We start from the raw sequence: 116,746 nt of genomic DNA on the forward strand, positions 1-116,746 counted from the left end.
TAATAGGAATAGAAAGCTCGGACGTATTTTTTTTATTTAAGAAAAAAGTTTCTTATGGCACTATTATCACTTTTTATTATTTCTGATGATGATGAGCAAATCATAATTAAAGAAATTTTGTTTGCAAGATAGTGATCTTGGAGGAGCCATATCTCCTTGGTAGAAGATGGCACGAAACGGTGGAGTAGTATACATTTTCCAAGTATAAGTTGTTTAATTTTTGCCGCCCTTATCCCTATGTACTCTACGTAAGAATATTCACCATCGTCAATCTGAAGATTGTTTAGGTTTTCTTAATAATAATAATAATCATCATCATAATAATCTTTCAGGCATCAAGGCCCATATAATAAATTTATTTGAATATTTTTTTTTATAATAAAATTATTTGAAGAGGAAGAAAGTTTATTTTTCTTTTCGCTTTATTTCATTACTATAAGTAACTTCTTTTTTTTACTTGCGACACATGAACTTGTAATAATAATCTCTTTACTTAATCAATAGAATATAGGTAATGATTGATACGATGCCGTGATGGCTCAGTATTAAGAACACGTAAATCTCAACCGATGATCTTGGGTTCAAGCCCGGGCAAGTACCACTGAATTTTAATATGCTTTATTTGTAATTATAATTTATCGCGTCCTTTACAGTGAAGGAAAACTTCGTGAGGAAACCTGCATTTGTCTAATGTCACAGAAATTCTGCCACATGTGTATTCCACCATCCCGCATTGGAGAAGCGTGGTGGAATAAGCTCCAAACCTTCTCCTCAAAAAGGGAGAGGAGGCCTTAGCCCAGCAGTGGGACATTCACAGGCTGTTACGAATACGAAAAAAGGTATTTATTCAAACTAATTTTAATACTGTTATGAATATACTAACAACAATAATTTTGTTTGGTTAGAAGGTATTCAATATTAATGATGATAAGTGTTGTAGAACTAATCTCCCTATCTCTTTATGCTTATTAACTCAGTTTTCAAAAAAGGTTGTTAAACAAATACTATGAGTTATCAGTTGCAGCGGCTATCACAATATGACACTTGACAAGATGACGATATTAATTCCGATTTTGGCAACGCGCCAAAATATCCCTAATGATATCTAGTCTGACAAGGATATTTTGACGCTATATTATAAGTCATAATAAATAACGAAAACATATAACCGTAGCTATCTTTTGTGTTCTATGGTTGGCTAAAGTATTATCCAGTACTATTGTTGTACCAAGCATACCAATAGTATGTATCTCAAGTATAATTATGACGAAGATGGCGTAAAATAACCTGAAATACACTTTGTATTTTCTCTTGAGATAATACTATAAGCAAATAAATTATAATATATTTTAAAGCTACATTTAACAATAGTTTGTTAAATGTAGCTTTAAAATATTAACAATTCTCTTTTTAATTCTTATACTCAGTTTGTTTGAAAACATGGGTACTATTCCCAATTTCCTTCAATTAGACAAAACTCGTTAATGATCGTTGATATATTCCCTAAAAGTAAGGATTTTTTATTAACTGGTAGCCCTCACACCAAGTCCCTGTCAATGTCATATATATAAATTATAGATAAAATTTTAAATCCTTATATTTATTTTTGCATATAGGTGCCAGTTTCAAACGAAGCACAACTAATTCTTTATTTTAAATAATCAAATTATTGCAGCAATTCAGGCCTACTATTAAAATTGTTTTGTTTTTTAATAATAGAGCCATCCACTTACCATGTAAAGCAACACATTAGAAATAAAATATGATAACCTATCCATTTATTGGCATTAGTATATTAACTAGGATATAAACATTTTTACACCTGACATCCCCCGTCCAGTGGCAGTTTTCCGTATCCGTATTACCCTACCAATTACCATTTATTATTTTTATATTGGCATTATTGACTGTACTTGTATTCCGTAGCCATATTGACTTATTGTGCAAAAATAAAGAGTGTATTTAGACATTAGGTACATCTTGAATTTGATACAATGAATAATAAAGATAATTTCAGTGAAGATATATTTGAGTATATTAAAGTTAGTGAAGATGAAGATGATTCAAATGCTGTTGAAATTCCTTGTGAATTAGACGGGACCTTATTGCTATCTACGCTAGTGGCACAATTCCCTGGAGCTTGCGGACTCAAATACCGCCATCCTGATAGCAAAACTATTCGGGGAATACGTCTTAGTGATGGCAAATTGCATCCACCGAGTGAACAAGGTTGGGCAAAACTTTTATTTATATGCGTTTTTCCAAAGGAAAATAAACGCAAAATGGAAGACGTATCACCGGAAAATTCAGCGGCTAAAACTAAACGCTTAGAAAAGAAACTAACTTGTTCTGATTTGATATGTCTTGGCTTACCTTGGAAATCAACTGAAGAATCAATTAAACAATATTTTGAAAAGTTCGGCGAAGTTGTAATGGTTCAGTTAAAACGAGATAAAAACGGATTGTTTAAAGGCTTCGGCTTTATAAGGTTTGCTACATATGCCTCACAAATGCGAGCTCTTGCTCAAAGGCATAACATAGACGGTCGCTGGGTTGATGTTCGTATTCCTAATTCTAAAGAGGGAGTAGTACCGCAAATGCCTTGTAAAGTTTTTGTCGGCAGATGTACAGAAGATATGACAGCAGATGATTTGAGAGAATATTTTTCAAAGTTTGGTGAAGTAACAGATGTCTTTGTTCCGCGACCGTTCAGAGCATTCGGGTTCGTTACTTTCTTAGATCCAGAAGTGGCACAAAGTTTATGTGGTGAAGACCACGTTATAAAAGGTGCATCAGTTTCTGTGTCAAGTGCTGCACCAAAAATTAAAAGTAAATCTAATCCTAATTGGAAAGATGACTCCTATGGACCAAACAATTGGGAAGGAAATCGGTCAGGTCCATCTGGAGGGTCAAATGGCAGTGGCAGCAACAATAACATTGATACTCTCAATATGCAGAACTTAGGCATAAATCCAAATGGTGGTCCACCAGCTAACTTCAATTTGCCAATAAGTCTTGTTGCTGCAGCTTTGAACCAAGCTGGCTGGGGTGGATTTTTGGGTGGTCCAGGTAATTCAGGTCCAAATAATTGGCAGGGTGGCCCTCCTCAAGGCAGTGGAGGTAAAAATTGGAATAATAATCAAAATTGGGGTCAAAATGGACCTCCCCCATCATGGAATCAAAGTAATAATCCAGGCTGGAATGGTGGAAAAAATGGCAATTGGAATCAAGGCAACTGGCCAAATGGACAAGGATGGGGTGGTAATGGAGGGGGAGGTTCAGGGAGTTCAGGGTCTAATGGTGGATGGAATAACAACAAACCCCAGACATGAGGTGAGCGTACACTAGAAATGTTCATAGCAGAGATGATTGTGTGGGGAGGTATAAGATAAGTGTTTAAATGTTATTGATTTTGCTATTTATGTGAATATACATATATTAATAGTGATATGATAGTTTTATCACAAAAATCAATTGTAAAAAGATAAAACAGATTGTAGTAGATTTAAGGTGACATTGTTCTGTGTGTAATTTGTGATATGGCATGATGTGAGAGATATTGAATTAATAAAGTATGCATTCTGAGATGGATGTTTCAATTGCGCTGTTGGGTGGGTTAATAATTGTGTATCATTGAAGAATGATAGATTTAAGGGTGAAATTTTATTTTATCAACATTTATTGAGTAATGGAATTGGTTGATTGCATTGATCTCAATTCTTTAGGAATTGAGTATGAATGTATTTGGATATGGAGTGAGTTAAAATATGGTATGTATATAAATGAACATGTGTAGCAGACGTCTCGGCGTCTGAGTGAGTGATAGTCAAGATGTGGCTACTCAATGCTGCTGGAATTAGAAAAGTACCGTCTGAGTGCGTCTGCATCAAAGTGGTGAGTGAGTTGCAGTAATGGTATGATAAGTGATGTTAATATTTTGCATAAAAGGAACATGTTCTTATTTGTAGCTATGAAAAAAGTTAAACCAGTTGATTTAATTATGATGCCTTGTAACATGCTAATAAAATATGGTAATTACATTTTTGGTGTTAACAAGTTAACTATATTTTATAGTTTAAAATTTACTTAACTAATGAAGGTGAACTTATGTTAACTATAGCTTATTTACAGATACATTTTGTTGATTTGGGAATAATCAAATGGAGTAATGAATTATCATTGAAAGAAAAACATTGATGAAATTTATATAAAAAATTGGAAGGTAAGTTTTACTATGCAATTAGGAACTTCATTCAATATATAGTTCACTGTTTTATATTTTTATGCGGTAATAGTTTGGTGAAGCTTTGTGTAAGCCTGGCTGTTAGGAACCACCCCCTCATCTCATATTCTTCCATCAAGTAGCTATACTTAGTATTGTTCTGGTTTGAAGGATGATGAGAGTAATAACAGGCAAGAGTCGACACCTTAATTACTAAGGTTGGTGGCTCATAAGCAATGTAATTGTCTGTGGGTGATTGTGACCACTTACTGTGAAGTATTCCATTTGTAAATCTATTTTTTTAAATAAATAAAAGCTTTATCATTTGATAGAACCAAAACATCAAAGCTGTTTGTGAAATATGTTATTTATCTGATGGTAAGTGTTCACTGTCATTCAAATACTAGTGCTCAAAACATATGAATCATATGGCCATGCATTAGCTATTGGCCAATAATTGCATCTATGATATTGTTGCTATCACTATCACTTGTTCCTGTAATTCATTTACCCTCATAGCTGAAACATCAATACAGCATATGTATAGCATTCATATTTTCTTGTAAAAAGGTATCCTTGGTTAAATACAAAATTAATAAGTTTAACAATATATATATTTTACTTTCAGGTGCAATGGACGTCACATCATGGATGGAGATGGATAGAAATTGCAATGTATTTTTGTTGAATAGTTTTTATTAAAACATTGTTGAATGAGTTTTAATAAACTTTATATTTACACATGGATGTACATTTACTTAGAAAGAAATCACAACTAAAACTTCTTACCACAAGTATTACAATTTTTAATATTATCATAGGTACAAGTAAACCCTAAAATAATCAACACTTGTGGCATATCACAGCAAGCATTTTCATAAATATTAATAATATACATGTTGTCTTGTCCCCCTTTGTCCAATATACTTATACATATATCGTTTCAAGTAATAACAAAGGGGATCAAGACCTTAATCATAATATGGTATTGAGAATATTACATAGATACATTATTACTTAGATTTAGGAGGCAACAATATTATAAATTTTGTTGTTTTCATTCATTCATGACCGAATGGAGATTTTACAATTTTGTTTTCTAAAACTAAGAGATCTTTAGCATATACAAATGCTAGTAACAATAACTTTACTTTGACATGACTAATAATTACAATTACTTTACACAATTTCAAGCAATTACATTTGCGAAGCATATCACTTAATTTTAATAGTAATTATAAGATCCAACATTAAAATAATCAGAAACATATTAAGGTATATTAGGTAGTATATTAAGGTATAAGGCTTAAGAGCTTTCAGACAAACATTTACTGTTCAAGTGTATCTTTCGTGTTTGAATGAATAATGTATAAACCCATCATTCATAGCCACCCAAGAAAATAGTTTTGCCATATGGGGCCACTGTATATTTTTCTTAGTCATGTATTGGTTTAGTCGGCACAAGACCATAGATTTCGACATTAAAAGTCAGAGGTTCAACCTTTTTAAAAAAAGAATGTAAATATAGTATATCTAATATTTATGTTGTTTTTTTTTTAAATACATAACAGTTATATAGGTGTTTTTAATGTTTTTAGACAAATTTTACATCGTAAATATTTGATTAAGAAGATAATATCACATAGTGACATTATGCTATCTCGATAAAAACACAATTGTGCAGGAGGAGTATTTCAGTTGGTAATCTATCTGACTCTGATGCTAAGAACTATTAATAGAATAGAATGTAAGAAGTAAATCTACCATAGATATTAAATGATAATAACTTATCATTTTCATTATGTAATAAAAATGTAGCCATTAGTTAATTATATATGGTACATCAATATTATAAAAAGGTTTGGAAACTCTGAATTTACTATATGGATGCTTATGGGCGGCCTCGGCAAGTCAGTTTAGAATTCGTCATTTCTTAGAAATCCACAGACCGTTCGGCTAAACCAAATATAAAATAAAATTGAAAATCTGCTAAAATCTCTGTCTTTTCTACTGTCATCTGACCTAGATAATAAGGTATGAAATTAAGAAGCCGATGGACGGCCTCGGCATTAAATGGGTTAACATTAATACAAAAATTTTACTCTGGACAATATAATGCCAATATACACATAAAAGTATATGTATGATTTATCTTCATTCTATAGATAAAAGACTGGCTTCATAAGACAGTACTTACTTCTTGGTTTACTATTCTACTCGAAGGAAAAAACAAAAAAAAATTACAATGTCAAATTTCAGGCTAACTGTTTGCAGGTTTTTTTTTTAAGAAATTATATTGAAATATGCTATGCATACAAATTGATGTCAAAAATAATTTCGGTTAACATAAACAAATTTAATAAACGAATAGCTAAAATTAAGAAAACTAAAGTCCCGACTTAGTTTTTACCTATTACAAAAACAAAATATATACATATCTTAAAATTGAACTTCGATTAAGTATTTACATATTAAAATGGCGTTGCAGACATAACTTTGCAATCTTCATAATGAACACTTCGTTTTCTACGACTTATCACGCTTAATATAAAAAGCGCGTATTAACAAGGTTATTAGCCAGACTACGAAATTTTTCGAATAAGATAATTTCAGTTAAAATTGACCGTTAATAGTAGGTACGCATAACGTTTAGTTGAAGATCAATAAACACAAACTAAATATGCTTAAAGGTACGTTTTCATATGTTTAACCAGAGCTATTTCAGTAGAAGTGTACATTCAACTGTATGTATTTCTTATAGCTTTGACGCTTTAAGCTTAGCACAATTTCTAAAATGTTGCTAGAAAGGTTTTATTATGTGAATGGTAGAATATTGTCTGAAACTAGATATTATTACAATAATTGTCAAGTGTAATATGTATATGAGTTATCCTATTCCGACCATAGTTAACATCGTAATCAATATGACAATTGACATGACATTATCTACGTTACATTCAGTAAAAGAACACTCAAAAGTTCTATAGTTTTGTGTTCCATCTACGGTACAGTGAATTGTTAATTGTGTATATAGAATAATGTAGTAGTGCTAACAAGGCACAAGCACTTTACAAACAGTTTTACACTTTTCAAAAACGTTCAATGACTATCCGCGTGTCTATGGCTGGGAAGCTTTATTGGTTTCGGTCACCGGTGCATTCAAGCGGTTTGGATTTGGGCGGCTCGAGGTAAAAATCTGTATAAATCATAACCAGAATGTTGCCTGAACTGGAAGTAAGAACAGATCCTCTGAAATAACCGTTGACCATGGAACACAAAATGAAAATTCTCCCGCAAAAGCAATTTTACTCGGGATTGCTGATTTTGTTTTAAAATAACCCCAAAAAAAATCATACGTAACTGTGTGGGCTTTTCAATGTTTTATTAGCAAGGATACAAAAACGTCCATGTGCTTGGAAAGCTGGAGTTGGTGGATAGGAAATAGTTATCAGAATGGTCGATGTTCTATTTTATCAATATGACAAAGAAGTCAGGCGTTATTATGTAAACAGACGGAATGCAGGTATCAAATGGTGTACCGATGTTACAAAGAAGTCAGATACAAAAAAAGAGTATGGCGGAAAATTCCAGAACAAGTCTGGAAGAATCAAACATTTCCAGAAATCTTTGACTCCCTGCCTTTAAAGGCAACGGTGACTGAATTAAAAAAAATTTGTCATCGAGACTTGAAGACAATATACCCCTTAACAAACAAGTAATAATTCTTATGAATTCCCTTTACTCAAGAGACATATCTTTTAATTCTATAGTTTCATATAGCGTCCATAATAATTGTTTGGTTGTAGATATTTGTCAGACAACAACATTGTCATTTGTCCATGGATCATTCAAAAATTTAATACAAAACTTAATGATATAATATTGATGAATATAAGGAGTGACGCGATCGACAAAATTATTTGTTAGTGGATATATCCACATTAACTTGACTTTCAACATTGACATTCAATACGCCATTTGTTTATGAATCCATAATGAATACCATTGAGTGATTAAGTGGAATAGTCTTGTATTACAAATAATAGATATTAATCAAAAACTGATTGTAGTGGATAATATAGCAGAGTTACGCATAACAAATCGCATAGAATATGTAAAACTAAGGTTTGTTTATCTTTAATAGTTCTTCAATTGAAATAATATTATATAATTAATGGAAGACTAAATTATCTGATTTACAGCCGTTATAAATTACGTACAATGGATAAATAATAAGAGAACATAATATATACATAAGCATATATAAGTTAAAGATGATTTATACTTGTCTTGTGTTTTTGGTCGTGTTACAAATTTAATTTAAATATATATATTATATATTGAGTCACACTTGCCACAACAGCCTTACATCATTTGAACAATTGAAATGGACGGATTTCAGAAATGTATAACTATGTAGGGTGAATTTTTGGAAGTATATTCTTTGCCATGGCATCTGACAATCGTTATGTTAAATCGTTAATATACCATATTGTGTTTCTGATAAAATAATATTTTTTACATTATTAATGCAGTAACTTTAAAAAAAGAATTATGCTCAGAAAAATTCTTTCAAGTAATAAAAAATATATATTTCAATAACGTTGAGTATGTTTGTTATTTGTCATAGAAGTTTGTTAATAAGTTATGGAAGTTCTCCTAGATAAAAATCGTATATTGACTTTTAATTTTACATTTCAAATAAATTATTTTTATATAAAAATTAATATTAACAAATAACACATCGTTGTTATGCGATTAGCGTAAATTTTTAAAACTTGCCAAAAACACTGCATTGAGTGAGTGTTTATAATGATTGTAGAGCCATGATACCCCAGTAGTTAGAAGACGAGAATCATGATCAAGATCCGATATCAAAATCGGACAAGCACCACTGAATATTTATGTGCTTAAATTATATTTATAATTTGTTCGGCGGTAAAGAAAAACATCGTACGCAAACCTGCATGTGTATAAAGCGTGTATCCACTAACCCGCGTTGGAGCAGCGTGGTGGAGTAAGCTGCTTCTTCGTTAGTTAAGCAAACTTCTCTTCAAAAAGGAAATTAGGCTTTAGCCCAACAGTAGGATTTATAGACTGTTCCTTTACTTTTACGTGTCGTTATTTGAATGAGTGAGTAAACTCACCACTCCGTGTAAACTCGGTAGCGTAGAACTACAAAACGACAATTACCTACACGTTTAAATACGCAATTCTAACAGAAACGTTAAATTCGATTTAATTTGTAATGATATTATGTAGTCTAGAATAAAATTATTGTCGTCAAAATTGAATTTGATGAACATTTTATTAATTTCTATTGGAAGGTGGAATTTTTATAACTATATTGTCAGTCTACGTATGGTTATGTTTTTATTTCTTTGTTATATGATTTTGATTGTAATATTGTGAATAATATCGTACATTATAAATCGAATATGAATATACAAAATCGTAAATAAAGTCAAACAATTCTAGTGACTTGAACACGTGAGACCAATCTGAATGGCATGAAAACCGATTGGAAACGCTCGAGTAGCTAAATCTTACTCGTGTCGCATCAGCGACCAAACACTAAAAACATACGAAGTAGAATATTGTATTAAAATTACACGTTAACAATGCATCGATAATTTTAAATCCTAATGTTTATAGAAATTAGTGGTAATTATTAGTATGTCTACAATGAAATGCATATTGTCTTAATTTTTGAATTAGGAATATGTATGTATAAAAAAACTTAGTCAAGAACATCAAAATGGCACCGAAATCAATGTATGAGAAAATATTACATTATTATTTGTTTGAAAATATTCAAGTTGCATATACTGGGAAATTTCGATCATCAAGAGGTAGGATATAATGTAAATGAACGCTGAGCAGCGCTAATATGGAGTTCGTTTTAATTCTTAGAGGATCATCATTATGAGCTTTGAAAGGTTGTTTAGCGGGTGATTAGTTGTTGAACAAAGATTTTTCTTTTTATTTCGAATGTCAATTCAATAAAGAAAGACAGAAATCAGTGCTGAACTAAACAACTGCTAAGCAACCTTTATAAGTTAATCGTAAAATTCCCAATTATTTGGCGGATAAACTTTAATTGTCTGAAACAAATGAATCTAATTGTAGATTGAGCCGAGTTCCGCGACTAGTACTGCCTAGACCACGTTTGCAAGCATTTAGAGGTAGCTTTCGTTTCGCTGCTTCTAAGTGTTGGAACGATATCCCACCTCCGATTAAGAACAGTACGTCTCAAAATAAGTTTAAGGCACAATGCAAGCAATGGCTTCTATCTATGCAAAAGACGCAATGTGTCTGGACAAATGTGTGTAACTAAGCTTCAATATTTAATTGTTACTTTGATTGTAATTTATTAAAACATATATCTCTGTTTGTTTAAACATTTTAAATATTATTATTATTATTTTATTTTCATTTTTTATTCAATATGAAATATTTTCCTTTTTCTAGAATTAAAAAAAAAAACTTACTGTTTTAGTAATGCTTGCATCTTTTGTTTTATTTTAGCCTATTGTGCGTGTTATAAATTGTATTAACTTTTATTATTTAAGTAATTTTATCTTCTTTTACCTTTTACTGCACTGAATGTAGCGTTTGTGTTGGCAGCATATGTACAAGGCTAGACTGAAAAGCAGCCTAGCTGAGACTACGACCTTTTCACCAAATTATGAAATATGATATTGTTAACTCTTATTTTATGGTTTTGTACCTTAATTTTTTTGTCTTTGTTTTTTTTGGTGAATAAAGATATTTATTATTATTATTAATAATAATTGTTTCAATTTAAATATCTTTAAAGATTCATAGGGATAAACTTTGAAATAAATAATTCCCGAAAATACGGACATATGGAATAATGGTGGCCACCATTTAACTTCGCATGGTTAATATATTAATGAAGTATGTATTGGTTTATGTATGCATGCATATTCCTCATAAGCATAACTCTTAAAAAAAGTAGGTACATTTGATAATATAGACTACAGATAAAACAGTTTGAAGAGATTTTTCCGTTTGCAGTAGTGTAATACACAGTGACTAAATTCGGTATAAACCAGTTTGCGCTAGTTACCACGTGCCACGAATTTTCGCATAACTAGGGTTAGAAGTGTCATGACATTTTGTTTACTCTTATTATTTTCTTACTAATTAGTTTACAATAAAATATATGGGGGATAGAAAAAACTTACTTTGCAAATAAATGTCACAATGGGTATGAATGATATTGTGACATATCTTCAGGAATAATTTTGTGCCATAACTGCAGAGCTTAGAGGGTAGAGACATGGCTTTACATACAATATCAGAACTAATAATATCGGATGAAAGCGAAGATGAGGATGTTAAAGAAATTTACTATTAAAAGTTATGTTTGGTATAAATTATTAAGTAAAATATATATGAAAAGTATTTATTTATTAATCTGCTGACGGTACACTACTACAAAGGCAAAAGTGTTTTCACGCTGATTTGGCTGTACGTAATATTATTTTAAAATCTACTACCAAATTGATATTGATACAATCACAGTCTTGTAACATTAACTGTTTTATCTTAATTTAACTATTTATTTTTACGAGAGCATATTGAATATTATTTTATCTCCTGTATTAAGATACATAGTTAAACTCGTAATGTTCATTCGCGTACAGTTTTAAAGATGCTTCAGAATTCAGATTGAGATTTTAATAAATATTTATCAAAATAGCAAAAAAAAAAAAAAAATTAAAAAAAGACAAGATCTAGTGATGATACTTTAAGACGGCGATCGATTAATAGAATTAAACACAATCATAATAATACGTTTGTTGAGTACAGGTTTATAAAAGTAAAGCCGGTATGAATGAATCTTATTCGTAGCTAACATCGATTGAATTGACCATACCTATGTTATTACGTTTATTATTTTTATGCCAGCTGTATTAGATTACAGGTTAAATCAGGAAGAAATTTTACAGTTTGAACTGATTCTTATACCTCTTTTAAACATTACGTTCTACTACTACCCCAAGCCCCTGGATAACATGATATTTTAACAAAAATTTGCAATAACAATGTTTTTTTTTTTAATAATCGACATTACAGACACAGATAAAAACATACTAACGAAAACGCCTGTCCAACTGTAACTGTATTTTGAAAGTTATCGATAGTGTCATATTATATTCTCTAAAAGTACAGATTTTATCGACATATTTGTTCTTGATTCGTAACTGCAAGATTTTGTGAGAATTTCACGAGATACTTTAAAAGTTGCAATAAAAGTTTTCTTGGCTGTAACTGACTCGGAAAATATTATTTTTACATCATTTATATTATATAATTTTATAATATAAGCCATTTTTATCGTAAAATATTTCTGAGCAGTGATATTAGTATAATGTATTCATAATATATTTCTATTTAACTTTTTAGCAAAATGGCGGCTTAATCGGGTATCGGAAGAGGAGAAAAACTAAAGATATTTAAGCTTCTCCCGAAATTTCTTTCCCTATTTAAATCAGATTTATAAGTAAACTTTTGTATATCGGACACCTGTCGTATTTTTTTATTCCAATTTTTTTAATAAATTTATTATTGTAAAATAATGTATACAACTTTTTACAAGGTATTAAAGCAGTCTCCTATAATATAAGTATAATCAATAAATTGGTGAATGTTATAAAGCAATGTTGAATCTTTTTTAAAGATTTTATTTTCTATTTTAATATGGCTCGGAAGACAAGATTTAATAAAATTGAATAAAATGATATCATAAAATATAGTCAGAATATAATTATTTAAAAATACGAATTACTTTTGGATTGAAAATAATCGAGGTGGGTAATTTGCTGTTGAGAATAAATTATTTAAAATCAATCACTATACTTAAAAATTTACTTATTCACTTCTTTAATTAAAGGTAAAATATAGAATTAAAATTGCAATTATAAAAACCATGCTAATAAGATTAAGAGTAAAACTCCACTACTAATTGTGCATATCAGGTTATATAACAAATTTTAATATACATACCCTGTATTACATGAAATGGTTCTACGTCTTATGTATTATTTAGATTACTTTCATAAATTCCAATAATTTTAAGTACATTTTAAAATATAATGGCAGTACGATAATTATGTAATTCTCTAATCTTCAGTAATGTATCTCATTGGCACGATTTTTATTTGAAATAAAATTTAAAATAAGAAAAAGAACATAACCTTTACTGAGGTAGAATGTGTGCCCTACACTTTGAGTTTCTTGGGCGGGCGCAGCGCGTGCGCGGGCGGCTGGCGGCGCTTGGCGGCGAGGCGGCGCGGCTGCCGGCGGCCGTTCCACTCGGCGTCGATCTTCAGAGCCAGTTCGAAGTCATTTTTTTCTTGCTCAATAATTTCCTCAATTCGAAGCTGTTCTCGTAAAATGCTTTTGACATCACAATTTTCTAACGGACTAGATAAATTTTTTACAGCTAAATCGACCTTATTATTATTTATCGATTCGTTCATAGACGGTGGACTATAGGAATCAATTTTAAGATGCATTCTTTTAGAATCGCTCCTTAAATATGGTTTTCTATCTGAATTAAATTTTCTCTCTCTAATTTTTTTCTTAGGCGTTACTTCATTGTCATCCTTAGAAATGCTTCCCATTGATCTGGTTCGTCTAAGAGTCGACATGTTATCGTCAAGTTTTATAATACCATCGACTTCTAATCCTTTACTCTTGTTCGGCCCTTTGGAAGGTAGAGTTAGTTCGTGGTGATTTAAGTTTATAGAAGAACTTTTTTTACCCCTCGACCTTGTGTAAGTAGAGCATTTTTTCAAACTATGCTGTAATTAATATAAAAAAGAGGTTAACAAAAACTTAACCATTGTGTGTACTGTTCAAAATAAACAAATATTGAAAGCAAATTTTACGAGCGGTTGTGGATAGCCAAACCGAAACCTACAAGAAATAACATAAATTGAATCTGATCCAGCTGATTTTTATTAAAATTAAGATAGCATTTACGACTTTGAGCATTTCAAATAATAATTAAACTTTGTATTTGTATTATGACTATAATTAAATGATATATAGAAATACCTTTTTAGCTTTGAGTAAACCAAGCACGATAACAAAAGCAGAAGGCATGTTTTGAGCCAACGACAAGTTCCTAAGTTGACATAATCCATCAATATACTGATCACGGCTTGGTGGAGCTTCATTCAGGGGCATATCAATATCTTTGACCACGCGTATACATGGTACTCGCAATGGTAGACCCTTTATTGTTTTAAAACTGAAATACGCACAGGTTAAATAATTTTAAACAACCATAAATTATAAAGATATATGATCTGAAATAGTTCCATAGAGCATTTTTTTTTCATATAATGATAGGTAATAAATATTTAGGTACTTTATAAAATTAATATTTGATTTTTTTTTTATTTTGAATATTTGATTTTTTTTTTTTTTTATAGAAAAGGAAGGCGGACGAGCATATGGGCCACCTGATGGTAAGTGGTCACCAACGCTCTTAGACATTGGCATTGTAAGAAATGTCAACCATCGCTTACATATCCAATGCGCCACCAACCTTGGGAACTAAGATTTTATGTCCCTTGTGCCTGTAATTACACTGGCTCACTCACCCTTCAAACCGGAACACAACAATATCAAGTATTGCTGTTTTGCGGTAGAATATCTGATGAGTGGGTGGTACCTACCCAGACGAGCTTGCACAAAGCCCTACCACCAGTAAGATTTAAGTAACCAAATATAAAATTTTATTTATATAATTAAGGATATAGAAACCAAAATTTCAATTTCACACATATATGTTAAAATTAATTTCTTGGTTCAAAAATCTTTAAAAATGTCAATAGTTATATATGTGAAGAAAGAAAGCATGCACAGATTATATGATATATAATTCTTAATTCAAATATAGTGTTTTAGTATTCATGGTCCTGTCTGTTTTGCATATGAAAATGCTAAAAAGTAACGTATTTATACATGCATAATTCCATGAGTAAAATTTTTTTTTTTTTCATAATAAAGAATGCAATATTTTATTAAAATAGAAAAAAAAATACTTAAATTTAAACTTTGTAAAATAGTTTAATTGTATGGAAATGAACGGTTTCACTAGCATCTAAGTTCTTTGTGACAGAAGTAAAGTAAGTATTTATGTTATAAGACTAATAAATGTATCATACAAGGAAACATTACCTAGTAGGTGTTGTTCCCTCTATCGGTTTAAAGTAGCATAGCTCCTGTTGCATTGAATCCACACTACTCGTTTCAATGTTACGAGTTTCTGGCATACTCGTTTTATGCAATATCCCTGAATGGGGAAGTGGCAATGAGACAAGTAATGATTGTATGCCAATTTTTGTCTTTACCACATTTTTTTCATCAGTAGTATCTTGGCTTTTGTCAACAGCCTGTTGTTCTTTTTTCTGAAAAGAAATCATATAATCGCAAATCTAACAACATTGTCAATGAGAAACAAATAAGACAATTTTTAGTGTATTTCATTTCTCTGTTTCTGCAAATTTATATAAATATTAAATAATTTGATAGTTATTAAGTATAAATTGATTGTTTCTAATTTTATTTGAATATAATTAAAAAGAGATTTACCTTGTAATAAATAGTATTATACAGGACCATTAACTCACCTCATCTTGAAGGCTTTTGCCATTTTCTTTGTTCCACATTTTAGTTTCACTTTTAAGCTTTTTATCTAAGAAATTTTTTAAAAGTTTCCCATAGCTTGGAAGCATTTCAGGCGAAAGCCTGTTGTTTGATTTGTTTGATCCTATTGGTGTTGATATATTTGTACTAGTATTATCATCAGTCAAATGTGGGCTGCTAAAACATTGACAATATTATTAATAAAAACTGCCATTAAGTAATAAATAACAAAATATCTTTGATGCAGACATTCACTAAAAAACTTTATTAATTCTTACTTATTAACAATAGTCGCTTGTACTGTTGATTTCTTTAAATAACTATCTATGGTTGTTGGTCTTAAGCGAGGTTTAGTTAAGGAAACTGTTATTGTTCTATGGTTTGGAGATTTATACACTGTCGGGGTCTTTGAATTTTCTTGCTGCAACTTTTTGGCCAGAATTTCATCTTGTTTTATGTTCTCTAAATATCTCTTGTGGGCTTCTTCTTCTTCTTCCTTAAGTTTTCTGAAAAACCATAATGTTATTTTTTTAACATTCAGTTTATAAAGTGACACCAACAATGATGATAAGACTTCAGACGATAAGCTATACATTGAACTATCAATAATTGGGCAATTAGGTGATATAGACTGACAATGAGGTAATAAGTTACATAATATTTATTCAGAAAGTTGTTTTACTACAATTTTAATTTTATGTTGTTCTCCACATTTTGACATAAATCGAATTATATGCTATATCTCAAAAAGATAGTAATACAATATTTTAAAATCTTGTATAGCCCACATTTTTCCCTAATCTATAAGCTATCATCATTATGTGAAAGAATCATCAATCTGATAAACAAAGTAGTTTAGGAATAAAAAAGAAAATTAAACTTTTCTCTCTTTTTTAAGCTTTTGTTTAACTTTGGTTTTGATAATAATTATATGTTATTTTATATTGCAAATAATTATTTAGTGGATATTATATAAAAAAAAAGTTTAACAAAGACTAGGAGACTAATTGACCACATACTTGATGAGTAGCTCTGTTTTGTTAAATTCCTGTTGTTCAAGCCGCAAGCGCTCTACTCTCAACCTTTTAAGCTCAGCTTCATATTCAGATCGGATTTCTCCTGGTTCACATATTCTAGGTAATATTGTTTCTACAAAACACATAGTAAATACATACTTAATTGATTTATAAATTATAAACTGAATAGTAAATGTGTATTTTTATAATATATAAATAAAAAATTAAATAATCGCACTATTGTTTGCTCTTTGGTTTTATGAAAGACAGATAAAAATTAAGCATATGTACCTGGTGATATATTAACATCCTCCCCTTTCAATTTTTTATCAATCTGCTCAATAAATTTGTTTTTCATAAAATTCCAAAGCTGACTGTTTACTAAATTCTTTTGTTTTGTCGCTGTTCGTAACCAAGAACCTATTCGTAGTCGACATAGAGGACAACACAAAGCATTATTTTCAATACTTCTATTAAAACAACTTTGACAAAAATCATGATTGCATGGTAGAGTTACTGGTTCTATTAAAATTGACTGACAAATTGAACAAATAACATCGCTAAGTTCTAATTTTTCTAATTTTAATAATTTATTTTCTATTTTAGACAGCCGCTTCTTTGACTTGGCCGCCATTTTTGACATTGTTTTTTATTCTACTTACAGATGTTTATGTCATATGCATAATATCATAGACTCATGAAGTTTGTTAATTACATTATAACAAATATCACAAAAATATACATAATTCCTATTAAATGTAAGTTTATTTAAACTTAAACAATAAAATATGAGCACGTAGTTAAATCCAACCTTAATATATATAATAAAAAAATGTATATGTATTTGGGTTGAAAAACATTTCAAATATAGTGTGTATCTGTACTAACTGCTACAAAAATAATTATAGTAAGCAACACAAATATTTTTTGTTTATTTAAAATAATAAGTATTGTAAGTATATTTTTAATTTAAGCTTTATTTTTAACAAAATTTTATTACTATTAAAAATTAGACATTAGGTTACTAGGTTTTGAACTTTTATTTTGAGGTTGTTTTAATGGGTACATTACAGAACGCTTTTCAATTTTCATGTCTACCAACATTTCAGATGTAGAAGCCATGTTGATATTTTCTTTCTTTTTTCGTCATGTACCGACTCACATGTATTTGAGAACGGAAAACGCTATTGAGATTTGAAAGGACCACAAGAAATATGGTGGTTAGAAAACGATTATAGATAGGAGTGTTCTTTTGTTCTTCAGCTTTTTAGTGGATGCAAATGTGGAAGTGATCTCTGTATAAAATTGACAAGATCTCTTTGAAATGTCTTCAATGCATTTCGTAGTCCATCCATTGCCTGGAACAGAGGATCAATTGATAGATAGGTGAGTCTATTATTTAACTTTTTACTTGACTCCATTACCGTGATCTACAATTCGAGATCAAACATTTATAATGAAAGTAAAGATCATATGTAACATCAGAAAGGATTTTTGTTCATCGTGATGCTCGCGATACCAACGATCACTTTATGTAGCATTTTCGTTTTTGATTGTCAAGTTTATTTTTTATATAAAAGTATGGCTGTTCTAGTTAAATTTTCATATTTCAAATATATAAATGAATATTGATAAAATCGTAATCTGTAATTGTCCTACTCTTGACTTGTGTACACGATGTTAATCACGATTAATTTGCGAACCCCATTTACTTAATATACTATTTCTAGCATTATCCAAATCAACTTTTTCCAAGTATTATCTATTCACATATATGATCTAATAATATGTTTTTTATGTTTTTTGTCCAATACAATTTAATTACATAGCAAATAATTACACTTAACTATATAGATATATTATTATGAACATAATAAATAAATTTGTATGAAAAAATGATTATTTTTTTCTTGTGAAATTATACATTTTATTTGGCTTTAAAATATGTGTATTAAATCATAACTACAATATTTAGCCTACAACTTTAACAAAATAAATTGTGATTAATATATTATAAATTGTTACTGTAATGTGTACATTACAATTGCAGTGATCTATTCCCACATTGGAAATGTTAAAAATGGTATATTATCGTAATTTGTATTTTGGATTATTTTTAAAAAAACATTGTTGAATATTGAAATATTGGATATAAAAACACATTTTTTATATAAGTGATATATATAACTTTTTTATATAAGTAATATATAAGTGACATTACATTTAAAAAAAAAACTTAAATAAAATAATACCTTGTTTGCCAGTATATAATAACTTTTAGCAGTGTGCATAAATATTTACATTAAAATGTATTGTTATCATTATATGATTTTGCTTAATTAATTTAGATCTTTATATTTATGTATATACATTAAACTTAGATGACTCAGTGTTAAATTTGTTTCATTTGGTTATTAAAAATTTATTATTTGAATTATGCCAATACTTTCTTTTGTTTATGGATTTGTTGTCAAATATAAATAATTATTGAACAAGGTAATAATATCAAGCAATTACATTTTTTTGAATTTAAGTAGCAGTTATCTCATAAATATTTTTCATAATACTAAAAAAATTGCTGTAATTGTAAAAAAAAAAGGTTAAGTTAAAATAATAATAAGAAAAGAAAAACTAAGCTTAAATAAAAACTTTTTTTAAATATCATCAATCTATAATCAAAATACTTATTAAAAAACATTGTTGTTAATACATTTGTTTTATTTAAATGTAGCGCAAAACAAATTAAATACTTACTTTACTTCTTTCACAAACAAAAAAATACTACTTAGCATTAGTTTTATTCCTTAAAATAATGATAAGATAGATTGCACCAACATCAGATTGTTCTCCTATTCCATATTTAGTATATATATTACCAAAAGAGTTAATCAGTTCTATTTCAAAACTTTTGTGTTAACTATTTATTATTTTCTTGAGTTAGATGATGATAATGATAATTAAACGAATGAATATATACCTCATTATATTTACTGCCTGTGAATGTTGGAACTGTGGTCTTGTTTTCAAGTGTTAAATATATATATTTATACCATAATAAAAATCATTCTTGCTGCTATGTTTTAATATGAAGAAATATATAGGGGAAAGGTTATGTCACATATAAATATAGTAAATATATCTACACACTTGATTTATCCAAAAAAAATTTAATTATATACTTTGTGTTACAGACTTAGAGAAGTAGCAGAGCGCTGGAATAGATATGGTACTGGAGCTGCGCCATCTGCTCTAACCTCTTTAAGGGGTGTTCGAGCAGTTGCTGCTGGACCAGCCCATATAGCTTGTTTGCTTGAAGATGGTAGTATATGTCGAGCTGCGTTCTCCATTATTCCCGACAGATTAGACTTGAGTAAAGCAGATGCTAGTAAAAATGGTGGAAACGGTGGGGGAGGTAATGGCGGCGGTGGTACTAGTGGAGGCAAGCAAGGAGGGAGTGGAAGTGGGTGTGGATCTAGGCAACAACCGCGCACAAGAGCAAGAATTATGCGAAATTCAATTCGTGCCGCACCCAGTTCACAAGGTATTTTAGAAACTTTTACTAAACTTATTAAATATAACAAACATGATAAATATAATAGTAATAAAGTAATTTGTATCTTTATGAGAGTTTTATGCTGTTATAATTTTATACCATACATTTTTGTAACAGCACTAGACTTAAAACTGTGTGGAGTAATTCAGGGTAATGGTATCAAAATAAAGTGTAGTCTTAAAAATTAACAATTATTTAAGACAATTTCAGCAATGGACAATTTGTTAAAGAAACATTCAAGATAACAAAACCAAAACATTATATTTAACAAAACTTTTAAGAAACAAAAAATAATTTTAATAAGTACATTAATGCAAATATTTTTAAGAGCCTATTTAACCTAATATTGCTATCCTATAAACTACATGTGTTAACTGACATTGACAAAAAAAATAAATGTTGTGTAAAAAAAGGTGCTGCATATTCATTCACACATTTATGACTTAATGTTGACAAAAATTCTTAATTAATAACATACTGTTTGTGTTTAATGATTAAGATGGTTTGTTCTATTGCTTCTGATGTATTGTATAAAGTAAACAGTGTGTACATATCCTACTGCTGGGCTTAGCCAGCTCTATTTGAAGGCTGAACTGATGGTGAATAATTTCATGTTTTACTTAGCCTCTATTAAAAAAAAAAAAAGCCGAGATGGCCCAGTGGTAAGAACGTGTGAATCTTAACCGATGATCGTGGGTTCAAACCCGGGCAAGCACCACTGAATTTTCATGTGCTTAATTTGTGATTATAATTCATCTCGTGGTTTACGGTGAAGGAAAACATCGTGAGGAAACCTGCATGTGTCTAATTTCACTGAAATTCTGCCACATGTGAATTCTACCAACCCGCATTGGAGCAGCGTTGTGGAATAAGCTCCAAACCTTCTCCTCAAAAAGAGGAGAGGAGGCCTTTAGCCCAGCAGTGGGACATTCACAGGCTGTTACGGCATTACGGCATTAATAATGTAATGTTAAATCATTTTCTGCAAAGTTTTAACAATCTCATTATCAACATTGTAATGGACATACAATATGGGTTTATAGATATTTATTCTCAAAAAAGACATGTTGCTTACATATGAATATACATATATAGTAATATAACATTTGTATTAGTCTGTAGTAGTTACCCATTTAACGCATTGGCTTATTTTTATTTTTTCTTTTCTATGGTTTTTTTTTTAAATGATTGTTCTGTTATATGTTCAGCCAGTTTGGTCTGAATTGGTCTGAAATGCATAAAATGAGTGACAGACATTTTTTATGTACTCTTTATGTATTTATCGTAAAGTCTTGCTCCTTCATATGTAAGGGTTTTTGTATCATATGACGTCCTAATTTTGGGTAAGACAAGAAAGCTAGCTCGTCGGGTGCTACGATGTTCTTTTGTTTTGGTAAAACTTATTAGTGTGGATGGTTTTGTTGAGAATTTTTCTGATTAGGATACATATATATAAAGCTGCCGAATATTCATTATTTTGGTCTCAATATGTTTTTCTTTTGTAGTAGTAATATTTATTATAAATCTTAATGATTCAACAGGATCTACAAGCAGGGCTACTGGTGTGATAATCGGCGCATCAGGCTCTAGTCGAGTAGTTTCAGCTGTACAAGCACCATTCGTGCCAGAGGATTTAGTAACCCAAGCCCAGGTGGTTCTTCAAGGAAAAAGCAGAAGCCTTATAATAAGAGAGTTGCAGGCAAGTTAATAATAAAAGTGTCAGATTAATACTTCATATAGAGAAATTGCTCCTAATTTGACGCAATTTGTTGTAGCGTACGAATCTCGACGTAAATCAGGCCGTTAACAACTTATTGTCCCGCGATGACGAGGAGGGCGAGGAACCGGAAGGTGGCGAGGGTGGCGATGGCTACGTTCCCGAAGACCTCATTTCACTTCTCGACGGAGGTTTTCACGCTACCCAACAAGACCAATCAGTGATTATAGACGCAGACGCCATGTTTTCGGAGGACATCTTCGGGTACGCGGCTGTCAGAAGGTATCCTGTCAAGCTACGCTCCTCGGCCTCATCTCTCCTACCACTATAGTTAAATGTAGTCCTCGACCCAATCTAGCACGCAAAACGCTTACGCAGTTTCCGTTTCTGTTCTGTGATTGGGTGTTTTAAGTTTTTTTTTGTATTTCTTTTATGGTGTATCATAAACAACTACATCATTACATGGCGAACTAAACGTGTAGAACTAAAGTAACATCAATATTATATTAGTTCTGTTTACTAATATCAGTTTGCAAATCATGTTAAAGATGTAGTATGGTATGAAACACCATGAATTTTTATATATGAGTGTAGTTGGTGATAATATTATAAACAGTCGCAGTGGAGGCGGAGGCGGTAGTGGAGGTGTACGTGCTGGCGCCAGTCGCGAGAGTAGCAGCTCAACTCAAGACCGACCCTCGGAATTCAGCCGGTGGCGAGAAAGACAATACTTCGGCCCTCGGCGATGGCTGGAATCTGCTCTTCGAGATACATCCTGGGATAAGGAAGGAGGTAAAAATAGTTTTAAAACCAAAAAAACTTAATAACCATTTTGCAGTGTTTATATACAATTTTCATGTGTATTTTTTCTAAAAATTGTAGTAGAAAGCAAAAAGAAAGACTCGGCAATGGCAGCCTCGCCGTTGTGGGTATCTGAAGAGTTAGAATATTGGGACAGTAACATTCGCTTTACTCACATTGCTGCTACGTATAGTGAACTGATCGCTATCTCTACCCAAGGACAGTTGCATCAGTGGCGCTGGTCTGATGCGCATCCATATCAGCGTAATGATGTACGTACTTTTATATTATATATATATTTTACATATACATTGATTATCATAATATATCGTAAACAGACAATTCACATAAGATAAGCCTAATAACCAACGTGACAACCTAAAACCTCATAGAAAAATATAAAGTATAGTAATAGTAATGTATACTATATTTTGTTACAATAACTACACTAATTAAATTTGTCAATACGAGTTGCCTGTAATTGAAATGTAATTTTTCGCTATTTTTGTCCAATGAAATACTGAATATAGAGTTTATAACATCAAATGTTTTTACTCAGATTATTATCTAATAAAGGTATATTTCTATTAATTATATTATCATGCTCCTGCAATAGCGAAATTCAAAATGAACGTAAACTATATTTTTGAAAAATTATTCAAATAGTCAATAATATTTATTTCCTGTACATAAAATATATCCGATTAAATATTTAACACTAATTTGTGCAATGAACCTGCCACGCGAAATCAATATTCTTAGGTCTTTTACTATTCTTTTATCTGTAACATTTCACTATAGTGTAAACAATTATAATATATTTCTGCTGTCAAAAAATAAGGGATGTAAATACAAATAAGGGAACAATATGTAAATGCTATCCTTATAATATAATATTAATATAGTTTTTGGTAACTAATCAATAACGTAAATTATAAATTATGAGATTTATTAATAAAAAATATAGTCATATACAACTTATTGGAGTAGTAGTAGTATTTAATTTATATGTACAATTTGTATAGTTTAGAAGTAGAAGTAGTGATATTGATTCCAATTGAATTAAATTTAATATTTCAAGCCAAAATTTGTTTATTTAACCTTGAACAGGCATCTGGTTGCATGTTTCACCCTCGAGGAAACTGGCTAGGATTGACACCTGGAGAAAGAATTTTAAGTATGAGCGCAGCTGGTATACGTGTGTCTGTGCTTACCGACGGTGGGCGCGTTGCGACTTTTTTGGACGAGTCTATAGGTAATATCATAAAAACATTTTTATATGATTTTATTATTCATAACAATGTAAAACCAACCATATTTATTTTTACCCCTTTTTAAATAGCTCATGCTCCTGGTGCTGCAAGGTTAGAGCATCCTCTGCAAACCTTTTCAGAGTTTGGCTCTGACAAAGCTGTTTCTCTGCATGTTTGCTCACTGTATACTGTTGCGAGATTGGAATCTGGTACACTTTATTGGTGGTATGTAATAATTTCTAGCTAATTCTTTTTAAATTTATTTCGTATTTGTAGTTGAAATAGTGTATTGAATCATAATTACTGTTTTTAGGGGCGTATTACCACTTGGTCAACGCGCCCGTCTTTGGGAGAAGCACCGCGCGCGCTCTCGTAAGCAACAGCGCGGTCACTCGTCGAATACGCCTCAGGATCTGCAAGCCGGTCAAAGCGTCACTATGAAGAATGCGCCGATGTATCAACCGGGAGCTATAGGTGATTTAATTTTTGCTGTCTCATCATAAATAAATGTTAGCCTAACTTAAAGCTACATGTTATTCAATAGATTGTTTTCTATTATAATATTCAATTATTATGTTAATTATTAGGTTTCAACATGTCAACGGGTGTACCAAAGGTGGGAATATTGCAAAATGCTGCATGGAATCTATCTGATACATGCCGTTTCAAACTATTGCCACCACCCCAGCCTGATCGTTCCATCTCAGACAAAGACAAGAGAGATTTACAGGTAAATCTAATAACAGTTTTTCATTGCACAAGACAAAGAAAATATTTCAATGTTTAACAGTATAATAATAATAATATAATTTGCTGCAGAACCAATCGCCGCTAACAGTGTCATCAGTGAAGGCATCTTCTTCAAGCAGTAGTAACAAGGATGGTGGCAAAGACAGTAATAAAGATATGGCAGACCGTTTGGATATGCCCCCGCCACCTAGTCCTGCATCTTCGACCTGCAGTGATACAAGCACATCGCATAGTAAGTTTGATTTGTTTTTTTACGTTTATTAATGAATACAACTTTTTTAACAGTATATTAATATCGCTATATCACTTTATCCCACCAATTGAACTTTAAGCCATAAGAAATTTTTGTATTGCATGACCTGATCATGGCATGTCATGCCTTTGCTAGTCCTATAAACGTTATCTTAACCTAACTATAAATATATCTGAAACTAAAACCCAATATTTAAAGTCCAACATATATCAATTTGCATACACAAAAAGTGTGGAAATAAAGCTAAAAAAGTTATTTTTATACCATTTTGATTATAACTGATAAGCATGTAGCATGCATGCATCAGTGACAATCATAAAACTCGCACTGCAATGTGAAAAACATTATTCTTGGTTTCAAAATATTAATATGATTAATTTTAGAACGAGCTAAACGTGTTACTGTCCGTGGTGAAGAAGGTTCGTCCAATGATGGGTCCAAACGCGACGAAGAAGAATGGCCTCTGAAAGAAGTTGTGTTTCTGGAAGATGTCAAAAGTGTGCCCTTGGGACGTGTTTTGAAAGTTGATGGTGCATATGCAGCTGTTCGCTTTCCATCTGTTGGGAAAGATGGAAAAGAAATTGTGCCAACTACACCAGAAGACTGGACCGCATTGTTGCAAGATTGTCGTTTAGTCCGCAAAGACGATTTGGTAGCAGTGAAGTGGGGCGCTGGAGGGTCGGCTGGGCCACGCGGTCCTGATTGCTTACAACGATCCCCTAGAAAGATTGCATTACCCCCAGATCTGAATGTTATTACAATTGCAGTAAGTACCTTCTACACTATCTACAGGGGTCACAGTAATAACAGTTATTCATTTATGTTGTTGTATAAAAAAGTTTTATTGTGATTATTAAAAAAATTAAGATATTTTGTATATTCTGAAACGAATTCCTAGTTATATGCTTAGATTCACCTACCTGTACAACAAAGTTTATTTTTAAGGTGGACAATCGTGGTGTACATGCTGTTGTCCGCCGTCCTGGCGGCGCTTTAGCTTATGCTGTATATGCAGTGGGAACTACGCGTGCGCTCACCGATAGTACATTTCCAACAGACCACAGTGCACTGCTTGGATACTCAAATGGCCAAGCTATACAACTTACTACTGCTGCAGAGGTTATTTTTTTTCTACTAGAACGAATAAAATTGTCTATATTAATATTGAAATAGTCCTACATATAATTTAAATTATACCAACAGGGAAGTGAACCAGTAGTGATGATGTTAGACGGAAACGGCGCACTCTACCCCGTGGCACGAGACTGCGTAGGCGCAGTGCGTGAACCACCACCCCTGAACTTGCCACCAGCGCGGGCACTGGCTGCACATGCGTTGCCTTTGCAACCGCACCACCCTCATCATCCGCACCATCCCGCTCTAAAGTCGCAGGTATAATATTTAAACCCGCAATTAAATGTCTCTTCTACTATTCTAACGTATATTCCACATATACATTAATGTACATTCAAAAGAAAAATTATAATGTTATGAAATATGATAAGTAGGGAGTTGAAAAACTACTGACCGTCAAAGGTTACATATTTGAGTTATATTTAATTGTCGACAACAAAGTAAAGAACAACATTCTGTTGTAATTTTTTTTTGCTGACATTACGATTTCGACAAATCGCTTATATCCTTTCCGAACTTTAAAACAAAGGTAATTAATGTGAAAATTGGATTTCATTCTAACAAACAAAATTAATTATATTAGTATAAACTCTAATTAACGCTAATTCTGTTATATTGTTTTAATTTTTTCTGTTTAGCAATAACGTCCAAATAAATAATTATAAACAGAGAATATGAGTTATGACTAATTCTATGCGATTCTTAATTTAACTTGTATTTAAATTTTTTATATAGGTGGCGCTTATTATCATGGTACCCGAACCACAACTCATGATGCCTCGCGTTTTACGCTGCGATTTAGATGGCGTTCGTCAACTTTTACACCAGTTGGAATCTGACTCTAACAGTAAGTTGAGTATTGTTAAATGTACCACTTATAATATATTTTTTGAAATGAAAGCCATTAATTACAGGCTGATTCTAAAAAAGCAATGACACTTATTCGACAGTTACAGCTAGTTGGTAATAAATGGCGTTACTGATCTTATTTTTTATATCAATTCTAACAATATTAAATATATAATTATAACGATTTATATCAAATACTAATATAAATTTTACTATTTACTTACAGAACAACAAGTTCTTTCAATATTACAAGAGCGTTGCGACGGTAATAGAAACATTCTACACGCTTGCGTGCATATGTGTGCGCCGACATCTAATAAGGAACCTGATATTGGTAAGCAAAGTCATATAGTATGAGATTTAAAAGTTTATGATTACAGATTATACCAGTTTAAATAGATAGTTGTTAATCCATTATTGGAGTATTTGTCATATTTGAGTATTTGGTGTCCATTTCATATAATGTTTGTTAAGTTTGATTTTAATTATTTTTGCATCCTTGCTATGTTAGTATAATTTAAAGTGAATAAACTTATTTGAAATATAATCATTGAAATTTAAAATGATGAACTGATTCAGACATTAAGTTGAAACCGATTTTGTATTTACCACATAAGTTAGTATAAATCTATTATATTCTAATTGAGTAAATACTAGTAAAACTGGTTGCACATGAAAAGTAATGATTTTCTTTTTTATATTAAGTTGAAAACGCCTCAATGCCTAACATACCGAGTGGTACAAGCGGCAGCGGTGCAAGTGCAGAAGAAGCTGTGCCAGCGCTTACGTGGCCGCCGGAAACATTCGAAGCTTCAGGAGACGAAGATAGCCTAATGGGATTGACTAATAACGGGTGAGTGATAAAAACTGGCAATAAAATATAACAGACCAAAAATTACAATCAGATATTTACTCAAAAATGGAAATTGATCTCATTTAATTACCATAGTCAACTAATCTTGTAACTATTTTGAGGCACAAATGCCTTAAATAATAAATCGTAATTGTCCATTACTTAACTATAGTATTATTATCGTAAATTTAATAATGTACTATTAGACTTAAGTAGATTGATATTATTATTGATTGGGTTATAGAAAAATGACAAGTGGGAGCAACAATGGAGGTAGTGCAGTAAGTGCAGACCCAGCAGAACGTCGAGGAAATGCGTTAGCTGCGCTCCGTGCCCTGTGCGAGAGTTCAGCATTACAACCATTTTTAATGCAACTGCTTACCGCCAAGTAAGAAACATCTTTAACTTGTCTGAAGTTCATTATTTGTCTATTATATATGAAACATGCTGCTTTTATATTTGGAATATTTACACTAAATACTAAAGAAACGTTTATTAATTTAGGGATGGCATGGGGCAAACACCTCTAATGGCTGCAGTAGCAGAACGCGCATATCGTGCCGCGTTAGTTCTTCTAGACTCCATCCGCGCGTGCCCAGATGCTGACGAAACACAACGCTCTGCAGCTATCTTCCCGCCCAATGCGCACCCGGATCATTCTCCATTACTTGTACTTTGCTGTAACGATACCTGCAGTTTCACATGGACTGGACAGGATCATATAAATCAAGTATGTTATACAAATATGTTTCTTACATCAACAGCCAATCATTGTCCACTGCTGAACATAGGCCTCTCCCAAGGTGCGCCAAAGCTCCCTGTGGTAACTGGGGTCCTTTTTTGGGCGCATCTGCCATTGAGGAGGGTTTGCCCATACTCGTTGCGCTGGGCAGGCGTGTTGGCGAGCGCAGTAGTGTGGTAACATGTTTATGGGGGGGGGGACGCTGCTGCCCATCCCCCCCTTATGTTTCTTATGGCTGATAAATTGCCTGGTAACTGTATGTAATGTGCAAATTTATTTTTAAAAATTATGAGTTTTAATCAAAAACAAACCCATGACAACAACAAGGTTACTTCATTTCTAAATTTATAAAGTAGTGAAAATATTAGTCTTTAGTTAAAATGACCGAGTTGCACTTATTTGAGTAGAACCCAGTGGTGAAATTACATAATGAATGAAAATGAAAGCACATAATGTACTGTTAGGAAAAATAATATTGTATGCTACATAAATAGGCATATTTTTACAACTCGACCATTTAATTACAGGATATATTTGAATGTAAAACTTGTGGACTGACTGGATCACTTTGCTGTTGCACGGAATGCGCGAAGGTATGCCACAAAGGTCACGATTGCAAATTGAAACGTACTTCACCCACGGCGTATTGTGACTGTTGGGAAAAATGCCGTTGTAAAGCATTGGTTGGTGGAAACTGGGCTGCGCGGTGTGACTTACTCGCAAGACTTGCTAGAGATACGCAACTTGCTACCCATTTTAACTCCAGGTATTAATTTTATTACTTTTTAATTTTATGTTTGTGACTTTTTGTAAGTTAAACAATAAATTTAAAATTATTAATAGGTGGCTATATAAATCATATTATTTTTCAGAGGCGAGTCGATCTTGCTATTTCTGGTCCAAACAGTCGGCCGTCAAGCGGTGGAGCAACGTCAGTTCCGTGCAGGTGGCGGACGAGGTCGTGGTCCGCGCAAGCAGCCCGGCTCAGATGCCGAGGTTGATGTGCCTGATCATGACTTGGAGCCACCACGTTTTGCACGACGAGCACTTGTTCACCTCTTAGGTAAGAGCACAATCGCAGCACATTTAAGTTTTGCCCAATGTTTATTGATTTTAGTTCTTAATTCACAAATATGTTATAAAGTGTTCTTATGTCAGTATAAAAATAAAAAGCAAAATATCTTGCGAGGAATGTTTACCTTGAACTAATCGATAGACTATAAGGTAATCTCGACCCTCAGAATTCAATTATATGTTTTTACGTAGGTGACTGGCCGGCGGTAGAAGCAGCAATTATGTGCGGATCCAATGGATACAATGACGGAGGAAGTGGATCAAATAGCCCTGCACCTAATCAATCTGGAACAACATTGTTAGACAAATTCACTCATGCTCTTATAGTCAAATGTACTAACGAGGTAATAAGAGAAATAATTCATAGGAAAATAGTCTCTCTTTTTATTTTTAGAATAAAATAATATAATTTAATCCAACATATTTTAGATGTTAGACACACTATTGCACACATTGATCAGAGAGCAACAAAATGACGCGGTACCAGGAAGAGCAGAGCGTTCCAGAGAAGTTACACGACGATTCGTTCGGTCAGTTGCTAGAATATTTGTAATATTCAGTGTAGAAATGGCTCCGGGTGCCGCTAAGAAAAAAGGGTAAGATGATTATGAATGTTTATTATTTTAATAAATATCAATTAAATTTAATGATTAAATAAATGATTTCTATTAAAATTATCACTTTTAGGCCTTTATCGATCACATCGTCGTTGGTTCGTTGTCGTCGAGTATTTGCAGCTTTAGTAGCTCTCGCAGTAGAAGAATTGGTGGAAGCAGCTGACGCATTACTTGCTCCAGTGCGTCTGGGTGTTGTTCGCCCTACTGCACCTTTTCCACTTGCAACAACTTATGTAGACTTAGTTAATGGCAGTGAAGACTTATTTGGTGTGGAACCTTTATCTACCGGACACTCACGGCTACCTCATTCACGCAGGTTGGTTACTTAATTAGTTGGATATATTTGACGCTTAGAAAAAAAATATCATTGTCTCAGTTAATATTAGTCAATATAATAAAATAATTATCATATTTCCCGTTTTTTCATTAGAGAATCGAATGTAACCGGGGGGCGTGGTGGTGCTGCTGCTGGTACATCAATGGGGAGTTCTACTTTAGTGCCTGATCGATCATCCACTCCTGTAGCTACAGAGTACCCTGATGATGTCACCGGAGAAGCACTAGGTGCAGATGATGATGCTTCTGAAACTGATGAACCCAATATACCTGCTCCTGTAGCACCAGCTGAATCTCAGCATCACGATGACCCAATGGGTGATAGGTAAGTGATATACATGTTTTTTTTCAGGTTTACTGAAATGTTGGACATTCTAAACAAAAGCATAATATATTCCATTGCCCGTGATATGTTAAATATAATACATTCATAATTTTAAGTACAATACACTCACACCAAACTCAAAAATACTTCATTGTAATTTCAATAACTTTAAAGCACTTCATTTCTCTTGGTGTAATCTTTTCGCAAAAATTGTTTAGTATTTTTTGATTATTTTAAAAATTCGATAATTTCGATATGCTATGTTGGATTTTACCTTTATATAATTTTCATGAATTTAAAGCCTAAAATTATGATTATAAATCAATAATGTGAGAATGGTTTAATACTTTATTAAAATAAAGTTTTTTCTTTTTATTAAAGAGGTCAAGAGCAACATGTGGTTGTTGAAAATGGAACTGAGCGCGTCGAAGGTGGTGAAAGCGAGAGTGAATTAGACTTACTGGCTGAAGTCGAGACAGAGAGTGACTCTGACGACCAAGATAACGCTGAATCCGCGCAACGCAGTGTGCAGACTGGTGCTACACAAGGATCAGATGCTGGTAAGAAAAAGAATAAAGAAATTATAACTGTTTTAATAAAATAAAATAGTTTTTAAGCCTAATTTTTATAATCATAAATGATTGCTCTGAAATAGTTATTAGATTTAACTTTTGAATTATGCTTGATATAAAACAAAAATAATGTAACATAATATATTCGAGCCGATCAATAGTGACTAGTTAGACAATAGTTTAGGTTCCAATATAAACAAGTGAATGTCAAAGGCTTTCGGCCTGACTTATTACTGTTGAAATTATCTGGTGCACCGTGACAGGCATAGCGTCGATGCTGTTGTATCCAGAGGATGAAAGCGGTGATTCGACGCAGCCTGAAGATGAAGATTCAGAAGCTGGAGAAACTGATGAACAAGACGCCGAAGCCGAGCTTCCACTACACGATGGAGAACCCCTTGAACGACGATCTGCACCGCCATCCAGGCCTAATTTAGCGCCTCATTCCATGCAGTGGGCTATTCGGTGAGCTTTACTTTACTTTTTATTGTATAATAAAAAAAAATTGTATATTCTTTCAATTATGCATTTAATTTTTTTTAAAGTTTAAGCAACATTGACAAGTAATACTTGAGGTGGTGTTCTTACAAATAAGTAACGACATAAATACATTTTTCCTGCAGTTCTCGCGAGACATCACGAGGTACAACAAGTGGTACGGGCGGAGTAAGATTGACGGGTAGCTCATCGCTTGTTTTCATTGACCCGTCCTCGTTACGTCGATCTACAGCCGCTGCGGCTGCCGGCGCACAGGATCCTCACTCCACATCTACTACTGCATCTTTTCTTGCTAGAGCTTTTGGTAGGTTTAGTAAATTAACATATTAAATATGCTTCTTGTTTATTTATATAGATTATGAATAAAATGGACACATCTATAATTCTTTGTATGTTTTAGGAATTGTTATACGACAAATAGCAGATCTACTCTGGGAATATGAGCGAATCACTTTGCCACTGCCGCGTATGTTGCCTTTGGCTTACCGTGAGGCGTTGCGCTTACAATGCTATCTTGAAAGACAGCTTAAACAAACTTGGGATTGGCTAGTCACCGTCATGGACGCAACTGAGGCACAACTTAGGTATAAGTCAGTTCTCTATTTTTATATTTATCAATAATTTAAATGTTAATAACATAAAGCTTCCCATTCCTTTGTTTGACTTATTAAATTGGAAAAATATTTGTTTAAGATTTGGTGCATCACTTACTTCTAATAACGCCAGTTCTTCTACTGGGGAAAGCCGTTCATCTGCACCGGCCACTAGACGAACTACATCATTTACATCACCAGCGACCAGGATCATTGGCTTCTCTGAAGCTCCCAGAGCCAGGGATCGGGAACAAGGTAAATTCATTTCATGTTTTTTTTTTTAGTATTTTAAATAATTACATAAGTTATTTTGAATGTTTTATTTCTAGGAGTCGAAGCAGGAAGTGCTCGCAGAGAATTTCTAGCATACTGTCTGTCATTACTGAGGGCGCATAGTGCGGAACACGCTGAACAGTTACCAGTCCTCGACGTGGCGGCGCTCAAACATGTAGCTTACGTCTTAGATGCACTAGTTTATTATATGCGAGCAGCGCAACCTCAGCCACATCATCATCAGCACCTGTGGGCTCCAGTATGTTTTATATTTGACTGTTTTAGAAATCAGTTCTTAGTTTTAGTTTATAAAACAATATTATAATATTATTTTTATTTATATATTAAATTAACTGACTGACTGTTAATTCTAATCAGGATGAAAATGAAAACGAAGAAGGGGAAGAAGAGATGGTAGTAGGCGGTGGTACCGCTGCGGAGTCAGATGGCGAAGCCGAAGGAGCTAGAGGACGAGCACATGCCTTTTTCCAGCGCTCTGACTCCACTCTATGTCTGGGTTGTCCACCACCTGATCCATTCAATAGTAAGTTGTGTGGATTATATCTGTTATTAGTCCAAATATTATTATTACTGTATATTCTGTCCATAATGAATAAGCAGAATATAGTAAGTAAATAATTACATAATATTTAAATTATTACAATATAATATCTTTTTTGTACATAATTTTATTTTATACACTATAGTTATAGTCATTCCCAAATATATTGTTTAATTACTAACAATTTTTATTTACATAATGAATGTAACAAACTTTCTGTAGTGACGATGCAAGACGCCCTACCCCTTGCCGATCAACCCCAGCTGTTGCAGCCTAATGCACGTCGAGAGGAGCTATTTGGTATGCCGCGTCAGCCAGTAACAGTACCAGCATCTGGAGACGGTCCGCCAGGAGCTAACAACCCACTGGAAGGTACAAAAAGCTATAGCTAATCAAATGTGTACTTAAATCTAATTTTTTATTTCTTTTGCTTTCAACATTAGATAAGCTTATTACTACAGTTTTCATAATGTATATTTGTTTACTTATTTTTTAGTTGTACCACGGCGATTAGGATTGTCAAGTCGTGGAACTGAGCGTGGCTGGTCTCCTCCGGCGCGACCGGCATCTGCACCACCTACACACAATCATGCTGTAACTCGAGATGAACCACAGGTAAAACATTATTATACATAAGAAAAAATATTATATTATCTAGTCTCTATAATATGAACTCTGTAAAATAATTTGGTATTCAATTAATTTCATATCTTAAATTTTTTAACTTTGTCATTGGTTAGCTAGAAAGGTTGTTTAAAACGGTCGATGCCTTGTCTTCAGTTGTGCAAAATTACTGTCCTGTCAAACTATAAGAGTAAGAAAATGGAGAGCACTCCTGTGATTGATAATCTGCTAGTCTCTAAAATTAGCTGCCGTCCCCAAAATTATGTCGTGTGGACATTATCGTTATTTAACTAAAATTATATTTTTTAGGACTTATCTTGTGCTAAGGATACTGTGACGAAAATGGACATTGATACAGATGGTGAATATTTATCTGATTCTGATTCAAATGAAGCAAGACAAATACCAAGAAAGAAGCATCATAGGTAAGAAATTAAATTAGTGATGCATTTTTTTTATTTCGTAAAATTTACTCAGGTGAAAGAAAAAACTATATTATATAATAAAAAAATTATTATAAATACTGTCAGATGACAATAAAGACTGTGCCTCTAACATTTTTATTTATATGTTATTCATACTTTAGGCTATTTATTGAAGCTCATAAACCGAAGCTGCCATATAAAACTCCAATCATTAATTAAATAATCAACATCCAATGATATCTTGTTCAAAGATATTGTTATGTCAATTAATTATTTATTGGCAATATTTACTATGTATCTGATTAAATTCTTCGAACTTAAATCTGAATAAGATTGAGTATAAATATTTTCCTTATAAACAACCAGTTACAATGCTTGAGTTTTATTACTAATGTAAGTTCTTTCCTATATTGTATGAAATACATATTTTCGTGAAGAGTATTTTTTAGTCATTTAATATGTGTTTATAATTTGTGAGAGTCAATTTAATATGTGTTTATAATTTGGTTGTGCAGGCATCCACATGCTGCCACAATGAATAGTAATAGTCATCAGGAACCCAATGCGTCCACATCTGAATTCCACACATTAGTTGACACAGCTTGTTCAATAATGGAAGCCCCTCATCAACAGAATGTGCCTTTACCTGGTAAATACTTTATTTTATTAAAAATCAAATTTTTAGGTCAAAAACTTTTTATATACTGTATTGAATATTAAAACTAGTTGTTTAAAATTATTTAAATACTACCTAATGAATTTATAGAAATTTCCTTTTTTATGGTATGAATTTGGAATTAGATTTGACGCAATATAATCTTCGTGTGAAACCGTGTCATTTTGGGCAGAGTAAAATAGAGAGATGCCATCTTGAGTCGTAGTTATCTTAAGCACATAGCAAAGTCCCTCAACAACATTTATAATGGCGAGAAACCATTCCACCGGCTGGCCGTAAAAGTCCAACAAATGATTTATCTTGTAATAAAACATACTGCGCCATCTGAAATGATGATGATCTTGATGAAATATTTTTTCTAGGGCCTAGCAATGCAACCGCAGCAGTGCAGGAGCCGCGCGCATCGTCCTCACGAAGTCCGGGCAAGACCGTTATTGTACGTGCTGTAAGTCACTCCACTTTTTTGGGGGACTTTTTCTTAACAAAAATATACCCAAACTTAAAATGGATTTGTGATTTTTTTACGAATCATTTTTAGAACCGATTAATATAAGACAATTTTTTAATAATTTAAGTTGGTTTGTAAAAATCTTATTGCAAATTTAATAACAGACAATTTTTTTTTTCTTCGAGTTTGATTTAATTCTGGGAAAGTTAGGCTTTTAAGCTCTTTATTATAATACATACCATACATGAAAATGATATTTAATGATTTTTTTTATATGTTTAGGGCGAATTACTTAGTGCTGCTGACCCTCTAGAATCACAAGAAATATCAGCACATGTCACTGTAGAAACAACAGGCCTTCCACCGGCGCCATTACTACCTCCTCAAGTCCTCAATGCTCCAGCTCAGCCGTGAGTGTTTTGATTTATATTAACATGACATAACATTTGCAAATATACCTCCATATAATAATTTATTGAGTTTATATAACTCTAAATGCTTCATATACTTCTGACTTCAATAGGGTATTAACCCATTTTTAAGTGTCTGAATTAGATTCTATAATGCTAATAACACACCACTAAAAAAACACAAAATTTGTATTCAATCGATAGGTGCCATAAAAATGCATTTAACTTTATATTTTAAAATTTTGAAAAGCTGAATGCAGTGTGAATTTAAAAATAATTTTATGAACTAAAACTAACACTTTCGATTACTTTTTGCCTAAGTTATCTATTTATCTATATTATTATTATTTTTTTAAATCTTTATTTTAGAGGAGTTTGGTCACCGAGTGATCATGCCACCCCTATAGGAATAACTAAACATAAAAAATCAGCCTTATAAGTAACAAAAATTAAATAATTCTATGTCTTAATCCAGCTTGTACTACTCTATATAACATTCTAGCCTGATCTGAGACAGGATAGGCCAGTGTGCTGTTAAAAGCTCCTATATCTAATAAATTAATATTAAATCTTATTAATAAAATATTTCTTTCTGCTTCATTTCGGACACATTCTTCTAATATATGGTATACATCCTCATTCTTATTGTATTCTACACAAGCATAAATAATATTTTTTGAGTTTTTTCTCACATAGAGTAAAATACTCTAATAAACGTGTTTACAAAGTTTAAATCCGTGTATATTATTTTTTAATTGTCCTTCTTTAACAGGCGCGCTTGTCCGTCTTTGGGCGCCTCCGTATCACATGACTTACTATTAGGTCGTTGGAGGCTGTCACTAGACTTATTCGGGCGTGTTTTCACTGAGGACGTGGGCTTGGAGCCGGGATCAGTAGTCGCTGAACTTGGCGGTTTCCCTGTCAAGGAAGTCAAGTTTAGAAGAGATATGGAAAAATTACGTAACTCACAACAGAGGGACTTAACTTTACACAAGGTATTATTGATGTTTAAGTAAAGAAATATTACAGTGAATACAGTAATTTATTTTTTATTATGAAATACTTTTTTGTACTGTATAAAATGCGCAAAAGAAATTAAAAACCATGCAAACGTTAACATTAACAACACTTTCTTTTTTCTCATTATAAGATGGAACGCGATCGTGCAAAATTGTTACAACAGACTTTCGCCGAGTTGAACAGTGCATTTTCGGGACAAAACCGACGCGCTCATAGTGCACAGCCACCATTAGCTGTCAACCGCGTTAAGGTTACTTTCCGAGATGAGCCCGGAGAAGGCAGCGGAGTGGCGCGCTCCTTCTATACCAGTGTTGCTGAAGTAAGTTGCTCCAGTTGCAATTATTTAGTTTATATAATCTGTATAAAAAGTGTGTCTTCATATTGCACATCTGTAACATAGTTATAATTATATGAGAGCTTGTATATATAGATTTCCTTAAATTTCAGGCTTTACTCGCAAACGAAAAACTTCCTCCATTAGAATCTACATCAGGTAGCAGTAGTAATAACACAACAACCAATGGTACATCAGGTTCATCTGGCGCGGCTGCTAGTGGTGCTAGTAGCAATAGTGGAGCAAGGTTGGTTTTTAGCAAAATTATCAAAAATGTTTACATATGTATCTTTGATTGATGTACTATTTTTTTCTTATATTAAGAAGTATCAATGAAACTAGATAAAACCAGTTGTCAATCGTAAAATTATATTAAATATTTGTTTTCATTCTAATTTAAATGACGTTTAACTGTGATATTTTGTAAGAGGATTGAAAACATTCTGTGCAATTTAGGTGTACAAATAAGTTTGGTTAAAATGTGAATCATCTTATCGTAAGATTGGACATCCGGCAACACTAATTTTAAAGTACTAGCGATTTTGTATCAGTATTACATACTTTTCTTCGTGCGAAAATGATCAGTTTGGAGTCAAACAAGCGTCATTTGCGGAATTTTTGATTTACTTCTTTAATTGATAAGAAATCTGCAGCTATGGCGCATCTTTCGCTTGTAGAATTATATGGTAAGGCTGTTATAACTGAGATAAATTGTCGTGGGTGCTTCCAAAAGCTTACGAACGGTGAGTTTGAGGTCGAAGACAAAGAACGCAGTGGAAGGCCGCAAGTGTACGAAGATACGGAATTGGAGGCGATTTTGGAAGAAAATCGAGGCTGAACGCAAGAAGAATTTGCATTCACATTAGGAGTGACTCAAAAAGCTTTTTTACATCGATTAAAATCGTTTGGAATAATCCAGGGATTTGGGTCCATATGAACTGAAGATGTTATGCATTGAAAGCCGGTTCTTTGCGTGGAAAATTCTGCTGGCCAGGCAAACACAAGGGTTTTTTGCATGGTATAGTTAGTGATGATAAAAAATCTATCCACTATGATAATCCAAAGAAGAGGAAATCCTGTGAACCACGTGGAAATGGTTCAACGTCGACAGCCAAACCGAATATTCCTGGAATAAAACTCTTGTTGTGTATTTAGTGGGACCGGCTTGTGTAGTGTATGTGCCTTGAAGAGTATAATACCATTACTGAGGCTCTCTGCCGAAAACAATTGATGAGATGAGAAAGTCGAGTCCTAAAGAAAAAACAGCCGCTGTACCAGTGGATAGCCTCGAAATATGAAGCGTTCTTCCGATGCGGAATCCGTATGCTACCAGAAAGATAGTGAAAATTAGTTAGCAATGGACAATCCTTTGAATAAACCATTCTTTCACTAGAAAAACCCATTTTCTTGTTAAAAATCGGCGGAAACTTATTTATACACCTATATATAATATTTCATAGAGGCGGTAATTATTATAATATAATATTTTCAAAGCTCTGCGGTTTATATAACATATTAGATTACAACGTAAACAAAGGCTTTATTGTGTATTTTAAGTAACATTTTCCGTTGCTTATAGGAGTGGTGCAGGTCGAGCCCGCGCGAAAGACAACGCGAGGCGAGCGCCGGGCCGGCCCGCGCCGCGACCGCCCGCCGCACGCGAGCCGCGAAGGGTTCTCAGTGTCGACGCCCGCCCGTACTCGCCGCAGGTAATTGAATTAACAACGAAACATAATGTAAAATAACAATGTCATTTCATTATATGTAAAAGTTGTAAATAAAATGATGTTAGCCAGATCCTCGGTCTGTCGATATTTATAGATATTATGTGATAAAATTGATAATACATAATCCAACAAATTATTCATTGAACGACTCAATCACGAGGAGTAATAAATACACTTTATATTATTCTTATTAAACAATAAAAATATCTATTATATTAAATAGGCTGCTCCTGGAACTGAAGGTGCTGGTTACAGTGGAGACAGACCTGGAGGACACAATGAACATCTAACACTACATCAAGCACAACTCGGAGAAAGGCTTTATCCTAAAGTAAGAAATGTTTCCTTTTATCTCACATATAATCTGTTTATTAATGTTAATAATATATTTGTAATTGTTATATAAAATTTGATGAACCAAACGGGGAGCCCATATTTCGAAGCGTTCATTAGGGTTAACGTGATGCCAGGTTTCTAAATAAGTTAGCTGCAAACACATGGTAATTTCTAAATATCTCCTCTAACAGACTCGGATTTTTTTGTTACAGCCAAATCTTTATATCAGAATTAGGTGTAATCAACTATTTTTGTAAGCAGATTATTAATCTTGTTGAAAATAATCATGCTTACATTAATCATGATTACGAATATCTATGATTTATTTTTACAAAATATATGTATTCAAAAACATCGTGAGGAAACCTGCATGTGTCTGATTTCATTGAAATTCTGCCACATGTGTATTCTACCAACCCGCATTGGAGCAGCGTGGTGGAATAAGCTCCAAACCTTCTCCTCAAAAAAAAAAAAGGGAGAGGAGGCCTTAGCCCAGCAGTGGGACATTAACAGGCTGTTACTGTTACTGTTATATGTATTCAACATTTCTCATGTTAATATTTATTAACTATATAGTATATATTTAGTTCCCAAGGTTGGTGGCGCATTAGCGATGTAAACGATGGTTAACATTTCTTACAATGCCAATGTAATAGACATTGGTAATGGACGTTGGTGACTACTTATCATCAAGTGGCCCATATGCTCGTCCGCCAACCTATACTATATTAAATGAATAAAAAACTATAATTTATTATTATTCAGCAAATATAACTAACCTTTTTGATTACTTTCATTAATATGTAATCACGATTAATTATTACTCATTATAATTCTTAATCTAAAGACATTTTGCCTAGTCTGTCCAATACTACATTTTTTGGAAACCATCAATAATTTACACGTAGTATACCTATAATACAAAAAATATTCTCCAATTTTTTTCTTAAAATGACACTATCGATGAATCTTTGCCTATTGTTCGTTGTTGTAAGTATGAAGTAAAAGAACTAGTACTCCGATACATATGAACTATATTTAATAACGATCTAAATTAGGATTACACGTGCGTTAGAGGCGAAGTTTGGATAGTGAACGCGCGTTAGCGTGCAGGGAACATTATACAAACAAAAATGCTAGCGTGCAATAACAAATGAATGTATAGGTATAGACATAAATGAAAAGTGAAAAAAGTTTTTTTGGGTTTTTTAATAATTATTCTCAAATTCTGGCTGGCTAATGGAAATGTCTTATTAATTTAACAGGTGCATTCTCTTCATCCGACATTTGCGGGAAAAATAACAGGTATGTTACTGGAGTTGACTCCTGCGCAGTTACTTGTACTGCTGGCGAGTGAAGATGCACTGCGGCAGAAGGTCCGCGAAGCCATGGATCTCATTGTAATGCATCCTTCGGAAGCGATATTAGGTACAGTTTTTATTAATTTTAATATTTTTTGTTTTTTACTAAGTTGATGAGATGTATATATATTTCTACCATTTAAAACTCTGTCTGCAGCCTTGTGCTAAAATGGCATAAGCTTAACATTACTCAAAATGGTTCAAAAAGCCATATTTTATATTAAACGTCTGTTCATTGTTTCTATTCTTATTGCTAAAAGTAATCTTTTTTGAAAAAATGGCAATAAAAAATCATAATTATTTTATTTCGGTTACGAATCGAATCAATATCAATCTTGAATCAGGGATCAGTTTGATTGTTGGGAAACTAAACGTTTATTATTTAAAACTGTTAAATACAACTCATGTTTTCTATTTTCGATTCTTGACGTTATTTTAAACCTCGTCTTTCTACTTAGATTTGGACGTGTTCTCGCTATCAGAGCGCGGGGCCGGTAGCGGCAGCAGCAGCGCGGGCGCAGCGAGCGCTGGCAACGCGAGCGCGTCAAGTGCGGCCGCGGACGACGCCGCTCCTCTGTTTTACTCGCCCGGCAAGCGTGGCTACTACTCGCCGCGACAGGGACGTGCGACACCTGAGCGCATCAATGCCTTCCGAAATGTCGGCAGGTAAATTATCAAAAGAATTACTTATTTATATATTAAGCATATTACGCACAATAAGTAAGCCGAGATAGCCCAGTGGTTAGAACGCGTAAATCTTAACCGATGATCGTGCGTTTAAATCCAGGCAAGCACCACTGAATTGTCATGTGCTCAATTTGTGTTTATAATTCATCTCGTGCTTGACGGTGAAGGAAAACATCGTGAGGATACCTGCATGTGTCTAGTTTCACTGAAATTCTGCCACGTGTAGTCAACCAACCCACATTGGAGTAGTGTGATGGAATAAGCTCCAAATGCCCAGGGCATTATGCATTTGTGTATATATAAATATATACTTGTATATATGTTTGAATTATTTCATAATTAATTAAGTACATACGTAACTCTTACCGCTTTTTTTTGCAGAATAATCGGCCTGTGTCTATTACAAAATGAGCTATGCCCGATGTTCCTCAATCGACACGTACTGAAGTATATATTAGGGCGGCCAGTGCGTTTCCACGATCTGGCCTTTTTCGATCCTATAGTGTACGAAAGTCTGAGGCAACTTGTCGTCGACGCCGAGACTGGCGACTCTCACTCGCTTTTTGCTACTCTTGATCTCAACTTTAGGTACTGTATCGAAAATCTCAATGAATTAACATAAGATAAAATTCATCTTCAATATATTCATTCATAAATTTATATTCGTGCATTATGGTTTCAATTAAATATTAGTTTTATTATTTCACACATTTGATAATCACGATTTATCGAAGTGTTTAGTGCACAGAATTAATGTAATATTTTTATATTTAGTTTGGAAATGTGTGAAGAAGAAGGTGGCGGTTGTGTTGAATTAGTTCCTGGCGGTCGGGAGATCGAAGTTACTGCGCTCAATGTGTATGACTATGTACGAAAATACGCACAACATCGTATGTTACTCTCTCAAGAAAAAGCGCTTGAAGTAAGTTGTTAAATTTAATTAAAATATGATATATATTCATTATAATAATAATGAGTTAATTTTAATTTTCTTAACAGGCAATGCGAGTTGGCGTTCTTGATGTTTTACCAGAATCTGCTTTAGAAGGATTAACAGCTGAAGATTTGAGACTTTTACTAAATGGCGTAGGAGATATAAACGTAACTGCACTCGTTTCATACACGAGCTTCAACGATGAAAGCGGTGAACCACCAGAACGATTAGCCCGTTTCAAACGGTGGTTATGGGCCATTGTAGACAAAATGACACATTTAGAAAGACAAGACTTAGTAAGTGAAATATATTTGTTTGGGGATATATAAAGTATAATGACCTTAATTTGATACTTATTTTTTTACTTTTGTGTAGGTATATTTCTGGACAGGATCACCGGCACTACCGGCATCGGAGGAAGGCTTTCAGCCTATGCCTTCGGTCACTATACGGCCAGCTGATGACGCGCATCTACCCACCGCTAACACGTGCATCTCTCGACTCTACATACCCCTTTACTCTTCGCGACACGTGCTCAAGCATAAACTGTTACTCGCTATTAAAACTAAGAACTTCGGCTTTGTGTAAATCTTGTTCGCAACGACAACGTATTTCGTTTAGTTATAAGTTCAGTCACTTAAGACTGCCGTTGTATTCTATCTGTGTTAGTTTTACGATACTGTATGTCTGTATTTATAGAGCGCCATAAATAACTTATGTCGGAAAATTAGCACTAGTACGTACATAAATGTATGATTTATATCCTTTTGACGATTATGACTGAAAATTTATAACTTGGGGTTATTTGACTGAATAATTATATTCCGAATGCAATAATTGTCCATTTTAAAAATAGCCCTATTTTCAGCACAAGTATATAATATACAAACCATTTTAAAAGAATACCTTATAATTATACAGTTATAAAATTACAATTGACTGGATTGTTAGCCATTTTGAAATTTCAGTCGTATAATATAACTTCATCAGTCAACAGTACGCGTCTTTTACAACGGCGTATTAAATTTGATAAAGGTCAATATATATATTGTCACCGAGGACAAGCATATATTGACGCAAAATAATAAGAAAGTCAACACTATTATATAAATATTCCGGCAGTTACTAAATCCCGTTTAGAAGTTTTCTTTTTATTCTCTTACTATTGTTTCCGTTTAATCTAAATGCATCTGATTTTTCTTCCTATTTATTTTGAATGGTTTAAGATATTTCAAGAATATACTTTAAAATTATTCTCTTTACAAGCTTGTTATATAGAGAAATATATAAGATCATAGATAATGGGTATATTACAAATATGATTTGTTTGGGAATACTGGGCAGAGGCGTTTGGATTCCATTAATAGTGGATTTTGTGATAAAGGAGGAAGTATTATGCGCCTCTATCTCTAAATTTAAGATTTCAATTAGATTCCCCTTGATTAGTTGTATTTAATAAGGTTCATAATAAATACTTCTCAAAACGCTTATATTGTTGTTTGCATTGTAATAAAATCCTGCTAGCAATCGATGCTGTTAGATACTTAATATCTAATTGCTTACCAAAAATAAATGTAAGGGTCAAAACAAAAAAAGTGTGAATCGCCTCGATACAAATTCGCAACATACAGAGCTGCGACGCGACTTACTGCGATGTCATTTGATGCGGCATGGCGACTCGCTACTATGGTTCGAGTTAACATATTTACATCACCTACGAATCAGTTCGAAGTATTTGTCGTGCGAGCTCACGCATTTCTGCGTTATGACGTCGCATCCCATTGTAGTGTTTCGGCTCTAATACAATATATTAGTAAGATTACCTATATTTTATATTACCATGCCAACCAAGATCAACGTTCGGATGTCGAGGATGCGGAAAAAATTTTTTTTTCCAGTCTGATGGGTTATTCTAAATTATAATTAAATGAGAACATAGACTTCCCACAGTGGCGATGCAGCCCATAAGTGGACAATGGCGCCGACATCGCAATTACTAAATAAAGCTAATATCTTACTAACTATACCTTCCAACCTTCTTCGTACCACAAGAGCACTCAAATAAAAAGCATCCTATGTAGATCTGGGTAACAATATTTAAACCAGCTATCATACATGCGATTTATGAAACAAGAAAAATTAGTATTTGCTGAAAATTTAGAATCGAGATAAAGATAAAATCTGAATACAATACTATGTAAGTTTTTTTATGAGCTAGAAATTAACTTAATACAAAAGACTAGAATCAAATTCATTGAATATGACGGCCTTTGTAATGAAAACCATGAAGATATAAATCTCTCGTTACTGCATTTCAACGTTGTCTGAACGGTTTTTCCGTCAGTTTTAAAGACAGACAAAAATTACGTCAAAAGAGGACGTCGCCTATTTAATAAACCTTGATATATGTTTTATAAAATATAGATAAATATTTGTTCTAGATTGTAGGGTTTTGTGTAAATCCGTTTAAATAGGTATCACTCATTAATCTTTTATTTTCATAGGGTTCCATGGGGAACGTTTTGTTAGTGGCACTCGTAGTAAATTATTCCGTTTTGCTTAATATGACTAAAGTCAGTTGACGCTTGGTTCACTTATTAGGCATTTGAGATCTATTGAAAATGATGGCAATCCATCGACGTAAAATCACTACTTAAAATGCAACCCTACCCGAAACAGTAGTCAAAATTACATATTCGAATTTCATGTTATTTAAAAATTTATTGATAATATACATTATAGATAGTAACTACATTGTTCTTTTTTTACCTTTTAATTTGTAATGCTGGACTCAATAAATTATGTAATAAATAAGATTTATTTAATTATACTATTCAAAATATTTAAACTTATATTTCAAAATAAAAACTGTTCCGAAATAAATAAATAAAAACAAGTATTATTACTATTACATCACACTATTATATAAATAATTGTTTAGTTCATTTACCAATCTTATTAGCTTGTCGCTCCTTATCGTCGCATCTATCGCTCCATTGAATTAAATTATCAACTTATATTTTTTTAGGTAGGTGGACCGGCAAATTTGGAACCATCGCCTATAAATACTTACTATATTAATTGCATGAAGTTATATTTTGTTGCCGTTTGGCGGTACACTGTGATAAAAAAAGAATTAACAGAATATATGAGGTAAAAATAAAATATATAAATGATTCATACATGTTTATTAGGTACAATATAGCTATACACTGAAAGGGAAGCAATGATGCAAAAAATTACTAATTTATAATTAGAAAAGAGTTGATATAGATTACAGATTATTAATTTCCTAATTAGCTTTATTAACTATTCCAAATATACATAAAAAAGAATACAATAAATAAACACAAATTCAACATTGTTTATTGGTAAATATTATTTACCTTTCATATATAATGTATACAATTGACACTGTCATTTTATCTTAGATGCTATTTTTAATTCTGCAGACATTTTTTTACAAACTCCATATAATATACTAATATGACATATATGTAACATTGCACTAGTTATATCAGTACTTGGATAAGTGTTCCAACAAAATTCTATTAGAGCTAATATTAAAAATCTGATAATTATAGTGTAATTAGTAGACCATAATAAATATGGTAAGGTATGGAAATACCATGAATAAAATTGATAATGTAAACTACGAGCACATACAATGCCTATAAAATTAACTAGAAACATCGGAAGGACAAACAATTGTGACAAAATGTCAAAGTTTATACTGTAAGCCATATCATTCTCATTATTAACAATCTTCTTAGATATCTTATCGCCACTTTTTTGTGAAGACTTTTGTAGCATCATTTCAAAAGAATTAATAAATTGTTCTTGTTCCTTAGAAAGTTTTTCTTCTTTATCAATATTTGAATTTATTTTCATTTTAATGTCTTTTTTCAACTTAGACCTTCTTTCCTTATTCTTTGCCTCTATTTGCGGTTGTACTTGTTTTTGTACAAATTTCAAACGGCAATAACTTTGAAAGTATTTAATACACATGGGCACACATATTATCAAAAGCATAATATGTACAGACAACAATGTCAGATGAAAATAGACACTTTCAAATAATTTAGTGTCTAAAAATCTATAGTTAACTGTCCACGTGTGATTAAATACTCGGCCCAAGTCAAAACTACCTTTGATATATGCCATTGGATTCACTATTAAGAATGGCAATCCTAATGCTAATTGTATTATACCACATACAAATAATTGTATAATGGTATGCTTAAGTCCAAGATTAACTAAATAAAAGAAAAATAAAGCAGGAGCATACAAAAGAATGTTCATCTTTATTGAAACTGCTAAACTGTAAAAAATACTACCCAAGTACCATTTTGAATCAAGAAAGAAATTCATAGATATGTATAGGAAAAGAACAGCCACTGGATCATTAAACATACGTAGAATGTGAATAGAATGGATTCTATATGAAGTTAATATTGTAATAACAAGAACATATGGAGGCACCTTTTTAGTTTTAATATAAATTCTAAGAACAAAACTTAGTAATAAAAGATAGACCATAATAAAAAGGTGTTGGGCTAATTTTATATTTTGACCTTTATTTGTAAGAAAATAAAATATAGAATATATATACACGAAACCTGCTGGATATACTAAAGGTCCAGTATCTCCTCGAAGTTTGCTGTAATCAAGTGTTCCATTTAAAAATCCTTCGCACTCTTGCATATACGCTTTCCAATCTATTTCTGTATACGGCACTTTTTCTACTATCAATACATTGAGGATAAACTCGGCAACTATTATAAGAAAAGCCATAAAAGGGAGTTGAGCCGGATTCACCACTAATCCTTTTAAATAATTCCATGAAAACATTTTTTCATGGTTACTCTCTTGTAATCTAATTCGGCTGCCCATTTTGTACGATTCTCCAACGAAAAGAGTGTCTTAAGCCTTTGCTCTTTTAAAACAAACTATTGCTTTGAAAATTTTGATGCCGATTATTGAAAGCTATTTCTATTTCAGGATTAGGTCACCAAACCCAGACACAGCCGCATTTTTTAAACTAACAGCTGCGTGATTATTTTCTATTCTAACTTGTAACTCTTATAAGATAATTTAAAATTAAAGCTTTGACAACTACGTCAATGTCTCAAGTCAAAGAGAATTTAACCGCTACCTACGTTTGATCTCAGTCAGCAGTATCAATCTCAACCATAAACGAAGTACATAATGACTGCGTTTTATTGATTTCAAGCAGGGAGCGTAGAGGTAGAGAGTGGTATCTTTGTGTATAAAAAGTGACCCTAAAAATCTAAATTTCATACATTTTGAGGTACATTAGTCCATCGTTTCAAGCTTTAACGATGTGACTGATTACAGATTGTTAAAATGTTGATTTTCCTTTTTATTGCTTAGCCCATAAAGGCATGATGACAATTTTTCGGTATTTCGGACAAAGGATAGCAAAAAAAAAAAAACTAAAAAATAGGTACTAATAAGGTGTAATTATATCGTTAATAGAAAAGCATATTGTGTTGTTTTCGATATCGTATAAATTAACCGTATGCTTCATAAGATGTTTTGCTTGCATTTACTTTCCATTACTTCTTATATAATTCTTATGAATTTATATAAGAAAAAATTACAAGACAAGAAAATTCCGGTTACAATATTTAATCAACAATCACGATTACTTTAACTTATTTTGCAGAGCGCGCGCGAGGATGTTTTGCGGCACTTATTTTACTCACTAACTCACTTTAATTTTTTGATTACTTTCATTAGACTATAGATGTATCACACGTAGTTACACAGAAAGGATTCAACCCACAAAATTATAATTTTGAGTTATTGATGTTTGAAATTTGAGTTGTATTTGCTCATTGATATACTTGTTTGTATTTATTATTTCTGTGGTAAATAGTTGTTTAAATGTATTATTTGTTAAGCAAATGAATTTAATTTATTTTATTTTTATATTTCTTGCAATATTAAGATAAATGTGTGTTTGATCTTTTCTGGCGGCCTTAGTCGGTGAAGACCTCTCGCTGCCGAGTGTGATAAACGCCATGCTTGGTAGCGAGAGGTGCTGGTTGGAGACGGTCTCATTCTGCGAAAATGTCATGTCGCAGAAGGAGGCAGCGGAGCGGGAGCGTGACGGGAGGGCCTCCGCTGACTCGCTTCGCCGAAGAAGACCGGGGAGAAGGCGTCGGTGCTATTCGCATCTTTTCCTCCCGCCCCAAGTGTTGCCGGGGTTAGGGGGTCTTTGTACCCTGAGAACCCACTAGGATTTGGAGGCCTGCAGAGGTTGGCCAACCGTCGGGGCGTCACGGTAGTATGCGCAAGCGATCCCGTGACGCCCCTCGAAAAGGCGGTGTGGGTACCGCTCGTATTTTAGTGGGTATTCCGGCGCATACTCGGCGCCGGCGAGTCCCACATACCCTCCCTCACTTCAAGTGGGGGAAACGCGTAAATGCGTTTTTCCAGCGGAAAAAAAACGGTATAACCCTTTCTCTCGAACAGTTATTGTGTTTACGCGTTTCAAAATTAATTTTGCATCATTTAATTAGTTGAGTCGTTGGTTATTCGGGGTTTTGTTAAGAAAATAAAACAAACAATCAAGAACCGTCAATGATGGAACAAGGTTTTGTTAAGGCAAATTCTTCTAATTTGCCCAGGAGTGATTTGTTGATGTTAGGATAGTTTCTTTCATCAAATAAAGACTTTTGTTCATCTGAATTTCGAAATGTGAAAACTTCCTTGTAAGTACATTTTTATTTATCTTTAGTGTTATCATAGGTTTTTTTCTGTTAGCTATATAGTATTAGTCGCAGATGAAGAGTCTTTATATTGTTACCAGTAAGAATTTTTAAGACAATATTTCATTTAGCTTCACCAGTATTGAATTTGTGAATTTACCTATTTAAGAATACTTCTATAAATCTAAATATATTATAAACATATAATAAATCTTTATGAATCTCTGCCTCTATATATTTAAATGAAACACCTAATCTCAGGTGATTATTTTAAGCTAATAAAAACCTTGTCCATTGCCACCTTCTGTATTCGTATATTAATCTCAATTTTGTTTATTTTAGATCCTCACGACCGTCATATGGGGATGATGATGGTGTTGATATTGATGTATTTTTACACAGAGGGACCACACACCACTTGTTGGAATTCATTTTTAACCTTAGGAAATACGCAATAGTTTCTGATTTTCTTCGTTGAGTATAGACACAATACAACGTTTATTATGGAGTGACGTCACGTTCAGGCGCCATGACACCTGCGGGTGTTTTCGAGCGAAATTCAAAATAGGTAAATGAAAATGCAATTATTTGCGTAAACAGTTAGTTTATTATTGAAATAAAATTATTTTTAGTAATAGTAGACGTGTACCTACATTATAGAAGGTTATTTTAAAATCAGTCATCATGTCTACACTGTTTCGGATGACCTTTAGATTTTTCTAAATCTGTAAGTTCGTCTAGGCTTTTTAGAATTACTTCTATCCTCCATAATTTCGTTGTTTGCTATGCGCATGTCGGATGCAACCGATATACCTTCAAGGTACTTTTATAAGAAATAATTGCTGTGCTAATAATTTTCGTACTATTAGTCTCTATACCATGCACAACAGCAAAAACGCTTACTTTTTTATCATTCATTCATACACTTCATTCCTCTGTAGGATTTTATATAAATTCTCTGACTCAATTTTTGTCACATCATAGTTCTATAAAGCGATTCTGCTTTACTGTTAAAGATCTGATAAATCGCAAAGTTTCGTATGTTTTTGTTTTATAAGAGAAACTTGATTCGAAAATTCCTAACATCAAATTATAGGTGTATAATTCCCAATTATATATTTCACATGTTATATTCCTGTGATCGTTTTAATAAGGTTAAATCAATTTGTTGACTTTAGTCAATTTTAATTGAATTTGTTGCGAACCTTGTGGCGTTTTTCTTTAGTTCATCGTTACGCGATGGCAATCTCTTAAGTCTTCTATAATTACCATTGCTATAAAGTTTATCCGTTAAAATCTAAAATGATTGTTTTCAATTACATGGTTTACAGCCTCAATTACTCTTGACCTAAAATACTTCGCTTTGTGGGTCATGTAAATAGAGTAATAAATGTTACTTACACCTTACATACTTTTAACTTTTGTGTAATCTCTTCGTCAGTTTTACATGAAGAAGCAAAGCATTAAAACCTTTTGATAGCAAGTGATAAAATTGACGTGATAAGAATTTCAGGAAAGGATAATTTAATGAGCTAACGATAAGTAAACAATGTAATCATACAGCATACTATGCTATTAAATAAACACTAAAACATTTAAACGTTGAGTCTAACTAAGATTTTATCATTTGTTCCAAATAATTGACTTCATAATACCAATAATGAAATATCAAGTATTTTCTGATATATTATTAGTTTTCGCTTTTGCAGTCACAATTAGTGGCGATAAAGCATTACGTGAGTAATTTGTTTTACGTGATTTGACTAATTTATGTAGGGTTTGTAATATTTTCTAAACAAAACAGTAATTTATATCATATGTATCGATAACCTTTATTAAGTACTTAGTTGCACTGATACTTATAAAACATTATTCATTTAATTAGCAAATAATAATCTCGAAGAACAAGTACTAACACTGTTTAATAAATGGCAAAAGGGAAAAGTGCATACAGGATTGTTTCAACTGCCATCTTTAAAGTCTATTAGCATAGAAAAAATCCAGGAGAATTATTATGAAGAAATGGGAATTAAGTAAGATTTATGTGATTATTTTAAGTTATATCGTAGGTTTCATATAACACGATGAAAGTCTAATCCCTAGGTGAGTTTAAATTCGAGCTCTTTTTTACAGTTTTTGCTTGTGTGGAATCCATATGTGTAATAGTAAATTAACGTGTAAAACAATTTCATAAAATTAATTTAGTCAAGTAATTATGTTCCTAAATGCACAAATATAAATCATAAGAATAGGAAAATCAAATTAAGTAACTTTATTAAAGAAAGGAAGATTATGTATACATGAATAGCATGAACAACTGTATTTTGAAATCTATAACGTGGCATACCACAAAAATATATTGATAGTTAACTTCGAGAAACGTAAAAAAAAGCTGAAAAAAAGTATATTTTTATTTTGTTTTAAGCCTGGTTTATCATTTTATGTCATTTGAAAAAATAAAGGATTTAGAATATTTATCTTGCATTTATTTTTGTTTTTGCGCAGCTTTAATTTATTTTAATTAATGCAAGAAAATAAATGATTTTCGTGACAACTAGGTACAATATTAAGTTTATTCAAAATGATTTTTGTAATTATTTCTACATAAATATAAGTTTATGTTTTTTTCCAACCATTTGTTAATATCCAAAACAAATGGGTCTAAAATGTATCCTATTGGTATGCCCACTTCAGATCTAGAAGAGTTCCGTCTTGCAATGAACCTTTTGAATTTTTTAGCTTAGGTTTGAAACAATAAGATCAAGCAGTTTCCTAACATATCATTTTATATGAAATCCATTAAAGGGAAAATGTAAGAATGAATTAAAAACATTATTTTCTATTCTTTACGCCAGAATATTATATGCAATTGGAAAAATGAAGTTAACGGGACTTGATAATTTTTCTGTTGAGGCACTGGATATAGCACAAACAAAGAATAATTTAATTATTTCTGCCACAGTTTTAATTCCAAAATTGACCCTTTATTCAGGTAGGCAATGTATATAAATTTTTACATCTTATCTTCATTTTCAAAATATTATTTTTTTTTATTTGTAGTTATATTTATCTTGTTACATATCATCGTTTGTATTATATTGTTTAGAAATATTATTTTTTTAGATACTTATACACTAGTTGGACGTGCCTACTACGTGTATTCATTGAAAGGAAATGGTGCAATGACGTAAGACTTAACTGTACTTAGAGCAGTTACACCTCAGACTTCACAATAACTTTCAAAGAGTACTTTGAAAGTTTTTGTGTAGGTTTTATAATAATATGAGGTTTCATTTCTTTTAGGATAGTATCACGAAATAATGTGGTTTCAATCAATATTGTTTTTAATAACGTTGATGATATTTATACATCGGTATCAAATTTTTCACTAAAATACAGTACTAGCATAGTTGAAGTAAGTTGTACCTCTAGTTACTTTTACTAACTTTACTGACAATTTATATAATATAATCTTAATAATAACCAACAAAGTCTTCAAATTTTGTAACATAACAACATTGTTAATAACAAAAAACACAAAATTTGTCAATGTTTATCTGTATTATACTCATTAAAATTGTTTATACCTTTTTAGGTTAATTTAGAGAACAGTTCTTGGCCTATAAACGAAGTGCTCAATAGTGAAGGTGTTAACATTTTGAAGAGTTATCACGAAAACATAAGCGATATAGTGAGAGACTACGTTGTGCCAAATGCTAATGAGTATTTGTCTCGCGTCACATTTAAAGACTTTTTAAATATAATCACTTATATCGGTACCAAGTCTTATGTGATCGAAAAAATGGAGAAATAAAAATTATATAATTGTCTAATAAATGAATTTATTAAAAATTATTAAAAATTAAAATCTTGTAAGTAGTGAAATAAACGGAAGAAATTTATTATTTAAAACAAACAAAAACAAAATAAATGTTTAAGTATTGCGTAGTTCCTTAGATCATTTACCATCTGGTGCCCCAAATGCCCGTACCTACTCAAAGCACCGTATTCAAAGCGGGTTTCAAATGTCAATCGGGTGCTTGAAATAAAAAAGCGCAAAGATAATGACGATTCATTAATTAATTTTATTATTAGACAGCCAATTTTCGGATCGGTTGGAAAAATTGACAAACCACTATAAGAAATACATACCTTTGCATTTTTATTTTGTATTATAACGGTCTATGAATTTCAAAAGTATTTTAGGACTTCCCTGAGAAATAACATCAAAGGGCGTGGTAGAGAGCCAGGCTAAAAATTTCCGCTTACATCTACAAACATCAAAAAAATTTAGGCAACATGTACTAATTTAAGTTTTAGAATGGTTTTTCACATTATACCATTTGTATTTTATTATTTATAATAGTAAATTTTCTGTCTTATTGATGTTAAAAAAATAATTGTTTCTTTTACAAATGATATGTTAATAACATAAATTAACAATATTATGTGTAAATAGTTGCATTAGGGTTTTTTAAAAACACGTGCTAATTTAAAAACTGCCATTTTGCCGTAGGATAGAAAGGTAACTTTATTAATTCATTATTGACGCGACTTGTTGAATGAGTTCATTTGTGTAATTTGGATTTTTAAGAGTAATTGAGTGAGTAATTTATATGATTTTATGTTCTATTTTTAAAAAGATTAATTCGAGGTTTTTATAAAATCATTTTATTTCTGAATGCTAAATATATAATATAATTTGTAAAAGTAAAGTATAGTTTATATTTTTTAAATACACCGTACATCGAGCTTAAGCCAAAAATATTGTGTTTCTAAGATAATTACTGTGTACCTGGTAACACTGACTTATTCTTATTAATCAATTGACATTTGTCATTGTCAAGTAACAAACAACGGTAACGCAGCGTTATACTTGGCTGTAATTTTTGAATAATATAAACTAAAGGCTTCATTACCTAAGGTTTACACTAGATTTTTAAAAGTTTTTAGAATATGAGATAACGATTAATCTTATAACAAGGGAATTTGTAAAATTCTGAATATGGCTGGAAATTTTTGGCAAAGTTCACATCATCAACAATGGATACTGGATAAACAAGATCTAGTTCGAGATCGTCAACTTGATTTAGCAAAGCTATCCGAAGAAGAATATCAAAAAATATTTAACTTCTTTGCGAGCATTATACAAGTATTAGGCGAGCAATTAAAACTACGGCAGCAAGTAATTGCTACTGCCACTGTGTATTTCAAGCGCTTCTATGCAAGGAACTCGTTAAAATGTATAGATCCATTACTTTTAGCTCCGACCTGTGTATTTCTAGCATCTAAGGTTGAGGAATTTGGTGTTATATCCAATTCACGACTGATAACAACATGTCAAACTGTAATTAAGAACAAATTCAGCTATGCATATGGACAGCAAGAATTTCCATATAGAACTAATCATATACTGGAATGTGAATTCTATTTACTGGAGAATTTAGATTGTTGCCTTATTGTTTTCCAACCATATAGACCTCTTTTACTATTTGTACAAGATATAGGACAAGATGATCAACTCCTTACATATGCCTGGAGGATTGTTAATGATTCTCTGAGAACTGATGTTAGCTTATTGTACCCTCCATATCAGGTAATCCATTTGTGTATAAAATGTGTTACACTTGAATAAGTTTGTTAACTTTAAAAACCAATTTATTTCTTATTATTTTCATTTTATATATTATATTTTTTGTTTTATAACTCATTTTCATCTAGATTGCAATTGGAGCTCTTCACATAGCATGTGTCATGCTCGGAAAAGAGAATTTGAAACCCTGGTTTGCTGAATTAAATGTGGATATGGATAAAGTAAGATATTGACATGGTTTACCTGAGATATAATACATGTTCAGTACCAAAAGTTTTTATTAATTGTCATTTAATATTACAGATACAAGAAATAGTAAGATCAATAATTAATTTATATGAAATGTGGAAGAGTTATGATGAGAAAAAAGAAATTCAAAGTCTTCTAGGAAAAATGCCAAAGCCTTGTCCAGCTCCCCAAAGATAATACTACTATATAATGAAATCAATTATTTTTATTGTATCTGTATTACTCGATAAAGAATTAACTATTTTATAAATATGATTTATTTATCCTTAATCAAAATTTATAATATTAGAACTCTCACAAGTTATGGTTTATTTAAAAAAATAATGGTCCATGATTACTTTAATACACTTTAACATCATTGGCTTCCCGCAATAATTCATTAATTGCAAAAAGTCATGAGGTGCATTAATTAACAGATTAATTTGTCTCAATATGGTTTGTGTCATGCACACATAAATTTTTCTATAGTTTGTACATAGTATACAGGGTTACAGGGTAATATGTCACGATCCTTTTAAAGGGTTATAGTTCAGGACAATAGCTATCAAATGACCCCCAAAATGCTTATGCAAAAGTGTATCGTTTTCGAGTTATTAATTTTTTAATATTTTTTTTATTTAAAGGATGTTTAAGATTCTAAAATTCAATAAAAAAAAAATCAACGTATTTTCCCTATTTTTTTTTGTATTTCTTGCTAGGGTACATCCTAGTTAATAATAACCAGTTATAAAACAAAAACAATCTTCAAGCATTTTTAAATTACAGATCCAAAACTGTACAACTTTTCGATTTTTAATTTTGATTCTTTAAGTTACTCGCAATTTTTTTGTAAAAATCACTATGGCTCTTATCGTGCGGATCATTTTAAAAACATCTGCGTTTCCTTAGCTATCCATCGGTACATAAAAAGTACAGTAACAATCATAAACTCAGGAGAAAATTAGATAACAAAGAGACCAGGTAGGAAATTCTAAGAAATGCTATTGTTAAGAAATTAAATCTGGATCAAAGACAAAAGGACCTCAATGCAAAGTAGTTAAAGATTATTTTTAATAGGGGTAATAGGTAAAAAAGGAGAGATAAACCAGAGCTGTCATTGCAATTTTGAATTTAAATCAAAAACAAAATACTTAATCTTTTTAGTTACTCCATACTTTCGAAATTACACTGTTTATTATTCATAATTCGTGTTCAAAATGAGATCCCCTATTTCGTATACAAATACGCATTCTTTTTCTTAATTCACTTTTTACTACAACACTACTCAAGCTATGTCGAATAGAATTTGCAGCATTCATTATTCTTGTTTTGAGTTCTTCAAAGTTGGCTGTACGTACATATATACCTGTACGACCTTCAGGGAGTACCTGTCGGAAAGTTTTAGGACAAGGTACGCTACCCGGTTCGACACACTACTGATTTCCACAATGCTGCTAATGAGATCCTTTTTGACTAGAAAACCGACACCACCCTGGGAGAGGTTATCACCTTCGCGGAAGTAGAGTAAGTTACCGGACTCTAGAGTTATCGTGTCCTCCCCCTGTCTTCGGACTTCAGATAACCCCAGTATATGCCAGTTTATATGACTTAACTCTACTTCTAATTCGGCGAGGTGATGGTCCAGCCTCATCGAGCGTCCATTATACGTTGCCATTTTCAGTCGCTTTATACGGTAGCCTGCCGTGAACCGGTGATTCTTAGCACCCCCTGCCCTGCCGATACCGCGACCGCTACCTTGGTCGGGCCTAGCGGGCTTGCCGGTAACTGGGGGCCTTTTTTTGGGCGCATCTGCCATTTAGGGAGGGGTTTGCCCATACTCGCCGCGCTGGGCAGGCGTGTTGGCGAGCGCAGTAGGGGTTAAGATGTTTATGGGAGGGGGGACGCTGCTGCCCATCCCCCCTTTTCCCCGTCCCTCAGTCGCCTCTTACGACACCCACGGGATGAGATTGGGGGAGTACTATTCTAAACCGGTACTCCACGGCACGACTTTTGTTTTATAACTGGTTATTATTAACTAGGATGTACCCTAGCAAGAAATACAAAAAAAAATAGGGAAAATACGTTGATTTTTTTTTTATTGAATTTTACAATCTTAAACATCCTTTAAATAAAAAAAATATTAAAAAAATAATAACTCGAAAACGATACACTTTTGCATAAGCATTTTGGGGGTCATTTGATAGCTATTGTCCTGAACTATAACCCTTTAAAAGGATCGTGACATATTACCCTGTAACCCTGTATAGATAATTAAAATTCATTTGTATTTTTTTCTTAAGTTACAATTTCCCCACAGACATCTATATCTGTGTCTGACATGGTTTTACCTTATTTATTAATTTATATAACATATTTGCTGCCATTTTAAAATTACAAAAACTAAATAATTATAATATCATACTTATGGTCAATGGCAACTTTTATTTATTTTATATTAAGTAATAGTCTAAATACTAATAAGTATGTAACATGCTAAATTCCTATTTATACAATATATTATATATGTTTTGTTATTCATATAAGCACTTGTAAGAGTATAGAAAGTAGCTGTGAACACTGCAGCATATAATTTGCAATTTCACGGTCTTAGCAAAAAAACGCCTCGGTTATCTTTAGCCCTTTTTTATTGTCATTTTAATATTATAATCCCTTATCTCGCTTGCTCAGCAGCCTATGCCTACCGAATGAAAAGGGCGGTTGCGTCGTCAATTGTGTCTGAGTAGCAAGTACAACTTCTGTGACACAATACTGTAACAATTGTATGAGAAATAATACTATGGATTTGCAAATTACTGGTGGTAGGGCTTTGTGCAAGCTCGTCTGGGTAGGTACCACCCACTCATCAGATATTCTACCGCAAAATAGCAATACCTGATATTGTTGTATTCCGGTTTGAAGGGTGAGTGAGCCAGTGTAATTACAGGCACAAGGGACATAAAATCTTAGTTCCCAAGGTTGGTGGCGCATTGGCTATAAGCGATGGTTGACATTTCTTACAATGCCAATGTCTATGGGCGTTTGGTGACTACTTACCATCAGGTGGCCCATAAACTCGTCCACCTTCCTATTCTATAAAAAAAAAACCCCGTACATATGCCGTACCCTTCGTCTTTGAGCTATACTTATGTATTGTTTGGTAGGTACTATTATTAATTATGTAAATAAATAATGAATAAGAATTAATTAAGACACTCAGAGATTTTTTGCTGTGAACCAACAACATAATAATAACAATTAAATACAATCATTTATTAATAACTGGTTTTACATATATACATATTAACAGGCTTATTTATCAATCATACCTGCATCGCCATCCATGAGGATTTATATTAAATAGGTACCTACAGGGGTGGATTTCCCTACAGTCTGAGTAGGCCCGGGCGTATGACGGCAAAATTTAGGGAGCGCCAAAATTAAGAGAAATTTTTAGTAGTCGCATCTAAAATATGTGTCCATAGAATGTCACAAAAACATTATCTGTTTGCAGATTTTTCGATAATTGATAAATTCAACTAGGGGGCGGCAACCTTTCATCGGCCTAGGGCAATCAAGGTATAAAATCCGCCGCTGATTAAGCATGCTGCGATTAGATCATATAATACGGAGTTTAACTAACACTACTATCTACTTATACAATTTACTGATCCAGCTGAAACTTTACAACAGCGGTTTATAAATATACAGTCTAGTTTGTCAGCAATCATGTTAGTAATTTTGTTGGAGCTGGCCTGGACATGAAGAGCATTGTATGATTTTAATGTATAATTAGCCCACAAACTACATGTATAAAAAGAGGTACAGTAAGCGCGGAATAAAATAAATTTTAAAAATACCTAAAAAAACTAAGTAAATGAAAAATGTAAACCTACTGTTTAATACAATAACAGTTTTAAATATTTTTCGAATAAAATAAATATTTTATTGTAATTATCTTTTGAGGCGCATTAAATGTTGATGAAAAAACAATGAAATCGTAGGTGTATTTAAATATTTTAATGCTCGTAAAATTCTGACTGTTATTTCAATTATTTAAATGAACGTTTGATAGGCTTACATAAACTTAAACCAATTACTTGATTTGGTAATGGGTTATTTTTTATTTGGTGTACCTTTGAGTTCCCCCCATTATTTGCAAAAATGTTGCTGAAATAATAAAGGTATAGTAGTAGATATATTGTCAATAATTAATCCCTTACTTATTATACTTTATTGGTTTATTTGAGAACAGGATGTTTCTGTCGCTATTATAAATTGTACTTTTGAATTAATTGTATATTTTTTAAGTAGGTAGCCTATTACCAAAAAATAATTTCAGAAACATTTTTAATTTTAATTTCAAGGAACTCTACTGCCTTCGCAGCTTAACGCGACGTTAAATGAATCAATATATTATACAAATATGTTCAGTAAAAAAATGTTGAGAAAACATTGAAGGTATAATGAAAATCCTACAGCTCGAGTACATTTGCTAGTGTATCAATTGTCTCTTTTCCTTTAACAATTACCAAAACTGCTTATTGTATAACTGATACGATCATAACACTCTACTCGTATTCACACCAAAACATTTTACCTTATAAAACAGCACAGTGTCTATGATTTGTTACTTTTTGAGACACAACTTGAATTATATTGTGCAAAGAAAGCGAAGAGTAAATTAAATTGTATTGGGACATCATAGCTCTCTACCCGTAACAGTCCGTTTCTATCGTATACTGAACATTATCTCTTTTTATTTTTTGTTTACATAACTTTAATAGCACTCTTAGTTGGTCTACTAATATACTGAAGTCTACCTATTTTAAATTCTATTAATACCACATTAAGTTGTTTTAACGGGCTAAGAAATGTTCGTCCCATTAAAAACAAAATTTCATTAGTTCATACAATCATATAGTTAAGGACAAAATGAATATATCCTAATTTCTAAATAAGTTTAATCAATCTTGTTAATATTTGTATTTTGAGCCTCTAAAAATACTATTATTTCTCTTCTTTTCTTTCTAAGTTCATCTATTACCAAATTTATAACTTTGCTTTTATAATTAACTCATTTACTGTGAATAAATGAAACATATCGCATTGTATGTAATTCTTTATTTTCAATATTTGTTAAAGTGATTTTTGATATCTTAAAAAGTTAAGTTAGCTTAAAAAGTTGGCTGGCATATAACATAATAAGTGTTATTAAAACAAATATTTGAAAACTTGTCCTAAAATCAATGTTAGTCAATGGTACCCTTAAAGGAAATGCAAAGTTGAGGTATTTAAGTTAAGCCGTAAGGCTAGTTCTGTCAGTTTCATTTTGTAATTTATTCAACATTACACAGCGAAATGTTCTACATCTACTTGACTTTACTTTTTGGAGTCCTCGCGCAGGAGTCATTCGTTACAAGGTAAGGTGTACAAGAATAATATAACACAATAATTATTCAATGTATTATAAAAACTAAAACAAAATTACTTATTTTTTTAATTTGTGTGTAGTTAATTGTCGTTGTATGTAATAAAGTATATTGTATATATAATACGAAAAAGTATTTTTATCTTTTACAAACGTTATATTTTTTTAGTACATCGGTGTTAGACGATGTCCCTAATGGCAATTGTTCTTGCGGAGGATTTGATACATTTACTCCGGACCAGGACAGTGAACCACTTTTATCTCAGACACCAATGTCTGTAAAATGCAATGAAGAAGGTGCCTCAACTTGCAAAAGTCTTTGTCTTGCTCTGGCTACCGCTACAAAAGCCAAAGGACCCGAGATTTTATGTGCCAGACTTAAAGATGTTAATGAGATAAAGGTATGATTTTGGTACATAATTAAATTATTTTTATTCGAAACTTTTATTCTTTAATATCAGATTTATATGATCAGTTACATAACTGATCATATAATTTGTCAGTTGTGTTTTAAAAATACATTTACAACAGACATTTTTTTTAAATAAATGATAAGTTTGTATAAATTATTTCTTATTTTCTATTCAGCCAAACAACAACAAAAATTTATTAAATGTAATATCCACAAGAATCTTGTCAATTTCGCGTGACTACTATGTCAAAAAAAGGAATAAGGTGAACCGATAATAGCCAAAAAAAAATATTTTCCATTATTTAAATAGAAGTTTGTATAATCGAAGTCACGTGCAATTTGTATTTTTTCAGCTTTCTGCATTTTACAAGATTTGCGAAAGGCCGTGGTATTACGCAGAAATGACAGCAGAGGAACCTCTTTGTTGTGAAAATTCAAAAGTTAAAGTTTGTTCTTCAGTCGAAGACATCACTGTTGCTGCGAACGCAGAAGCAAAACTATAGTTCGCTATTTATTATAATTACAAAACATAATGATTAAATGAACATTACTCTTATTGATTTATTATATTACGCATGGTAAAAGGTTATAGCGATTAGTACGCATTTGGAGTCTAGATTTCAATCTACTCTTATCTCTCATTCTTATTACGAAACGTCTTTTTTGTTTAAAGGATTACCTCATTGAAATAAAATTTCATTTAAATTTAAAATATGGATTTATTTACAAGTTAGTACCTACAATTATTATATAAAAAGTATATTGTAAATTATTACGTTTCTTTGTAAACGTTCGCATTTCTAAATTATACCCGACTGCAGAATACAGCAGAATTTTGTTTTATTTAAAAAAATACAGTTGGAATTTTTCCCTGTGGTATATTGAGAACAAAATTAATGACAATAAAGTTCGGCAAAGTGGTATTAAAATAAAAATAATTTTAAGAACTGCTGCTATTTTTTCAAACAATTAAATTACAATACCATCGAAAATTATTAAAAACCCAGTGCTAACTTATATCCTCTTCAACTCTTTTCTTTGCTCCTAACATTACTTACTATCACTAACACAATTAAATTAAATATGGACAAAAGTTTAGTAATTACTATTTTTGTCAACATATTTACACTATGAACCGTTACAAAGAATATCTTTTACTTATATTCCGAGCGTTGGTCTTCGTTTTTGGAAGCTTGACTGTGATGACAGACAAAAACGAGACTATGATGACGTCACCTAGAACTTAGTACTACAACATTGTCAAGGCGTATGTACTCCACATCAAATACGTATTACATATCATTGAACAGTGGTTCAGTCTAGGCTAGTCAGCCGAGTCAACCTTCATAATAATGATCAACTCATTTATAACAACTAGTAAATTAAAATCATATGGAATTCATAACTATTTGTTTTAGTTTTACAAAAATTTTGCTTCGCCGCTTGAAAATCTCGAATTTAAAGCTTGTGCTTTTTTGATTATGGATTTCTTTTGAGCCTCATCGAAGCGATTAACAGCCAAATCAACGTCTCGACTGAACGGGCGGCGTTCCTTTTTTTCTTCGTCTTTTTCTTCCTTCTGTGAATATAAACATTGAAATGTTACTTTTTTTTGTGCATTTATAAAAAAAACACCTGTATCCACTATATTACATAGCATGTGTAATAAATGTTATTAAAAAAAAGTAAAGATTGTTATCCTCTAATGATTACAATATGTTATATATTCGTAATAATATAGTAAATTTCATTAAAAATAAATTAGAAGACTGATAATACCTTCTTCTTCTTCTTCAATTTCTTTTGATGTATTTCCAACAGGCTCTCTTCCCTTTTATGTTTCTTTTTATGTTTTCTGTAAGAAAATTAAGTAAATTATGTAAAGGGTAAAATTAAGATTAACAGTTAATATATTTTAATTTGATTTATTACTTTTGCTTTGTGATGGTAGTATTATGCTTTGACTATTATATAAGTGAAATTTGACACATGCAGGTTTCATCACGATGTTTTCCTTTACCGTCACGCACGAGATGAATTATAAACACAAATTAAGCACATGAAAATTCAGTGGTGCTGGTCCGGTTGAACCCACGATCATTGGTTAAGTTTCACGCGTTCTAACCACTGGGCCATCTCGGCTTAAATTCTGCCACATGTGCATTCCACCAACCCACATTGGAGCAGCGTGGTGGAATAAGCTCCAAACGTTCTCTTCAAAAAAAGAGAGGAAGCCTTAGCCTAGCAGTGGGACATTCACAGGCTTTTAATGTAAAAAATCTTATTATATAAGTAACTATAATCTATGTATAGAAATAAAAGAATAACTGACTGATTGACATATCAATGCATAGCCCAAACTCGTGCTCAGTGCTCGAGTACCATGAAAATTTACATATAGGTTACACAATAGGCAAAGCACTAAGGAAGCATTTATAATAATAATAATAATAATAATATCCTGGGACATTTTTCACACACGGCCATCTGATCCCAAATTAAGCTTGTACAAAGCTTTTGCTATGGAAACCAGACAACTGATATACTACATATACTATTTTTCTTTTGTAAATACATACTTATATAGATAATTACACCCAGACTCAGGACAAACAGACATGTTCATGCACACAAATGTCTGTCCTGGGTGGGAATCGAACACACAACCTTCGGCGTGAAAGGCAAGTGTTCTACCAACCACGCCAACCGGCTCATTTAATCCTATAGTTTTGAGAAAGCTATAGAAATTGGTATTAGGCAATTCTGAATTATGATGAGAGTGAAGCCCTGGTTAAAGTGCTAACGCTTCTATATTTAATGAATATATTTAAATTTACCTAACAGCCTTCTCCTGTTCCTCGTCTCTACTTTCAATATGCCGGATACGTGCTTCTTTTTGAAGTGTTGTATTTGCATCCTCTTCTTTAGCTATACCTAAAGCTTTTCGGGCTTTATCTTCTGGAGTATCAGTCCAACTCGACCTTATCAGAGAAGTCTAAATTATTACACAAAGAATGGACCATTGGTATCAATTAGAATAGGCAACACATAAATTTAATAGATTGCAAAATACATTTACAATAATTTATCAAAGAAAAAACATATCAATAAAAATTACAAATGTATTAAATTAGTTGGTTTTATTATCAGCAGTCAAAGGTAAGGGTTTTCTTCAATTATTATGCTTGAGCTCTGAAATGACTTTGACATTGAAAACTAACTCAAAGTCAAGGCAAGGAGCTTTCGCACTAATATTATAAGAATAAATGCAACAAGTAAATAATATAATTATAAACGGCGAACTGAAAAAATGGAATTGTAACTAATTCAAATTATAGTGGTAAAAATTAAATTAAATTATGAAATTACTTAAAAAGCTTGTGTTACCTGTCTGACATATCAGGTCCTGCTTTTGCTCTAAAGGATCGAGCTTCCAAACCTAAATATTTAGCTTTGCCTTCAGGCAGCTCTAACATCCATTGCTCACGAGACTTGATATTTGAATTTTCTAATGAATGACCATCAAGGGATTTAATTTTCATTTCAATAGCTCTCTCTTCGAGGCGCTGATGAGCATCAGACCACTTGTCTTCCGCACCAGCAGGTAACGGGCCAATGCCATCGTCATCAGAACTCTCATATTTTATTATTTCTCTGACCACTTCACTATTTTCTGCTAAAACTTCGCGCATATTTTCTGGTATTAATGGTCCTGTAAGCAAATGCAATTGTTAATTCGAATTTATTTTTTAAATTATAATTATAAAAATACACGAACAGATGTTTACCTATATTTCGGGACTTGTTTTGTTTAGGCAAAGATGAACCCTCAGTTACAGGGGATAAGCTCTTTTGAAAACGTTTTTCTAGGTGTGGAGGTAAAGCTGGTCCACATACATCAAGTTTCGGTATTTTGTCTTGAGTATCTGTTTTAGATCGTTTTAATTTGTGACGTAAATCATTAGGATCAATTTCAATATCTGATTGGGAAATGTCATCACTTAATATTTCTCCTTCTTCACTACTCTCTTTTTGATTATTTTTTTGGGTTGAAGTTACTTCAGTTTCGGGGATTTTAGAAGGAACATCAGTTTTCACTTCTTGTATGTCAGTAGTACTACTTACCTCTACTGATGCTGAAGACTCTTGTTTCTCCTTATCAGCTTTTGAGCTTTTTCGTTTATGTTTCTTTTTATGTTTCTTCTTTTTCGTTTTCTGCAATTCTTTTTCCAAATTTAGTAATTTGGCTCTGAGCTTTTCATCATCAGATGAGTCAATTTCACTAGATTCCTCAGATTTTTCCTTTACAATTGCAGGTATCATTTTATAATAAGATCCAGGTTGTACTACATCTGATGCATCACTGCCATCATTTTCTTCGATTAAAATAGGACTATCACTTGCTTTTTTTTGAGTTTCTGAAGTAGCAGGTTTGTGTACTGCTGATTTTTTTGTAATAATTTCTGGAGATGATGATTTGTCAAGTTTGGATTTTATCTCAACTTCATCTACATTTTTTTCTTTCCCTGTTATTATGCCTTTTATCGTATCTTTTATAATTCGTACTTTTCCTGGAGATTTATAAGATCTGGATCTCGAGCGTCTATATTTGTCTCTACTACTGCTACGAATATCTCGTTGCCTAGATATCCCAATAGGGTCAATGGCATGTCTATCTCTATACCTATCTGGACTGCGTCTATTCCTAGTCCTATCTCCAGAATGTCTTCTTCTTGCAGGAGAATATCTAGAGTATCGATGTCTTTCCCTAGAGTGCCTTTCAAATCTCTCTCTTTCATCTCTCTTTCTGTCCATGTCTCTGTTTAACCTGTCATCAGGTCTCCTACTCCTTCCTGAAGATCTACCAAATAAACTTTCCCTTTTGGTATCATTTTCATTTGGTTTTTTACCTTGAGTTTTTGATTGACATTTGAACCTGCCAGTTTCTGAATCACTGCTTGATTCATCTGATAACATATTGCTACCTAAAAACAAAAAAGGAATTATATATGATTATGAATAAAAAACAAAGTATGACTTACATAATCCAATAGCTTTATTGTTTTAGATTTTATCATCTTAAACTATATTTACAATTTTTTGATTATTATGAAATTAAAACATTTTTGCAATTTTCTTTGCACTGTAACGAATTGATTTAAAAATCCCAGCTGTGGGGATGCCTTTTAATGACTGTCTCACACTAGACTGCCACACTAGATCTTTTAAAATTTGTCTTAATATAACAGCACAATCAATGTCATAAGCTACAGCTCGGAGAACATCCTCCATGTCTTGCTGAAGTCCACCATGATTCCAAAACTTTACTATTCTTTGCTGTGGAATCATAGGTAATTGCATAAGGTGATGCAATTTAGTTTCAGGATTTAAATCTTGATGACATTGAGCATCGCCCGTTGGAAAATCTACATATGCATGAAATTGCTGTAAGATTGGCCTGTAGAGTTCTCGAAAGTTCAATAGTTGTGGTTGAACAATATTTCGAACTTTATTTTTGTTTTCCCCAAAGGTCATTCTAAAATCACCAGCATAGCTCAAATTTGAGATTGCAAAATAAAAGTCATATTCTGAAAATGTTTCAGGTAGAATTAATAAGGCTGTGTGAACAGCTGACCGTAAATTTGATTGCAATGCATTTTGAAGGTGGGAACTGTTTGTTTGTTTTATTATCTCCACTGGTTTATGAAGTCTCCCAGCCAGATATAAGTCGTTCCAGTCTAGAAGATCAGCAATGAGATCTTTTTGTGACACAACACCATACTTTATAGTTACATTCTCTTCTTTGATGTCGACTAAAGTGTTAAAGTAAACTTTTGCACCCCAATTCTCTTGAAATCTTGCAACAAACCCTTTTCCTAGAAAACGGAGTGCTGAGTAGTGAGATGGATTCATCTCAATATTAGCGCCATGCCATCGATATGAATTATCAACGCAGTATATGAGATCGATCATATTATGCTTCTTTTGATTGCCTATTTGTGGTTTTACAGCTGATCCATATGCAAAGCAGAATGTAAAATTCTGTGGGAATTTGGATAATATTCTATAATAAAGAGGAGAAATATCCTTTACAGCACTCGCCACTTTTACCACTGTAGATGCCATTATTAGTAACAAAATATAAGGATGTTTGTAAGCTGACCTGTATGTATAGCAGTTTCCTTTGAATTTTATTTATAATATACGCCAACTGTGTAATTATTTTTTGTTTCGATAATATAAAATATTATAGTGAGTAATGCTGAAAGGGTTTGTTCATTGGTTAGTTTTAATACACTACGCTACGACGAATAATAACTGTGAGAATAACACATTTTGTCAATCAATGACCAGATTAAACGTCAAACTCAAAAATGAAATCACGCAACCAAAAGTAAAACTTAAAAGCGACACCATAGTTGATAGTACCATACCCATTACATTATCTATGGCATTATCATGGACTTACGAGGAATATACGAGTCACGAATAATATAACCTAGTTTTAGTTAAGTTATAAAAAAGATTATAGAATTAAAAGTGAAAATATGCAAATTTTAATCTTTTATTAAAATAAAAATCAAAGTAAATAAATAAAAGTTAAAGAAAATTGTTATTTATTATTTTTTTATTCTGGAAAAACTTTTTAATCAAAAACGATTGATTGATTTTTTAAGCATTTAAATTATAAATTGTATAACTGATCCTATTCTTATTTTATATCTATTTACTAATTAATCTGTGACGAGATCTACGATTGTCAAAACGTCAATTTAACTATTGTTAAATGTCAAATGTGAATGTTAAAAAATTATAAACTTCAAGTTATTGAACTTCAGTTCAGTAAACTTCAGTTAAAGAAAATTAAGAAAATACTAAACAGTGCTAATATTATGTGCTAAATATTAACTGTTTTCATTAAATATTTCATTTATATGTTTACGCTGTTGAGGAAATTTGTATAACAAGGTAATCATAGAGCCATGTCTAGCGCAGATCGAATTGATTTTGAGATGGAGGTAGAAGTAGAAAGTGCTTCATCGGGACCGCCGGTTGATTTGCCAAATCCCACGTCTCCCGCTCCTTCAACTGCTGGGAACCCTAAAAGTGTCGTGGTAACTACCGCTACGTCTGGTTCCGTTACTGTCTCCCTTCATCCTTTAGTCATTATGAATGTTTCTGAACACTGGACTAGGTTAAGAGCACAAGAGGGTTCACCACAAACTGGTAAGTCAATTAATCATTTTAATAATTATATATTGTGATTCTTGTGTGTTTACATGTTTTTTCTTTGTTTAGTAATTGGAGCTCTCATCGGCAAACAAAAGGGTCGGAACATAGAAGTCATGAACTCATTTGAATTAGTTTTTAGTGTCATTGATGGTGATATAATTATAGATAGAGATTACTATAACTTAAAAGAAGAACAATGTAAGTATTTGATATTCTTTGGTGTTTTGTCTTGATTCAATAAATTTTAAATATGATTAAGTAGAAAATCCACAACTTCTCTAGTGTGTAATTCAGTTTGAGACAAAAATTCTTTAAAATTGGCAAATTGTAGATTCATAATAGAGATTAACATTGCCAAAAAATTTTTGTTTTGGTTTTGGTAACTCGCAAAAATAGCCATATTACCTTAAAATGAGGGAGTTTTTTTCACCTGATGATAAGTGGAGAGTCCAAATGTGACTACTCCCAGTACAGTCGGGAAGAATATTCTGCACTAGCCGCCTCCGCCTTGCCGGCCATAGACAGAAACTTTAATTTTATTTACTTATATAGATGAAGTATATTATATTGTATGCTTATCCATATTTTTATGCATACATATTTTTCTGTGTATATGAAGTATAAGTATATATATAATAAATGAACACAATTGAAATTAATAATTTAAAAGTAAATATTAGTAATACATAAATCGCATCTCAAGAATGTTATGTTATGTTATGAAAGATGTTATGTTATACAGATAATAGATGGGTAATTTTTATATATTTCTAAACAATAACTACATTTTGTAGTGCTTTCACAGATTTTTTTCTAGTCGTTGATTAATTTGAGAATATAATTAAAGACATAAGTGGAAAGGTGTTGTGATAAAAAAAAGATGCATTTAAGTAATTGGCAGTTATGTTTTTGAGTTGATTACTTATTCATGTACATATGCCATTCATCCATAATGTTTATAACTTTTAAACATTTAAAATGTGCAACTTGAAGGTACCATTATGTGTATAGTGGTTCCATTCAGTCATAGGTTTTCATTGATTGTCACAAATATAAAGATTTTAAAAATGCGACATAACACCCTTTTTTATCGCTGGAAAAACTCGTTACGCGTTTCCCCACGGGAACAGTGGGGGGGTATGTGGGGCTCGCCGGTGTCCGAGGCGCCGAGTGCGCCCCGAACATCGGAATACCCACTAAAAAACCAGCGGTACCCTTTCCGTCTTAACGAGGAGCGCCACTGGATCGCTTTCGCATGCTACCGTGACGCTCTGATGTATGCGACATAACACCTTCATCAATGTATGTCGTCGATTATATCACTTCAAAACTCAAGAAGCACATGTATTTTGCCTGGAAAGAGACATGTTCAAATATATGTCTATCAACCAGTGTTTGTATTCCTTTGAATTCTACATTAACTTACATACAGGTTATCATACTAATTTTACAGGCAAATATGGTACCGACACATGTAGAAGTAGAAATATGTTTCTTATTGAGTAGTTAAGAACTTATATTTCGTAGACTAAATATATATTAATTAGTTTGATGTTTGTAGTTAAGCAAGTATTCTCAGACATGGACTTTCTGGGTTGGTATACTACTGGAGACACTCCAACAGAGAGGGATATAGCTGTGCATCGACAAATTTGTGATATTAATGAGTGCCCAGTGATGTTGATGCTCAATCCAGCCGGAAGGAAGGGCGATGTGAGTAGATTTTTTTTTTAATTTGCGTCGATGTACCGACGTAAACAAGTAAAGGTTTTACTTAGTGGTAATGACTAATGCTTTATGCCAGCCCGTGTTGGTAGTTAGCATCCATTCCATTATTCATCCATCCATTAATCCTCTGCTAAATAGTAGTATTATTGTTTTTCAATTGGAGGGTCGAGTGGGCCAGTGTAAATACAGGCACAAGGGATATAACTTCGTTGTTTCCAAGGTGATGAGCCACTATCATTAGCGATGTAAGGAATAGTTAATTTCTGGCTTTAATGTCTCTGGGTGGTGGTGGTTACTAACCATCAGATGGTCCTTTTTTCAGTCCGCCTGAATATAATTAATTTTACCTAAAAAAAGTGTTAAAACAGTACTTATTAATCTTTTCAGCAATTGCCAGTAGTATTGTACGAGTCGGTAATAGATGTGGTGAATGGACGGGCTACTATGCTTCTTGCACCTCTGACATACACTTTAGCTGCTGAGGAAGCTGAAAGGATTGGTGTTGATCATGTAGCGAGAGTGTCATCAGGCGAAGCGGCACTTAATAGCTTGGGTATACAATTTTTTTACATCATTTCTAGATTTACGTATTCACAGCCATTTTTCATATCAACGTAAATACATACATACATACATTTCATACAAACGTAAATACATGTGATAAATAGCGCTTTTAATATTTTCACACACAAAAACAAAGTACACACACACTATATCATAATTTATTTAACGTTTTTATAAATAAAAATAATATATATGGTAGTTGCGGAGCATCTAACGGCTCAGAGATCGGCTATAAAGATGTTGGTGTCCCGCGTGCGAGCCGTGCTGGCGACTGTGCGCGCCATCCGCGACGGCGCGCTGCCGCCGCGGCCGGCGCTCCTGAGAGAAGCGAGAGCGCTCTCTAACCGACTTCCACTGCTGACTTCTCAGCAATTCCGTACTCACTTCTATAATGTACGTTGAACTTGTTGCTTTATATAAACTTTATATTTTATCATCGTTTATTATTAAACGACGTCAATATACTTTTTTTTTTAAATAGAATAGGAAGGCGGATGAGCATATGGGCCATCTGATGGTAAGTGATCACCAACGCCCATAGACATTGGCATTGTAAGAAATGTTAACCATCGCTTACATCACCAATGCGCCACCAACCTTGGGAACTAAGATGTTATGTCTCTTGTGCCTGTAATTACACTGGCTCACTCATCCTTCAAACCGGAACACAACAATACCAAGTACTGCTGTTTTGCAGTAGAATATGTGATGAGTGGGTGGTACCCAGACGAGCTTGCACAAAGCTCTACCACCAGTAAATTTGTTTAAACATATGTATGTTTTATATGTATGTTCGCTTTTATCTTTTCCGTTTATGAACCGATTTTAATGACTATTTTCACATTGATATTTAAAAATGTGTTTTTATTCGAAACGTACATTTAAAGAAATTTTAAAGTTAAATTTTTACCTTTTTTTTGTAATTTAAGGCGATTTGTATTAAACTTTTCAGTAAACAAATTAGTTTAATAATGATTTCCTCTCTCGTTTCAGCAATGTAATGATGTGGCGCTTATGACTTACCTGGGTACGATCACGAAGGGCTGTAACGCGATCAACCAACTCGTGAACAGGTTCAATGTTTTGTACGACAGGCAGGGTATGGGACGCCGCATGAGGGGACTTTTCTTTTAGGGCGGACTCTAATATTAAACATTAAAAGTTAAATTAGGCTGTGTGTTATAGGATGTTTGGAAGATTACATTGGTTTCAACTGTCTACAAATATTTTTTATTTGTCAACGTTGGTTGAAATTTTAATAAAAAACTCATCACCCGTGTTATCTACAAGTTTACAACTTATTAACCTAAAGAACTCCTTGCAGAATAAACTATTTTTAAGTTGCTTATTCAGTAAATTAAAAAAAAAATAATAAAGTGTAGGTTGAAATTTGTTAGGGATTGTATTCATTATGGAATATCGAAAAGTCTCGCATATTAGAATTAATATTAGTAACTAATGTGACCTAAATTGCAATCGCGAATGTTGCGGGCATGATGGATATCTATTTTTTTAATTTTATGTTAATCCGAGCAAATCGGAAGCAAATCGGAATAGCAGGCGTCACAAATTTTTGCAATCTCTGACTTTTTTTTAAATGAATTATTAAGCCGTTTCCAAACGAAAAAATTCAGATGGCAACAATAATATTATATTACTCTAGTCTAATAAATAATGTTTAAAAAGACAATGTATATCTCCAATCCGTAATCGAATGTACTTCTTGCGGACTTCGTGTTGACAAGGCAGTTAAATAAAATGTCCGTTTTAAAAACTAACCGTTAGTCACGTTCCATTGTAAAAATGTCATAATGTGAAACGGAATGAAAAATAATGAATGCGTTCATTATAAGAACAAAACGTAAGCCTCAAATAGGATGTAAGTTTTGTTCGTAAACATAAAAATGGATCACATAGAGCACGTTAATAAATATTGCACATCGACCTATGAAAAGAGACAATCAATCAATTCGCCTTCGTAGAGCGTTATCTCTGTCGCACAAAACACTAACAATCCGGTATCTATTAGGAGTTGTAAAACAATTATGAGTTTCTTTGTAATTGAATAAAATACAAATTTTTTTATATAAATGCTGTCTTTAACTTGTAGAAAAATAAAATAAAAAGATAATGTTTATATCAGCGGTTTAGAGCACAGATATTGAAATGGAAGAAATTGGGAATTTTAAAGGTGTTTGTTATGTATGTAAAATTAAAAGGAAACAACTACAATATGACGTTGTAAACAATGCTATATCTGATCAGATATATGTATAAAAAAATGGTGTGTTTTATTCAATGACACAGAAATTCATAATTGTTTTACAACTCCTAATAGACACCGGACTGTTAGTGTTTTGTGCGACAGAGATAACGCTCTACCATGCCGAAATTAGTTGATTGTCTCTTTTCATAGGTCGATGTGCAATATTTATTGAAGGGCACTAAACATTATCCGACTGATTTGGAATGGATTTTGTCAAATGTCGGTGTTTAGTCAAATATCATAAACACATAGTTTCAAGAGGTCTTAAAACTGTTAATATGTGTATTTTTTATGTTTGTAAAAACAAAAAAGCCATTAACATAAATGGGCCGGTTAATGACGCATTTGATGTATGTATGTAACTGGATATGTAAATTTTTTAGATTATTAAAATCATAATAAAAATAAACATAGCATTTTATTTCGACGTGTTGTAATTACTAATGTTCACTTAACCACACTTAACGGTCGAAATTCGATCATAATCATTATTGATATTTTGATGAAAACACATGAATTTGTATGTTTCGATTTTTTTTATTACTCTTATTTATATTTTATTTTATTGATGACACTGAAGTTCGTCAACAACTACAAAAAAAGGAAGTCGGTTGACAAATGTTTTGTCTTTGTTTATTAAAATATAGAGATTATTTAAGTATTGCAAGGAAAGGATAATAAAACACTTACTTATGACCCAAAGTTTTATTGGCATCATCTGGTTTGGTTATTTCAATTAATTACACAAAATTAACAAACTTTGGACACATCGAGATTCATGCTATGGAAGACCTTTTGAATGTAACACACTTTCAATGATAGTACTAACATGCCCGTTTGTTTGATATTACAACTATATAAAATAATGTCATTTTTCGATGGTTTTAATGTTAAAAAATTGACAAATATAAGACGATATTATCGAGTTAATTATTTCATCTGTTATAAATATTCCGTTTCTCAATCGTATCTTGAAATGAATGGTGAGATAATTCGAATACTCTTTAGAAGAGGGTATGGATGTAGGTCAATAAGATTTATTAAAATGACTTAAAATTAGGTTAAAGTACGTGTATTAAATTTTTATTTAAAGTTTTTTTTAACAAGTTAATTATTTCAAATAACTTCATAAAAATCCTACGATATAAATCGTTACACGCAAGTTGTACTTATTATTTGTACAAAAATATTAAATTTCAATTATAATATTGCTTTTAAGTAGTTTTTATTTTAATCTACTTCAAATTGCACAAACATCGTATAATTAAGCCACAGCTGCCATAATCACATAATTAGTTTTTTTAATATTATGTATTCTAAGGTTTATAATAATAATATAATTACGATATTTGAAATAAATGCATCGAAAGATGTAATTATTTATTATATTGAGCTCGGGTAATACCAGGCGAAAAAATTTAAATATACTATGTCAGCCCGTACAGGCTCACTGCTGCAAACATCTCATTTCCTCTGAATGTGAAGCTTGTTCACATGTGGAAGAATGTAATCAGACCATGCAGGTTTCCTCGCGATGTTTTCCTTTGTAGCCTAACACGAGATGGATTATAAACTCAAACAAATAAAGAAAATGATAAATCAACATGTGCTCGCCCGAACTCGCAATCTTAGGCTAAGATCGACGTTCTATTTTTACTGAGCCATTTCGGCTCTACTATGTGTCTGTAAAATGAGAATGTATGTCATTCTCATTTATTCTCTTCGATTACAGATAACATAAATACCATAGTGTGAATGTATCACATTTACTATTAGCAAAAGTAATCAAATTCATTATTATTTCAATAATGAATTTCACTAACGTTTATGTAATTCAGTAAATTTGTAAGAAGCAATAAACATTACTCTCACATTTCTAATATAAATTTATATTAAATGTAAGAATAATTGAAGTTTATTGATATTTTATTTAAATATTAAAATTATGATGATATAATTAGCAAATTTAAATTTTTGGACGTTTTGACTGTTTTTAGTGTTGTTAACAAAGAATTTGTTACTATTGCTAATAAAAAATTTAAATAATTCTTTCAATAAACAAACGGTTATCATAAAAATCATCATGTACCATTATAGTGTGAATAGAATTTAGAATGCCGATACAAATTGCAATAAATGTGAAATAGAAGACGATTCAAAAATTATCCGGAACTTTTTCGATACCGATTAGTTCATCGAAGAGTGAATGATTATCGGGAATGACGTGCGGTTCGTGTAGAGTTTGCCGCGAAAATTTAAGAACGGCTCGTGACAGCTGACCAACTGTCCATTTTCTATCTGTAAGCACCCTTACCAATGTGTCCAGCTGTAACATTAAAAATAACATATAATTACATTAATCTTTATTTATAGTACACTGTTGTGGATGTTGCATATATATAATATAGGATATAAACGATAGCGATCTATTATTAAACCTCTATATTTTGTTCTGCATACGTATTAATTTGCATAGCTTATAGTGTAATCTTCATCAATCAAAGTTAAGTATCTCAGATAGGTCTTCACCCGAAAAAGATTCTACCGAAATATATGAAATAAGGGTTCCATTAATTGCCTTGCCAGAATGGCGCAAATTACAGATATACCCTATATCTGAAAATGGGGGTTGCCAGGTCTTACAATCGAATAGCTGGGTAGACCTCCTGATTATTACGGATTTTTGTTGTTGCAATGGATCAAAATCACTCAAAACACTAATTAACTAAATAAAATATAAATGTATAATATTCTTGCTTGGCAGATGAGCTTTAATTCATAATTTAATTGTAAATCTCTTTACACGTCGAATGCTTTCAATTATCATCCCTGGTCAAATTTTAAAAGCCAAACAAAAGCCAGCCTGAATACTGTCTAATTTGTTCGGACACGCATCCAATAAATTTAACTCTGCCCGGCTTAATTTGGAGGCCTGGAAACCCCAGATGAAATTAACCTTAATACGCTTAATAGGATTTTTTTGATAAACAGATTAATTTGATATTTTTCATACACTTTTTATACACTTTGAGTTACAATTAATTTTTATATATTTATCCTTATATTCAGTCTACAATATAGGAAAATAGTATTATCATTTTTATGACCATTTATATGAAAAATGAACATATTAAAAATTGAAATTGATAGAACTAGATTCCTAGTTTCCAAAACTATTAGCACTTACTTTAAACAATTTATCATTCCCGAATGTGTAATAGATGAGCGCTGGCACGCCAGCCACACTGGCAGACAACCACTGTAGCAGTAGTTTGAGTTGCGGGTGTCCTCGCTGCCGGTGCCCGCAGCCCCAGTTGCCGGTAGCGACGGGACGACACGACCCGCCCGTTACTATCTTATGAGCTAGTTGGTTTAGCTAGAAAAATATATATTAATATCATATTACGTTAAGCCAACTTTGATTTATATTACATTCCTTTATATTTATGTTATAATGCAATTATCAATTTATTATTATTGGATATTTTAGAATAGTTACGAAAACTTTTCGAAAGCAAGCTTAGACTGAGTAGATTTTTTTTCATACCGTTCGTTTAAAAATAATCATCTTGAAATAAGATATTGTAATATCGTTTTGAGAATTAAACGATAGTTGGTTCGGCAAGATAAATCGTTATTTTCTAGCACCAAGTTTTTTTTAGTTGTATTTATAACTATAACTTTTTTATACATTAAAACATTCACAAACTATTTCTTTTTTTTATGGAATAGGAAGGTGGACGAGCATATGGGCCACCTGATGTGTAAGTGGTCACCAATCGCCTTTAGACATTGGCATTGTAAGAAATGTCAACCATCGCTTATAGCCAATGCGCCACCAACCTTGGGAACTAAGATTTTATGTCCCTTGTGCCTGTAATTACACTGGCTCACTCACCCTTCAAACCGGAACACAACAATATCAAGTATTGCTGTTTTGCGGTAGAATATCTGATAAGTGGGTGGTACCTACCCAGACGAGCTTGCACAAAGCCCTACCACCAGTAAAAGTATTTCTTAAATAACAAGATTTAGTTTTTGCATCATTGAATATATTCGAATACGTACGAGTATGTATATATATGCTTGTAAGCATTCAATATAATGTGTTAAAAAAGTTAAACAAAACCATTTTTATGAAATTAAGTAACGAAACGCACAGACTTTATATAGCCTTCGTTATTGTAATTTTCAGCTGCAAAAGCTTTCAAAGCTTTTTGGCATCTGTAGTATAAATAATATGTTATATTATTCGGCGACTAGGTACTAATAAACTGTCCCATGTCATATTACTATGAAAAAAATGCACATTAATTAATACAATATTTTATTACTATTACTCGTAGATATAATATTTAAAACGCAGTCGTTACATTATTCTATAAAATACTGTATAGGATATCATTTTCTATTCATAGAATATATTTTTTCTGTCTTGGGAATGACAAAGGTATTGATTTATCTGCCTAACAGATATAAAACGTGCTGATATAATAATAATTAATAAATACACAATTGCAACGTATTTCTTATTATAAGTAATTAATGTAATCTAAACACACATAATGAGTTTTTATTAAGTAAAAAGTAAAGAAACGTGAACATCACATATACATACTTGTTAGATTATTTAATTTGAATTTGTATATGTCTAGCATTTTTAGATAGAAAGTGCTTATTATATTTATAATATAATAATTGATATAAATAATATTTTTAAAGTCATGCTACATAGTTTCACGCATACCAAGCGAGTGCATTCAAGCTATGGTTAGTATATGTTTAGAAGAGATCTATTTCAAGAATTAGCGACAGGCAGACTGTCTGACCTTTGGTTTCTTTATTTTTATCGTGACTGGTTCGCATTCGACCGTTTCTTCTATCGTTTCGACTATCATGTTTACTACCCAATTTAACTTTTTCTTTCTGTTAATCGGATTCGACACTTGCGTCGAACAAGTTTCGGTTGAGGAGCTGATGGACCTCGACTCGTTATCATTTGATTCGTTCTCTGTATTGTTGTTTGTACTCGTTTCTAATAAATCCTCTGGTATCGATTCTTTTACTTTACGTTTCTGTCAAAATATTGCACTCCATGAATTTTATTATCGAAGCCCATCCATTAATTTCATTTGTCGTACGGTATCGCGTGGGCATTATGTGTCTAGTATGTAGATAGCGGTATATATATAATATCATAAGTAGTAATTACACATTATTTTAATTAAAATATCCTCTCAATATTACGAGTTGAATGTTATTTTTCACTCGTATGTGAATATGGACGAAGTTTATCTAATGTCATTTCTTAATATTATGTATAAATACAAATGCAGTTTATCATAAAAGGAATGGTTTAAGCAATTTTATTATTTATACGTTTACATTATGATTTACCATGATTTAAAAAAAGCAAAATATTTAACATTCATCTACGGAATTCATTAGTTGAAACCAGGGACCTCAATATTTTCGTATTTTGTATATCTATAGGTACCGAATAAGTTATTAAGTGTCATGAAACGAGGCCAAATTTTCAAAGAGACATCATTTATATTTTACCTAAATAAGACTGTCTGTAGCTATTTGGAACATACATGAACAATATGTACACGAAGATCACTGGTTCAAACTTAAGGAGCGTTAGTCCAATAAGAACACCGTCGTGCCTATATAATGTTTAGCATACAATACAAGTGTGGTGCGTACCAAATGCGCGGCTAGACGGTGGCGATGTCGCGCGAGCTCGAGGGACAGAGAGCGCGCGGCGAGAGCGAGACGGCGCGGCGCGCTGCGCTCGCGCGAGTCGCGGCCGTACAGCTCCACCGCGTCCGCGCCGTCGCCCCCGCCGCTCGCCATCGACTCGCTCAGCGTTCGTTTCAAAAGTGACCCAGCGAATCTGTAAGTTCAAATAACAGACGTTCTTATATCTAAATCACTTTTTAAAGTTTGCACCAATAAAATTACCCAATCAATATCTCATACCATTCTAAGATTAATATTACTTCCTTTTGTCATCGTCTTATTCTTAATTTATTACAAAAGAGATCATTATTTCCTTCTTCTTTCACAGAGAGATATGTATGCTTTTGACGTAGTAATTAATATGGATCAAATAAATTAGAATAAGTAGTAATTACTTTTTAAAACACATTTTACTGATATAATAATCAAGTGTGTGCGCGTACATAACTTTACTATAACACTGTCATAGTTAGATATGAGGGCAACATTCAATCAACAGCTTTACGTGCTAGCCCGCCTGGGGTGGTGGCGCCGTGAACAGCTCTGTAATATTGTCTTGTTTTTTAGTCCGCGTAGTTTTTGAAAACCACTTGGCAAAAACCCAATAACTTTTATATACCCGATCCGGGATTTGAACTCTGAACGTCGGGTTCTGCCGCCTTATAAGTTATAGACTATATATATGATAGAGCGACTGTCTTGTCTGTAATGTATTGCTGTAATCATAACCACACTGAAGAAGTGAGGTAATATTCCCAAATGGGCATTTCTATTCATATTGATACTTACCTAATCACAGCCAAATCTCGCGAGTCCAGTTCCCTATTTTTATTTTCTGAGCTATCGTTATCCACTATGGGATCATTCAGCCACTGGTTAAATTGTTCATAAACTTCTTCTAATTCTGAACTGTAAAAAAAATGTGAAAAGCTTTATCCTCAACCTGGTGCATCGAGCAATAAAATGAGGCATCGATCAATATGTACTGGTGGTAGACATTTCTATGAGTTCGTCTTGTTTATTCATTCATTTATCAAAAATTCTACCGCAAAACATTATACTTTGTATAGCTGTGTTTTAAGACTGAGAATAATTACACGGTTGGTTTTTAAATAAATAAAATACTTACGTATATTCAGTACTAAAACTGTACTTGGAACTGTTTCCAGTTTCTTTCCTGGAAAGAAGTCGAGGTGGCCTGTTGCCATTTTCCAAATTTTCTTTCTCCGTTAACACGAATCCGACGGAGCCGCCTCGTTTTACCCTAAATCGAAGACACTGTTAATCATCTTCTCTATTAAAAGGTAATATTAGTGGTCCAATTTGAGCGTGAAATGTACCTGATGTCATTGTCATTAACTTCAGCTCCAGATATGCTGATACCGACAGCATAACTAGAACTGTCAGTGGACCAGTCCCCAGTGGTGCTTGTGGTGCAAGAGTTTTCAGCTTCCCTTCGGAGAGCTTCACGCAGTCTGTCAGCGAAACTAATTCTTCTTTCCTCGGTAGAAAGTTCTTTGGAATATTGGAATGAATTTGGACGTGCACTTTCCCCTCTACCCTCATCTTCGCTACCTGCATTCAGTGTTAAAACATTTAGTTCATCCATGTATAATTTCTATAAATAATCTTTTAATATTTCAATGTTTTTACTATAATTATTAATACTATGAATAGTTGCAGTATTTCTTTAACATAAGTTATTTTGAAAATTTATTAGTCCTCTTACCATAATCGAAGCTATCATTGGCACTGTGGAATTCATCGTCACTAGAGTTGCAGCTCGAATAGAGACTGTCTTCCTGTGTGTCGAGGTTAGGGTGTGCGGTCCGGGTGACGGGTAGACACTCGCCGGACGAGCCTAGCACGATGAACCTACCTCGTCGGTTATTTAACGTGCCAGCATCAGGAGACAACCAGCATTTACGTTTTTGTAACTCTACACCTGCAAACACCGACATTGTATCGCCAAGTTTCCTTTTTTATAGACTTAGTACCGAATGACATACGTAGTCTTACGTTATTTATTTTAAAAAGAAAACAAAAATAATTGTTTTTTTTTTTATAAAATAGGAAGGTGGATGAGCAGACGGGCCAACTCATAGTAAATGGTCTCTATCGCTTATAGACATTGGAGCTGTATGATTCCATTCCATACATCTTCAATACGCCACTAACCTTCAGAATTAAGACGTATGTCTCTATTTCCAGTAGTTACAGTGACTTATTTCACTTGAAACTGGAGCACAAAAATACTATGTATTGCTGGTGGTACCTATCCAGATGGGCTTGCACTAAGACATTTACAATTACTATACCATTTACAGTTTTGACTTAAACAAGTACGGTGGAATAAGCTCTAAGCTAAAAAAAGCTCCTTTAAATGAGAGTAAGCATTTATCAACCGTGAACAGCGACTGGTCCTATTTCTTTTACTTTTAAATACTCTCTCTCTAAAATGTATCGCTCACTTGGGTCATTCAAGTTTAGTTCTGTTGCGGTGTAGTGTTGCGGCGATGGACTCCTGCTGCTTATACTGTTTATCGTACTTGATGAAGACGCTTGCTTTATCATAACCGTCGTTTCAACTTCTGGTGGTGTTTGGCTGAAGAATTCACCTGGAAATATACATATGGAAATACATTTTATTAAAAAATAGAGACAAGGAGAGGCCATTTAAAGTTATTTAAATAAATAATTCTGACGGCGAGGCTGTGGCGCCGTCATCGGTTTATCGTTAGATTATTAAATTTTAGACGAGAGTTATTGCATACTTTTGGTGTTATGTCACTCTGGCGTGGTTGGACGTCATCAAAGGGTGCCGTTAATTTTAATTACGCTTGAATTATAATATAGTTTTTGAGCTTTTATTTTGTATGCTGACAAAACTGCACGATAAGTTGGGTAAAGTTTCAATTAATAAATAGATTTTTTTTTTCATTTATCAATGATATCAAATATTATACAATTTTTCACTAAATTTTATTCCTTAATCGTAACATATTTATTTTTCGAATTTTCGTTACGTTACAATTTCCTAAAAAATGATGTACATTTTTTGGTGTTTCGAAAACTATAACAATTTATTCTTCGTCTTAAATCAATCTTAGCGAATCTTGTCAGAAGTTGTATTGTATATGCAATGCTCCAGGAACTTATTGCCCGAAGGTACTTAAATAGAGGATAGCCAAAAAAATGTTTTAGTTCCAGTTTTTGGTTTTGGGAATTTTTGTCCCAAGGCTAAAAATATTACGATTTTACTGTAAGGAATGGATTACTTTTTTGAGGTCGTTCAAATATTATATTGTTATCAATGTAATTAAAACATTATAAACATACACTGTTAGGAATATGTCAAAACTATAAAAAGTACAAAAAATTGTCTATGATCTCATCTTAATATCTTTCATAAGTTCACCTCAACGTGAGCAAGGTCTATGTCAGTTAATTAAGTAACGACTAATACGAGAATAGTATATATATAGGTGTATAAACAAAGACTAAATACCAATAATAGCAATAATACACTTACCAATAGGTGATAGTCGCCTTTCATGTTTTTGAGAATCGCGACATTTCATAGGAGTTTGTTGAAAAGCTAATAAACTTTTGTTTAGCTCTCGAAGTACATTGTCTTCTTCCCATTGACCAAGAGGCAGCGCGCTGTAGTCCTCAGCGTCCATAAGGCAAACTGTAACCTGTAGGATTAGATTAGATGAAAATGAGAAATAATCGAAGAGAAATACCTGTTTGTTTTTTATTTTTTATTTTTTTTTATATGCCCCGGGATGGCAAATGACTCTACTCCACCTGATGGTAAGTGGTAGTAGAGTCCAAACGCGACGACGGCCAGTACAGACGGGAAGAATGTTCTGTACTAACAATGCATTCAGGTGGGTTTGTAGAACACGTGTACAAGATAACGCAGTTAGTAGAAAATATAATCTTGTAATTGGCTTGAAGAAAATTTGGATTTTAAATATGTTAGTGCAGATCATATTTGCCGCTTCTCTTTTTTCATACACATTTTCGTGAATACACTCAGCATAGCTAATGTCATTTGTTGTGTTTATACATAAAATACAATAAACAATAGTTTGTTAAGAGTTCTAGTAACTTTTATAGTTTAAACGCCGCTCAAAAAAAAAAAAAATAAGATAAAAAGATAGCGCATTCAAATAAACAAACTCATTCGCTTTATCATATTAGTATAGATATATAGATAAATGGATTGATCAGCTTTTTTCAATATAAATCTGTTCAATTATCATCTTATTAATTAAAAAAAATTACCGTTTTTGGTTCATCAAGTAGCTCCACGTTATTTTTTTGTCGTTTGTCACTAATTCTGCTAAACATTCTAACTCCTTCTACTTTTAAAACTTCGTTGTCTTCAAGAGCTTCAACGGAAAGCATGGCGGGTAGCAATTCCGGCATCATGAACATTGTAAGGGATTCCTAAAAAACATATTTTTATAAATTAGGATAATGTAAATAAATGTCAGAAAAACTTCATCAGTTTTTCCGACATTGTATCTACATGCCTAAATAATGATTGCTATTTTTTGCAATAGAATGAATGGAAGGACTTTGTAGCTTTGCGCAACAGCCTAAGGTTTATTTTTTGGGATTTATTTTTCTATTTTTTTTTTCGCTTTTCTGTATTGTGTTCAAATGTTGGTGAGTCAGTGTATTTACAGGCACGGTGTAAGAAATGGTTTATACTTGTTACATTGCAAGGGTCTGTGGGTGTGGTCACTGAACCATGTGGTACCCCAATTTAACTAATCAAAAAGCCTTGTTTCACCTTTTTTTTCTATTCTGCTATTAACGAAGTGGTATTTTCTATCACGATAAACTAAAGATTTCCGAGAATGATAAACAGATATTATCAACTTTTGAAAATTCATATGTAAATCACACCTGTGACTCCCCATCAAGGAGTGCATCACCACCAATACGACTAGATGCGAAGCAAACTTTTAACGCTTCATCGTTCTCGCAGCGCTCGGGCCGACCTTCGTGCCTGACCAACAACTTGCACAAGGGAAGTGTACATTCCAACCAGTCTTCTATTGTCAACCACTGCTTTGATGTCATAACCTGGATTTAAACATTTTTTATAGTTTAATTTTGTCTTATTCCGATCCGTGGCTATGTTTTTTATATATTGGTGTGAGGATCGGAATGCTGTCTTATAAATAAATGAGACGGATGAAATGATCATTCGTATTTTTAAATAATTGTACAATATTTTAAACTTTTCTGAGTATAATGAAATTCGATGTTTATTAATAATGTTAATGAGAGTTAAGAATGTAATGAATCTCAAGTTGTAATGATTATCTAGAAATTGCTATATGTAAAAACTGGTAATATGCCAAATTCTATTTACGTTGCCTAATGGATTGTAATATTGTATATTATGAAATTTACACAAAAAACTAACAACTTTTTAACAAACTAAAAAAATATATAAAAACTAACAAATTTTTCTCTGACTTCGCACGGACCACGAATTGCAAGTTTCAGATACATTTAAATTTTTTTGTAATTCATATTGTTAAAAACACTGAAATAATTATTAGTCTGTTAAAGTTTTTTTGTAATTATTTTTAAAACAACACACTTTACACTTTTAAGTGACCGACGTTTTGCTACTTATGGTTATATGAATTGCTCATGTTTAATATCGATAGTGGATTAAAGTAAAGACGGATTGATTTGGTCCGGTCAAATAGGACGTTATAATGCTTCAAATTTGTTAATTAAGTAATTTTTTATATTTTTATAATGACAGTAAAATCATTACGTCGGAAAAAAATGTGTATAAATGCTTGTGAATCAAGAAAGCTGATTTTTATAGAATAGAAATTTTGGTTTAACTTATCGATCTAAGACTTCTATACCGGTCAGTATAGAATTACTAAATTAGGCACAAATATATGTATAAAATAGTAATTAATAAATAGATATTTCTCGATTACTACAAGTTAATCGTCCGACTTCATCGAAGTAGGTAAAATAATTTTCAAGTTCATCAAAAAGAGTATCCATACACAAAGAAATGTGTATTTTTTATTTTTTTTTAATAACTTTTTCAGACGCTATCTTTCTTATTATACGTCGTAGTCCTTAAATTATATTTATACTATGCATTTTTAAGCAATATGTTTATATGTTAATTCAGAAATTAAAATACCATGATTATACCTATCATTAAAAACACAACAGAAGTATTTACAAAATTTTAGTTTTAAAACGGACTACTTATATTTTTGTATTTAAGTATCCGTGTAAGTTCTGATTTGTATTAAATAATAAAGAGAAAACACATGTCGTATTTTCTCATAGCACATTTCACTACAGATAAAACATGATATTCAAGGTCAAGCGTGGTATAATCGAATAAAACCAATCACAAATTGCAAGTAAAAGCTAATATGGATCATACTAATTGGACATCTGATCGTAAAGATACCATTACCTGTCTACTTAATTTAATGGATCCTTCGTTGCTATTTTTATCTAGCCATTCGAAGTAATGAAGCAAGCTTTTTAATTTATTTCTTTGCGATTTTCTGAAACCAAAAAAAAAAAACAATATATTTGACAACTAATAATTATTATGAAATAATTTGAACGTACAACATATTATTCCGTACACATGACAAAAGTGAAACTTTATGTGTATATTGCATTTCAACTAGCGTAGATACAAGACAGAAAAAGAAGAAAAAAAGAAACTTAATTTCTTAAGGAATATTATTGCGTACATGTAATGTGTCGGCAATAATACGTAAAGTCTAAATTGTAATAGATATATAACGTACCTGTGTAAATTTTTAAAAAAATGCGTAAAATTGAAATCTTGCAACGTTGGATGTGTTTTGAGCGTGCGTTTTGGAAAAGTAGAGAAGAATGCGTGAGCAACGAGTGAAGAAAGGAAATTATAATCAAGTTCAGTCACATCACCTGAAAAAAAAAATGTTCTGTAACCTATAAAATGTTAATAAATTGTACACTATTCTTACTTTCCGGCTAATATTAAAAATATCCTATCTGACCCGGATTCGGAGTTCGAATCTCGTACCTCGGGATCTGCAGCTAGAAAGGTAGCAACTAGACCAACGGGTAATAAAATAACTAGTACTTATCCTTAGGAACTTATAAAGTAAGATATTGCCTATGAATAACAGATTGTCCACATTGAGTTCATATTCAATTCTTTGTGCAAGCTCGTCTGGGTAGGTACCACCCACTCATTATGTGTGTTTTACATTAATTACTTATAATAAGAAATACGTTGCAATTGTGTATTTATTAATTATTATTATATCAGCACGTTTTATATCTGTTAGGCAGATACATCAATACCTTTGTCATTCCCAAGACAGAAAAAATATATTCTATGAATAGAAAATGATATCCTATACAGTATTTTATAGAATATGTAACGACTGCGTTTTAAATATTATATCTACGAGTAATAGTAATAAAATATTGTATTACTAATGTGCATTTTTTTCATAGTAATATGACATGGGACAGTTTATTAGTACCTAGTCGCCGAATAATATAACATATTATTTATACTACAGATGCCAAAAAGCTTTGAAAGCTTTTGCAGCTGAAAATTACAATAACGAAAGCTATATAAAGTCTGTGCGTTTCGTTACTTAATTTCATAAAAATGGTTTTGTTTAACTTTTTTAACACATTATATTGAATGCTTACAAGCATATATATACATACTCGTACGTATTCGAATATATTCAATGATGCAAAAACTAAATCTTGTTATTTAAGAAATACTTTTACTGGTGGTAGGGCTTTGTGCAAGCTCGTCTGGGTAGGTACCACCCACTTATCAGATATTCTACCGCAAAACAGCAATACTTGATATTGTTGTGTTCCGGTTTGAAGGGTGAGTGAGCCAGTGTAATTACAGGCACAAGGGACATAAAATCTTAGTTCCCAAGGTTGGTGGCGCATTGGCTATAAGCAATGGTTGACATTTCTTACAATGCCAATGTCTAAGGTCGTTTGGTGACCACTTACCATCAGGTGGCCCATATGCTCGTCCACCTTCCTATTCTATAAAAAAAAAAAAATTATTTATTTATTTAGGATCACAAACATGACATACAGTAATAGTTATAAATTAAATTTTACAAATTAATAGGTATAAGGGTAAAAGTTGCCATACTTATAGGTTACCACGACATACAAAAATGACAGTAAGCATCTAAAATAATAAGGAAAAAAATAAAAATAAATTAAACACAATCTGGAAGTATAAAATGAATTAAACGTGGTATTAATATTACAATAGGTACGGCTAGAAGCTGTATAATAACAAAACAAAGACAAATAAAACAGAGATCAATTGTATATTTGTAATGCGTATTTTAATTTTTATATTTTATAAAAATGACTGTACATATATCAGTTTTTATTTATTTATTATTTGTTTTTATATAAATAACCAAATAATATTAAAAATTCCTACCTTTTTTGTAGGATAGATTATATGTTTAAATTTAAATGTAACACGTATCTGTATTGAAAGTATTGTTTTATATGATTAATACTGTTCGCCTATCAACATTAAGAACACAACATTCAGAATGACTCTTCTAAACGTGATCGCTCCAAAATAAAAGTTTTGATATATTACAATTAGTAATACCGTTTTTTTTATAGAATAGGAAGGCGGACGAGCATATGGGCCACCTGATGGTAAGTGGTAACCAACGACCATAGACATCGGTACTGTAAGAAATGTTAATCATCGCTTACATCGCCACCAACCTTGAGTACTAAGATGTTATGTCCCTTTTGCCTGTAATTATACTGGCTCACTCACCCTTCAAACCGGAACATCAGTATCAGGAACTCTCTTAGATGAATAGGTTGTTGGCGCAATGGCTATATACGGAATGGTTAATATTTCTTAAGCCAAAACGCCAATGTCTATGAGCAGTAGTAACTATTTACCATCAGGTATGTATATAGCATATTTTCAGCTCCTACTTGTTATAAAAATGTATGTATATTACGTTAGCTTAGTTATTGTGTTAGTTAAAAAATGTGGAATATTTGCATTGGTCCTAGTTTAATGACAACATTACCGATTTTTGAGGAGCAGAGTTGGGACTAAGCCTAAAGCTCTCTTTAGGGACTGATATTCCCCAATCGTGCGTTATTTTGAGTTGAGAATAGATACATTTTTAGAATATCGGACAAAGTGCTTATTTAATTATGTTATATCTATCAAGTATAGGGTAATACAGATTAGGCTACGGCATTGTTTCACTTATCGGTTTATATATCAAAGTTTTTTTAATGAGAATGATAGTCTTTGTTTGTATAAAAATATAATTGCACATGCACAACTTTATAATTGACTATTATAATAATAAATATTGTCTATAAATTAGCAATGATTAAAAATCTTGTAGCGCAAACTAATAGATCTATATATTTATTTCTTACTTTGTTGCTGTAAACTAAACATGAGTCCTTTCGGTGGGCGCCATCTTTTTAAATGTAGTGCTTTGTTCACCATGATACGTATTGTATTGTCTAGAAAGTTCCGCCTTTCCTCCTCTGTCATTTCCTCTTCTATAAATTCTTCCAACCCCTTCATAAGTTCTGGGTCTTTGACGTCGTCATCAGGATCTATACCAATACTGTGATACGAGAGAATATTAATTTTATTAAAAAAAAATAGGTACCATTATATTATAAGTAATATGTAAATAAGAATTATTTATAATAAATACAATTAATTATGAGCGATTTTTATTTTATTATTTACTACTTTTAAGTAAAATAATCATGAAAACATAACATTAAATACGTATAAAGACCATACATAACAAATATAGTTATGCAGCTGTAAACTAATAGAAAAAAGAAATTGATAAATGTTATAAGTTGCAACCTTACTTGCACATATCATGAATTTTAAGCATGCTGCCCATTAATTTTGCAGGTGAGGAAGCCACGAGCAAATGTTTGAGATGGCGTTGCACAGAAGTCCACCATGGCAGGTCGCATGGTAACATAACAAGCGCCATTCTATAAATAAAATTAATAATAAATACCTACTGTTAAAATCATAATATAAATCAATATTATATTTTTTATATTGTGGATGAAGAACTAGTATTAACTAGTATATTCGGTACTTTTATATCTTAACGTTACAAGAACGAGAGATTCAAACACGTAAAATATTTCTTTATTGATGAAATAAAACATATATATAGTCAATTTCAGATAATAAAATGTATTCAAATTAGTAGTAATTTCGTCATTAATTTTTGAAATTAATAGAAATAGTTAAAAAAAACTTATCTAAGATAATTTTAACCGAGCGCCAACAGTGAACGCATTTCTCCCACCGTATGACATTTGGCCGGCTTCAATAATAGCTGTCAGTTGTGCAATCTGACACTCCTGACAGACAAAGCAACTCTCAGTTGTGTTTCTAATGCTGTTTATTTAAATATTGTTGTTTTTATATTTATATTTGTATATATTTTTTTACAAACATACTTTAAGCAATGATTTAAGCTGAAACTGTCAGCGTAATTTATTAATAATGCAGCGAAACATTTAAATTACAAACGAAATACTTATCAGAAATACTGGAATGATAAGTTAATTTTTAATTATTTTTATCAAAATGACGTAGGTCTACGTTGGGAAGAGCATATTAATAATATTGATACAGTTTATTAGTGCGGACGTAAGCGAGGCCAACGTAGATAGCAAGGTAATAATATTTATTCATCGTATCAAAGTACGCGAAGCAAAGGTCGTTTTGTAGTTTTCACGCGAAAATGACTATTAGGGCAAAGATATTAAAAACTTTAATATTAGGCGCTCCAGCTTCTGGAAAAGGTACGATTTCGTCGAGAATTGTGAAAAAATATAATGTGGAACATATATCTAGTGGAGATAAGTTAAGAGATCATATTGAAAAACAAACTGAATTAGGTAAGGAAGTAAAAAAATACCTTAATGAAGGGAAACTTGTACCTGACGATGTAATAATTAAGTTTATGATTACGGAATTGCGGAAAGTTGAAAGTAAACCTTGGCTTCTAGATGGGTTTCCTAGAACAGTGGCTCAGGCAAATGCTCTTTGGAAAGTCCAACCAGTTGATCTAGTTTTGAATTTAGTTGTGCCATTTGAAGTTATTATCAATAGAGTGAAAAATCGGTGGGTACATTTGCCTTCGGGAAGAGTTTATAATATAGGATTCAATACACCTAAAATGAAGGGTAAAGATGATGTAACCGGTGAAGATTTGATTCAGCGCCCTGATGATAAACCAGAAGCTGTGCAAAAAAGATTGGAAATATATGAGAGTGTAACTCGACCAGTAATAACATTTTATAAAGATAAAGGAATTCTCAAAGAATTTGAAGGGAGAACATCAGATGAAATCTGGCCCAAAGTGACAGCTTATTTGGATCCTATTTTAAAATAGTGTAAGAATATTATTTATCAAAACGTTAAACTATTCTACAAATATTAGGTTTCGTATAAAATGTAGCACAAAACTATACAAAAAAGCATATGTTCCTTAAATAATCTCATTTAAAACAAAAGGCTCTCTGCACTTTATCTGAACAAATGTATCTTATTAACAACTTTAAAAATACCTAAAATATTTGACAATAATTATAAATCTGATAATTTAACATAGTACATGAAAATATAATCAAACTATTGGTAATTTATGTTATAAATACTTTTGTCTTAAAAACTTGTATACTGTTTTATAATAATTTTTTAATAATGGTCTTCCAATAAAAAGCATTTTTGTACTTAAAAATTTTTTATAAAAACTATTTACAAATTCAGCTGTTTTGTAGCTATGTAAAGTTATTTTTGTAATATAAAATATAAGAAAAATATAGTTGACATATCACAATTAGTAAAATTGATGATGCAAATTTTTTGTAATTGTGATAAATAAAATTTATACACATTAAGAATGTATGCCAAGATGGCTCAGTGGTAAGAACGCGTGAAACTTAACCGATGATCATGGGTTCAATCCTGGGCAAGCACCACTGAATTTTCATGTGCCTGCATGTGTCTAATTTCACTGAAATTCTGCCACATGTGTATTCCACCAACCATTGGAGCAGCATGGTAGAATAAGCTCCAAACCGTATCCTCAAAAAGAGGAGAGGAGGCCTTTAGCCCAGCAGTGGGACATTTACAGGTTGTTACATTAAGAATGTAATAGGGGGGCAACAGCTGTAGTGTTCATAAGTTATAAGTCTATTGTTTTTAGATATTTAGTTTTATGCTATAGTATAACTAAAATATTGGCATATAATTATTGTTATCACTACTAGTCATTGTAAAACATGAACTTTGTTATTTGTTACAGCATCTAGAGTACAAGAAACATAATATGAGCAACAAATTTTATTGTTTTTAAAAGTTGTTATATGGATTTTTTTTTTAATTTTTATTATTAACTAACAATAGGTATATAAAATGTCGTAATATTTTCGGGTGTGTGCAATTTTTTGTTATTCAACTCTGTCATAGTATTAAAATTGAATGTTTTTTTGTAATATTTTGAGTTGTTTGTTAGTGATATTGATTTAGAGTTTTGTTGTGGGAGAAAGTCAATTTAATTATAGATATATATAGTAAGACTAGCACAAGATAACGTACCTGTTGCTAAATGTTATTATTTTACATGTATTAATATTTTTTTTTGTTAGAATTGTATTAGAATTCAAATAGTTTGCTTTGTTAATTATGTCCAATGATTTGACGTCCGCTAGTATACCAAAATTAAAGTTTGTACATGATTGTTTACAATTTTTGGCTTTGATTGTTGTTATTATATTATTAAAATTATTGATGAAGTGTTCATTGCGCTTTTATTACAAAAAATATCTTGACATTAGGTACCTAAAACGTCCTGGTCGGACGGATACAAAATAAATGAACAGGCCAAAGCATTTTTCAAGTCTGTAAAGTGAGCGCAGCTTTTACTTCGTTTGAGTTGAATCTTTTTTTGCATGGGATGCGAGACATACGCTTAATATTACAAGCGATCCAAACAACTATATTATAATCGTTATAACTTAGTAACATAACGAATCTAAGTTGAGATTAATTATTTAGATTAGATTTTTAATGAGATTTTGAATATTGTTTCGATTCGTTTTTATTGGGCAATTTGTATGTCAAGGACCCGTCTACTTAAATAACATATGTATATTGGTCGAAGACTAAAACGTGACGTTTTTCTAAATTAATACACATATTCTGCCTATTGCAATTTAAAATTAAATACGGAGAAGTAAATTTTCTATATTTATTTCGCGTAAAATACTTCGAAAAATATTTTTTTATTATAAATGTGGCCTGAAACGAGTGTTTTAATTTAAGCGTGTTAAGTGGGAAATGACATGGAGGGCTCGGCTTGCGGATTTTTTTTTATGGTATAAATAATTTCTCAGCTTGGTAGAAAATTTAAAATAAATATATACATAGAATGTAAATTTACGAATGCCTTTTATTTAAGCAAATAGTTTTTTTTATTGTTTTAGCTTTAGTACATGTTATTTTGTATATTAATATTTAAATTAAAAACTTAGTTCAATGGCTTTATAATTAAAAACTTTCAATCTTTTGCCATTTTGCAATTTATATTTGAATTTAGTATTGCTTGTTATTTCATCGTATTAAAAAAAAACCAATCTGAAAATTACTAAAATATTAATTATCAATATTTTAGCAATAAGTTTGAGAGATGTAAGCCATGAATTTTTTTAACACATTTTTATTTCAATCTGAAAATGATGAATAAGTATAATATTATAAGTAGCTAAACCAATCAGGACAGAAACTCTAAATATTTTGAAATTTTCATCGCAGATCATGAACTTATTCGAATTATTTTTTAAAGAAGAATTATTACATTATAATATTCTATAAGCATATTTATAATTTCCACAGCGGTATGTCAATGACATCGATGTCGTCACGGGTAGCCGAACAAGGAAAGTGTGTCAGTGTAACTCGGTGTAAAATCTAATCATATATATATATCAGATAATAAGTATTTATTATATTTATTTTATTTACAATATTTTTCTATTATAATAATAACAGATATAATTTATACATTTGACTAACAGCTAGAATATATGGATTACTCACTTTTCAGCGTGTGCGTCGTTATACTTTAAGTTTAGTCACTGCACTATAACAACATAAGGGGACACTGTCGCTTCGCGACTATCGGTATTTTTTTCGCACTTTTTTCATTGTCTGCACAGGAGTCCATCTACTTTCCTTTGCATAGATTACCTTATAGCTTTTCTATAGACAGAAATAGTATGAGTAGTGAAAACGAGAGCCGGTTGCGGGCGACGCGAGCGCGCGAACCCCGACTATTTTTAGCAGCTTTCGTGCATTGGCGCTGAAATTAGATTGTAAATAAAAATGTTGAGATAAAAGGAATCCCCTTTGGATACTTTTGATAAGTCATCTTGTTAGTATCAATAATAATAACAAGTATTCTATTTTTTAATGTTATAAATTTACCAATACAAATGACCCAGGAAAATCATGAAACGAAGTGAATTGAATATTTTTCTCAATAGTTTTATCTTATTTATGTTTAAGTATGTGATAAAATCGAATTAAATTTATTTTAAGTGTTAATTTCATAATAAAATTAAAAGCTATACTATATATTCACAATTCACTCAAAATAATTATTAACATTTAAAGCAAAAAAATAATCTTACTGTACCACTGATATAACGCTGCAAAAAGTTTATAGGTTATATTTTCGGCGTACATAGAGAAAATAGTAAGCGCGTCGTGTAATTTAGTTGTCGGTACGGACCGTACTGACGCCGACTTTCACTGTGGGGCGACTACCCTGATCGGTTGTCGCACCCTCCACCCGCGCAAGTGACGTCATCGGCGTCGCGTCACGACCTACGACGCCGTACGTCCGAAGCTCAATACCCCATCCCCGCGACCTCCTGTAATGCCGTGAAACTTCGAATACGTTACGTAAAATAAAATATATAAGTGTGCCTCTACGTCAGCAAAGACGTCATTTTCAAGCTCTTAATATAAACAAAATTTAAATTTTCTTTTTGATGCGGGCTAGTGATTTATAAATATTGTATTTAACTAAAAATTCATTCGAAAGTAAATAGATTGTTCCAATAATTAAGTTTTTTGTTAACACATCAAAATAAAATATGAACGAAAAGTTATATTTCAGAAAGGGAGAGCACAATAATATACAGAGCGCATGCGCTTACCCTCACAAGCAGGCCTTTGATTGCAATGTCTGTTAAATACACTTTCAAATAGCTGTGTTGGTAAACATTCTTCATAGTTTCTGATATCCTGGTAACTGTGCCGCCCGTGGAAAATTGTTGCCGCCCTATGGAGCGCTGTTGGGCGGGCTAGGGCGGAGCGGGTCACCAAAAAGTATTTTATATAACAAAAACTTTAAAAATGAAATGGTAATGAAATTAAAAAAGTATTAAAAATTGCTGGTTTTTTATATCTTCTTGTTAATTATATTTTATTTAACACTGTTTTATGTTTAGATTAGTAACAGTTGAGATACAAATTTTTTGAACAAGATTAATTTTTTGTGTAAATGTTATATAACAATGTAGCTATGCGTACACTGAAAAAATATGCGTCAATTTTTGAGGATCAAGTAACATACTCTATGTTAAAAATATAAAGATGTTTTTTTCCAATATTTCAGACTTATTTGACCGACTTGAAAAAAGGAGCAAATTCTCTGTATATACATATATTTTTGATTATGTTTTAGGTTATATTATTTTGGTTTATAATTATTTTTATGTTAGGATCAGTATAGCTTCAAGGGGATCCGTTCTAAATTTCATTGTTATTGGTTATTGTGCAGTTTTTATATAAAGTGTAGATATACGTAAAAAAAGTTGTCGTTGATTTCATTTTACTTCTCGTACATTTATGTATTATTGTTATTATTATTGATTGATTAGTATTAATTGTCACTGAGCGAACTCTCATACACCACACGTAGCCTTGAGGCAGACTGTTAATACTTCTCTTATGAAAGATATCGAGATCAGATCATAGACAATTTTTAGTACTTTTTATAGTTTTGCCATATTCCTAACAATTTATAAATTGTACATTTATTTAGCTACATAAACCTTTTTTAATGGTTTTAATGTATCATGTATAACTTAGTTAATTAGATAATTTAAGTGATTTCTAATATAAATAAAATAATTCTTATAATGAGCTTAAGGCTATTTTTGTATACCAAATCTTTTTAAGGTTTCTTCGTTCCTCGCTAAATCTAATAAAGTCTATTTTACTGTTTCGTTCTTCTATCTCGGTATGAAGCCTTAGTATTAACGCCACGTGTCTGCCGACAGCGCTGCTGCCTTTTGGTGAATGTAAGTTAATGTGTGTGTGTGTATTACTTAGCTATCGCTCCCGTATTCGCAAGAGTAAAATTATGGTTTTTACACCATGATTTTTAAATAATAACATTTAAAAAATTATAGTGTTGTATCTAATCAAACGATCATTTATTTTGTCTTGTTAAGCGCCCGGACCGACAACACAATACTAGATATTTCAATTCTACCTTGAAATTATAAACTAAATTAACTTTAAACTTCCATATCAATCAGTTAAGTATTTTTGTGTAAAACTGGAAAAAAAAACCACAAAAAAATTTACAAATAAAACTTACAACTGTTTAAAATACTTGTAAGATAATTCGTAAGATGAACATTATATACTGGATATACATACTATTGAAACTGATGATGTTATTGTCTGTATTAAATTGTTATTGCCTTGTCTATATACTATTTATTTTTCCAACCCGCATTCGAGCAGCGTGGAATAAGCTCCAAATCTTCTCCTCAAAATGGAGAGGAAGCCGTAGCCCAACAGTGGGACATTAACAGGCTGTTATTGTACTGTGCTGTACTGTACTACTGCAGACTGAAGACCTTACTTTTCGGTTTTCGATTCATGTGGAAAAAAAACCGGAAATAATCTATAACAGGCGCTTTTTGTTTGTAAACAGGGTGTCTAGAAGTATATAAAATATCAGATAATATTTAAAGAATTTCATTCAAGTTACTTCGAAATTATATATTTCATGGTGTAAGTTATTATTGTTATGTTAAAAATGTAAAATACTCTCGTAGCATTGTAGAACCGTAGCACTTGCACAAAGTAGCCTGTAAATGCCATATTCTTATATTTATGTAGCCCTAGTATAATCGACCTCTGAGGCGACTGCGTCACCCCTGTTTAGAGAAAATCTTTTGAGTATAAAGGTCACGTTAAATGTCAAAGGTCGTTGTGTTTATAAAGGCACATAAAGGTTTCTTATAGCGTTGAAGTTGATTATCCTAAAAAATAAGTAGTTCGTTAGTACTGATATATTGATTGGTATGAGTATTAATATAATAAATTAATTATTATTAAATCACAGATTATAGCTGTTTCTGTCGCATAATTGGATTTGGGTTTTACTTTTTGTAGTTCTACATATTTCTATTTATAATTATCAATCTTATTATTTATTTATTTATAAGGCCTCGGGAATAACTTAAGCCCCAACTTGTACCCGTTAGCATTCCTTGGTGACCCCATGTACCAGGAATTAATAAGCAAAGAGAGATTGTAAGCTCAGTGAAACTCAGGGTGAGTATCCAACCATCATAAGTATTTCTTTATAGTATTATTTTTTTTGATTAATGATAGACTATCATCTAATTGTATGTTGTCACCGCTACTAAAACGACATTGTAAATTACCTTACTTAAATCAATGCTAAGCTTATAAAGCCACTGTTGGACTTAGATGTATTTTCAAAAAATTGATGTTTGTTAGGAAAATGTCACCGTACTAGTGTAGTGTACGCTGGCTTACATCAACATAAACTAATTGTTTATCAATTTTATTTATTTACGCATGTTTTTTAACAGATTAACAAAGTTTAAGTGTTTATATATTTTTTTATTAACAATTTATAATTTATTAATAAAGTTTATTTTTAATTTTTTATAAAAAAATTAACAAAGTGCAAACAAACAAAGGTATTACAAGTCTTTAATAAGACATAGATAATATTAGCTCACAATTTATATCTCAACAACATTCTAGTTATAATATCTACAGAGAATATGCGCTTGATTTATGTGTACTACTCCACCCTCACACTCACCCTCGCCCTCACCCTCCCAACATCACTGATAGTTCGTAGCAACTATTTACACCTATTCGCAGTTCTGCTACCCTATTGAAGCACACTAACTTACGCGGGGCGCCGCGTTTGATATCGAGCTTTGAGCGTCGGTGTACTCCCGTACAATTCATGCTTCCCTAGTATTTTCGTAGCTAAGGTGTTACGTCACCATGGAAATTTCGTACTCGAATTCAGCTTCCGTAGCTACGCCGCTACGAAGGCTTCAGTTACGTAGCCTGTAGGCGCGTAGTCAGTTTTATAGCATGCTTTAGTAATACAGTTCTACATTTTAATAAAAAAAATATACATTACTACTAGTTTGTAAAAAAATAGTAATGCTATATTAAGGTTAAGTTATTTTGAAGAAAACAATAGTTTTAAATATACGTAAGTTTAGATTTTTATAATATCAAAATAAAATTTACAATAATAAGGCATTACTTGCTTTTGTTACATTATCAAATATAATAAAAAATCGTAACGTGATATGAAATATGTTTATTTGTAGCCCCATATTATAATAATGTTTCTTCCTCGTTGCGTTCATTACGATGAAGTCGTAGCTTTCAGGAAGAAATTAAAATAACCTTATAAAAGTATTTATATTGTGCATGAATAGCTTATAAAATATCAACCGAATCTTTATTTAATTTATTAATAAGAACTACAATCAGTAACTATGTCAAATATTTTAATTTCCTCATATACTATTAATAAAATTTTCATTTCATCTTGATTGTAGAGCTTCTTGCACGCTCGTCTCAGTAGGTAATAGTTATTCATAGCTTATTTTATAGCCAAACAGCATTATATTGTGTTTCGGTTTAAAAGGTGAGTGAGCTATCGTAAGTACTTACACTAGGAACAAAACATCTTCATTCAAAGGGAATAATTATTTGTTACAAGGCCTGGTTCTAACATGACAAGGTTTCTAGTATGTAATTATCAGGTGGCCTAAGCTCTTCTGCATTTTTAGTATTTAATTATACACAATATAATTTATTCATTGAATCAATCATCGTAGTCGTCGGGCAGTCGTGTTTTTTAATTTACTTCTTTTGGCATAATATTCTTAAATTTACAAGTTATATATTAAATAGCATGATTATATTCTTGTACTCACTTATATATCATACTCTTAAATTGGAAATTTATCTCAAACTCTCGTTTTTAATATATAACTTGAAATTTTAATTTAAATATGAAACAAATAAAAACGAGAGTTTGAGATAAATTCGATGAAAATTTGCAATTTAAGAGTATGATATATGAGTGAGTACTGGAATATAATCATGTTATTTAGTGTCTTAAATATAAGAAAATATGTAACACAAATACTATAGAGAAAATTATAATATTATATTTGTGTAACCTCAAAAACCAAATTAAAATAAAATGTTAAACTTCAGTTTAAAGTGTCATTATTCTTATATATAGAAATATTTCTTTTATATAGATAATAAATAACAGATTAACAACAAACCGAAACAAATAAAAACGAGAGTTTGAGATAAATTCGATGAAAATTTGCAATTTAAGAGTATGATATATGAGTGAGTACTGGAATATAATCATGATATTTAGTGTCTTATATATTTTTTGGGCCGCAGTAAACTATGTTCGTACATTTAATACATTAAGGCTTTTCTTGAGCCTTAATTACGTTAATTAGTATCACTTTGTATCTGAAACATAATAACATACCTAAGTATTTCTGTTTCGGAATGGTATACATTCGTCTAAAAGAGCATATTTAAACCAACGATATAAGAAAACTGCTTATGATACAGATACAGAATTAAAAATTATAATTTTTAATAAATAAAATATATGTCGGTAAAATTCAGTGTGACGTGATATTATCTATTACGAGTATATACTAAAGTAGTTTTAAGATATTTTTAACTCTTTAAAGCCCATAGAGACTACTTAATATCTAGCTGTTAGCTATATAGGTTTGAAATTCTTAATAAATAAAACGAAGTTTTCGATTTTTTTTAGATTCACTTTGAAAACAAAGTATTTTGCATCTCTTTCAGAACATATTTATATTTATCTTATTATCATATCAATATAAGTGTTTACGTACCCACACATGGAAACGAAATCAATATAAGTTATAACGAGTCTAATCGCCAGCGATCAATGAACACCCTCCGTGACGTCATTGGGTTGTATTGATTTAGTCCACACCACATGCTAACGTTTCTGATATCCTAGTACCTAAGTATGCCGAGAAAAGCATTGCGAAGACTTGGCCATTTTTCTCTTGGAAAGAAAACCTGAAAAAACTTTACTTTTTTAAATGAATGTATGTAATGCGAGAGTTTTACTATACTTATTAATAGATATTTTTTGTCATATAGGAATCAAGTATGAATCAATTCGCTTTTGTTTTGTTATGAAGTGGTGTTATTATGATGGGGGGACTGTCAAACAGTTAATAATGTTTATGAAGGAAGTATTCAAGCGTAATGAGCAAATTACCAGTCCAGTGATATTTTCAATTGAGCGAGTGTGCTGCTTCATTTCGGAGCCCGCCCACGTGTTCGATGCACTTCTCTACTAAATCCGACGGTTAATCTGCGCGACACCTCCTGTAGTGTATAGTCGCCTAGTATTCCCGGTTCTGTTTATCCGAATTCTTATCCGATTTTGTCCGGATTATAAAAAAAGCCAACCAACTTTCGCAATGGATTGTTTAGGTTTTCGTATTTTTTTTTTCGCGCTTATTTTAGGATGTATACAATGTTTCGGCCAAAGTAACTATTATTTTGAAAATGATAAATACTGTGATGACCTATCTCCATACGTCGGTGACATAAATTTGGAGCAAATTTCGGGTATTTGGTATGGGGTTGAAAAAATACCTCACACAAAGGGGGAATATAGAATAGAACATACTAATGAGTGCTTCTATATTGACATCAGAGAACTTCATATACAGGTTTGGTTTTATGCTATTTACTTGAGTTTCAATAATTAAAAAAAAAATATCTTTAAATAATTTTTTAATTTAATATTATTTTGAAAAAAATATATGGTATTCTTTTCGACGGTTTTCTTACAAAAAAAAAAGATTTGTTCAAAAGTAACGTTTATACATTTTGAGGAGCATTATCTCATTATTTTGCATTAATCTCAGCTAGGTGTTATAAAAAAATCAACGTGACGTATATTTTTATTAAAGATTGCGTAAAATATATAAATTGTTAATTAATGCCAGTAAAGCATGCCAAAAATATATGAACCAACTGTTATTATTAATTTTAAGTAACACGTTAGGGACCTAACCTAACCACACCGTATTATTCAAAATTTAAGAGCCTACTATAAATAAAGCCTTTAAGAAGCTAATCTGTATAAAACGAAATATATTTTTCTAGGTTAAAAAGAATGATTTAACAAGTCAAATAGATAGGCATTCATTAATTTTCATGAATTATAAAAAAAGAAACTATATTTAAATCTATACTTGTATGTATTTAATAATAATCCTATTGTTGTAATTTAATTGTAAGAAAAGAGAAATTACTGAGTTTCTTGATGGTTCTTCTCGATATCCGTAACAGCCTGTGAATTTCCCACTGCTGGGCTAAAGGCCTTCTCTCCTTTTTTTTGAGGAGAAGGTTAGGAGCTTGTTCACGCTGCTTCAATGCATGTTGGTGGAATACACATGTGGCAGGATTTTTTATTTCTTATTTCTTCTCGATATATCTACATTTAAGGTGTTAGTTTTAAATTGAAATGAATCTTGTAAAATGACGATTCAAAAGTATTATATCTTACAAGCGTAAGAAGAGATTCACTGATTGTTGATAATCAATATATTTTCTGCTAAATGCATAAATACCAGTATTTGTTTTAATTCGTATCTCAAGATCTGGATTAAAAATGCTATATCCAATGCAAATATTTTTCTAGTAATCACAGGCAATAAAATTTTATCATTAATATTTTAAAAAAAGGACTCGCTTAAAAAAATAAAAGATTTCTATGTATTATGATATTATCACTATCTTACGTCAGAATCCCGGACGAGGGGTCGCGGTGAGTCAATTAACAGGTTAAAAGTGAACGACGTAATTGTGTCATAAGCATGTATCGTCCGTAGCTGAGACACCTTCAATTAAACATTTGACTTCGTGGCTCTAACTTACTAAAATAACTAAACAGGTTAAAATGAATTCGGTTGCAGTAATAATAATTGTATTATTCAATAAAATTCTCGCTACAAACGTAAATTTCTGTCCAAACTTACATCCAATTAGTGACTTTGACGAGGAGGCTGTTCTAGGGATGTGGTATATACGGGAGTACATATTTCATAAAGATCATATTATTAAAACCGAGTATAATCCGTATTGTCCTATCATTCAAATACGGAAATTTGAAGATTATGTGAGCGGTGGGCTGTTGAACAAAGATCTTGTGAGTGATTCGGTTAATATATGTATGTTAGTTATTTTCAGGAAGGGTATATATATATATATATATATATATATATATATATATATATATAATGTTTAATTCACATAATATATGCACGTAATTTAATTGGTGGCAGATGTACTGAGCTACTTACCGGTTCCTCTCGTTAAAATCGACATTCCGAACCCTAACACTGGTTGAAATTAAAATATTCGTGTAAAATAACGGATACAAATGTGTAAAAATTCAAATATATAAATAATTTTTTACCGGTATTAACTTAACACAACTTACCTGTTAACGGTTAAGGATTTGATGTATCTTTTGCCGGTTTTCTTAGATCGGTAATATATTTAAGTATATAGTTAGTTCGTATGCTATAATGATTATAACTAAAATTTATACAGTAATAAAATTATATATATATAATTTTGTATTTCCAGCCGACTCCTCCAACACCATATCCGCCTATGACAAATTCTCCTTACGTAAACCGTGCCTATGGTCTCCCTGAGCAGTACAGGATACGGCATTTCGTTTTGGAATGGCACGAAGGACACTATCAGGATGACTATCACATTAAAGTCAATACTTCTCATAAAGGATTTTGGCCTACTGACGTCCCTTATGAATGTGAGTTCCCTTATGAATATCATTCATTCATTCATTCATTTTTATTAAAACATTTTACATTCGGCTGTCAGACGAATAAAAGCTGACTATCGGCCAATGCAATATTTCTAGCTTGCTTGCTTTCTAACTACATAATTATTTTAACCTCCTTGACAGATTGTGTACGGCTATTTTATTCAATACGCGATTCTTTTTGCTTACGGATAATAGAATAGTAGGGGAGGTCAATGTACTAAGATGACAGATGATAGTATTTCAATTAAAAATTGTAAGTGTCAATTATACAATTTTACTACTCCAATGCAAAAAGAGTCATTTTTTAATATAATAACCGAGCTTTACTTAACGATTATATATAAGCAGAGATTTTATTCCTTACAAACATTCATTATATTGATGAATAAGAAACCTATTCTGCTTAGCAGACAGCAGAAACACTTTTTGTTTTTTCATTATTTATTAAATATAAATAATTATTTATTTTATTACAATCTGGAAATGTGTTATACGATTTAGTTTTTATTTTTCAGCCGTCGACAAAATGTATCGTTTCTTTGGAGGTGTCATCCAAGTGCTGAAGGTCTCAAATAACCATCTAGTCCTAAACTTTTGCATGAGGCTGCCTCACTCTCAACTCTACAGCGTCGTTTTAGCGAGAAACGACAATCAACTTACTCCTGAAGATTTAGCTAGTATACATAACATATTTTCTATGAAAAACCTGTCTACTTCTTCTTTGAAACGTGTGTGTGAAAATTCTGCTATTAATTTAAAACTATCTAGTGTTCTGCTTTTGCTTATTGGGTTTTTCATATGGAAGAACCTTTAGTATTCAAAATTAAAATCGTTCAAGTTTTAACAAAACGTATAACAATTCTTATGTGTTAAATTAAAAAAATTGTATAATATGATGATTATTTTCTTTTTAAATTAAAGTTGTTTTATGAATTCGATTTTAATTTATTCCTATATAATTTAAATATTTAATAAATACTAATAATATGGCTAATGTAATTTTCATCTATGTTGAAACTAAAATCAATCTAACCAAGGTAGTTGATTCAACACGAAAACCCTATTTGATCTAAAACAGCTGATATCTAGTGGTAGTAGATATCTAGTAGTAAAAGAACAAAATAGCCATAATTTTCTTTCTATTCCTAATTCCTAAAAAATCTCTGAATCTAAATGTTCATATCCAATATTTAAATATAATTACTTATTGGTACAGTCAAAGGAGAACCATACATTGCTTCAGAAAAAAAAATCAGGCCCGAACAGAACCTGTGACAAAAGCTGAAACATTTTTTTATATACATTTCATGGTCTAATAAATTTTTGTTATATCAAAAATATTCGTTTCATTCCCAAGTGTTCTATAATCTATCAACCCACTATTCACTAATCGGATATACATATATTGTATGTACATGAAACATCTCTTCACGATATTTTTATGTTTGTTTATTAATTATATATTGATATTTTTCCGGATTCTGTTGGAAAACCGTAAAGGTGCGTTGTCTCAAAAACTATTTAATTTTATATTATAAATTATGTAAGTCAGTTTAAATAGCACCGACTCCAGACTGATTTCGGCCACGGCGGCCAATCTCAAGAGAGATTAGCCAACTTCGCAGGACATATTATAGTCCACAAGTGTGTGCGCAAACACAGGTGCATTCTCTATTTCCTAACTCTCATAATCCGATGGGACTGCAATCTGACACGACCGGAAAGAGTTCAGGCCCAGAACCGACGGCTTTACACGCATTCCGAGGCACGGGAGTGTACACACTTCCAACTTCCAGACCTCCGGGTCTGCGGCCTTACATCTAGTTACTAGACCGAGGTAGTCAAATAAAAATAGCACATATAATCTATACTATAAAATAAAATAGTTATATAAGTTTTAGTTTATTAAATTTCGGAGGCCTTAGCCGTAGTAGTAATTTTAAGAATATAAGGTTTCTAGAGATAAAATATAATTGAATAAAATAAGAAAAATTCATAAAAGTTATTTTAATATAATCGTAAATAAAAAAAGTAATAAATGAGAACTTTATTCTTTGTTTTGGCAATGTTATGCATATGAATTGAAAAATAATCTTTTATTCCGCTTTTTTTTATATTTAACAAAAGGTGTGCAAAATTTCATTTCAAAGTGACCCACACATATTTACTAACAGGTGAATTTAAATAAAAGCCTGTTAATACAAATTATATTTATTTTATACGAATATCAATTTACAATAGTATATTTTGTGTCTAGCTTTTAAGTAATGAGTTGTTTGAGGTAGCTGCCAATTTTGGGCTCTGTTGACTCAATATGTCGTTTTTATTTTCTTGTACCTAATAGAAGTATTACAAAAAAATCTTTTTGAAATATATATATAACCACAAATACATCTTTTTGAAATATATATTTTTTAGTAATTGACAAGTACTACATTAATTAATACGGCAAACCTACGATAATCTGAATAATGATTAAGGACGCTATTACGAAATAAAATTCAAGATTTGCTGGACCAATTTGCTAATTAAATGCGATGCGCACAAGACCGACGCCTTGTCCCATATTCTCCGCAGTATTCCAAGTGTCATCATGTTTAGTCTGTTGCTTCCATTTTTTATATTATACTCCATACATCAAACTAAAGGGCTTTGCGGTGACTCTATAAAGTGGTCCCACCGTGTGAACATGGACGAGGTCTATGGGGTGTGGTACGGCGTCGGGTACGCTCAGCACAATCCAGATATGACCAATATGCCTAATGAAGTAGGATGCGTTACTCTATATATAACAGATGCTGCATATGAACTTAAAGACAATTGGCTCGATTGGTCCGTGAGTATATTTTTATATATAAAATAATATTAAGTATATAAAAATAAATACTTCAATTATTGCTCTTATCTTACAGATATTGCGTAAAAATTTCTCAGATCAAAATTGGCGGTCTTCAAAAAGCAATCCATGGTCACGAAACGCAATGGCGGGACCCTGGCTTGATGTTCGATTAAAAAGAAAGGTTAAAAGAAATATTTTAGATGACGAAAAACGAGTAAGGATATTATGGGATGAAGATGGACATACATTGGAGCAAGTTTATCTTTATTATCCAGAAGAACCTGGGCTTTGGACAGCGGATAAGTTGCGACCCTTGGAAAAGGAGATGATGTATCGAGGCATTGGTCTGTTTCTGAATATATTCAAATATTATATTCTGCTATTATCTGATAATATTTCTTCAAGGTCCAAATTTTAATAAGGTTACTATTATTTTTTAGATGTATGGTACCCAGACGATCCGCCTCGACATCCCGATGTGATCCGGTTAATAAAGGTCACGCCACACACACTTATCATAAATCATTGTTCGGAAGTGGGTAACGGTGGTATATTTTCTCTAATTCTTCGAAGATCACCCTCAAAGGTACAGCGGTGGGAATGGTATAAATATCAGAAAGAATTCTATAAATTTGAATTACCCAATATTTATAGACAAGCGGCTGTATGCTCGGCGTGTACTCAAATAACATCAGTCGTCATTTTGTTTAGTTGTTTTTTTGTAAATGTTTTGAATAATGTATTTTTAAATAATAAATGACTGATATATTAACTGTATATGGTGGTTTCAATTGAATTCCCCTTCCCTTCCCTTTTAAAGTCATACTTTATATAATAAATCTTAACATATATATATATATATATATATATATATATATATATATATATATATATATATATATATATATTATCTTTTTTGTGTGGTATATTTAAAATTAAATATACCACACAAAAACCTTGATATCATAGAACAAATCAAGATTGAAGTCGACATTTTCTACTAAGTTAATGGTAATATGTAAATAAATATACGTTTGTTGAATAATATATAATGATAAAATAAGTAAGAATAATTAAATCTTTAAAACTAATCGCTTTTTTCGTAGCTATAAATAATATAATAAATGATAACCGTGAAGCATTCATTCAAATCCTTTCAGATTCACAACTTACAAATACTTAACAAACTTTTTTTTAACAATAAAATTTTCGTTATGTTATAATTAAAAAAACCGTTTAATTGTAATTAACATTTTAGGTTAGTTACTAAACATTAACGAGCCAAGCTGGCCAGTGACGAGAACACGTGAATTTAAGCAGGAGATTGGGGGTTCAAACCGGGCAGACACCATTGAGTTAATTTGCTTCGTGTACTTAATTTTTGTAAAAAATAGCAGACTATATATACTATATCCGCAACTCCGCATGCAGTAGCATGGTGGAATAGCCTTTTAGGTTGAGGGTTTCCTAACCCCAAAAGTCTTTAATTAATATTATCTTAATCACAAGGTTAGTAACTAAATCAAAAAATAGTATATATTGTATATATAATCTTGAAAATATTACTTTCCTAATTTTAAATGCGTATTTTATTGCCTATAAAATGAGAGTCAACTGTGATAAAAAATTTATAACTACGTTAACGACGTATTTGAGGTAATGTTTTGAGGACAATGCTCGCATAGCAAAACGTTCAAAATTTAATGCTACCTACGATAATGTTTTTTTACAATAATTGGTGACTGTTTAATTTTTTATTTTATTTTGATAAAGTTTTTGTAGAAGCTGCTAATACTGTTTTATTAACATCAATAAAGCATTTCGTTTATAAAAAAGTAAAATTAAATCAATGTGTTTGTTTATATTTTTTTGTACCTTTTTGCCTGTAACGCATTTTCAACTTTTTTTGGCAGAAGTTTAAATAGAAGAAATTAAAAATATGGTAATGCAAATCAAGACAATAGATAAATAAAAAAATGTAAACCAACATAACATAGAATTGGAACCCTATACTATATATGTGGAGAAAAACATCGTGAGGACATATTATGCAGGTTGCAAATGGTGGTTGAAAATCTACCTCGTGTATCCAAAAAATCGAATTGGAGCAGTCTGATGGATTACGCTCCGAACCTTCTCCTAAAAAGGGAGAGGAGGCCTTAGCTCAGCTGAAGATGTAGCGCATTTCAGGGAAGGTTTTAGCATATAATATTACATTATACCGAGCTGCGTTTCGCAGTTTCACCTCCTTCAAATTTACACTATTGACGCGACATTTCATGGTTTTGTACGAGTATAATAATTTGACGTTCCACTTTATTACGTTGAGGCGTTCAGGTGTTTCCAGTTAAAGCTTTTATATAAGTTTTAAACTCAACTCTGAATAACTTAGTACGTACCTATATATTGTACCTAAATCTACCTAGCAATACAGAAATGAAAACTTAGACGATTAATTGTTGTAATTAAAAAATGTTGTAATTGTTAGCACCTTTAGCACTCGAATATTGGGTTAAGGATCTTGTCCGTTTAGCTGATTAGCTAAATAATATTGTTTGTGAGGATGTGCTAAGTAACCTATAACCTTATATAAGTACAGGGCACTTTGCAAGTCAGACAGGAACTTCTTTATGACTAAATTATGTCAATTAACCCGCCAATTGTAACCATTGTTTAATTTTTTGTCTGCTAGATAAAGTTCCTAATAAGTCTCAGCTACTTTATAGAAGTTAATAATAATAATAATATCCTGAGACATTTTTCACACACGGTCATCTGATCCCAAATTAAGCTTGTACAGAGCTTGTACTATGGGAACCAGACAACTGATATACTACATATACTATTTTCTTTTGTAAATACATACTTATATAGATAATTACACCCAGACACAGGACAAACAGACGTGTTCATGCACACAAATATCTGTTCTGGGTGGGAATCGAACCCACAACCTTCGGCGTGAAAGGCAAGCAATCCACCAACCACGCCAACCGGCTCGCTGTTTAAACACAAGTTTAAGCAAGTAAATTTTGTACTTAAACATTTGTGATATTAAATATATGTATCATAGGTAAGTTTTAAATAATACGAACATAAATAAAATAATCATCATATTATATACCTACTTTTACATTACACATTGACACTTCAAACCAGATAACCCTTCACCTATTAAAAATTTAACAACATTGTATAATCGGTAAAACGTCCTAACCTTACATTTTACGAATAAAAAAAATCCAAGTATCAACGGTTCCTCGATTACTTTTTGTTTTATTGTGTTATAAAAATAACTGATTAAATATTTCCAAAATTCTGTTTAGAGAATATTATAAATGATGTCTTTATTTTAAAACATTTTTTATAACAATGTAATGTATATTAAAAATATATAATATATAATTAAAATATGAAGTTAGTTATATGAGTTTTAAAAGTATTTGAGAAATTTTTAAGTAATTTTACAGCTTCAAGTCATTATTGATCTCATTGAAAGTGGCGGAAGTTAAAAACTGAAAAGTATTTACCTTTCAATTTACTATTTATATAAAAAAATCACAATCCATTTTTAAAATTATTTAGTTACACCTTTTTCGGTATAAATATTGTTTTTGGAGATTTTTACTCTAATTATTTTACCTATGAGGTCATTCAATGAGTCTCTGATACCGGAAACGATGGGACATCATAATAATATATTCCAGCGGTTGAAATTTTAAAAGGATAGACTGTGAGAAATTTTAAACTTCTACTTAGCTTAAATCTCGTTTTTGACAATCACTATTGAAATCCTTAATGAAAAACTTTTGAAAGAACACTTCATTTCATATTGTTTCATATTGCTGCCTAATTGTAGTTTATCCACATAACCGGCAGAGTAGTAAATAATGTGAAACAAAACTTCAGCCTCATTTGAATATTGCTAAGACTTGTAAAAAGGTTTTATTTAATTTAAATATATATTAATTTTAATTAAATATAAAAAAAAATTACGTGCTTTTTATAAAGAAACTTCTTATGTCCTTTTGGTTTAGATTATGTTCTCACAATTAGACTTAATTAGTTTACATCCCACTATCGTAGTAGTTGAATCAGTCACATGCTATCAACCGCTACACAACTATCACGCGATTTTCGAAAAGTTCACGAGATACTTTCAAAATGCATGAATTTATCTTACTTTCATTTCTATTTACGACAGCTTACTGTGCCAGTTATCAAAAATATGGTGAATCTAGTCAGTATTCAAGTTATACAACCGCCTCAAATACTTACAACCAAAACCAAAACCCATACAAAACTAGCTATAGCAGCGACATCGACAGATACCCTGAAGCGACCCGCTACCCTAACTATAATCTTGGCTATTCATCTTCAAGACCTAATATGTACAACACTCCAAGTTCGGGTATTTATCAAAAGCCAAGCTATACAACCCCTAGCTATCAGTATGGGCAAGGTTATTATGATGGACAGAATTATGGCCAAGGGATCACATCATACGAGATGCCGTTTATGAAATATAATAGCGAATACTGTGTGAGTAGATCACCACAGAATGGTATTTATGTAAATAGTTTAACTGGAATGTGGTATGGTGTCGAATTCATCCAGCACTTAGCGGGAGACGCAAGGCTCGATTACGGAAATACCTGCATTGTTATACATATCTCGGAGCCACGGGATAAGGTCAGTATGATTCAATTCTGGATTATATAGAGATTTTTCAAATTTCGAATATGACTGTACAGGAGTTTTTTTATCATTCATGGTTTGCTTTATTTTTGTGATCATTTTAGATTTATCGGATCGTTTGACATGAATAGAATTTATTTGTCAGTTATCTATCATAAAATCTATGTATCTTTAATCTTTATAGTTAATTCGTTTTTGCGGTACTCAAACCTGCACTTTTTTACTCAGCGCTCAAACTACTTCGATATTTATGTATCTAACTAGGAATTTTTTTCTTTGCATAGAACGACATAAAACAATAAGAGATCATTAAAATTTCATCGTTCAAAAATTTCGGAAAATAATTTCCCGATACATTTAGGATGTATTGATTTATACGTTAGATTTCGACACACATATTGCTATATTAGCGGCCATCGTCGGTCATAAGCCTATCCTACTACTATACTATGTTCAAGAAATGAATCGGATAGTGAAATTTTCTACGAGGTGTAATTCCGAAGCTACCATTGGCTTGCTATTTACGGTTCAGAAGGCGATACGAATAATAGAGTGTACATTTGTATGAAGATGATACATAAGTTTTTAAGGTGTTAAGAAAAAAACGTCAAACGTCGTATTATAACCTCGATTTGAATATATCGTATTAACCAGCCTATCTATATATTCACTTGGTGTTAAGGCTTTGTACAAGCCTGCCAGGGTAGGTACCACCCACACATCACATATTCAATCAAAGAGCATTACTTTACTAGAGCACTACTTTTGTTGTGTTCTGGTTTGAAGGGTGAGTGAGTCTGTGTAACTACAAGGGACATAACATCTTAGTTCCCAAGGTTGGTAGTGCATTTGTGATGTAAGGAATGCCTTATATTTCTTACAGCGTCAATGTCTATGGGCAATGGTGACCACTTACTACCGTCGCCTATTTGCATGTCTGTCTACCTATTTTATAAATCATCAACTTTAGGTGTGTAGAGACACTGTAATCCTAAAACTGAATTGTTGAATGAATTTAATTGCGTGTATTTGAGTCCCTGGATGGTTTAATCTTAAGTTTAGGCCCAGTGTTTGTAAATTTCTTATTTCACTAACAACTAGTAGTCTATATATTTAAACGTACACAAGACCTTGAAGAGTAAAATTCAGAAGTTAAATCAAAGAACTTTTTTATTTTTATTTTATCAATTGCATAACTCGAACGCGTAGTAGAGTGCTTTGTTATCGACAAATGTTATTTTTTTATTTACTTTTATTTCCACTTAAACTTATATAAGCGTCAGTCAAATGGTTATAAATTTAATGTTGTTCCATGATAATTCGCAGATAGTTAAAGTAACTTTATACAAATAATAACGTCATCAGTCAGTATGACTAGTATTATTTACACACTATATATAATCTGTAAAAGGTATTAATATGAAAATGATCTTCCCTTATCTGTTAAATATATTTATTATAATGTTTACTTCACTTCACTACATGTTTTATTTTAAGTAAAAACAGATTTTTTTAAATTAATTTACAACAAGCAAGTTCAGTTTTGATCGTTAGCATTGTTATCGTTATAATAAATATTGCTTACTTTACCGAATGTAAGCACATATAGTATTAAGCTAAGATTAAACAACAGTGATCTTTTAGAAATCACTTGCATTAGAAATCTTAGTGCAATCCTCGTTCGTCATCTTTAACAGCTTACTTGACTAGAAAAGTAAAACATAACTGATATCGATACAGATAATTTTTATATTTCGCCAATTTCCATAGTCTTATTATGTCTTACACGATATTTCTTTACGATAATGTGATTGTGAATATGTAACCTTGTCCATAAATAATAATGCAAATAAATTGACAGCGTCACCTATCGGATTACAGTATTAAACAACCGTGTCGACAAATGTTTTGCGAGAATGACCTCATTCGGTCAAGTGGTTCAAAAGCTACAAGATTACTAAATACACACTATTTTTTCTTGGAATCATCTTACTTCTTGGAATGTATACCTATAGATATCCATACTGTAAAAAAATAAACTTAATTACTTATTTTAATCTTAAGCTTAATATACATTGAGGACTTAGAAGAAAAAATAAGTTCACCTCTGGTAAAAAATCAGATTCAGCAATTACAAATTGTAAAAAAAACATCTTTTTTGAACAAAAAATGTAGTTACTTTAAAATGTAACTATCATTTACTATACAATTTATTTCGAACAAAGAAAAATTAGCAAAGTGCACTAAAGAGTATTTTCTTATTTGTAAAAATTGCAATAATTTATTATTGAAATGGGTCAAATGAATTCTTAGTGAAAACTCCTTCCTCTAGAATGACCTTGTAAGCTAAAAGAGTTTACATTCTTTCCACACGGGCATCTGTGCTTAACGCACAGTGGTGCTCCCAATCGGGGACTCATTGTAAACAGTTTTTCAAGGTGTTTTGAGGGGTATCGCAGCCAGAGACATGACTCTTTAGTTGTGTTAAAATATGTTGTTTAACGTGAACTATTAGCCCATATGTAATATTTGGAAACTTCCTTATCGTCATAACCATAACCTTCCATTTTACTATCGCCTCTGTAACATCCGCGATTTAGGATAAATTTGATTTTAAAATTTATGAACGTTCTGTATTGCAGAATACAGCAGCGAAAATACTTGTAAGGGAAACACGTGCACTTGTATCGAAACGCAAAAAAAGTATTTCAAAATAATATAATTTGTATGAGAATAACCAAACTGATAAAGCCAAAACCAAAAAGGCAGAAGTCTCGATGAAATTAATTAGAAAGAATAGAAGTTCTTTGATTTTCAGTACAATCATATATACATTTAATGCTTGACTGCCTCGTTGGTCTAGTTGCTTGATGTATGGCCGGAGACCCGGAGGTCCTGGGTTCAATTCCCAGGTCGGACCAATTAAAAGTTATTGGGGTTTTCTGTCAGAAAATTCTCTCTCTCATACTCTCTCAGTAGCAACCCCGAGTCTGGAAGTTGGAAGTGTGTACATGTGCGATTCTCAATAGCAGCCCCGAGCATTCCCATTCCTCGGAAAGCACGTAAAGCCGTTGGTTCTGCGCCTGAACACTTTCCGGTCATGTCGGATTGCCGACCCATCGGATTATGAGAGTTAGGGAATAGAGAGTGCATCTGTATTTACGCGCACACTTATGCACTATAATATCTCATGCGTAGTTGGCTAATCTCTCTTGAGATTGGCCGCCGTGGCCAAAATCAGTCTGGAGGACATTATATAATGCTCACATCATATTACCACATGACAATTATTGCACATTAGTAGGTTTTTGTATTTGTCTCTGTATCTGCATGATTATTAAATACAGTTAAATATATTTTTAAATATTGTAGGAAAAGAAACATATTTTTTTTAAGCTAAGATTTCTTTAACTACATAAATGATTGTACTTAAGCAAGTATATGCCACTGCAACGAAACTGTTTATGTCAAGAGAAAAAAAATCGCCAGTTAATTGTTACAAATAATATATCGTCTTCTTTATAAATAACGAATGTTTAAAATCATCTTACTTGATTTGTATATAATGAATGTTACAAGGCATATATATGTCTATTAGTATTATAAGTATAATTTATCGATGAAGTACTTTTAGAATTTAAATTAAATTACAATAATCGACACATTTGTCTGTTCGTACTGTCGTTTGAAGAAAATCGTCTAACAATGACAATTAGTTGCCTTCGTTTACATCTCGATTGTTGCGACGAATACCAGCTTCGATTATGCCACAGACTTAAGAGTTGAACGTAATTGTCAAGAATAATATTGTTTATATTGAAAAAAATTACATAGTTCAAAATAAATCGCGTTTTTTATTTATAATTTAAATGATTCAATTTTAAACTTAATTTAATCGAAAGATTAAAATAAAATTATTTTGTTTAAACCCCGTTTCAAAAAGATATTTGGATTATATAGATAAATAACATTATTTCTGAAATGAATGTAGATTCATTTATATTCCGAGTTAATAAGTCTAATTACTTTACGACTAAGTTTATCTAACATCTTGCAGCTACGCAATTATATTCGTCCTTATGATAATACCTGTGACAATGAAGTCAGCGATCCTCATGCATTTTTTCGTCTAAACGACACCTCTGTGCGAACGTAAGGCTAAGGGTCAAATACGATAGCATCGACAATGTGAGTCAGGAGCGCTCGCGCAATACCGTTCCTACTGTCAGTTGACTTCTATCGGTTATCCGCGCAATATTTGACGCACGTGCTGTAGCATTTGAGAAATCGAAAGATTTTAAAGATACGCCTAGTACGCATCTATAATGTGTGTTTAAATGACGAAAATAAATCGCGTGCTGTAATAAACTGAGATGGATGTTCAAGGTCGCACTTTATTAAAACTTCCTTGGATTTTTTTACTGTTTTTGTTCGTTTTAGCGGATGAAACAACTAATTCAACTGAAAGAAATAATTCAGTGACGTGCAATGTAGAACACGAATATGATGATATGGACGTAAGGAGCGTGATGGGGAAGTGGGGGGCGGTAGAGCTGTACACGCACCTAAGTAACGAGGGTGTCAAAACGTATCAGACTTGTCCCAAAATTATAATATGGGAGACGTACGAAATTCCCCGTTCTACTTTTGGGGTACGTTTTCGGAATGGTTAATCAAGTGATACAATTTCATATAAAATTGTTATAATTATTTAATATTTATTTGTTTTCAAAATGTATATCTATCCATTTGTCAAAAAACTAAAATCTTGCGATATGTTCGTTTATGTGAATAATACTTGTAGGTACTGACATTTATTTTTGATAAACGAGTTGGTATTTTTACACGATATTTTTCATAAAGCTTTGATAGTAGAAATTACATTTGTTTGCATTTTATTTTACAGATAGTGCATAATATTTAAGGCGATTTTAATACAACTAGGTAGTTTTTCTAAATGTTTTTTTTTATCTATAAATAAAACAATCTGTAGAGTTTTCAACAGTGATAAATATTTAATCGTTTACAAACGTGAAGCGGTGTAAGTATAAATGTAAAAACAAATGTTAAAGATGAATGTTGCCAGTAGGAAAAAAACTAATAAAATGCTACCTTCGGAGCTAGTTAAAGTCGAACATATAAATGATTATGTATACACAATGTCCAATCTAAACACACCGCGACATAAATTGACTGATGTCGTGACTAACATGTAAAAATAACATAACATTTATATTTACATATTATTTATTTTGTTATGATGTATTATTTCAACCAATAAAATCGAATATAATTCAAATATGCATCATGAATTAGGGAATTATCGGTAGATAATTAAGCAAATTAATTCAGCCATAAAAAGTTTAAACAATGTTATATTTTTCCACTGGTGGGCTTTGTGCAAGCTCAGGCTGCAAAACAGCAGTACTTGATATTGTTGTGTTAGTGTTTGTAGGGTGAAGGGGCCAGAACAGGCACAAGAGTCATAACATCTTAGTTACCAAGATGGCGCCGCATTGGTGATTTAAGCGATGGTTAACATTTCTTACAATACCAATGTCTATGGGCGTTGGTGACCACTTACCATCAGGTGGCCCATTTGCTTGTCCGTTTACCTATACTATAAAAAAATATTTAATAAACATACAAATATACTAAACTGCTTATATTATAATGCTCGTGTATTGTGTACCTATGATTCATACGTTTAATATGTATGTAATATCACATTATCTCCAGTGGGATTTCCAGTTTCCCAGCGTATTTGTTATTTTGATTTGCATTATCCGGCATGTCCCTTCCCGGTTCTCATTTCCCCTCCAACAGCAATCACATACCGAATTTGCATTCAATTTTTAATGATATACGAAATTGTATTACCTTTAACATTTTTGTAATATTATTTTCTTAATAGACTACTATTTAAGGTTACCGCTATTTTTATTAAAAGATCATTTATTTTTCTTTTAATTTTTTTTTACACCAACCAAAGAAGTGTTAACAAGCACGACCACAATATTAGGCTATGAATTGATAAATAATAAGTATTGAAATGACCTTGCCTAATGACCTCGCCAAAGAAAACATTAAAAGTATCAATTATTGCATAACAAAGATATTTCTGCTTCGTTGAATCCAAAAACGAAAACTACACTGTAATTCTACCATGACGCATGTAATTATCTAATTATGGTCATACTTGTAAAGGCACATGTGTCTCTTAGATATTGTTTATCCGATTTCAAGATACTATTGGAAGTGACCTGTGGCCTAACCTTAGTCGCCCACGTAAATTACACTTGAGTCATGTATTGGGTAGGTCAATCTGAGTGACCCATTTAATCTTGTGGTCGAATTAAAACGTTCCCTTTACGAAATATGTTAGACCAATTAAGTATATGACTAAAGACGTGACGTAATTAATTGGTCACACCCTAATTTAACAAAAAACTAACATATTAAATTGGCTTTTTCTTATGCGAGACGAGGAACCTGTAAGTATTTGAGATAAATTCGATTATAATCTCGTAATTCTAAAATATATTTATTTATTTCCATTTCATTTCATTTGTAGATACTTTTAAATATATATTATAGATATAGATATATAGATACTTTTTTTTTGTAAAAGATAATTTTTTGTCTTAAATACCTTATCACCAATAATTTCTTTTATTTTAGTATTTTTTTGGTATTATTCTTTTTTTTTCTTTTCTCTTTCTTGTTGTTTGAGGATTTATCGTTTTATTCGTTGTTGTTGTATATAGTATGTATTTATATTATATACTTGTAATTTTGTATGTTTTGATAATATATAAGCCGAGATGGCCCAGTGGTAAGAACGCGTGAATCTTAACCGATGATCGTGGGTTCAAACCCGGGCAAGCACCACTGAATTTTCATGTGCTTAATTTGTGATTATAATTCATCTCGTGCTTTACGGTGAAGGAAAACATCGTGAGGAAACCTGCATGTGTCTAATTTCACTGAAATTCTGCCACATGTGAATTCTACCAACCCGCATTGGAGCAGCGTGGTGGAATAAGCTCCAAACCTTCTCATCAAAAAGAGGAGAGGAGGCCTTTAGCCCAGCAGTGGGACATTCACAGGCTGTTACGGTTACGGTTACGGATAATATAATTTATTTATTGATATATAATATGTGTATTTTATATTTACATTTATTTATTAGTTTGTTTTAATTATAAATTAATATTATTTTATTTAT

The 116,746-nt window shown here is 31.9% G+C and overlaps 15 protein-coding genes across 25 annotated transcripts in view; 10 read left to right on the forward strand and 5 right to left on the reverse strand.

The window, feature by feature from the left end:
* Positions 1–1,913: 1,913 nt before the first annotated feature.
* Positions 1,914–4,963, forward strand: LOC126773179 (TAR DNA-binding protein 43-like). Of its 2 annotated transcripts, none has more exons than XM_050493904.1 (3): positions 1,914–3,894; positions 4,132–4,222; positions 4,851–4,963. In XM_050493904.1, exon 1 carries the CDS (start codon positions 1,995–1,997, stop codon positions 3,330–3,332), a length of 1,338 nt encoding a protein of 445 aa, XP_050349861.1. In that variant the 5' UTR covers positions 1,914–1,994; the 3' UTR covers positions 3,333–3,894; positions 4,132–4,222; positions 4,851–4,963. The 2 variants fall into 2 exon arrangements, with proteins under 2 accessions (XP_050349861.1, XP_050349868.1); XM_050493911.1 differs by having other exon boundaries at positions 1,914–3,333.
* Positions 4,964–13,067: 8,104 nt separating this feature from the next.
* On the reverse strand, positions 13,068–17,572 carry LOC126773151 (uncharacterized). 2 transcript variants are annotated; one of them, XM_050493791.1, is made up of 7 exons: positions 17,221–17,572; positions 16,933–17,062; positions 16,192–16,419; positions 15,898–16,090; positions 15,446–15,675; positions 14,315–14,510; positions 13,068–14,058 (listed from the first exon to the last, which is right to left on the reverse strand). In XM_050493791.1, exons 1-7 carry the CDS (start codon positions 17,570–17,572, stop codon positions 13,474–13,476), a joined length of 1,914 nt encoding a protein of 637 aa, XP_050349748.1. In that variant the 3' UTR covers positions 13,068–13,473. The 2 variants fall into 2 exon arrangements, with proteins under 2 accessions (XP_050349748.1, XP_050349757.1); XM_050493800.1 differs by having other exon boundaries at positions 15,898–16,087; positions 17,221–17,563.
* A 488-nt stretch (positions 17,573–18,060) lies between these two features.
* Positions 18,061–44,156, forward strand: LOC126775355 (E3 ubiquitin-protein ligase UBR5). Of its 5 annotated transcripts, none has more exons than XM_050497230.1 (49): positions 18,061–18,315; positions 20,121–20,470; positions 22,024–22,181; positions 22,258–22,481; positions 22,816–22,991; positions 23,082–23,272; positions 24,111–24,255; positions 24,343–24,478; positions 24,567–24,727; positions 24,841–24,983; positions 25,073–25,235; positions 25,640–26,022; positions 26,202–26,375; positions 26,460–26,648; positions 27,126–27,237; positions 27,466–27,573; positions 27,945–28,092; positions 28,337–28,480; positions 28,597–28,822; positions 29,362–29,600; positions 29,707–29,897; positions 30,101–30,252; positions 30,338–30,504; positions 30,596–30,841; positions 30,956–31,186; positions 31,568–31,746; positions 32,022–32,223; positions 32,382–32,560; positions 32,657–32,840; positions 32,950–33,104; positions 33,179–33,381; positions 33,501–33,666; positions 33,907–34,056; positions 34,181–34,299; positions 34,618–34,733; positions 35,249–35,382; positions 35,772–35,854; positions 36,140–36,267; positions 37,040–37,262; positions 37,418–37,606; positions 37,735–37,868; positions 39,201–39,330; positions 39,572–39,679; positions 40,950–41,112; positions 41,504–41,711; positions 42,114–42,320; positions 42,507–42,654; positions 42,732–42,962; positions 43,042–44,156. In XM_050497230.1, exons 1-49 carry the CDS (start codon positions 18,254–18,256, stop codon positions 43,252–43,254), a joined length of 8,571 nt encoding a protein of 2,856 aa, XP_050353187.1. In that variant the 5' UTR covers positions 18,061–18,253; the 3' UTR covers positions 43,255–44,156. The 5 variants fall into 5 exon arrangements, with proteins under 5 accessions (XP_050353187.1, XP_050353220.1, XP_050353204.1 ...); XM_050497263.1 differs by having other exon boundaries at positions 41,528–41,711; XM_050497247.1 differs by having other exon boundaries at positions 35,772–35,845.
* Positions 44,157–45,862: 1,706 nt separating this feature from the next.
* LOC126777907 (lethal(2)neighbour of Tid protein) lies at positions 45,863–47,809 on the reverse strand. Its single transcript, XM_050501210.1, has one exon. The coding sequence runs from the start codon at positions 47,557–47,559 to the stop codon at positions 46,084–46,086; it is 1,476 nt and encodes a 491-aa protein (XP_050357167.1). The 5' UTR covers positions 47,560–47,809; the 3' UTR covers positions 45,863–46,083.
* A 3,212-nt stretch (positions 47,810–51,021) lies between these two features.
* Positions 51,022–53,351, forward strand: LOC126775970 (uncharacterized). Of its 2 annotated transcripts, XM_050498211.1 has the most exons (6): positions 51,022–51,139; positions 51,289–51,436; positions 52,259–52,395; positions 52,527–52,590; positions 52,707–52,818; positions 52,999–53,351. In XM_050498211.1, the coding sequence occupies exons 1-6, from the start codon at positions 51,064–51,066 to the stop codon at positions 53,215–53,217; spliced, it is 756 nt and encodes a 251-aa protein (XP_050354168.1). In that variant the 5' UTR covers positions 51,022–51,063; the 3' UTR covers positions 53,218–53,351. The 2 variants fall into 2 exon arrangements, with proteins under 2 accessions (XP_050354168.1, XP_050354176.1); XM_050498219.1 differs by lacking the exon at positions 51,289–51,436 and having other exon boundaries at positions 51,083–51,139.
* Positions 53,352–54,154: 803 nt separating this feature from the next.
* On the forward strand, positions 54,155–55,490 carry LOC126775852 (cyclin-C). Its single transcript, XM_050497994.1, has 3 exons — positions 54,155–54,999; positions 55,125–55,217; positions 55,300–55,490. Exons 1-3 carry the CDS (start codon positions 54,409–54,411, stop codon positions 55,420–55,422), a joined length of 807 nt encoding a protein of 268 aa, XP_050353951.1. The 5' UTR covers positions 54,155–54,408; the 3' UTR covers positions 55,423–55,490.
* A 4,849-nt stretch (positions 55,491–60,339) lies between these two features.
* Positions 60,340–61,648, forward strand: LOC126776187 (uncharacterized). The gene is made up of 3 exons (XM_050498491.1): positions 60,340–60,644; positions 60,822–61,053; positions 61,418–61,648. Exons 1-3 carry the CDS (start codon positions 60,583–60,585, stop codon positions 61,565–61,567), a joined length of 444 nt encoding a protein of 147 aa, XP_050354448.1. The 5' UTR covers positions 60,340–60,582; the 3' UTR covers positions 61,568–61,648.
* A 312-nt stretch (positions 61,649–61,960) lies between these two features.
* On the reverse strand, positions 61,961–67,494 carry LOC126776166 (peptidyl-prolyl cis-trans isomerase G). Its single transcript, XM_050498469.1, has 6 exons — positions 67,228–67,494; positions 64,853–66,049; positions 64,452–64,776; positions 63,902–64,045; positions 62,844–62,919; positions 61,961–62,643 (listed from the first exon to the last, which is right to left on the reverse strand). The coding sequence occupies exons 2-6, from the start codon at positions 66,039–66,041 to the stop codon at positions 62,485–62,487; spliced, it is 1,893 nt and encodes a 630-aa protein (XP_050354426.1). The 5' UTR covers positions 66,042–66,049; positions 67,228–67,494; the 3' UTR covers positions 61,961–62,484.
* Positions 66,099–67,234, reverse strand: LOC126776176 (phosphatidate cytidylyltransferase, mitochondrial). Its single transcript, XM_050498480.1, has one exon. The coding sequence runs from the start codon at positions 67,188–67,190 to the stop codon at positions 66,180–66,182; it is 1,011 nt and encodes a 336-aa protein (XP_050354437.1). The 5' UTR covers positions 67,191–67,234; the 3' UTR covers positions 66,099–66,179.
* Positions 67,495–67,876: 382 nt separating the features above from the next.
* Positions 67,877–73,264, forward strand: LOC126777861 (COP9 signalosome complex subunit 6). Its single transcript, XM_050501107.1, has 6 exons — positions 67,877–68,291; positions 68,364–68,495; positions 69,859–70,010; positions 70,413–70,578; positions 70,789–70,982; positions 71,583–73,264. Exons 1-6 carry the CDS (start codon positions 68,048–68,050, stop codon positions 71,721–71,723), a joined length of 1,029 nt encoding a protein of 342 aa, XP_050357064.1. The 5' UTR covers positions 67,877–68,047; the 3' UTR covers positions 71,724–73,264.
* Positions 73,265–73,510: 246 nt separating this feature from the next.
* LOC126775712 (uncharacterized) lies at positions 73,511–93,645 on the reverse strand. 3 transcript variants are annotated; one of them, XM_050497797.1, is made up of 18 exons: positions 93,414–93,645; positions 92,816–93,077; positions 88,555–88,686; positions 88,099–88,295; positions 85,434–85,575; positions 85,088–85,181; positions 83,524–83,703; positions 82,894–83,058; positions 82,133–82,298; positions 81,072–81,218; positions 80,330–80,545; positions 79,941–80,175; positions 79,730–79,864; positions 79,390–79,509; positions 78,565–78,754; positions 77,685–77,930; positions 76,043–76,231; positions 73,511–75,181 (listed from the first exon to the last, which is right to left on the reverse strand). In XM_050497797.1, exons 3-18 carry the CDS (start codon positions 88,683–88,685, stop codon positions 75,011–75,013), a joined length of 2,724 nt encoding a protein of 907 aa, XP_050353754.1. In that variant the 5' UTR covers position 88,686; positions 92,816–93,077; positions 93,414–93,645; the 3' UTR covers positions 73,511–75,010. The 3 variants fall into 3 exon arrangements, with proteins under 3 accessions (XP_050353754.1, XP_050353762.1, XP_050353771.1); XM_050497805.1 differs by having other exon boundaries at positions 93,409–93,645; XM_050497814.1 differs by lacking the exon at positions 77,685–77,930 and having other exon boundaries at positions 93,414–93,641.
* LOC126775747 (GTP:AMP phosphotransferase AK3, mitochondrial) lies at positions 89,113–91,519 on the forward strand. Its single transcript, XM_050497834.1, has one exon. It carries the CDS (start codon positions 89,454–89,456, stop codon positions 90,105–90,107), a length of 654 nt encoding a protein of 217 aa, XP_050353791.1. The 5' UTR covers positions 89,113–89,453; the 3' UTR covers positions 90,108–91,519.
* A 5,766-nt stretch (positions 93,646–99,411) lies between the features above and the next one.
* Positions 99,412–102,846, forward strand: LOC126775727 (uncharacterized). Of its 2 annotated transcripts, none has more exons than XM_050497828.1 (3): positions 99,412–99,849; positions 101,777–101,966; positions 102,497–102,841. In XM_050497828.1, the coding sequence occupies exons 1-3, from the start codon at positions 99,595–99,597 to the stop codon at positions 102,793–102,795; spliced, it is 744 nt and encodes a 247-aa protein (XP_050353785.1). In that variant the 5' UTR covers positions 99,412–99,594; the 3' UTR covers positions 102,796–102,841. The 2 variants fall into 2 exon arrangements, with proteins under 2 accessions (XP_050353785.1, XP_050353790.1); XM_050497833.1 differs by lacking the exon at positions 99,412–99,849 and adding an exon at positions 101,000–101,333 and having other exon boundaries at positions 102,497–102,846.
* A 1,697-nt stretch (positions 102,847–104,543) lies between these two features.
* Positions 104,544–105,586, forward strand: LOC126776144 (uncharacterized). The gene is made up of 3 exons (XM_050498448.1): positions 104,544–104,817; positions 104,894–105,164; positions 105,261–105,586. The coding sequence occupies exons 1-3, from the start codon at positions 104,575–104,577 to the stop codon at positions 105,578–105,580; spliced, it is 834 nt and encodes a 277-aa protein (XP_050354405.1). The 5' UTR covers positions 104,544–104,574; the 3' UTR covers positions 105,581–105,586.
* Positions 105,587–108,925: 3,339 nt separating this feature from the next.
* LOC126777831 (uncharacterized) overlaps positions 108,926–116,746 on the forward strand; it is a 10,483-nt gene continuing 2,662 nt past the window's right edge. Inside the window, exon 1 of the mRNA XM_050501023.1 lies at positions 108,926–109,512. Within this exon, the coding sequence (XP_050356980.1) occupies positions 108,985–109,512 (528 nt within the window). The 5' untranslated portion in view covers positions 108,926–108,984. The remainder of the gene's footprint in view (positions 109,513–116,746) is intronic.

This window comes from Nymphalis io, chromosome 2 (genome assembly GCF_905147045.1).
Source record: "Nymphalis io chromosome 2, ilAglIoxx1.1, whole genome shotgun sequence".
In the NCBI taxonomy this organism is placed as follows: domain Eukaryota; kingdom Metazoa; phylum Arthropoda; class Insecta; order Lepidoptera; family Nymphalidae; genus Nymphalis; species Nymphalis io.

Excerpts from the sequence above, each read along its gene's own strand:
- LOC126777861 (XM_050501107.1), top strand. The coding sequence starts at position 68,048 with ATGTCTAGCGCAGATCGAATTGATTTTGAGATGGAGGTAGAAGTAGAA. Across the intron at positions 68,496-69,858 it reads TAACTTAAAAGAAGAACAAT|TTAAGCAAGTATTCTCAGAC; the intron begins GTAAGTATTTGA and ends TGATGTTTGTAG. Across the intron at positions 70,579-70,788 it reads AGCGGCACTTAATAGCTTGG|TTGCGGAGCATCTAACGGCT; the intron begins GTATACAATTTT and ends TATATATGGTAG.
- LOC126775852 (XM_050497994.1), top strand. The coding sequence starts at position 54,409 with ATGGCTGGAAATTTTTGGCAAAGTTCACATCATCAACAATGGATACTG. Across the intron at positions 55,000-55,124 it reads TATTGTACCCTCCATATCAG|ATTGCAATTGGAGCTCTTCA; the intron begins GTAATCCATTTG and ends ATTTTCATCTAG. Across the intron at positions 55,218-55,299 it reads TAAATGTGGATATGGATAAA|ATACAAGAAATAGTAAGATC; the intron begins GTAAGATATTGA and ends TTAATATTACAG.
- LOC126776176 (XM_050498480.1), bottom strand. The coding sequence starts at position 67,190 with ATGGCATCTACAGTGGTAAAAGTGGCGAGTGCTGTAAAGGATATTTCT.
- LOC126775712 (XM_050497797.1), bottom strand. The coding sequence starts at position 88,685 with ATGGCGCTTGTTATGTTACCATGCGACCTGCCATGGTGGACTTCTGTG. Across the intron at positions 82,299-82,893 it reads TACTTGATGAACCAAAAACG|GTTACAGTTTGCCTTATGGA; the intron begins GTAATTTTTTTT and ends CTAATCCTACAG. Across the intron at positions 81,219-82,132 it reads AAGGCGACTATCACCTATTG|GTGAATTCTTCAGCCAAACA; the intron begins GTAAGTGTATTA and ends GTATATTTCCAG.
- LOC126773179 (XM_050493904.1), top strand. The coding sequence starts at position 1,995 with ATGAATAATAAAGATAATTTCAGTGAAGATATATTTGAGTATATTAAA.
- LOC126777907 (XM_050501210.1), bottom strand. The coding sequence starts at position 47,559 with ATGGGCAGCCGAATTAGATTACAAGAGAGTAACCATGAAAAAATGTTT.
- LOC126775355 (XM_050497230.1), top strand. The coding sequence starts at position 18,254 with ATGTCTTCAATGCATTTCGTAGTCCATCCATTGCCTGGAACAGAGGAT. Across the intron at positions 28,093-28,336 it reads ATGGGATTGACTAATAACGG|AAAAATGACAAGTGGGAGCA; the intron begins GTGAGTGATAAA and ends ATTGGGTTATAG. Across the intron at positions 42,655-42,731 it reads CTCAAGAAAAAGCGCTTGAA|GCAATGCGAGTTGGCGTTCT; the intron begins GTAAGTTGTTAA and ends TTTTCTTAACAG.
- LOC126776144 (XM_050498448.1), top strand. The coding sequence starts at position 104,575 with ATGTTTAGTCTGTTGCTTCCATTTTTTATATTATACTCCATACATCAA. Across the intron at positions 104,818-104,893 it reads ACAATTGGCTCGATTGGTCC|ATATTGCGTAAAAATTTCTC; the intron begins GTGAGTATATTT and ends CTTATCTTACAG. Across the intron at positions 105,165-105,260 it reads GATGATGTATCGAGGCATTG|ATGTATGGTACCCAGACGAT; the intron begins GTCTGTTTCTGA and ends ATTATTTTTTAG.
- LOC126776187 (XM_050498491.1), top strand. The coding sequence starts at position 60,583 with ATGTTCTACATCTACTTGACTTTACTTTTTGGAGTCCTCGCGCAGGAG. Across the intron at positions 60,645-60,821 it reads CAGGAGTCATTCGTTACAAG|TACATCGGTGTTAGACGATG; the intron begins GTAAGGTGTACA and ends ATATTTTTTTAG. Across the intron at positions 61,054-61,417 it reads AAGATGTTAATGAGATAAAG|CTTTCTGCATTTTACAAGAT; the intron begins GTATGATTTTGG and ends GTATTTTTTCAG.
- LOC126775970 (XM_050498211.1), top strand. The coding sequence starts at position 51,064 with ATGAAATATCAAGTATTTTCTGATATATTATTAGTTTTCGCTTTTGCA. Across the intron at positions 51,437-52,258 it reads TATGAAGAAATGGGAATTAA|AATATTATATGCAATTGGAA; the intron begins GTAAGATTTATG and ends TCTTTACGCCAG. Across the intron at positions 52,819-52,998 it reads ACAGTACTAGCATAGTTGAA|GTTAATTTAGAGAACAGTTC; the intron begins GTAAGTTGTACC and ends ATACCTTTTTAG.
- LOC126775747 (XM_050497834.1), top strand. The coding sequence starts at position 89,454 with ATGACTATTAGGGCAAAGATATTAAAAACTTTAATATTAGGCGCTCCA.
- LOC126776166 (XM_050498469.1), bottom strand. The coding sequence starts at position 66,041 with ATGTTATCAGATGAATCAAGCAGTGATTCAGAAACTGGCAGGTTCAAA. Across the intron at positions 64,046-64,451 it reads GGACCTGATATGTCAGACAG|GTCGAGTTGGACTGATACTC; the intron begins GTAACACAAGCT and ends TTCTCTGATAAG. Across the intron at positions 62,644-62,843 it reads AATTGAAGAAGAAGAAGAAG|AAGGAAGAAAAAGACGAAGA; the intron begins GTATTATCAGTC and ends TTATATTCACAG.
- LOC126773151 (XM_050493791.1), bottom strand. The coding sequence starts at position 17,572 with ATGTCAAAAATGGCGGCCAAGTCAAAGAAGCGGCTGTCTAAAATAGAA. Across the intron at positions 16,091-16,191 it reads CAAGCGACTATTGTTAATAA|CAGCCCACATTTGACTGATG; the intron begins GTAAGAATTAAT and ends TCAATGTTTTAG. Across the intron at positions 15,676-15,897 it reads GCAAAAGCCTTCAAGATGAG|AAAAAAGAACAACAGGCTGT; the intron begins GTGAGTTAATGG and ends ATTTCTTTTCAG.
- LOC126775727 (XM_050497828.1), top strand. The coding sequence starts at position 99,595 with ATGGATTGTTTAGGTTTTCGTATTTTTTTTTTCGCGCTTATTTTAGGA. Across the intron at positions 99,850-101,776 it reads TCAGAGAACTTCATATACAG|CCGACTCCTCCAACACCATA; the intron begins GTTTGGTTTTAT and ends TTGTATTTCCAG. Across the intron at positions 101,967-102,496 it reads TACTGACGTCCCTTATGAAT|CCGTCGACAAAATGTATCGT; the intron begins GTGAGTTCCCTT and ends TTTATTTTTCAG.